The sequence below is a fragment of the Oncorhynchus clarkii genome, chromosome 2, assembly GCF_045791955.1.
Source record: "Oncorhynchus clarkii lewisi isolate Uvic-CL-2024 chromosome 2, UVic_Ocla_1.0, whole genome shotgun sequence".
NCBI classification, from domain to species: Eukaryota; Metazoa; Chordata; class Actinopteri; order Salmoniformes; family Salmonidae; genus Oncorhynchus; species Oncorhynchus clarkii.
Window position 1 is genome coordinate 9149813 of NC_092148.1, and position 143577 is coordinate 9293389.

Here is a 143577-nt window from a genome sequence, read left to right on the forward strand (position 1 = left end):
CCCATACCATGACTGACCCACCGCCAAACCGGTCATGCTGGAGGATGTTGCAGGCAGCAGAACGTTCTCCACGGCTGTCAGACTGTCATGTCTGTCACATGTGCTCAGTGTGAACCTGCTTTCATCTGTGAAGAGCACAAGGCGCCAGTGGCGAATTTGACAATCTTGGTGTTCTCTGGCAAATGCCAAACGTCCTGCACGGTGTTGGGCTGTAAGCACAACCCCCACCTGTGGATGTCGGGCCCTCATTACCACCCTCATGGAGTCTGTTTCTAACTGTTTGAGCAGACACATGCACATTTGTGGCCTGCTGGAGGTCATTTTGCAGGGCTCTGGCAGTGCTCCTCCTGCTCCTCCTTGCACAAAGGCAGAGGTAGCGGTCCTGCTGCTGGGTTGTTGCCCTTCTACGGCCTCCTCCACGTCTCCTGATGTACTGGCCTGTCTCCTGGTAGCGCCTCCATGCTCTGGACACTACGCTGACAGACACAGCAAACCTTCTTGCCACAGCTCGCATTGATGTGCCATCCTGGATGAGCTGCACTACCTGAGCCACTTGTGTGGGTTGTAGACTCCGTCTCATGCTACCACTAGAGTGAAAGCACTGCCAGCTTTCCAAAGTGACCAAAACATCAGCCAGGAAGCATAGGAACTGAGAAGTGGTCTGTGGTCACCACCTGCAGAACCACTCCTTTATTGGGTGTGTCTTGCTAATTGCCTATAATTTCCACCTGTTGTCTATTCCATTTGCACAACAGCATGTGAAATTTATTGTCAATCAGTGTTGCATCCTAAGTGGACAGTTTGATTTCACAGAAGTGTGATTGACTTGGAGTTACATTGTGTTGTTTAAGTGTTCCCTTTATTTTTTTGAGCAGTGTATATATATTGATTGCAATTATTCCCGAATGAGTGAGCGTTCATGTGCAAAGGATTAGCATTTCAATTGTTATAATTATCAACTTTGTAGTGTCTTTTATCTTGCGCGCCCTTCTCAGTCCCTTTGTCTAACAAGCCGCTATCCTGGTTTAGCCCACTAGGGCACATTCCCCTATAATTTCCTTGTAATCATATCTACTTGTTTGTTTGTGTGTGCATTTCTGTGATTATTTAGTTAGTTAAGAAATAAATGATTGAGACAATTGATGTATGGATGACTCATAGGGAAGACTGGGTTCGTGCAGATAACCAACCATTTACGACGTTTGGAATGAGACTGACGTGAGGTACAGAATAATTCATTAATTAGAAGACTAATTGATCAGATATTAAAATATCTGAAAGTTATATTAGGAAAATTATAACTTTGTAATCTGAATATTTTCCTTGGTGCCCCGACTTCCTAGTTAATTGCATCTACCTGATTAGTTAATCACGTAATAATAATTACAGAGAATTTATTTGATAAACTAAACAGTCTTCAGTTTAATGATGCCAAAGACATGACAATGGTGTTCAGTTTGGTCCTTCACCACTTCTACCTGAGACCTGAGTCCTGAGTCCTGAGACCTGAGACCTGAGTCCTGAGACCTGAGTCCTGAGTCCTGAGTCCTGAGACCTGAGACCTGAGTCCTGAGACCTGAGTCCTGAGACCTGAGTCCTGAGACCTGAGACCTGAGTCCTGAGACCTGAGTCCTGAGACCTGAGTCCTGAGACCTGAGTCCTGAGACATGAGACCTAAGTCCTGAGTCCTGAGTCCTGAGTCCTGAGACCTGAGTCCTGAGTCCTGAGACCTGAGTCCTGAGACCTGAGTCCTGAGACCTGAGTCCTGAGACCTGAGTCCTGAGACCTGAGACCTGAGACCTAAGTCCTGAGTCCTGAGTCCTGAGTCCTGAGACCTGAGTCCTGAGTCCTGAGACCTGAGTCCTGAGACCTGAGACCTGAGTCCTGAGTCCTGAGTCCTGAGACTTGAGACCTGAGTTCTGAGACCTGAGTCCTGAGACCTGAGACCTGAGTCCGAACCAGCAACTTGTACACAGCATCCAGTCGAAGCTATCAACTGCCTTTTCTGTCATGCCTTTTCTCTCAAGAGTGCGACATGAGTCCATGTGAAGGGAGCATGGAAAGAGGTCTGTTCCAAACTTTTCCCATGTTGCTGGTATACTGGTTGACAAATAATGGGTAATAATAAATATAATGGGTGGTAAAGGTGGTGGGGGCCCAGGTGAGACAGTGAAACTGGGACATTATCATGGGCCATCCACTTTGAACTGTGAAGCTATCTGAAGATGACAACGAAGAGATGCCAGAAGAATAAGTGCATGAAGGGGGGGTTGGTCAACTGTGCCCGTAATTGATTTAGGGTTGCCCTAAATTGTTTATTTGGGGTATCAAGTTGATTGTAGAGGTCTACACACTACAAAATAGTTATAGTAATTTAGACTAAGAATGCATTAAGATACTGATCTGTAATTATGACCGTGATGAGAAAAGTTCATACTAGAATTATAAGTTGAATATATTGTATGTAAATGTACATTCTGCCAGTGTGTGTTAAGTCGAGGGATTTAACTTTGAGTGATAGAACTAACGTGAATCACTAAGTATTGTAATTCTAAATTATTAATTGGGTTTTAATTATGATTTGGAAACTGAAATATTGTTTTTGTAAACTGACTGATGGATTTGAATAAGTTTTTAGTAAATAAATAACTATATGAGTGGAGCAATTAATGTATTATGGATTGATTGTTGTTATGCTGATTGTGACTGCCCAACAGCTTTAGTAGAAGTTGTGTATAAAGATGTTAACACTGTTGTCACCATGCCCCTGCTGAATGGAGAGTGGGAACCCTCTGATCCTGAGAGTGAATCTGGTCCTAATCTATTTGACCTATATCCCATTGCCAAATTACAATTTGATGATAATGATAATGCTCAAACTATAGCAGGTTTGTGCTAATGGCACATAGAGCCCATAGGCATTGCCCTTTTAAATAGGGGGATCATGATGCTTGTCCTGGGTCATGTTCATTAGGCACCAAACGGAAGGAATGTTACTTAACCCGGGAGTCACTACCTGGATTTGCCCAACAAGATAATTTTAGTTTCTGCAGATGGTGTTATAGGAATAGAAATAGTTATTTCATGCTGACCAATTTGAGTATGCTCAGTGTCAACGTGATAATTGTGTTTAGTACTGATGAAAAATGTACTCCGATTTAGATTGCTGAGAATTTCTTAACGATATTTTAATGTTTATATCATTCCGAATGAAGAATATTTTATGTTAAGGTTAAAAACATATTATTTTCAGGCTACTAAACAACTATTGATTTATAACCACAGAGAGTTACTCAAGTCACAAAGAAAACAGTAGCTGCCTCCTCTATTCCAGCACCATTTCAACTTCATCATTTCAACATCATCAAATCATGCTTAGTCTAATACAGTGACAACTAAAAGATACCAAAAATAATTTTGTCCAATCGACATAAGCTAAATATGATGTGGCTGTCCATGGTTCTGATTTGTGAGTGTGTGTGAGTGCCTGTGTGCATGCACGCACATGTTTACTCACCCTACTTGTAGAGAAATGCCAATGCCATCCTCCTCTCTTTCATGTTGATGAAATGGTCTATGACTCTGTCATACAGTACACGCCTTTATTTTTTGTTGTCCTAGGCTACCTGCCTAAAATGCTTGTTCCCTAGCCTGACTTGTTTTCATGGGAAACGATGAGCCAGCTAGTTAACATTAGCCTTCTACATCTAGCTACATATTGAACTTCCATCCTCTCAGGCCAGGGGCACAATGTATGCATTTATGGTTGGATCAGAATCGCTGTTATAATCATTTGCCAGTATGGAGAATTAAGTCAAACCACACGTCCAAATCCTTATCTTCATCCATGGCTAATTTAGGAAAGGGACAATCTTAGCTAGCTAGTCACTGGAGGATAACAACACAACAAGATTCAAATTGTTTCTGTCAATGATATTTGGCTCTGGATGTGACATGATGTGTTTAGAGTGCAGCCAAGTCCAAACTGGCTTCCTTGACAAATTTTTGGGTGTGCCAGGACCATTCACAGTTGAGCTCACTCGGATTAGCTCAACACCGATTGGCTATGACTTCATACTTGTTTTATCAAGGGAGGGCAAATGCTTGCTGGCTTCCCTTGCATTCGACGCTACACATACAGGGGGGAGGCGCTGTTTCGCTCGTTTCGATGCTTTCTCCAGTGTGATAAATTCCACCTCTTGCGAAATGAAGGACAATTATTTATTTATTTTATTTGCCCATTTTTGGGAGAAGCCTGGCATCCTTCCATGAAAACACGCCACTGCTGACTCATGGTGGAAAATATCCCTCCTTCTCCTTCCCTCCAATCACAAAACAAATGTACATGTATTTATGCCCTCTCACAACTCTCATTCTCTATTTCATACCGCTCCAAAAATACTTAACGGTTTGAAAAGGAAGGACCTTGATTTGACGCTCAAGTGTCGTTTCCTGAACTTGACGTGGCTTTGGAACGACTTTGCGAAACACAGGGAGAGTGGGGTGGTGAAAAGGGGCGAAACAGAGAGAGTGGAAACAGTCCTGTGAAAGAGGACAAGGATATCAGACACCTCCCGTGTCAGTACTCGAAATGGGTTGGTCTTGGGCTCTAGTTTGCTGGTGTGCATTAGTGCTGGTGTCCGCGGCATCTGAAGGTTTGTAGCATACGAGTTTTTTTTTGTTGCATGTAATCATCAGTTATTTTTGTCCTTGTTTTATGTACTGGTTTGTTTATGGCTCACCTCCTGTTTGTGCATGGTCTGTTAGAAGTGCGCAGAAGAGGCCATTTTTATGCACTATCGAGATCATGAAGAAAAACATTATTTGTTGGACGTGATACATTCCATTCCACCAGTTTAGTGTGGAACAACTTTGTCCAAGACTACTAACAGTATAACTATTATTTTAGGTGTAACAAACATCTAGACTAAAAAATTCACACCATGTTAATTAAAGGTGCAATATGCAGAAGTCGCTCCGCAATTTCCTGCTTGATACAATTCAAATAGTTAACCTAATTTCAGTTTGTGACAAAACAAGCAATGTGTAGTGTAGAGAATCATTGTACCATCTAAACCGCTATGAAATACATTTTCAATAGGCAAAATATTTGTATTTTAAGCTGTTTGAAGCTGGTATACAAAACCAGAAGCAAAAATGTAACTTAAGAAATTGGAATGATAGAAATAGCGCACATAGAACAGATCTTCCGCTTCTTAGACTTGCTTTCAATGAGAATAACATATCTATAAGTCATATTTCTATGTGAAATCTAGGTGGTGGACAACAGTACTGACATTACATGGTCAGAGTGTGATGGCTTATGTAACCAGTGGGCGTGTGTGCTGGTCTCTTGTGTTTTTATGTCTGTGTTTACATTCTCTCATCCCTTCCATAGATAGGCCTGGCATGTTACAGCGAGAGGCCTCCTTTGACCTAGAGGAGCTCCTGCAAGGTTAGTGTGTGTGTGTGTGTGTGTGTGTGTGTGTGTGTGTGTGTGTGTGTTTCAATGCCTTCACAGTGCTGTGTGTATATGTCTTCCAGGGGCGAGTCAGCTAGAGCCTGATATAACCCAGAGGGAGGTGGACTTTGGGGGACTCTGGGAACCCATAGGTGAGTGTGTTCTAACTGTAACCCATAGGGGAGTGTGTTCTAACTGTAACCCATAGGAGAGGTGGGTTTGTTCTATCCAGCCTATTCACAGATCTGTCAGTGTTAATGAAAGAAAGGAGACGAGAGAAGGAAAGTATTCCAAAGTATTTGGGACACATCCTCTCCTATGCCCATGCCATTCTGCCATGTAATTAATACAGTGTAGGCACATGACACGCTATTAGTGTATGGCTGTCAGTATTAACTCCTGTCTGTCACTGTGTAGAGTTTCCTGTCATGGAGCAGAGAGAGGTCACCCATGAACATATGAAGCCTTACCTGCTCAAAGTCCTCAAGGAGAGAGGTGGGTGGCGATGCCTTCCCTGCTGGTATACTTCATATCACACAGCTAATGGAGTATGACGTGTGTGTTGTATCCTGTGTGAGGGAGGTACAGTAACAGAAGTGTGTGTTCTCAGCGGGCTCCAGGGCAGCTGACGTAGACATCACCCAGAGGGAGATCACCCTGCACCTGGACACAGACTTTACACCTGGAGGTCGGCCGATGGCTGGGCCTCGCTCGTTTGGGGATTCCCACCCCAGTGTCCTCTTCCCCCCCGGTCAGCCATCCCTTGACAACCTCCAGGCCATCTGTCTCCATAGCAGCCGTCGTCCCCGGTACCCTGCCTACTCCTTACCCCAGACAGGCTTTGGCTACACTCGTCGTCAAGGTGACGCCGTCAACCGGATAGAGTCCTGGTACAGCGCATGTTGCCATAGGAACGGGACACAGCAGGTCCAGGAAGTGACGCTGTGCTGCGTCACACAGGCGGTGAGTGTTTCTGTGGCAACATTTGATTCTGTCCTGTTCCATTCTGTCCCGTCGTGTTCAGTTCTGGTCCGTTCACTCCTATTGTACCAACAGAACCGCCTTCTATGTGCGCAGATGTAGTATCGATGAGGACAGACGATGTCTAGGGGAGATGAGACGGTAGTAGTGATGAGGATGTCTAGGGAAAATAAGGAAAAGGGGGATACCTATACATTCAACTGAAATGTGTCTTCTGCATTTAACCCAACCCGAGACAGTAGTAGTGAAGACAGAGGATGCATAGGGAAGATGAGACTCAGCAGAAGGAAAGCCCATACAGACACAACAGATAAGCCTTGGCGTCTATCTGTATAGCTGTGTAGAGGGGAAGGTGTTCATGAGTCAGGCCCTTGAGGGCTAAAGCTTTACCTTCACCATTTTAGGACTTATTTTATATCTATTTCTGATGTGTGAATTGATGTTTGTATATGTCACTTACAGTGGGAACAGGCCCTGTCCACATTCTGTAGTGACGAGTTCTCCGTGAAGACTCGCCACCACCACTGCTGTAAGAAGGAGGGCGGGGACAGACTGAGCTGTTTCCATAGGGAAAGCCCAAACCCCACCTACCTGCCGACCACCCAGGGAGAAGGCTCCTCCCCCATACCTGAACCTGGCTTCACCTTTAACCCAAACACTTGTCACAAGTAAGGAGAGAGAGAGACCGGTTTACTTTAGGTTTAGGGTAGGGCTGTTTTGGTGACGGTATTACGTGACTGTTTAGTCACAGTAACTAGGCTTCTCCAAAACTGCGCTCTGATGGTGCTGATGATCATTAGTAGAGTACCAAACTTGCTAACAGTCAGTTGCTAATGTGCTGGTACTCAGCACCTTACTGTCTCTCTGATCACTCTGACATCAATAGAAATGTAATTGAAAATCTAAACAAACACTTCATGTTGCGCAACATTTCTATAGGCTATGCAATCGACAAAACAATTTTTATGGCCTCTTTTAAAAAGAGGATCCCATCAGCTTTCTATTGACTAGGCCTACTATATTTATTTCTCAACTTTCCAAATATTAAGCACATTGCTTTGATTTACAACAGGAGTATAGCCTACCTGGCTGGGATGAAAATTAACTATGGGAAAGCTCCCCTATTCCAATAGGTGCATGATAATGGTCCATTCTAAATCATAACACATTTCACACACATTATTTAGTATGTGTAAAGACCAGATTAAAATAGTCTGATTAGTGACAATATTATCACTTGTGAATGATGTATTATCACTTAATGATTCCCTGCATGTGCAGTAAGGCAAGAAACGGCACGTGCCTTTTTTAGTCCTACTTTTTCAAATCGCACGTCATGTAGCCTAGCCCATAGGCCTATAACCCCTGGGACACGGTAAGAGAGCACATAGCCCATAGGCCTATAACCCCTGGGACACAGTAAGAGAGCCCATAGGCCTATAACCCCTGGGACACGGTAAGAGAGCACATAGCCCATAGGCCTATAACCCCTGGGACACGGTAAGAGAGCACATAGCCCATAGGCCTATATGTTTTGATAAGGGTTGTATCATAACTAACGTGGCCAAATAACTCCAAACACAGCCTGCAGACCTAGAACCCCTGGGACACGGTAAGAGAGCACATAGCCTACAGGCCTAGAACCCCTGGGACACGGTAAGAGAGCACATAGCCTACAGACCTAGAACCCCTGGGACACGGTAAGAGAGCACATAACCTACAGAGCCTAGTGAAACATGTGTTCTTATAAACTCCGTCATTGCGCAGTTGCGTGTGAAAACAGAGTTTTGACTGGCCATTATATAAAAGAGGATCCCAGCTTTCTTGTGCTGATATATTTGTCGGTGTAGCCTAACTGGCATACATAGGCAGTGTGTGTGTTTCATATTTGGGGAAGATATGTTTCACAGTAAAAATGCTCCTTTTATAATAAAGCATAATGCTGTTTCTTATGTAAAATAGCCTACTATTGGAAATATGAGTAGATTGGATGGTCATAATTTAGGCTAATAATAGAACTCAATCATTGTTCACAAAACAATACCATTCAATGCATGGCTGAGCGTGTATAGCATAGACTAGAGTATGGCTAGGCTGTATCAGATAGGCCTACGTTTATTCTTTGAACGGGAAAAATGTTGTTTTATGAACACATTTCATGCATTTCTACTACACTATATATGACTGGAGACATTAGCAGAATATGTTTTTAATAGGACAAGTTAAAGGGTAGCCTACTCTGTTGACAGTGGAAACAATTTCAATAAAAAAACGACACTGTCTATATAATAGGCCTACGAGAAGGGCACAAATAGAATATGACGTCCATCTGGAAGAGGTGGGCCATTCTAATCAAAAGTAATTCCACACATATTAGTAGGCTATATGTAAAGATCAGATTCAATTAAGAAGAGTCTGATGGGTGAGAATATTATCAAGTGCTTGTCAAATTGTGAATGATGAAGTGTGTGCAGCCTGCGTGAGAAACGGAGCAGAGCACATGCCTTTCCTGCTTTTTTTCTAAAGCATCATCAGTCGCATCATGCAGCCTTAGAACCTATTCAATATCAAAACCTTTAGCCGAACATTTGTATGACAACTAAAGCTGCATAAATAACTCAAAATTAAGTATATAAAGTACATTCGGAAAGTATTCAGACCCCTTGACTTTTTCCATGTTATGTTACAGCCTTATTCTAAACTGGATTAAATCGCTTTTACCCCCTCAATCTACACACAATACCCCATAATGCAAAAACATGTATTTATTTTTATACAGAAATGTGACATTTACATAAGTATTCAGACACATTACTCAGTATTTAGTTGAAGCACCTTTGGCACCGATTACAGCCTGGATTTTTCTTGGGTATGACGCTACAAGCTTGGCACACTTGTATTTGGGGAGTTTCTCCCATTCTTCTCTGCAGATCCTCTCAAGCTCTGTCAGGTTGAATGGGGAGTGTTGACCGCACAGCTATTTTCAGGTCTCAACAGAGATGTTCGATCGGCCACCACCATGCCATCACCATGCTTCACCATAGGGATGGTGCCAGGTTTCTTCCAGGCGTGACACTTTGGTTTCATCAGACCAGAGAATCTTGTTTCTCATGATCTGAGATTCCTTTAGGTGCCTTTTGGCAAACTCCAAGCGGAATGTCATGTGCCTTTTACTGAGGAGTAACTTCTGTCTGGCCTCTCTACCGTAAAGGCCTGTTTGGTGGAGTACTGCAGAGACGGGAGAACCTTCCAGAAGGACAACCATCCCCACAGAGGAACTCTGGAGTTCTGTCAGAGTAACCATCGGGTTCTTGGGCACCTCCCTGACCAAGGCCGTTCTCCCCTGATTGCTCAGTTTGCCCGGATGGCCAGCTCTAGGAGTCTTGGTGGTTCCAAACTTCTTCCATTTAAGAATGATGGAGCCCACTGTGTTCTTGGGGACCTTCAATGCTGCAGAAATGTTTTGGTACCCTTCCCCAGATCTGTCCCTCGACACAACCCTGTCTCAGAGCTCTATGGACAATACCTTCGACCCCATGGCTTGGTTTTTGCTCTGACGTGCACTGCCAAATGTGGGACCTTATATAAACAGGTGTGTGCCTTTCCAAATCATATCCAATCAAATTAATTTACCATAGGTGGGATTCCAAGTTGTAGAAACATCTCAAGGATGATCAATGGAAACAGGAAGCACCAGAGCTCAATTTACAAAAAAAAAAATGTGCTTTCTGGATATGGGGTATTGTTTGTAGATTGAGAATTTGTTTTCTTTAATCCATTTTAGAATAAGGCTGTAACAAAAATACAAAAAATGTGGAAAAAGTCACCTGTGCTGAATACTTTCCGAATTCACTGTAGGAGGACCTGCTTCTTTGTTAATGAAAAAATAGCTGCATGTGCGCACTTTCTTGGAAATCCTTCAGAGAAAATATCCTTTCTATTGTATTTCAGCTATGTTCATTGTGTTCTTTATACTATAAAATAATGCCACGATATTCTAAGACAATCTTGCCTGCTAAATGAACTAGTGTAGCACACAGCCATATGGCATAGTCTGATCAGTGACTGACATAAGGACAACTGAGTTAATCTACTCTACTCTGTTCATCTTAGACTACATTTTCTTCATATCATGTTTCTTTAGACCTGTCTAAAATAATTATTTGGGATTTATTGTGACGGTGTAGGCCAGGTATTCCCAAACTGGGGTACGCATTGCCGTCGGGAGTACGCCAAATAAGTGTGATTCACATTTTTTAAATTGTTTTATAATACTTTTTTTTCTCTTCACATTTTCAAACAGTCCAACTATATTTTTCTTGCTTTAGTAGCCTCGTTTCACTGCCAAAAATAAAATTAAACCAACTAGTGTTCAGCGAAATAACAACACAATGTCAAATACAGGTAGCCTAGTCAAATAATGAACATCCAATCACGTTAACCGTTACTCTCTTGTGGGAATTCCACTAACGGTCCGTATGTAGCCAAACGCTGCTGCTTATTCCGTTTGCTCCAAAATGTATTCAAAAAAGAAATAATTAAAGGGACACATACCAGCTCTACTGGTAGTACTGCTACTACCAGCAGTACTACACCTGCACCTGTTGACAACACAAGTTGTTCTGCTTCCACGAACACATCTAATGCTAGCATCAGTAATTCTACATTTGTTGTTAGCCCAGGTAGCATGGACACTGACAGTTGTGAATCTGATGCAGCCGAAGAGCTACTGCCCCCTTAGACGCTCCCCTTACACGGGAAAGCACCGAACAACAGACGGGGACGTTGGACCATCGAAGAGGCGCAAATATGATGAGAACTACATTGATTTGGGGTTCACTTATATTGGGAGTAATGCCTTTCCTCAGCACTGTGTGTTATATGTGCAAAAGTACTATCTCACAACTCGATGAAACCTTACCTCTTGCACAGACATATAGAAACAAAATAAGAGAATTAAGATGACTTTCGAGTAGTAAGACATGTATAAAAGCAACAGATACCATTAATAAGAAGGGCTAGAAGTGTCTTATATAGTGAGCTACCGAGTGGCTAGGACAGGCAAGCCCCGTACTATTGTGGAGGACTTAATTCTGCTGCCGCGGATATGGCTGGGGGAAAAGGCCAAAATTATACAGACAATGCCTTCATCAAACAACAGTTTAATGACGCATCAGTGACATTGCAGTGATGTTTTGAAACAATTTACTGCTTCACATACAAGCCAGTGAATTCTATGCGTTACAGCTGGATGAGTCAACAGACATGATGGGCCTGGCACAGCTCCTGGTATATGTCCATTACGTTTATGGGGCGTCAATTAAGGAAGACATCCTCTTCTGCAAACCACTGGAAATCAGGACAACAGGAGAGGATATTTTTAAAGTACTGGACAGCTTTGTGACATAAAATGGACTTTGGTGGTCAAGATGTGTTGGTATCTGTTCTGATGGCGCAAAAGACATGACAGGGAGACATAGTGGAGTGGTAACGCACGTGCAAGCAGTTGCTCCTGACGCCACTTGGGTACATTGCAGCATCCACCGAGAGGCTCTTGCTGCCAAGGGAATGCCTGACAGCTTGAAATATGTTTTGGACACCACAGTGAAAATGGTTAACTTTGTTAAAGAAAGGCCCTTGAATTCTTGTGTATTTTCTGCACTGTGCAATGAAATGGGCAGCGACCATGTAACACTTTTACAAAATACAGAAGTGCGCTGGTTATCAAGAGGCAAAGTATTGTCACGTTTTTTAAACGTGTGTGTGTGTGTGAATGTCTGAAGGGGTACAGGACTATAAAAAGTTTGGGAACCGCTGGTGTAGGCTATATTAAATGGATTTATTATACTTTTTCAAATGTAGATGTCCTAAGGTCTGCATCAGTGGCTTTTAGACTATGCGTGGAAGTCAGGAGATGCTAAATGTGTTCATGTAGGCCTAATCAACTTTCAATTACTGTCAAGTTATTTGCATGACAATCACCGGCAGACAACATTTCATGACCTCCACAGCCCTCGTTTAGGGGTAACTGTAAAGTTCAAATTGTCCTTTTTTATGGCAACTAATGACTACATGTATTGTGTCCTTTCCTCCCAGGTCCCAGCCCGGTCCGCGTACTATCAGAGGGGAGAAGCACAAGAAGAGCCCCCAAGCTACTCCCAGAGTCTCTGACATCAGCTTCCCCCCTGGACGCCCCACTTTCGACAACATCGGATTGGTCTGCCGTCTACGCAAGCACCGCCCTCTCTACACCCCCAAGTGCCTGCCACGTACAGGCTTTGGCTGGCTGGCCCGCCAATCAAAGGCCGTGAACCGCCTGGAGAGAGGGTTCAAACACTGCTGTAAGGGACAGGAGGACGTGCTACCCTGTGCTGAGGGAAAGGTAAGGAGCAGTGTGTGTGTGTGGGCTATGTGCTATGGCCTGCCTACCTGCACTTGTCAACATGGGAAAAGTAAGGATCCAATTCATACCTATGCTGAAGAAGGCTACTAAACTGAAACATCTGTATAAATGATCCTCTATACAGTGAAAAATAATCTTTTTTTTCATCTCTCTCCTCTCAGTGGCGTGAGGTGCTTGACAGGTTCTGTGAGGAAGAGCAGAAGGGGAGACCTCACAACTCCTCCTGTTGTGATGTGGGAGAAGGTGAGGACAGGTATACCTGTTTCTCCTCCCGCGCCCCTCATCCAGACTATGACCAAAAGCTTGACTCTGCCTCTGCCGCACCACAGACCCACACCCTCGGACACATCTGTGAAACATACAAGATCATCAAGAAGAAGTAAGTGTGTGTGTGTGTGTGTGTGTGTTTTTTAATTTGACCTTTTTCCTCCTCAGTCACATTTTTATGCTGCCCAGCCTGATTGTTTATCTTTCTGGGTAACAGAACCAGAACTTTCAGAAAGGGTACATTTCACTGTAGTAGATGGTGACTGTAGCTATGTTTCCCTCCAGTTGGTGACAGAACCAGAACTTTCAGAAAGGGTACATTTCAATGTAGTAGATGGTGACTGTAGCTATGTTTCCATCCAGTTGGTGACAGAACCAGAACTTTCAGAAAGGGTACATTTCACTGTAGTAGATGGTGACTGTAGCTATGTTTCCATCCAGTTGGTGACAGAACCAGAACTTTCAGAAAGGGTACATTTCACTGTAGTAGATGGTGACTGTACCTATGTTTCCATCCAGTTGGTGACAGAACCAGAACTTTCAGAAAGGGTACATTTCACTGTAGTAGATGGTGACTGTAGCTATGTTTCCATCCAGTTGGTGACAGAACCAGAACTTTCAGAAAGGGTACATTTCACTGTAGTAGATGGTGACTGTAGCTATGTTTCCATCCATTTGGTGACAGATTTTAAATATTGCCATTTTTCCACAAGTGGTGTGTTTCCACCAAACTGACTTGTTGCTGATTTTTGTAGTGCACACAATTTTTTTTCTTCTCCATTTTCCTGAATAAAAATCTAAAGTTCAGTGTGTTTCCATCATATTTCCAACTCTACTGATAGATTTGTCACAAACGGTTGTTATAAATAGTAAATGTGCCAACTCTGGTCTTGGCACATTTGCTCTAGCCAACAGCTAGCAGATACAGTGTGAGTAAGCTAGTCTACATGATGAGATTTATTATGGATAACAGCGACCAGTATTTACATTTTTTTCAAATGGCAGTCAATCATCAATCATCATGTCACCAGAATAAAACCCTTCATATTTATTGGAAAGGAACATCAAGCTCATCACTGTGCACTTTCACTACCCTGTGAAGTTGATCATTTATTTAATCTGTAGCCTAATAAACTGTATAGTTTCCTGAGTCGTAGTGGAAGGACCACACCATATCACGTGACTACAAGATTACTTTGCTATGATGGTTATTATATCAATATTTGCACATAAAGCTGTTTCCACCGCCATTTCTCACATAATACATTTTACGGACACAAAAAGATGCCACCATGTCAAACGAACAGTTATCTGTTGGCATTTATAACATTTCACTGAAACCTCCTGTTTCCATTACAGTTGTTGTGGTTTTGTTTTATACGGTATGACCTTACTCGCTGTAAAACTGTGGATGGAAACGTGGTTAATGACATTATAATTCCAGATTTGCATTGTATCAAAGACCTTTACCAAAAGTTTAAAAACAATAGTATACAATATCTTTCACAAGTATCTTATTACAGCAGCTAGTTTGATCCAGGGACATTTGTACATATCTGTCTAACAAAGCCCTTTGACTGATTTGGTTTGATTATCGAGTAAAACAAAGATGTAGTTTACTGAGATGATCTTGCAATCTGCTCTCTCAGCTTCCCTGTAGCTCTCCCTGTCCAGAACTTAGTGGGCCAATGCTGCCCCCTGCCAGCAGACCAGAGAACTGCATGTGTTCAGATACAGGTGAGTTCGACACTTAATAATACAGGTTCACACAGACAACCCCATATCTCATATTAACCAGGTTGTCCCAATGGGATAAAATGAACATGATTGGCCATCAAGTGTCTACAGGATCTAAGATTGAAAGTTTTATATTGTAGGTCTAAGGATATAGCAGGCTTTTTGATATTGTTGTTTTCATAATTTCTCTCTTTGACTGTGAACCCAGCTAGTGACGCTGGCAGAGAGCCGCTGTTCTGCAGAGAAGCCCTCCTCCCCTGCTGTCTTCCAGAAATGCTGCCCTCCCTCCTCTCAGGACGCCCCTAAGTGCCTCTCCGTCCTGCTCATGAATGCCATCACCAAGGCAACCAAGTCCCCACGCCTTAGAAAGAGGAAATGCCCCCTCGCCTGATTTTTGTTTATGTTGATAACTTTTCACGTTTCACTCTGATGGCAGTGGGCCAATCTGAATTGGCAGTCAGGGGATTTGTGCAGTAGTCACTACATGACCATGATAGAATTGGCTAATACAGAAGAACTGTTGAGCAATTGCATGATTTAGTCAAACAGGGGTTAGGGTGTGGGTAAGAGTAAGCAGAATTTATAGTTAGAAAGTTACATTTATTCCATATTTTCTAGCATGGCCAGATGACAACTAATTAATGTATGGTATCCGAGTGCACATAATATTTCAGTATTACTGTCAGTGTCTGTCATTAAGAGGGTGTTATAATGATAGAACACCTGGAGAGCTGATATATCTGCTTTACGAATGAAATCACCATTTGTATGACCACTTATTTTTATACTCATGTTTCAGATTTGTTAGTTGTATTTTCTTATAGCTACAGAACTGCTAGTCCAGTTCTCCTGTTCTAGCATTTGAAATAAATCTGTATATTTTCAAAATGTTTCCTGTGCCATGTCAGAATCATTTTGGAGTGAAACACTGCCAGTTATTGTAATTTGTCATTATCTGACACATGAACAACATTGAAATTATTATTTGAACAAACTGAATTGTTGATGGAAGTGGACCTTATGTTATTGTGACTGACATGTATCCACTAAGTTAGTGTAGTAGAACTTGCATTAATAGAGACAGACAGGGTCCTCACTAGCTGTCACAGCCACAGAGTTTAGCCCAAAGCCTGGCAGATGGTGATATTGAGTGGTTTCATCTCACTGTCCAAAGGCATTGTATGAAGCCGGTTATATACACTTGTATCCCCGGTGGATCGGTTCTTACATGAAACATTCTCCATTCAGGCTGCAAAGGCATCGATTTCCTCAATTTGATTTAGTGGCGAGAAGGCAGAAAAATATGGGGAAAATATGTGCTTTCTTTATGAAACACTATTTTCCACCACCATGCTAGAGTGGCTAAGAACGTTAGTCCCAGATGTTGCATATTGCGTTCAGCCAGTCAGGTTGCAGAAGTCTGTACACCCCACCCATAGCAGCGTTGGAGGATGCTTCTGGTTTTCAGGGACACAGTATTTTTTAACTAACTTCTGTTTCCCCTGAAAAACACAAGTGGGGACTCCGCTCTGGCCTCTTTCTATGCCTGCTATGTTAGTTTACCCCTGGCTGAACTGGGAGGGCAACGTCAGGGAAGAGCGCGCTTGTTTGAAATGGAAAAGCGTTGCAGTAGCTTTTGATAAAGAACATCAAGACGAAGATTGTGGAGATTGTGACAGCCGGCTAAATGGCATCCCTTGAGAATGCAAGAACAAGATGTATGTCAGGAGAAGTGCAGTATTATCATAAGGAGATGTATATTTGGAATACGGAGGAGGAATGGAGGGAAAAGAGAGGCAGAGGAGGTCTAAGAGAGAGAGGAAGGAAGAGGCTGAGCTTGAGTTGGTTACAAATGGTGGAAAAAAGGGAGATGATTTGTTAGTATAGAGACAAAGTAGAATCTCAATTCAACAGCTCAGACACAAGAGGTATGTGGCAGGGTCTACAGTCAATCACGGATTACAAAAAGAAAACCAGCCCCGTCACGGACCAGGATGTCTTGCTCCCAGGCAGACTAAATAACTTTTTTGCCCGCTTTGAGGACAATACAGTGCCACTGACACGGCCCGCAACTAAAACATGCGGACTCTCCTTCACTGCAGCCGACGTGAGGAAAACATTTAAACGTGTTAACCCTCGCAAGGCTGCCGGCCCAGACGGCATCCCCAGCCGCGCCCTCAGAGCATGCGCAGACCAGCTGGCTGGTGTGTTTACGGACATATTCAATCAATCCCTATCCCAGTCTGCTGTTCCCACATGCTTCAAGAGGACCACCATTGTTCCTGTTCCCAAGAAAGCTAAGGTAACTGAACTAAATGACTACCGCCCCGTAGCACTCACTTCCGTCATCATGAAGTGCTTTGAGAGACTAGTCAAGGACCATATCACCTCCACCCTACCTGACACCCTAGACCCACTCCAATTTGCTTACTGCCCAAATAGGTCCACAGACGATGCAATCTCAACCACACTGCACACTGCCCTAACCCATCTGGACAAGAGGAATACCTATGTAAGAATGCTGTTCATCGACTACAGCTCGGCATTTAACACCATAGTGCCCTCCAAGCTCGTCATCAAGCTCGAGACCCTGGGTCTCGACCCCGCCCTGTGCAACTGGGTACTGGACTTCCTGACGGGCCGCCCCCAGGTGGTGAGGGTAGGCAACAACATCTCCACCCCGCTGATCCTCAACACTGGGGCCCCACAAGGGTGCGTTCTGAGCCTTCTCCTGTACTCCCACCCACGACTGCGTGGCCACGCACGCCTCCAACTCAATCATCAAATTTGCAGACGACACAACAGTGGTAGGCTTGATTACCAACAACGACGAGACGGCCTACAGGGAGGAGGTGAGGGCCCTCGGAGTGTGGTGTCAGGAAAATAACCTCACACTCAACGTCAACAAAACTAAGGAGATGATTGTGGACTTCAGGAAACAGCAGAGGGAATACCCCCCTATCCACATCGATGGAACAGTAGTGGAGAGGGTAGTAAGTTTTAAGTTCCTCGGCGCACACATCACAGACAAACTGAATTGGTCCACCCACACAGACAGCATCGTGAAGAAGGCGCAGAAGCGCCTCTTCAACCTCAGGAGGCTGAAGAAATTTGGCTTGTCACCAAAAGCACTCACAAACTTCTACAGATGCACAATCGAGAGCATCCTGTCGGGCTGTATCACCGCCTGGTACGGCAACTGCTCCGCCCACAACCGTAAGGCTCTCCAAAGGGTAGTGAGGTCTGCACAACGCATCACCGGGGGCAAACTACCTGCCCTCCAGGACACCTACACCACCCAATGTCACAGGAAGGCCATAAAGATCATCAAGGACAACAACCACCCGAGCCACTGCCTGTTCACCCCGCTATCATCCAGAAGGCGAGATCAGTACAGGTGCATCAAAGCTGGGACCGAGAGACTGGAAAACAGCTTCTATCTCAAGGCCATCAGACTGTTAAACAGCCACCACTAACATTGAGTGGCTGCTGCCAACACACTGACTCAACTCCAGCCTCTTTAATAATGGGAATTGATGGGAAATGATGTAAAATATATCACCAGCCACTTTAAACAATGCTACCTAATATAATGTTTACATACCCTACATTATTCATCTCATATGTATATGTATATACTGTACTCTATATCATCTACTGCATCTTTATGTAATACATGTATCACTAGCCACTTTAACTATGCCACTTTGTTTACATACTCATCTCATATGTACAGTGCCTTGCGAAAGTATTCGGGCCCCTTGAACTTTGCGACCTTTTGCCACATTTCAGGCTTCAAACATAAAGATATAAAACTGTATTTTTGTTGTGAAGAATCAACAACAAGTGGGACACAATCATGAAGTGGAACGACATTTATTTGATATTTCAAACTTTTTTAACAAATCAAAAACTGAATAATTGGGCGTGCAAAATTATTCAGCCCCTTTACTTTCAGTGCAGCAAACTCTCTCCAGAAGTTCAGTGAGGATCTCTGAATGATCCAATGTTGACCTAAATGACTAATGATGATAAATACAATCCACCTGTGTGTAATCAAGTCTCCGTATAAATGCACCTGCACTGTGATAGTCTCAGAGGTCCGTCAAAAGCGCAGAGAGCATCATGAAGAACAAGGAACACACCAGGCAGGTCCGAGATACTGTTGTGAAGAAGTTTAAAGCCGGATTTGGATACAAAAAGATTTCCCAAGCTTTAAACATCCCAAGGAGCACTGTGCAAGCGATAATATTGAAATGGAAGGAGTATCAGACCACTGCAAATCTACCAAGACCTGGCCGTCCCTCTAAACTTTCAGCTCATACAAGGAGAAGACTGATCAGAGATGCAGCCAAGAGGCCCATGATCACTCTGGATGAACTGCAGAGATCTACAGCTGAGGTGGGAGACTCTGTCCATAGGACAACAATCAGTCGTATATTGCACAAATCTGGCCTTTATGGAAGAGTGGCAAGAAGAAAGCCATTTCTTAAAGATATCCATAAAAAGTGTTGTTTAAAGTTTGCCACAAGCCACCTGGGAGACACACCAAACATGTGGAAGAAGGTGCTCTGGTCAGATGAAACCAAAATTGAACTTTTTGGCAACAATGCAAAACGTTATGTTTGGCGTAAAAGCAACACAGCTCATCACCCTGAACACACCATCCCCACTGTCAAACATGGTGGTGGCAGCATCATGGTTTGGGCCTGCTTTTCTTCAGCAGGGACAGGGAAGATGGTTAAAATTGATGGGAAGATGGATGGAGCCAAATACAGGACCATTCTGGAAGAAAACCTGATGGAGTCTGCAAAAGACCTGAGACTGGGACGGAGATTTGTCTTCCAACAAGACAATGATCCAAAACACAAAGCAAAATCTACAATGGAATGGTTCAAAAATAAACATATCCAGGTGTTAGAATGGCCAAGTCAAAGTCCAGACCTGAATCCAATCGAGAATCTGTGGAAAGAACTGAAAACTGCTGTTCACAAATGCTCTCCATCCAACCTCACTGAGCTCGAGCTGTTTTGCAAGGAGGAATGGGAAAAAATTTCAGTCTCTCGATGTGCAAAACTGATAGAGACATACCCCAAGCGACTTACAGCTGTAATCGCTGCAAAAGGTGGCGCTACAAAGTATTTTAACTTAAGGGGGCTGAATAATTTTGCACGCCCAATTTTTCAGGTTTTGATTTGTTAAAAAAGTTTGAAATATCCAATAAATGTCGTTCCACTTCATGATTGTGTCCCACTTGTTGTTGATTCTTCACAACAAAAATACAGTTTTATATCTTTATGTTTGAAGCCTGAAATGTGGCAAAAGGTCGCAAAGTTCAAGGGGGCCGAATACTTTCGCAAGGCACTGTATATACTGCACTCAATACCATCTACTGTATCTTGCCTATGCCGCTCTGTACCATCACTCATTCATATATCTTTATGTACATATTCTTTATCCCCTTACACTTGTGTCTATAAGGTAGTAGTTTTGGAATTGTTAGCTAGATTACTTGTTGGTTATTACTGCATTGTCGGAACTAGAAGCACAAGCATTTCGTTACACTCGCATTAACATCTGCTAACCATGTGTATGTGACAAATAACATTTGATTTGATTTAAAGAAGAATTGTAGAAAGTGTAAGCAGATTGAGCTGAAGACAGGAGGAGAAATGGAAATGAATGAGGTTGAAATATCGGAGGTGGTAGGTGTGGTGAAGTTCTCGGAGCCCGAGGGTCAGGATAAAGAGGAGTGTGACAGTAGGAGTGAAGTTTTGGGAAAAACTGGACCCCTGCCTTTTGGCTGATCCATTTGTGATTTCAGGCTGGGATAAAATAGAGATGGGTGCTGTGGAATCGGTGAGGGTAACCAGAAGTGGTCTTGTGATAATTGTTTGTGTTTCTGCTGGTCAGAGGGAGAAGGCACACCACATTAAACGAATGGGGGCAAGAAATGTGAATTGTTTTGCTCTCAAGAAAATGGCACCATTGAAAGAATTGATTACTGGGTTAACAGTAAATGTAAAAGTTGACCAACTGAAGGGGAAGATTCCCGGTGTTTGTGATGCTTGTCATTTGGTGCGACGCAGACAACATGGCAAGTGGTGAAACAGAAGAGTCATTGTCTGTTCTTTTGAGTTTTGATGTTAAGTCTTTGCCCAACAATGTGATGTGAGGATATTTAAGTTATCCTGTACGAGATTTTGTGCCAAATACATTACGTTGTTACAGGTGTCAAGCTTTTGGGCATGTGGCAGCAGTGTGTTGGAGGGAAGTTCCTAGTTGTGAGAAGTGTGCAGAAGGGCATGAGACAAAGGAATGTGTAGCATTGGGGAAGGTAGTGGTATGTGTTAGTTGTAGGGATGCCTATGGGGCTGAGGATAAAAAATGTCCAGTGCAAGAGAGGCAGGTTGAGGTTTCCTGGGTTAGAGTAGTGCAGGAGTTGTCATATGCTGAGGCAGTGAAGAAAGTATAGTAAGATGGGTCAAGAGGAGGGATCATGAGAGGGGTGGTGTGAGTTGTAGATCTGTACCAGTACAGAGGGATATGCCAACAAGTGATATATGTTTCAGGAAGATTGGATTTTGGGCATTTATAGCAATGGTTATCAACTGTACTGCAGGGATGGAACCTAAGTCGTAAAAAAATGAGGTTGTGGTGGCAACTGCAGAGAGGTATTTGGGTGTGCGGGCTTGACATCGGAAGAATTACTGGATGTGTTAAGGTTGTTGGCCTGAGGTAGGACTAAATAGATTTAAATAGTGGAGTAGGGTGGTGTTAATTTTATTCAACTTTTTGTAGTGTTAGATGGTAGGATATTTGTTTATTTATTTTTTCAAGGAAAGTCTGGTAGGTGGCGGTAATGCAAGTTTATTGGATGCCAACCGCCGTTAAAAGTAATCGAAGAAGAGCGCAAATTGCATTAGCAACTCTATTATGATGGTGGAAAGTGGTGTTTCATAAAGAAAGTATGCATATTATCTCTGTTCCCCCCCGCCTCCTCGCCATTAAATCGATGCCTTTGCTGCCTGAATTAGTATGTTTTATGTACGAACCGGTCTAAGGGAAATACACAAAGTCATAAACCAGCCTATTTCTATTTATCTTCTTACATTTTTATTATAAATCTAACCAAAACCACACTGCTAACCGTATGTCTAACCATAACCCCAAATTAATACCAAATAGCACATTTTGGTTTTCATATATTTTTACGATATAGCCCATTTTGACTTTGCCGCTGGCCATCTACTAGCTAGGTGGATACCCATACCAAAGATTTGTTCTATCTGTTCCGATACCGGCCAATCCAAAATGGCGACCGCCGTTCCAGTTGATTCGGGATTGACTGCTCCGACAGGTATCTATAATAACTAATTTAGGTCTCCGTGAAGTAGTTTGCACGAAAATGCAATCTAATTAACGTAGCTACAGATTCAGCACAGCCTGTAGCTGAATATGGTAATTTTGTCTCAATTTAACTGACTTAATTTCTCCTGTCTGAGCTAGCTAACGTTATCACCGTTGCTGTTAGCCAGTTTGCTAACGTCAACAATCGGATCGGATGGATTGCGTTATAGCTAGCTAGGCATCTAACGTTACACGCTTGAAATTGGGTCATGTACTTTATGGTGTTTATAGTTAGGGCTTGGGATGGGATAGTCGCACCCGAAAATGTGGTTATTTTCAATAATATGTAGCTAGTTAATGTTAGGTCACCCTGAATGGGGCAAATTCTCAAACTCCAGCAGTGTTAACTAACTACAGTAGTTGGCTAATTTACTGCCTCTAACTATTTTCCATGCTCGAAACCAGTGGGCCTTTGTTGATCTTTAGTCATATTTGCCGCATCTCGTAGTATGACAAAACACCTGTTAATTGCTGTTAGCTGGCTAACTAGCCAACCCAACAAACTGAGGCCAGCCAGCAATGTTGGCTAGCTAACTAGGTGTGTGTTGAATATTTACTTGTAATGCCAGCACAATTGTTTTCGTGGATAGAATGTGGTGGCCATGTCTGTTGACACATTGTTGTTCTTCAGCTTTTGGACTCACGAAAAAAAAACAGGTTAAGTAACGTTAGTTTAGGGTGGAATGGATACAGATTTCGCTTCCACATGAAATATTTTATTTATTTAACTAGGCAAGTCAAGGGGAACAGTGGGTTAACTGTCTTGTCCAGAATAATTACGACAGAGTTTTACCTTAGTTACTGGCTCAACGCTCTAACCTACCTGCCACACCGGCTACCTGATAATAAGCAATAGTCTGAGTAATGTAGGCCTATGTGGTTGAAGTAGAGCCCACTGCTCTGTCACCATTCCAGCACATTTACAGAGAACTTCACTGGAAGTCACAGAGAGGAAGAGGAATTCACGGGGAGTCCTGACTAGAGCTGGGATCGGTACATAAATCCATATCGCGTTAAATTGCCTGAATTAATGCGAGAACGATACGTTTATAACATTAATTTATTTAACCTTTTATTTAACTTTATTTAAGAACAAATTCTTATTTTCAATGACGGCCTAGGAACAGTGGGTTAACTGCCTGTTCAGGGGCAGAACGACAGATTTGTACCTTGTCAGCTCGGGGATTTGAACTTGCAACCTTCCGGTTACTAGCCCAACGCAACTAGGCTACCCTGCCGCCCCATTGTCGCCACAATTTTTTTAACAGCATCGTTTATACTACTACTGGTTTGATGGTTGTAGTTATCAATTGTCCCATTAACAATTGCCCCAATTAGCCAACTTATTTCATTTCAAACTTCACAATTTTCTAGTTTAGGCTATGGATCGAAATTAACGATATCAGCAAAATGCCTGCGATAAGTGATCAGTGTTGATCATTTTTGGTTTATTTCCCCAGGTCTAGTCCTGACTGATTTGGTTTTTGGTTGTGGTCACATTATTCACTTGTTCAGAATCAGTTGATATCAGAGGTTATGATGTGAACAGTGACGCTGGGTCAGGACAGAAGAGTGTTTTCCACTTTTCTAAGCCTGTTATCGTACAGGCTCTTATCAGCTTGACTACGGTGTTTGTTACACTTGATCTTCCCTTGGTACTGTAGTAGCTAGTCAGTTTGAGTCAGGTCATGAGAATAGACAGGTCTGTTTTGGTCCCGCAATAACAAGCCTGATTGCTTTATGGGGATCTAAGTCTGACTACAGGACTGCGAGCTAGGCCAGTGAACACACACACATGCACATACAAATGATACAGGGTGTTCTCACTATATACAGTACCAGTCAAAAGTTTGGACACATATTCATTGCATGGTTTTTCTTCATTTTTACATTGTAGAATAATAGTGAAGACATCAAAACTATGAAATAACACATATGGAATCATGTAGTAACCAAAAAAGTGTTCAACAAATAAAAATATATTTGAGATTCTTCAAAGTAGCCACCCTTTGCCTTGATGGCAGCTTTGCACACTCTTGGCATCCTCTCAACCAGCTTCATGAGGAATGTTTTTTGAAGGAGTTCCCACATATGCTGAGCACTTGTTGGCTGCTTTTCCTTCACTCTATGGTCCAACTCATCCCAAACCATCTCAATTGGGTTGAGGTCGGCTGATGCAGCACTCATCACTATCCTTGGTCAAATATCCCTTACACAGCCTGGAGGTGTGTTTTGGGTCATTGTTCTGTTGATAAACAAATGATAGCCCCACTAAGCCAAACCAGATGTGATGGCGTATTGCTGCAGAATGCTGTGGTAGCCATTCTGGTTAGGTGTGCCTTGTATTCTAAATAAATCACTGACAATGTCACCAGCAAAGCACCATCACATCTCTCCCATGCTTCGTGGTGGGAACCACATATGCAGAGATCATCCATTCACCTGCTCTGCGTCTCACAAAGACATGCCGGTTGGAACCAAACATTTCACATTTGGACTCATCAGACCAAAGGACAGATTTCTACCCGGTCTAATGTCCACTGTTTGTTTTTCTTGCCTCAAGCAAGTCTCTTCTTATTATTGGTGTCCTTTTAGTAGTGATTTGTTTGCAGCAATTCGACCATGAAGGCCTGATTCACTCTGAATTCTCCGCTGAACAGTTGATATTGAGATGTCTGTTGCTCGAACTCTGTGAAGCATTTATTTGGGCTGCAATTTCTGAGGCTGGTAATTCTGAGGCGGCAGGTAGCTTAGTGGTTAGAGCGCTGGGCCAGTAACTGGAAGGTTGCTAGTTCGAATCCCCAAGCTGACAAGGTAAAAATCTGTCATCCTGCCCCTGAACCCACTGTTCTTAGGCCGTCATTGTAAATAAGAATTTGTTCTTAACCTCTGCAGCAGAGGTAACTCTGGGTCTTCCTTTCCTGTGGTGGTCCTCATGAGAGGCAGTTTCATCATAGTGCTTGATGGTTTTTGTGACTGCACTTGAAGAAACTGATTTGGCTCAAACGCATTGAAGGAAAGAAATTCCACAAATTAACTTTTAACAAGACACACCTGCTGATTAAATTGCATTCCAGGTGACTACCTCATGAAGCTGGTTGAAAGAATGCCAATAGGTGGCTACTTTGAAGAATCTCAAATATAAATAAAATATAATAATACTTTTTTGGTTACTACATGATTCCATATGTGTTATATCATAGTTTTGATGTCTTCACTATTATTCTACAATGTCGAAAAAAGTAAAAAATAAAAACCCTGGAATGAGTAGGTGTCCATACTTTTGACTGGTACTGTATAAGTTCATAAATTAGGCCAATAACCAGCACATTTACTCTACTCTGTCAGACAAAAATAGGGGAGTGTCCCATATTATTGCTCTACATGCAGGCTACAGTACAGGCTGCTCGCAGGCAAACAGCCAACGTGTTTTGAACTGAACTGCGCTGTCACTGGGAGATATGTTTAGCACTGTGGAAATGTTTGGACACAATGTCGAACTAGGATGTTATTTAAATCCTATTGTAAAAACAAGCTTTTCTTAAATGGAGCGCTGCTTGTTTCTAGATCTCTGTAGCATGTGGTCCATTTAGGCTAATTTAGAGGCGAGCAATGTGATTGAAGCCTAATTCGGTTGCATGCCTTGTTCATGTGTAACTGGTTGTGGTTGTTCTGTATCTTCTTCCATAGACATTAGGACTCAGTTCTGGAGGAGAGCCTTGCAGAGAGGTACCTGCATGGTGTTGTAGTGTGTGTTTGTGTGTGAGAGAGTGGCTTAGCGTGTGCTTCGTTCCTTCCTGTGAGTGCCTCTTACAGGCATTACAGGGCCTTGTGGCATTTGAGCAAGCTGAGAGCAAGCAAAGGACGAGTGGACCAAATACAGGCTGTTAACGGTTGTTTTCTATTGTTCGTGTTTGCTTTCTATTGTGTGTGCAATGCATTTTGCAGTGAAATGGCTACAACATGGTTTAGCAAGACAGTGCCTCTCCACTCCCTGAACGAACTAATCCTTGTGGTGTTTGCTCAAGTAATGTGGATTGGTTTAATTTATTGATTTCATCCATCTCACAATTTGAATAGGCCTAGCCTAATATCACAGACAAATAGCCTAAAGGCTGTTTCCTGTTTCGCTATCAGTACCCCACCTTTCCATGATATATTTTCAGTAGGTCTGCCTCCTCTTGCCTCTCACTGTCCTCAACATAACTCTGACCTGCCCACACTATTACAATAACAGCAGACACATTTTTTTGCCAACTGGTTGTAATATCACTATGTTGAAACTCAGAAATAGCCGTTGCTATTGGTTACAGGCCTGAAGTTCTCATGGAGTGGATGAGAAGGCGAATCTCACACACGCACACAATTTTAAATGGCGAATCCTTTTGTGAGGAGCACATATTTCAAGCATTGTCATGACGATGTGAAAATATTGAGAAAATACCAGACCAATTTTGCTTCTAGATTTTTCACACACGTGTTTGCTGTGTTTCTCTATGTTGGCATGTTAGTCGCACAAATTGGCAATGTTTTACAATAGGCTATTGGATGTTATCTCTTGGGCTGAATAAAGTTGGGGCTGGGCCTGGGGTCTGCAGGGTTGAATTTATTCTTAGAGAGGATTGGTAATGAGCACATCCCTACCAAAAAGGAAGATGGCAACTCTGTGAGTCACGGGGAAAGTCCCAAGCTTAGTTTGGGTGATGGAAAAAGTTTAGTCATTGCCTGTGATAGAGGACCCAGTGGTCTAGACACAGTATCAGACTGGGGTTATGTCTGCCAGAGACCTGTGGTAGAGGACCCAGTGGTCTAGACACAGTATCAGACTGGGGTTATGTGTGCCAGAGACCTGTGGTAGAGGACCCAGTGGTCTAGACACAGTATCAGACTGGGGTTATGTCTGCCAGAGACCTGTGGTAGAGGACCCAGTGGTCTAGACACAGTATCAGACTGGGGTTATGTCTGCCAGAGACCTGTGGTAGAGGACCTAGTGGTCTAGACACAGTATCAGACTGGGGTTATGTCTGCCAGAGACCTGTGGTAAAGGACCCAGTGGTCTAGACACGGTGTCAGACTGGGGTTATGTTTTGCAGAGACTGGCGTATGTCGATGCCAAGAGTTCTCGTAATTTCCTCCCACCATCCTGATTAGAGGTCGACCGTTTATGATTTTTCAACGCCGATACTGATTATTGACGGACCAAAAAAGCAGATACCGATTTAATCGGCTGATATAAAAAATAAATAAAAAATGTATTTATTTGTAATAATGACAATTACAACAATACTGAATGAACACTTATTTTAACTTAATATAATACATCAATAAAAATCAATTTAGCTTCAAATAAATAATGAAACATGTTCAATTTGGTTTAAATAATGCAAAAACAAAGTGTTGGAGAAGTAAAAGTGCAATATGTGCCATGTAAAAAAGCTAACGTTTGAGTTCCTTGCTCAGAACATGAGAATATATGAAAGATGGTGGTTCCTTTTAACATGAGACTTCAATATTCCAAGGTAAGAGGTTTTAGGTTGTAGTTAATATAGTATTTATAGGACTATTTCTCTCTCTACCATTTGTATTTCATATACCTTTGACTATTGGATGTTCTTATAGGCACTATAGTATTGCCAGTGTAACAGTATAGCTTCCGTCCCTCTCCTCGCCCCTATCTGGGCTCGAACCAGGAACACATCGACAACAGCCACCCTCGAAGCAGCGTTACCCATCGCTCCACAAAGGCCGAGCAAGGAGAATAACTACTCCAAGTCTCAGAGCGAGTGACGTTTGACACGCTATTAGCGCACACCCAGCTAACTAGCTAGCCATTTCAGATCGGTTACACCAGCCATTAGGCTAACATGCTTGAAGTCATAAACAGAGCTGTGCTTACGAAGAGCTGCTGGCAAAACGCACAAAAGTGCTGTTTGAATGAATGCTTAAGAGCCTGCTGATGCCTACCATCGCTCAGTCAGACTGCTCAATCAAATCATAGACTTAATTATAACATAATAACACACAGAAATACGAGCCTTTGGTCATTAATATGGTCGAATCCGGAAACTATCATTTCGAAAACAAAACATTTATTTTTTCAGTGAAATACGGAACCGTTTGGTATTTTATCTAACGGATGGCATCCATAAGTCTAAATATTCTTGTTACATTGCACAACCTTCAATGTTATGTCATAATTACGTAAAATTCTGGCAAATTAGTTTGCAATGAGCCAGGCTGCCCAAACTGTTGCATATACCCTGACTCCGCGTGCAGTGAACGCAAGAGAAATGACACAATTTCACCTGGTTAATATTGCCTGCTAACCTGGATTCTGCCCCTGAACAAGGTAGTTAAGTCCACCGATCCTAGGCCGTCATTGAAAATAAGAATGTGTTCTTAACTGACTTGCCTAGTTAAATAAAGGTATAAAAAAAATGAAAAATGAAAAACAAATTTTAAAAAATCGGCAAAATCGGAGCCCAAAAATACAGATTTCCGATTGTTATGAAAACTTGAAATCGGCCATTCCGATTAATCGGCCGACCTCTAATCCTGATCTTTGTCTGTATCCGGTGTTCCCCATTAAACCTTATACCAGGCTATGTCCACTCATCGCTCTGTATTTCTGTGTGTGTGTGGTGTGGTATGCAGTGAGTGGACAGTTAACTTGTGGCCCTTCCGCTGCTCTATGCTCTCTCACAGTATCTGCTCTGTGGTAGACTGTCTGAGAGGGGATGTCTGCTGTAATACTATACTGTCTGGAGATGGAGAGGCACTAAGTAACAGATAGGCAGTCAGTAAGGGTAGTAACTACAAGCTACAACATTTGGTGTTTTAGAAATGAGTGAAAAACGTCATACAAATGCAATGCATCCTGAGCAGTGACTGAAGTACAAGGGTTCCTGGATTGTTTTAGGCTTGAGGCAAAGGCCCAACCACAATAGCATCCAGGGCAGGCTGACATGGAAGCAGCATTAGAGGGAAAAGTGGTGTAAATCTAGAGCACAATGTGAATGGGAGCAGCAGTTAGCCGAGGCCTATCCATTCCTGTAGGTCTAACCATGGCTCGGCATCTGTGGAAAATTACACATTTGATGGCTGTTTTTGTAATTAACTGGAGTGGTTGTCAAGCATTTACTGTGACAAATTTCTTCTCAAGTCAAAATTACGCTGAAGTTTATTAGGTTTTGTGCATGGAGTGGAAAGACTGCAATGAAGCAATTCGGACACTAGGGTTGGGCGATTGTACGATCGCGTCATTGAAGATGACATCTCGATGTCAAACGATAGTTTAACATACAGTGGGGCAAAAAAGTATTTAGTCAGCCACCAATTGTGCAAATTCTCCCACTTAAAAAGATGAGGCCTGTAATTTTCATCATAGGTACACTTCAACTATGACAGACAAAATGAGATTTTTTTTCTCCAGAAAATCACATTGTAGGATTTTTAATGAATTTATTTGCAAATTATGGTGGAAAATAAGTATTTGGTCAATAACAAAAGTTTATCTCAATACTGTTATATACCCTTTGTTGGCAATGACAGAGGTCAAACGTTTTCTGTAAGTCTTCACAAGGTTTTCACACACTGTTGCTGGTATTTTGGCCCATTCCTCCATGCAGATCTCCTCTAGAGCAGTGATGTTTTGGGGCTGTTGCTGGGCAACACGGACTTTCAACTCCCTCCAAAGATTTTCTATGGGGTTGAGATCTGGAGACTGGCTAGGCCACTCCAGGACCTTGAAATGCTTCTTACGAAGCCACTCCTTCGTTGCCCGGGCGGTGTGTTTGGGATCATTGTCATGCTGAAAGACCCAGCCACGTTTCATCTTCAATGCCCTTGCTGATGGAAGGAGGTTTTCACTCAAAATCTCACGATACATGGCCCCATTCATTCTTTCCTTTACACGGATCAGTCGTCCTGGTCCCTTTGCAGAAAAACAGCCCCAAAGCATGATGTTTCCACCCCCATGCTTCACAGTAGATATGGTGTTCTTTGGATGCAACTCAGCATTCTTTGTCCTCCAAACACGACGAGTTGAGTTTTTACCAAAAAGTTATATTTTGGTTTCATCTGACCATATGACATTCTCCCAATCTTCTTCTGGATCATCTAAATGCTCTCTAGCAAACTTTAGACGGGCCTGGACATGTACTGGCTTAAGCAGGGGGACACGTCTGGCACTGCAGGATTTGAGTCCCTGGCGGCGTAGTGTGTTACTGATGGTAGGCTTTGTTACTTTGGTCCCAGCTCTCTGCAGGTCATTCACTAGGTCCCCCCGTGTGGTTCTGGGATTTTTGCTCACCGTTCTTGTGATCGTTTTGACCCCACGGGGTGAGATCTTGCATGGAGCCCCAGATCGAGGGAGATTATCAGTGGTCTTGTATGTCTTCCATTTCCTAATAATTGCTCCCACAGTTGATTTCTTCAAACCAAGCTGCTTACCTATTGCAGATTCAGTCTTCCCAGCCTGGTGCAGGTCTACAATTTTGTTTCTGGTGTCCTTTGACAGCTCTTTGGTCTTGGCCATAGTGGAGTTTGGAGTGTGACTGTTTGAGGATGTGGACAGGTGTCTTTTATACTGATAACGACTTCAAAAAGGTGCCATTAATACAGGTAACGAGTGGAGGACAGAGGAGCCTTTTAAAGAAGAAGTTACAGGTCTGTGAGAGCCAGAAATCTTGCTTGTTTGTAGGTGACCAAATACTTATTTTCCACCATAATTTGCAAATAAATTAATAAAAAATCCTACAATGTGATTTTCTGGATTTTTTTTCTTCTCATTTTGTCTGTCATAGTTGAAGTGTACCTATGATGAAAATTACAGGCCTCTCATCTTTTTAAGTGGGAGAACTTGCACAATTGGTGGCTGACTAAATACTTTTTTGCCCCACTGTCTTTGAATTTGACTACACCAGGGCGGCATGCCAAATGGCCTACACTCTAATTGTTTTAGCCTACATTTTCAATACATGTGGTAGTTAGATTATTAACATAATGCAAGAGAACAATGTAGAAAGTGCGGAGAGCACCAAAGTAGAGCAAAATGTCAGACCGGGCCTAACGTGTTTTTTATTTTATATCCCCTCTCCAATGTAGGATGAAAAATAAATGGTGCCTTTTTAAATCCCTCTTTGCTAACCAAACAGTCAATAATATAGGCCTACACATAGGCTACTGTCAATAAATTGCAGTAAACGTTACTTTGACAAGTTAAACTAATATTGTCGAAGTGTTTATTAATGTCCTTGAATTGTGCAACGGACAATCGGGTATAAGCTCCTGCAGCAGCACTTTCAATAAGCGGGAACAAAAAATAAATGAATGAGTCTGTCGGAGTTGTCTCGCAAACAACTTTCTTTTGAATAGCTTACAAATTGTGCATTTATATAATAGTCAACATCAATCAGATTACATAAATTATTATTTAGCCTTTAACTTTCTTTATAACACTTGAATGAACATTGGTTTAGGCTTAAAACGAATAGGCCTATTATCCTTAGGCTAAATCCTAAATATACAATCCGATAAAACAAATGATTATTTATACCAAGGAACACCAGCATGTTCGCCCCCAGAGTATCGAACTCAGCAGGAAGACTGAGGTTTGTAGTCTCTCCATCCTTTGCCCTGATAATCTTTTAGCATATTCTGCAAGTGTCTTGGGTAAGGTCTGCTGGCTCACCTTTATCATATGGCCTGAAATTGAGCGAAAAACTGCCAGACCGGCAAAGAAGTGCTTTTCCCTCCACTAAAAGTCAGCCATAGTTATGTTTCTGATTTTGCATTGGCAGGCTACACTATAGTTACTAAGTGAAATCCACTTATTGAAACTGACTGAAAGTAGCCTAATGGAAGAAAGAATGTCACGATGAAATAACAATACACTGGATACGGCCTTAATATTTGTTTTAAAAGGTCTACTAATATAACTGATATCTGAGTATTTTTATGGACAAGAGAATAATACACCTTCCAGTTTGAAAATCCTTCTGTAGCCAAGAACAAGGTAGAAATAATAAGCCTTGTTTTGAACAATGATTTAATGAACTTGTTTGTGGCTTTTGTAACAATTTGAATAAGAACAATGACGACATGGCCCAAATCACAGTTCTGGTATAACCCAATGTGTCTTTTTATATTGCGTTCTTCCCGCCAATTGACCCCTCCGTGCGCAATGTATATCAACGACGTTTGGATGGGACGATGTGTCATTCCAGACATCACACAACCCGATCAGACGCTTTAATGCAGGTTCCTTCCTCCATAAACTACTATACTATATGACAAGTTCATCACTACAGCTGTCTAGCATGACTCTAGCTCTGTGATTATTAGCTAGGTTCTGTCGGTAACTATTAGATTCTAAGAGGACTGAGTTGAGCATGGAACATGGAGGAGCCTAACAAAAATAGGCCCATCACTATACTCTCTAATATGTTTTCCTTTTTTCTCTCGCCTCTCTCTCTCTCAAGGGTCCAGTGCGTCTCGGAAAGTGGCATCTCCAGAGGTAAGACGGACACCATCCCTGACTCACACAACCACTAATTACAGCACTCTGCTGATGATGCTGGAGCACTGTTGATGAAACTGTGTTTTCCATTACCTTTAGGTTTAGGGAACAGTGTGTGTTTACGCAACATTTATAGACCCTGGTGAAGATGTGTTGTATATCACCTCTCTGTCTAGGGAGAGGACACAGGATATGTGGCAAGGGAGGGGGAACTGGTTTTGATGGTTTCTGTGTGTCAATGGCTGATGTTTACCTTTAAGCCGTGTGTCATAAAACCAAACAATGGAGAGAACAGGGTGACGCTGAAACTTGTTTTAATGGAGTCAAACACACCACTCTACAGTGCATTTCTTTAGTTTCTTAATATCTTTTATTTCTTCCCATCCTCTCTTCCATCTTTCTCTCCCTCTTTCTCTTTCATCCTGTCTCTCTCTCTCTGTGTCTCAGATTCCTGGATCCAGTCAGAGTATGAAGAAGACCATTGGACACAGAGGAGTTGAGACGAACACTGGAGAGACCACCTATAAGAAGGTCAGCATGGGGTCAACACACACACACACCACATGTGTGCTAAAATTACCCGTAGCCTGAAACCCTTCCTCGTCCACAGCCAATGATGACTCACAGAATGTAATGTACACAAGCATTTGAGAGTCATAGATTAATTATAACATGTGAATTCCTCGGAAACAATGAATTTATCAATTTCTCTTGACAAGCCTCCATTTCTCCATTTCTCTCTTCCACTTCCCCCTCCAGACCACGTCGTCAGCCCTGAAAGGAGCAATTCAGCTGGGCATCACTCACACTGTGGGCAGCCTGAGTCAGAAGGCTGAGAGGGATGTTCTCATGCAGGACTTTGTGGTGGTCGAGAGCATCTTCTTCCCCAGGTTAGACGTGTGTATGTTTGTCACATGTAGCACACTACCCCGGAGCACCTGCATGAGGTATGGGGGCCCCCCGACTCCCCCAAAAATATAAGTTGGGCCCCCCAGATACTATATGAACATGTCATAAACTATGAAGGAAATGTGTATAATTACAGGAAATTGGCCTTAAAACGGAAACACGTTCTCTCAGCCTCATGGCAAAATGTGTAAAATAGCATGAGATTAGCTAGGAAACAAATTTTTCCTGAACTGTGTTACACCACTGGTCTGTGCCCATCTTGCATTTATGCTTGAGAGAAGTCTTCCTGTATTCAGCACTCATTAACACCCTTCTCTCTGTCTCAGTGAAGGCAGTAACCTGACCCCTGCCCACCACTACAGTGATTTCAGGTTTAAGACCTACGCCCCCATCGCCTTCCGCTACTTCAGAGAACTCTTTGGCATCCGGCCAGACGACTACCTGGTCAGTAGACTACAAAAATTCACTTAATTTAATCTGGTTGATTGGCTGTGTCTGGTTGTAGTTCTCTATGGTTGATTGGTTGTGTCTGGTTGTAGTTCTCTATGGTTGATTGGTTGTGTCTGGTTGTAGTTCTGTGTTCAGGATGCTACCTAACTCCTCTCCTACAGTACTCTCTGTGTAACGATGGCCTGATAGAGCTGTCTAACTCCGGCGCCAGCGGCTCTCTCTTCTACGTGTCCAGTGATGATGAGTTCATTATCAAGACGGTGCAGCACAAAGAGGCTGAGTTTCTCCAGAAGCTACTGCCAGGATACTTCATGGTGAGATATTGAAGGGGGGGTACTTCATGGAGAGATACAGTTGAAGTCGTAAGTTTACATACACCTCAGCCAAAAACATTTAAACTTAGTTTTTCACAATTCCTGACATTTAATCATAGTAAAAAATTCCCTGTTTAAGGTCAGTTAGGATCACCACTTTTATTTTAAGAATGTGAAATGCCAGAATAATAGTAGAGAATAATAGTAGAATAATAGTAGAGAGAATGATTTCAGCTTTTATTTCTTTCATCACATTCCCAGTGGGTCAGAAGTTTACATACACTCAATTAGTATTTGGTAGCATTGCCTTTATATTGTTTAATTGGGTCAAACGTTTCGGGTAGCCTTCCACAAGCTTCCCACAATAAGTTGGGTGAATTTTGGCCCATTCCTCCTGACAGAGCTGGTGTAACTGAGTCAGGTTTGTAGGCCTCCTTGCTCGCACATGCTTTTTCAGTTCTGCCCACAAATGTTCTATAGGATTGAGGTCAGGGCTTTGTGATTGCCACTCCAATACCTTGACTTTGTTGTCCTTAAGCCATTTTGTTACAACTTTGGAAGTATGCTTGGGGTCTTTGTCCATTTGGAAGACCCATTTATGACCAAGCTTTAACCTCCTGACTGATGTCTTGAGATGTTGCTTCAATATATCCATGTAATTTTCCTTCCTCATAAAGCCATCTATTTTGTGAAGTGCACCAGTCCCTCCTGCAGCAAAGCACCCCCACAACATGATGCTGCCACCCCGGTGCTTCACGGTTGGGATGGTGTTCTTCGGTTTGCAAGCCTCCCCCTTTTTTCCTCCAAACATAACGATGGTCATTACAGCCAAACAGTTTTATTTTTGTTTCATCAGACCAGAGAATCATAAAACACGGGACGAGATGTTAAAAACTGTCCATTGTGCCAATAGATGGAATGCACTCACATGAGATTTGCTGTGATGTTGACAGAGTGGTATGGGAGGTTTATTTCTCAATTTCTCCAAAAAGTACGATCTTTGTCCCCATGTGCTGTTGCAAACCATAGTCTGGCTTTTTTATGGCGGTTTTGGAGCAGTGGCTTCTTCCTTGCTGAGCGGCCTTTCAGGTTATGTCGATATAGGACTCGTTTTACTGTGGATATAGATACTTTTGTACCTGTTTCCTCCAGTATCTTCACAAGGTCTTTTGCTGTTGTTATGGGATTGATTTTCACTTTTCGCACCAAAGTACGTTCATCTCTAGGAGATGAACACGTCTCCTTCCTGAGCGGTGTGATGGCTGCATGGTCCCATGGTGTTTATACTTGCATACTATTGTTTGTACAGATGAATGTGGTACCTTCAGGTGTTTGGAAATTGCTCCCAAGGATGAACCAGACTTGTGGAGGTCTACAATATTTTTCTGAGGTCTTGGCTGATTTCTTTTGATTTTCCCATGATGTCAAGCAAAGAGGCACTGAGTTGGAAGGTGAGATCCTTCATGGTGAGATGTTGGAAGGTGAGATCCTTCATGGTGAGATGTTGGAAGGTGAGATCCTTCATGGTGAGATGTTGGAAGGTGAGATCCTTCATGGTGAGATGTTGGAGGAGGAGATCCTTCATGGTGAGATGTTGGAGGAGGAGATCCTTCATGATGAGATGTTGAAGGAGGTACTTAATGGAGAGATGTTGAAGGAGGAGATCCTTCATGGTGAGATGTTGGAGAAGGGGGGGGGGGGATTTCATAGGGAGATTCTTCGGTGGCCTGTGTGTTTTAGTGTTTATATAATACCAAGCTGTCTGTGGTGGCCTGTGTGTTTTAGTGTTTATATAATACCAAGCTGTCTGTGGTGGCCTGTGTGTTTTAGTGTTTATATAATACCTAGTTGTCTGTGGTGGCCTCCTCTTTTTCACTCTCCTCCTCTCCTTTTTATCCGTCTCTTCCCTCTCTATAGAACCTGAATCAGAACAAACGGACCCTGCTCCCTAAGTTCTACGGTCTGTACTGCATCCAGGCGGGAGGGAAGAACATCCGCCTGGTGGTGATGAACAACCTGCTGCCCCGCGTGGTCCACATGCACCATAAGTACGACATGAAGGGTTCCACCTATAAGAGACGGGCCTCAGCCAAGGAGAGGGACAAGACTTTTCCCACCTTTAAAGACCTCGACTTCATCCAGGATCTGCCTGATGGACTACTGCTGGAGACGGACAACTACAACGCCCTTAGCAAGACCATCCAGAGAGACTGCCTGGTGAGGGAGGGAGGGAGGGTGTGTGTGTTCTGTGTGTGCTGTTTGGGTCTACTGTATAGTAACTCTTATGTGTTTGTGTGTGTGCTCCAGCTCCTGCAGAGTTTTAAAATCATGGACTACAGTCTACTGGTGGGGATCCATAACCTGGAGCAGGCTAGTAGAGAGAGGGAGCGAGGTGGGGGGCAGATGGGGGACAGTGGGGGGTCAGAGGGGGCAGTAACCCCAGACCAGCGCCGACCCCAGGCCCAGAAAAGTCTATACTGCACAGCCATGGAGTCTATACAGGGAGAGGCCCGCGGGAAGGGAGCCCTGGAGTCTGAGGACCAGTGAGTCAATCAATACATCACACAATATTACCTTGGGAAAATATGCAAACTGTCACGTAAATCAGGATTTGTTGATGGTGATTGGTTGGTGTGGCATGTGATGTCATTTCAGTATGGGCGGGATCCCAGCCAGGAACTCTAAAGGAGAGAGGTTGCTGGTCTTTATCGGCATCATCGACATTCTGCAGTCCTACAGGTAGGTGCTTGTGTTTCTTTGTGTGTGTGCGTTCTTGTGTACAGACTTCATACAATTTCACATGGTAATATAATGACACAGTACTCAGTACACAGTATTGCGAAAGTGACACATTTTTGGTTTTACCCGAGCATTTTGGATTTGAAATGATACACTGACCTGGTATGGATGAAAATACACTCAAATCAAAGCTTGACAGTCTGTACTTTAACCTCATAGTCATTGTATCATTTTAAATCCAAAAAGTGCTGGGGTACAGAGACAAAACAACAACAAATGTGTCACTGTCCCAATACTTTTGGAGCTCACTGTATATACCATTTAGCAGATGCTTTTATCCAAAGCGACTTAGTCATGCGTGCTTATATTTTACATATGGATGGTCCCGGGAGTCGAACCCACTATCCTGGCGCCATGCTTTACCAACTGAGCTACGTTCACAAAGACTGTTTTTCAGGTTCATCAAGAAGTTGGAACACTCGTGGAAGGCCCTCGTCCATGATGGGGTAAGATCCTACACACACACACATTACCTGTAGTACATTATGAAAGATGTGTCAGATCTGCCACTGCTTATGTCAGGCCTATGTCAGGTTGTAACTGGTTTATTCCTTTTCCTCTGTAGGATACAGTGTCGGTGCACAGACCAGGCTTCTACGCTGAGCGCTTCCAACAATTCATGTGTAACACAGTGTTCAAGAAGATCCCATGTAAGACTGCTGTGTGTGTGTGTATCTTCTGTTTCAATATTTACTTTTTATGATATAACGTGCTGTCGTTATTTTGTTTTTCCCACCCCTCAGTGAAGCTCTCCCCATCCAAGAAGTCTCGTGGTGGGGGTCCGGGGGGTCTGAGGAGAGCTCCTACTCTGGGAGGCCCCACCCCCCTCTCCCACGCTGCTGGACAGTCTGTGGTGGACTCCCGACTCGTCTACCAATCACACTTCAACAAGGCTGATGCAGAGGGAGACGGTGGTGAGTGAACAGTTAACACAAACGTTGATTGTATGTTTGATCAGAGGTCAAGAGCTCTGGACCAGAGCTTTATTTTTTTATTTATTTATTTCACCTTTATTTAACCAGGTAGGCTAGTTGAGAACAAGTTCTCATTTGCAACTGCGACCTGGCCAAGATGAAGCATAGCAGTGTGAACAGACAACACAGAGTTACACATGGAGTAAACAATTAACAAGTCAATAACACAGTAGAAAAAAAAGAGAGTCTATATACATTGTGTGCAAAAGGCATGAGGAGGTAGGCGGATAATTACAATTTTGCAGATTAACACGAGTGATAAATGATCAGATGGTCATGTACAAGTATAGATATTGGTGTGCAAAAGAGCAGAAAAGTAAATAAATATAAACAGTATGGGGATGAGGTAGGTAAAATTGGGTGGGCTATTTATCGATAGACTATGTACAGCTGCAGCGATCGGTTAGCTGCTCAGATAGCAGATGTTTGAAGTTGGTGAGGGAGATTAAAGTCTCCAACTTCAGCGATTTTTGCAATTCGTTCCAGTCACAGGCAGCAGAGAACTGGAACGAAAGGCGGCCAAATGAGGTGTTGGCTTTAGGGATGATCAGTGAGATACACCTGCTGGAGCGCGTGCTACGGGTGGGTGTTGCCATCGTGACCAGTGAACTGAGATAAGGCGGAGCTTTACCTAGCATGGACTTGTAGATGACCTGGAGCCAGTGGGTCTGGCGACGAATATGTAGCGAGGGCCAGCCGACTAGAGCATACAGGTCGCAGTGGTGGGTGGTATAAGGTGCTTTAGTAACAAAACGGATGGCACTATGATAAACTGCATCCAGTTTACTGAGTAGAGTGTTGGAAGCTATTTTGTAGATGACATTGCCGATGTCGAGGATCGGTAGGATAGTCAGTTTTACTAGGGTAAGTTTGGCGGCGTGAGTGAAGGAGGCTTTTTGCGGAATAGAAAGCAGACTCTAGATTTGATTTTAGATTGGAGATGTTTGATATGAGTCTGGAATGAGAGTTTACAGTCTAGCCAGACACCTAGGTACTTATAGATGTCCACATATTCTAGGTCGGAGCCATCCAGGGTGGTGATGCTAGTCGGGCGTGCGGGTGCTGGCAGCGAACGGTTGAAAAGCATGCATTTGCAAGCATGTAGCTTGCATGCTACATGAAGTGCCTATGGACAAGGGATTAGGGGTCGACTTGGAATTGTGCCATTAGTTCCCCTCTTTACTCCCTCTTTCTGTTCAGGCATGCAGTCGGGCAGGCCAGACCTGGTGCCAAGGACACCTCCCCTGGCGGGAGGGTCAGGGGATGCGGAGGCCAACTTTTCCACGTCCTCATTAGGAAGCACAGGACTCACCTCCTCCTCTCCTCTGCTACAGTAACACATCCCTCCATCCCCTCTCCTCCACAAAGTCAGTCCTCCTCTTCAAGTCATCCATTTCTCATGTGTTTCTCTCTCTCTCTCGCTCGCTCTCTCTCTAGGTCAGTAGGGGTTGAGGTACATAGAGCAGTAACAAGCACAGAACAAGACCACGGTGTCTCCCACAGGTACACAAATTAATTACACCACTGATTCATGTATTCCCACTTACGTGAACACACACACACCCTTATCAGTCTTCTCTCTGTCTCTCAGTATGGGTGCGGAAGTGGAAGCGTCAGGTGATCAGTCAGGTAATGAAGATGCCATCTCACTATCAGACATCATCCCAGAGACTAACATCTGCTTTGTAAGTCTGGCCCAATCCTTTTCCTCCTCCTCCTCCTCTTAAGATCTTCACTATGGTGTTTCCCATGGCTCACTGGCCTCCCTCCCTGTGTGTCCCCCACAGTAACAACTGATCTGGAGTCATCTGAGGAAAAGGTGATTCTGGAACCAAGGAGGTGGGTGGAAGAGTGAGAGGGGGAGAGTAGTCTTGCATCCTCCATTCTCACTCTGTCGATCCATCCCTCCTTTTCTGCGGGGGAGGTTTGGAACATACTTCAGGCTGACTGAACGGGATGGGGGGGGGTGAAGTGAGGGCGAGTGTGACTGGGTGCCAGAGAGAGGAACAAAGAGGGAGAGTGGTGTATATATGTGTGGGGAGGTGGTGGCTGTCTGAAGGCTTGGTCAGCCAGACAGACACACGGGTATGCTGCTAGAAACCTTTCTCCAACTAAGTTACAGGAGTCTCTGTGTCACGAAACCCACATACACTGTCCCACCTATCACAAAGCCTGAAGGGGAGAGGGATGTGGGCTTAGACACCCCTGCATCAACAGTGTGGAGGTGGAACCCCATGCTCTATATCACTCTCTGTTCTGTTACTTTGTGCATTCCTTCTTGTGGACAGTATTTGGGTTCTGTTTTCAGTGACTCCAATCATAATATCTCATATGTTATCATTCTACATCTGTCCGCACCTTCCTCCCTACACACAGCCAGGAGATGGGACGGACAGGAGAATAATCTCTATATGTAGTGTTTTTTTTATTATGACCACACTTTTACTGCTGTGGACAGAACATATGATTTCATCACACAGACCTTCTATTCTTTTAGATTATGGATGTATACAGTAGCTGACTGACTGGAGTTGGGGGCAGGAATGTACAGGCCAGAGCTATTCTGCCCTACCAAGCAAAAAGGCAGTAACTGCTCATAGTGTGGAACTGAGAAAAATGGCTTTTATTTACCTTAGTTTCACAGTTACCTAGTGGAGTTACTGCTAATATCACCCCCATTTTCTCAAACACAATACGAGGCCCACATGATTAAGTCATTTTTGCTACATTAAATACATGCTAACTCATTTTTGACCAAATGAGCAGTTACTGCCTTTTTTCTTGGTAGGGCAGTATGGGTAGGCTATACACCACAGGAGGTTGGTGGCACCTTAATTGGGGAGGACGGGCTCGTGGTAATGTCTTGAGTGGAATGGTATAAAATACATCAAACACATAGTTTAATGTAATTCCATTTGCACTGTTCCAGTCATTATTATGAGCCGTCCTCCCCTCAACAGCCTCCACTGCTATACACAGTGTTACCGGCTGATGGGAAGGCTCTGTCTGTCACTGTCTCATGGTTATCCTGGAATCTTCCTCTCTGATGAGACCACATGTGCTATATTGATCTAGGAGTGAGAGACCAGAGCAAGAACATAGTAATGGCCGCCACCTCCATACCCTTAGAATAGAGCGGGGTTCCCCAACTGGAGACCTGCGGATGCATTTTTTTTTATTGGTGGACATAAGGTAAACACCAGCAAATCCACTCTAAATGATTTCAATTTAAGAAATCTGTTCTAAAGTATTCCTATGCAAAATAGAGATCTGTGATTTGTAAGCAAGGTTTGAAATTGTTTGTCAAATATGATCTGTTTGGGCTTTCTTGCGGTCAAATTGCAGTCTACAAATTATTTGTAATTATGTTCCGGCCCCCTGACCATCCGCTCAAGAAAAAAAATCGCCCCACGGTTGAATCTAGTTGATGATCCTTCGAATGGAGGTTCACCACACCAGAGAAGAGACTAAGAGGAGCAGTAACAGAAGGACAGGACAGTGACCTGACCACACTAACGCTAGCTTCCTGTCACTTACGGTCTTCCTTTTTATATCTGTGCCTTTGTGCCTGTCTGGTGCTAGTCTTGCTGAGCTGTCTCTCTCTCATATTTTTGTTTCTTTAATGTCCCGTTACACATACATTCAAACTCTTGTTTATCTGTTGTTTTTATATTCTCACTACCAATCAAAAGTATCTTTGAAAGAAAATTGACCAATCAACCGGCAGGGTTGAAAGGAATGAGCCAATCAAAATTCAGAGCAAGCGTTTAACGCACACTCTACACATGCCTTTTTCGGTCTTCGTATGGCAGTTCAGTTTCATCACATTAATTCACACCCAGCCATTTAGACTGTTTTGTGCACGAAGATTATAAGTGTTCTTCAAGCAATGGTAATTCTACCACCGTCATTCAAGCACTTTGATACTTTTAACTGACCTGACTTTCATTAATAAGCAACAAGGGATTTCTGCTGGCTACAGAAATGGCTGCTTCACCCCACTGAGTTTGAGACTCACCACATTGTGTGAATGACTTTGTTTGCGTCTCTGTAGTACACCTCTTGTACATTAACGTTTATATAAACATGGGTTTGTTATTTTTTTCCCCATTTGCTCAGTCATTGTGTAGAATACTAACACAAGCGCTGGGTGGTAGCTCATACTATTTATCCTGTAGTAGGATATTTCAGACACAGGGATACATATCACTACCTACTGGTTATGCTAGATCTTGTATTTCACACCAACACAGTGTGATTTTAAAGGGCCACAATGGCCTGATTGTGAGGACACATTTCTAAGTAGATGGGAGTGCACATGTGGTTCAAAGCAGAGAGGGAGAGATGGACAGACTGACAAACTGGGGGATATCAGCCTTTGGTGGAAATTATTAATGTTCATTGATGCACCGTGAGACAATAGGGAATGTTTAAAGGGAATGGGGGAGTACAAGAACACAGCCATGCCCTGAAGAAACTAGAGGCTGGAAGTGGAGCTCTTTCTGATCAACTATCATGACAAATTGGAAAAGCAATCAAAATGTTATGGACTTGAACATGGATCAACTCACTGCATATGGAAACTACATGGAAACCTATGATTATTGGGGCGGCAGGGTAGCCTAGTGGTTAGAGCGTTGGACTAGTAACCGGAAGGTTGCAAGTTGCAAACCCCCGAGCTGACAAGGTACAAATCTGTCGTTCTGCCCCTGAACAGGCAGTTAACCCACTGTTCCTAGGCCGTCATTGAAAATAAGAATTTGTTCTTAATTGACTTGCCTAGTAAAATAAAGGTAATAAATAAATAAATAAATTATGAACTTGATGTTTTCCTAACAGATCTGAGTTTAATGAGCCTTCAAACCGTTTCAGCGCTCACCATTTGAGAGGAGCTGTCCTGCATGATAACTATACGTATTTTAAAGCACACAGGAAGGAAGGGCACAAGAGAGGGTGGTATTGGTTCCAAATGAGTTATTTACACAAATAACTTACATGGTTTGATTCATTTCAAGTTCTTGCGTCTACTTTTCCTGGCGAACCCACCCTCTTTGTAAAAAGCTCATATGGTATTCCTGGTTAAATCATTTCCAAACATGGCCCTCAATTAAAAGTTGTGCTCTTTTGAATGTTTTGACCTTTGACCCTGATAACCTTGCTCAGCTTCCCCATCATTTCAAAGAGCTCAGTTCAGTCTTGTGCTTTTTGTTTGAGAAGAGTTGTCCACCAAAGAACTCTCCAAGCCCCATGTTCCCAAGTTTTGAATCACATTTTCAATAGATGGTATTGTGTCTTATTATAACAAGGGCCTTAGTGTGACAACAGGGTCTGGATTTGACTCCATGAACGCTGATCATGACTTTTAGCGTATGCTTAACTTTACAAACTAACATCTGACAGTCAGAACAATGTTGTTTTAAAGCCTGTGTGCTTCTGTGTAGATGCTGGATTAAACCCGTTGCAGTGTCTGGTGACTTGACTGGACCACAGCACAACAGACACCTCACCCTTTGGTGCTCAAAGGGCGGTACACTTGCAACACAGACACTACAGAACATATGGACTAATGCAATATGAACAAGTCTGCCATCTTAAAGTTTCAAGAATCGTATTTATTATATTTGTATTATGACCTTGTAGCCTGAAATGATTCATAAGTTGTACATGTAGATTGTACATATAATAATGTATTCTTCTGACAGGAAATGTCAGACTTAAGTAGTGTATTGCATATGGGAGGGGATTGTTTGACAATTTCACTTTTTATATTTCATGTTTGATTTTGATAGTGATATATTCTCCATTGTTCTGGGGCAAGGATGTCCCATGCTTTTCTACGTTGAATGTTTCACACAGCCTCCGAGCCGATGTTGCTGGTTACCGTCTATGCTTCAATTACTCTATTTTTACTCTGCCTGTATAAAATGTGTATATGTATATAGTAGTCACGGAAATGCCTTCTCATGCTGCCTGTTCCTTCTACCATCTTTCAGTGATGTAATGTTTTTCATATTGGCTCTGATTTTTAGAATAAACTTATTTTCTAAATGTTGGTTCTTGTCCTTATTCCTGAACATGATACAACTGTTTAGGGAATGGAAGGGTAGGTCTACACTACAGTAGATCCACAAACTCACATCACTTTATTTGTGAGCGGGGGAGTCTCTGTCCTTGACATGGTATTTTACAGTATATTGGCTTAGGTTTTTGTTTGCAGGAGAGGCAAAGAAGGCTTTAAGCAGGGCCCCAAAAATGTAATATTAGGTGTTCTTGCGTTCACTACTTTTCCTCCCTAACCCGCCCTCTTTGTAAAAAGCTCAATGTATTTCTTGTTAATGCTATTTCCAACCATGGCCCTCAAAAGTTGTGCTCTTTTGAATGTTTTGACCCTGATAACCCTGCTCAGCTTCTCTGCTCAGTAAACCAAACCAAAATGTGGATTACAGTCTCTCTTGGTCCATAATGTATGTTAGTGGAGGCTGCTCATAATGGCTGGGAAGGAAGGGCACAGAGGGTGGTATTGGTTCCACAATGAGTTATTTACACTAATTACTGAATTACTACATGGTTTGATGTATTTGATACCATTTCACTAATTATGCTCCAGCCATTCCCATCAGCTCGTCCTCCCCAAGTAAGGTGCCGCCAACCTCCTGTGGTGTAAGTCATTGTCAACAAATATATACGCAGATATTTTTGGGCCGAGCTGCATTTCCCATCGACCATCAGTTCTGGTGACGTAGCAACAAGATTCCAAGATGGGGCTCGAAAGTACTATGGTCTGGTAAGGGAAAGAAAAAAATAATTGTCATATGTTTTATTCTTTAAACTAAGTAAAAGGAAGAGTTTGTTTAGTTTAATGTGAACGTGGGTCTTTTTTTATCATGAAATTGCCGTTAACATGAGTTATGTAAACACGTCAGGCCAGCAATCCTGGCCATTTTCCTGAGTCATTTTTGGCTTGCTAATGCTAGCTTCGCTATGACATGCAAACGGTTATGATTGCAATAAAATATTTGAGAATTTAGAGCAGCTTAGTTCGCAAGATGTTCTCCGAGAAGTTGTTTCAAGTAAGGCCGTGATGGATTTTGCCAATGTAGCAAGAATTACATCCTGAAATGTATCGTTAGCTAGCTAGTATTCTTTGTTATTTGGTGAACAAGGCAGTAGTTTAAACATAAGGTTCGGTAAACGATTACCCCAGTCTTTGTTTCTGCCTACTGTAAGCTGTTCTGGATAAAAGCTTCCCATGACAACATTCGCTAGCTGGGCACTTGAATATGTCCCCTACCATCAGTCTGTCTAGGGATTAACAGTAGTATGGGAGAAGGGGGTAAAATGGAGAGTCCTGGTTGGGGAAAACGGTTGGCAGAATGTTACTGTCGCCATTTCCAGGTTGCTAAAATTCTAATAGTTATAATTTGTTTGTGACAAAAGTATAGTGTAGAGCATCACTGTACCATCTAAACCACTGCGAAATATATTTTCCATAACCACATATTGTATTTTCAGCTGTTTTGAAGCTGGTGTACAAAACCAAACGTAAAATACTTGCTTTCAATGAGAATTACATATAACTCACATTTCTGAATTTGGTCGGTGAGCCCAAAAACGTACAAATGGCAGCATTAACTAATTTATGCAACTCTGTTCTAAATATAGATATAATACCAGCCACCTTGTCACTGTGCTCTAATACAGGGTTTCCCAAACTCAGCACTGGTGCACGTTTTGTTTTTTGTCCTAGCACTACACAGCTGATTCAAATGATGAACTCATCAAGCTTTGGTGGTTTGAATCAGCTGTGTAGTGTTAGGGCAAAAAACTAAATGTGCACCCAAGGAGGGGCCCCAGGACCAAGTTTGGGAAACCCTGCTCTAGTGGGCCTTTATCGGGGATGGGCAAGTCCAGTCCTCGGGAGCCTAGTTGGTGTCACACTTTTGCTCCAGCTAACATGTCTGACTCCAATAATCAACTAACCATGATCTCTAAATCAGCTGTAGGGATGGGGGGAAAGGTGTGACAACTCTGGCCCCTGAGGACTGGAGTTGCCCCTCCCTGGCCTGCATGCTACACTGTGTAACGTATGTATGTACTGTGTTGTCCGTGCCCTCAGTGTGGACAACAGTGAGTATATGAGGAATGGAGACTTCCTCCCCACCAGACTTCAGGCCCAGCAAGATGCTGTCAACATTGTGTGCCACTCCAAGACGCGCAGCAACCCTGAGAACAATGTGGGCCTCATCACCATGGCCAAGTAAGGAGCTGTGTGTGTGAGATGTGTCTTTGTGCTTGTCCTATGGTCGCAACCAACATTTTAAACATTCATCATTTAAATATTACAGGATGCCTGGATACTTGTGATTATTTTTAGTGATCGAGTGTAAAATGTTTAGTAACTATTGTTCTCTGCGCAGTAACTGTGAGGTGCTGACCACTTTGACTGCAGACGCGGGGAGGATACTGTCTAAACTGCACGCTGTCCAGCCCCGTGGAAACATCAGCTTCTGCACAGGCATCAGAGTGGCACATGTATGTATACTACACAACAATACACTTCAGCTTATTGTATGTCACGACACTGAACCCTGTGTCCTCTCCTCTCCCAGTTGGCTCTGAAGCACAGACAGGGGAAGAACCACAAGATGCGTATAATTGCCTTTGTGGGTAGCCCAGTGGAGGACAACGAGAAGGATGTGAGTGTTCTATCAATGCAGTGTGTTGATAACTGCATGCATGTCCCCTCTGACATAATTTCCTGTCACATTCTCTCTAGCTGGTGAAAATGGCAAAGCGTCTAAAGAAAGAGAAAGTCAGTGTGGACATCATTAACTTTGGAGAGGAGGTACCAAATATCTTACCTAATATTTATCTGGTCTCATTATTTCTTTATAGCCATCACTGTCTCCCTTATATAACCTCATTTTGGTCTCCAGGAGGTGAACACAGAAAAGCTGACGGCCTTCATCAACACTCTGAATGGGAAGGAAGGAGCAGGGTCCCACCTTGTGACAGTGCCTCCAGGCCCCAGTCTGGCTGATGCCCTGCTGTCCTCTCCTATCCTTGCTGGGGAGGGAGGAGCCATGCTGGGCCTGGGGTCCAGTGACTTTGAGTTTGGAGTGGACCCCAGTGCAGACCCAGAGCTGGCACTGGTGAGAGGGGGAGGACTAGATGGGTTGATCATCCTCTCTCACTCTTGTTTTTACACTTTCTAGTTCTCTCTCGCTCTCATTGCCTCTTTTTTGGATGGTTATTATCGTATGCTACAATCTTCCTCCTTTTAATTTTTTCTGCACTCTGTGCTTTCTCCAGGCTCTGAGGGTGTCTATGGAGGAGCAGAGACAGAGGCAGGAGGATGAGACTCGCAGGGCAGCAGTGGTGTCTGCTACTGAGGCCGGGGTTCCCTCGCCTACCGCTGACGGTGAGACAAATACACAACTCTCCATCTACACCCTGTACACATAACTATAAACCTCTAGCTACAAACTAATCACTCATCTATAACTGGCAACCAACCAATGCCCATACACCATTATCTCTCTCCCCTCTCTGTACTTGGATCTTCCCTGAAGGGAGGCACTGCATATGGGGGACTAAACTGTTAACCACCTCCTGTTCTAGAGTCAGACGAAGCTCTGCTGAAGATGTCAGTCCCCCAGGCTGATACGGCCACGCCCGCTATGCCCGACTTCAGCCGCATGACGGAGGACGAGCAGATTGCCTACGCCCTACAGATGTCCATGCAGGGTGGAGGTCAGTGACATACACTTGTTATAACCAGTTATAACATGGCACAGTCAGTCTGTAACATCTGTCCTATCCTACCCAGCAGAGTTTGGTGCAGAGTCAATGGACATGGACACAGGAGCCCCTGTAGACTCAGAGGGTGCTAAGGTACGGCAAACTCTCTCACACCACTGAGATGAAAGTGTACATGTGTAGCGGACATATCCCGCTTGTTACGCATGCTCAAATGCTCTTGTTTTTCTAGCGTATGTTAATCTCTCTCTGCAGGATGAGGAGGACTATGATGTGATGCAGGACCCAGAGTTCCTCCAGAGCGTCCTGGAGAACCTACCGGGTGTCGACCCCAACAACGAGGCCATCCGGAATGCCATGGGCTCGCTGGCCTCACAGACAGGATCCAAACCTGACAGCAAGAAAGACAAAGACGATGAGAAGAAGAAATGAACATTTACACAGTAAACATAATAGATACCCTGGCGTTGACCTGTTGACAATGGCTCCTTTAATATAATAGTTGTGCAAACTGTAACCTCAGATGACCTCTAGTTTTTTTTTGTATCGCCATACTCACAGTTGAATAGGGCTTTCTTTATCTTTGTTGTGTCAAGGTTAATGATGCATGTTTAAAAAATACAAGTTTGTACTAAAGTGGGACCTTATATCAACCCAAGCACATTCAGTAAGTGTACATTTTATGTGCTGATAATAATAAATACATTTACATAATTCAAGGGAACTCCTCGGCTGGTTGTTGTGGAGTTTTGTGCCAAAGTTGACATGCTGTACACACTATTTCCAAAGAGGGGATTGATGACTACACAACAGATGTGGTGGAATATGAACTTGACTGTTAGTATAAAAATGTCAGATAAACATTGATTTTATTGCAAACTATCCCTGTGTAACTAGCTAGGTCTTTCTGAAAAGCCATGCTTTATGAAACACAAGATACATTGTCTAAATTTTGTCCCTGCAACAAAAGCATGCCCTTGGCTTTGGAGGACATTGTGCCATAAAGGTTATTTGATTATACCACTGCCATTTTCAAGAAATGATAGCCAACACTCGCCAGAGCAAGAACAATGCATTACAATATAACACGTATGTACGTCAGGAGTGTGGCAAATTGCATACACAGCTTCCAAAGTTGACACGTTATGAACCTGGCAGGACCTATCTCCCCCGTCGTTTCTGGTGACGAACAACTCATGCGTCAAAAAGGAAAGTCGGGAACCGAAGAGCCAGGTAAACAAACCATTTCCTTCACATTTAAAACTATACATTTCTGCTTGTCACATATACCCGTATAAACCACTTATTCAAATGAATGTTCTTAAATAATTTCCAATTGTAAGGTTTAAATACCTGAGCAGGCGTTAAAAGGCTTCATTGCTTTGACGACGACGTAGAAAATTCTAGCTAGCTAAGTAATGTTAGCTACGCTAGCTGGTCAGAGGAATGCTAGAAGGGAACGTAACTAGGTAGTGTATGTGTGCCGAGGTGGTTGACAGCTCAGTGTGGTAGCTAGCTACATAGCTAAATACACATTCTGTGGATAAAATATCCACATTTTGTGTTCTCGCAAACTCAGCGAGAATAGCTAGCTAGTACAGCTGCACTGCATGAAACATGTGCAACAAGGGGGAAAAAACGCTGTCTGAAAATTAGGCCTAGCTATCGGTCTTTCTTGCTGCCTTTGCTGTACTAACTTGCTAACATTAGCGCAGTAGCCAGTTCACACGAGGGCAGTAGGGGAACTTGAACTTTCAAATAAGTTTCTGACTTCCAAATAAAGTGGTTGCTTCTAACTGCTAACTCATTCAACAAGTTTGCCAGGTGTGAGGTTTATTGGGTTCTAGTAATTTACTTACATAGCTACCTGAAATATAGGCTATTCAACATTATGATGATGCACGTTCAAAACAGTCACATCTACGTTTGTCATGAATGATCAAGATTCATAGTATTCGGTCCTGCCTCAGGCTTTGGTTGGGTTGGGGACAACCATGTTTATTTCTCACTCCTGTGTGTCCGTTCTGCAGGTTTTGTAATCCGGGAATGGGGGACATGAAAACCCCAGATTTCGACGACTTGTTGGCAGCCTTCGACATTCCAGACATCGATGCCAAAGAGGCCATCCAGTCTGCGCCAGAAGAGGGTGGGGAGGGGTCAGGGAAGGTCGGGAGCAGCGTGTCGGGGGCCGGGGGTCCCTCGCCAAGACCTTCCAGCCCCACTGACTCCCCTCCCAACTCCCAAAGTGAGCCTCCAGTGGTCAGTGTGATTGTTAAGAACAGGGTGAGGCCTGACTCCTATGAAGAGACTGAGGGGTCAGATGAAGAGAATGGGGACAGCCCTGGGGGCAGTGGGACAGACCCTGAGGTGGAGACTGGGATGGGAGTCAAGGGGGGCCTGCTGAATTCACAACTGGCTCCTAGGATGCCTGGTCTGGTCTCCTCAGAACCTCTCCTCCAGAATGGGTTTGAGGGGTCCACAGTCACGCTGGAGCCCAGTGTGAGAGGCCAGGGGCTGGGCCAGGCATTGGGTCAGGCCAACAGGGAGCTCTGGTCAACCTGCTCCCCTCCCACTGCGAGTGAAGGAGGGGGCAGCATTGGAGGCGTACGGGGGTTGGCCTGCACAACCAAACATACAGTTAATATTCTCAACAGACGGAAACCTCTCTCCTCTCATACCTCTGCTGGTCCTATAACCTCCACATCCTCCTCATCATCATTGTCGTCCTCACTCTCTGTCAACCCACACCTCTCTCCTCCCTCCATCCTGAGTGAGGACACTCTGTGCCCTCCCGGGCCTCTTTCCTCCCCCCCTCCCTCCAACGGAAGCCTGAGAGTGGGGGTGAGGCGCATCATGGACTCGGATGAGGACGACTCTGAACCGGATTTGGGAAGCCCGCTAGTGATCCAAGAGAGCCCAGATTCTCCCATGTGCTCCCCTCCCAAATTTCCACGCAGACACCGCCAAGTGTCCTCTTCAGAGCTGTTCAGCTCCCCAACTCCCTCCTCCCCTCCTCTCCTCTCTTGCCCTCCTCCTCTCTCCTCCAAACCCCCTCCCTCCATCACTCAGACATCTTCCAGCTCTAAACCGCCCCCTCCAGATGAAGTACCCTCCACCCCCAGGTCTCCCTCCCCTCCTCCTGCCCAGCCCCAGGTCCGTCAGTCCTGGCTGGCTGCCGCCCTCAGTAACCCCAGACCCATCTCTAGCCCTGTGATGGAGGAAAGAAACCCGGAACATGTGATCGAGGAGAGGGACTCACCAGAGAGCCCCCCGCCTGACCAGACAGGTTCTGCTATGTCCACTGTGTCCAAGAGGAGCTCCAGCCCTGCACCAACCTCAGCATCAACTCCACAGGGGGCTAGAGAGGGAGAGGAGCCCATGGAGAGTGAGCCTAGCCTGGGGTGCAGGTCAGACAACAGTGAGAAGATGGAGGTTGTGGATGGAAGACAAACAGGAGACACGGAGACGGCTCCGGCCAATTCTACGACAACACCAACAGCCCCCGTTCGCCCACTCAAAGTCCGAATCAAAACAGTCAAGACCCCGACAGGCAGCATCACCAGGACAGTGACACGAGTAGCATCCAAAGGAGCAGGGGGGACCCCCTCAAAAGGCGCAGATGGTTCCAAACCCTCCCCCGGGGGTCGTAAGGTCCTCAGCCGGCCCAAGAGGGTGGCATCTCAGCAGCCTCCGCAGCAGAAGACAAAGGGTGGCAGCCTCCTGCCTGTGTCTACACTCCAGGATGCAAGTACTGCCATGTTGATGGCCGCCAGCAAGGCCCAAAACAAGATGGCCGCCGACAGCAACAAGCCCAAAGTGTCGGCTACGGCTGTCAGCATCACCAAGTCAGCAGCCCTCCCCTCTGTCTCTTCCGCCTCTTCCTCCTCCCCCAGATTCAGTCCAGGGGGGGCCGGCGTGCGCAGCCTAGGTCAGAAGACCCTGAATGGGGGTGTGTCTGTGTCCCCCTCCCCCCTCCTCACCCCTCAGGGGGGAAGTAGACCAGCCTCCATAGTGAACAGTACAGGAGCCATTATCTCCAGGAGCCAGTCCAGTCTGGTGGAGGCCTTCAACAAGATCCTCAACAGCAAGAACCTGCTGCCCAGCTACAGACCAGACCTCTGTACACCACTACCACCGGAGTGGGACCTGCCTCTGCCTGCACAGGTAACAGACCCAGGTCTATATTAGGGGTATTCTTACACCATGAGATCCGAAGCCTGCTGCTTTTCTGTTCTACCTGATAATGAATTGCACCCACCTGGTGTCCCAGGTCTAAATCAGTCCCTGATTAGATGGAAACAATGAAAAAACACAGTGGAACTGGCTTTGAGGTCCAGAGTTAAGGTTAATGGGTCTATATCAGCATGGATTCAATATTGCACTAGTAGTGGTTGGGATAAAAGCGCATGTCCAATTTCTGTTAGACCTTGTGTTCAGTAGACCAATAAATCGCTCTTGTTTATGTTGTGTTTTTTTTTATGGTCAGATAGGTGCAGTGAAATGTGTTGTTTTACACGGTCAGCCATAGTACTACAGCACCCCTGGAGCAAATTAGGGTTAAGTGCCCCGCTCAAGGGCACATATTAATCCCCAAAGGGGAAATTTGATTGCGCCAGCCAATACATACAAGACCAATGAATATGCATTGTATCTAGAGACATGTCATCGACATAGGTATTGTATTCATGTTGTTCTTCCTTTGCGTCGCAGGGCTACCGCTGTCTGGAGTGTGGCGATGCGTTTGCCCTGGAGCGCAGCCTGGCCCGCCACTACGACCGGCGGTCCCTGAGGATCGAGGTGACCTGTAACCACTGTGCCAAGCGGCTGGCATTCTTCAACAAATGCAGCCTGCTGCTCCACGCCAGGGAACACAAGGAGAGGGGACTGGTCATGCAGTGTTCCCACCTGGTCATGAGACCTGTCAGTGTAGAGCAGATGATAGGCCAACAGGACACCACTCCCATCGGTGAGAGAGACTGTGTGCTATTACCTTCATTTCTCACCTAGGACTGTATACATACAGTGCATTCGGAAAGTATTCAGACCCCTTGACATATTCTACTTTTGTTTACAGCCTTATTCTAAAATGGATCAAGTTGTTTTTCCCTCTGAATCTACACACAATACCCCATAATGACAAAGTGAAAACAGATTTTTAGAAATGTTTGCAAATGTCTAAAAAAATCTAATTTACATTAGTTTTCAGACCCTTTACTTTGCCGAAGCACCTTTGGCAGCGATTACAGCCTTGAGTCTTGGGTATGACACTTGGCACACCTGTATTTGTGGAGTTTCTCCCATTCTTCTCTGCAGATCCTCTCGCTCTGTCAGGTTGCGAGGCTGCCACCACCGTGCTTCACCATAGGGATGGTGCCAGGTTTCCGTCAGACGTGGCGCTTGGCATTCATGGTCTGAAAGTCCTTTAGGTGCCTTTTGGCAAACTCCAAGTTGGCTGTCATGTGCCTTTTACTGAGGAGAGGCTTCTGTCTGGCCACTCTACAATAAAGGCCTGATTGGTGGATTGCTGCAGAGATTGTTGTCCTTCTGGAAGGTTCTCCCATCTCCACATAGGAACTCTAGAGCTCTGTCAGAGTGAACATCTGGTTCTCCATCACTTCCCTAACCAAGACCCTTCTCCCCCGATTGCTCAGTTTGGCCGGGCGGACAGCTCTAGGAAGAGTCTTGGTGGTTCCAAACTTCTTCCATTTAAGAATGATGGAGGCCACTGTTCATTTTTTGGTACCCTTCCCCAGGTCTATGCCTCAACACAATCCTCTCTCTGAGCTTTACGGACAATTCCTTCTATCTCATGTCTTGGTTTTTGCTCTGACATGCACTGTCAACTGTGGGACCTTATATAGACAGGTGTGTGCCTTTCCAAATCATGTTCAATCAATTGAATATACCACAGGTGGACTCCAATCAAGTTGTAGAAACATCTCAAGGATGATCATTGTAAACTGGATGCACCTGAGCTCAATTTGGAGTCTCATAGCAAAGGGTCTGAATACTTATGTAAATAAGGTATTTCTGTTTTAAATTTTTTATACATTTGCAATTATTTCTAAAAACCCTTTTACACCTCATCATTATGGGGTATTGTGTGTAGATTGATGAGGGGAAAAAATTATGTAATACATTTTAGAATAAGGCTGTAACGTAACAAAATGTGGGAAAAGACAAGGGGTCTGAATACTTTCCAAATGCACTGTAAAGCATCTGAGTAGCAGTGCTGATCTAGGATCAGATTTGACTTTGAGATCATAATGAATATTATATAAACGGGGGGACCTGATCGTAGATCAGTACTCCTACTCTGAGACGCTTTATGAATACTAGTGCAGCGCTGTTTATCAGTACCTATCTACCCCACCTCTCTCTTTACCTCTCACTCTTTTTTTCCTCTTTACCTTTCACTCCCCTTCCCCTATATTCCCCTATCTATCTCCCCGTCTCTCTCTATGCCTCCTTCAGGCATGCTCTCTCCCTCACTCTCCACCTCCTCTGTCCCAGCGTCCTCTGCTCCGGCTGTGACTTCAGCAGTGACCCCGGCAACCCTGAGCCCCGCCCCGCAACTGCAGCAGCCAATCATCAGTAAGAAGGCGACAGAGCCGTTGCTGTACACCAATAACAAGTGTCCTGAGTGTAAGGTGCAGTTCTGCAGCAAGGCTGAGGTGGCTGCCCACTTCCAAGAGGTCAAACCAGCCCTTAACACTGTGAGTAGAGCAGTGTGTGTGTTCAAAAATACACAGAACTTTTTCAGTCTAGACACTGTATGTAATAGCTTGTTTCATGGCTTTAGGAGTACCTGCCTTACTGACCTGTGCGCCCTCCTTTCCCCATCTGTCTCTCCCTCCAGTCCTGTATGGAGTGTTCTCCTCCCATGCTCCTTCCTAACGGCTGCAGTGCCTCTGCTCACGCTCGCATCCACAACCCCCGCCCCCCCTACGTCTGCCCAGAGTGTGGGGGTGTGGCCAAGCAGCCAGTCTTTCAATCCCATTTGGAGGAGGCCTGTCTCCATTTCACACGACGCATCGGATACCGGTGACCTTTCACCCCTCACTCCCTCTGTGGTTGAAGCAAACCTAGTTACTCCCGTAGACACTAATCTAGGATCAGATTACTTTACCACCAAATAGGGCTGTAGCGGTCATGAAATTTTGCAGAAGTCTGCCGGTCTCAAGGAATTTGACCGTTAATTAACGTAAACATGTTCACCTTTGGAACGTCAATATATAATAAGTCTATGTAATGTACACCATCACAATAAATAAAAATGCTCTGGGGGCCCTACAGGCATGCTCTGGCTGCCCTACAGGCATGCTCTGGCTGCCCTACAGGCATGCTCTGGCTGCCCTACAGGCAGGCTTCGGCTGCCCTACAGGTCCTACAGGCATGCTCCGGCTGCCCTACAGGCATGCTCCGGCTGCCCTACAGGCATGCTCCGGCTGCCCTACAGGTCCTACAGGCATGCTCTGGCTGCCCTACAGGTCCTACAGGCATGCTCTGGCTGCCCTACAGGTGCTATTCCTCCCAAACTCTGTATGCCATGGGTTCTCCAGCCCTGTTCCTGTAGCTACCCAGTGCTCCATTTGGCGCTGGAGATAGGGGAGGAGATGGAAACGCATGGTGGTGAGATTCTGTATAGCTAAAGGTAGTCTGTCACCCAATTAATTATGAAAATATAAAAAATGCACTATTACTAGGCTATTCAAAATCAAATTCACTATCATTGTAGGCTAACTGTAAGCTGCCCTGCCCGATAAATGAAGCAGCAACATGGCCTAGGCCTATACGTTCTCTTCCAGACTCATGGATAGAAATGTTGGAGCGTAGCATAAGGTAACCAGTCCATCCAGTATGCATAATAATACAGCCCACACTGAAAGGCCATTACTAGAATGAGTTTAATTTTGTAGTATAGGCTAGAATAATTATGTACCAAAGACCTCTTAAATCACTTTTGTTTTATGTGTTTCTACCGTGCATAATATGCTGTATGCTATGTATTGTATAACAGGCTTGGGCTCATAATAGAAGCCTATGCATAAGCTCTAATGTGTGTTTGGAATCATCACCTTAGAAAGCGCTGTCCATTTCGTTGTGTAAGGCTTTGAAACAACATCCACAACAACCATATTTTGCACTGGTCCAACCTGCTGTTGAACTTCTTTCTTCAAATTAATTATCACAGTGAGTTTTAAAAGTACGATAGTCCTACTGTTTTGATGATTAGTGTTTGATTATATATTTCCATTGATGTCAGAGTGGTTAGAGGACGATAGAGCCCTGAGTACCAGGCCATTAGGACCTGATGGAGGGACAGTAGAGCCCGGAGTACCAGGCCATTAGGACCTGATGGAGGGACAGTAGAGCCCGGAGTACCAGGCCATTAGGACCTGATGGTAGTTAGCGTCTTGAGTACTATTAACACATGTCCAGAGTGCATAAGAGGAGATTACCATGACTCAACAATTACGTGGAATTTTACTGTGGTCATGACTCGTGACTGCCAGTGTGTTGGTAATATAGTCACCGCAACAGCCACCAACCCATGCTTTAACCATTAGGAGGATGAAGAAATATCTGACACTGAATCAGTGTTTAGGGACAACATCTACAACAATGTTTCTCTCTCTGTCTGTCTGCAGGTGTTCTAGTTGTCAGGTGGTGTTCGGAGGGTTAAACTCGGTCAAGTCCCATATCCAGACGGCCCACTGTGAGGTGTTCCATAAGTGTCCCAGCTGCCCGATGGCCTTCAAGTCCTCCCCCAGCGCCCAGAGCCACATCAACACCCAGCACCCCACACTCACTGGAGGACAGGCCAAGTATGTACACACACACACACTGGTTGTGTTCTCAGATTTTTTACATTTACATTTTTAAATTTCATCTTTATTTAACCAGGAAGGCCAGTTGAAAACAAGTTCTCATTTACAACTGCGACCTGGCCAAGATAAAGCAAAGCAGTGCGACACAAACAATAACACAGTTACACATGGAATAAACAAACATACAGTCAATAATACAATAGAAAAATCTATATACAGTGTGTGCAAATGGAGTAAGGAGGTAAGGCAATAAATAGGCCATAGTAGTGAAGTAATTACAATTTAGCAGATTAACACTGGAGTGATAAATGAGCTGATGATGATGTGCAAGTAGAGATACTGGTGTGCAAAAAAAGTATGGGGATGAGGTATGTAGATTGGATGGGCTATTTACAGATGGGCTGTGTACAGCTGCAGCTGCAGCGATCGGTATGCTGCTCAGATAGCTGATGCTTAAATTTAGTGAGGGAGATATAAGTCTCCAACTTCAGCAATTGGGCTTTGGTGACAAAATGGATGGCACTGTGATAGACTGCATCCAGTTTGCTGAGTAGAGTGTTGGAGGATATTTTGTAAATGACATCGCCAAAGTCGAGGATCGGTAGGATAGTCAGTTTTACGAGAGTATGTTTGGGAAGGAGAGTTGACAGTCTAACCAGACACCTAGGTATTTGTAGTTGTTCACATATTCTAAGTCAGAACCGTCCAGAGTAGTCGGGCGGGCGGGTGCGGGCAGCGATCGGTTAAAGAGCATGCGTTTAGTTTTACTAGCGTTTAAGAGCAGTTGAAGCCCACGGACGGAGTGTTGTGTGGCATTGAAGCTTATACCCTTCACTCCTTCCTTACAGGATGATCTACAAGTGTGTGATGTGTGACACAGTATTTACCCAGAAGCCACTGCTGTACGTCCACTTTGACACCCACCTAGTCAAGCAGAAGGTGCACGTGTTCAAGTGTCCTGAGTGTCCCAAGCTCTACGCGCAGAGAAGTTCCATGCTGGAGCACATCAAGGTACATCTATGGGTTCCCCTCTCACACAGTCCTTCTCCAGACTGGGTTTGGGTCAGTCAGTTCTGTTGATATGAAATGTAGCTTAACTTTCCTCCATCTCCCTATCTGCTGTGTTCCTTTCTCTATTCTCCTTCCCCTTCCCTCGCTCAGACTACTCACAGAGGCCCTGCGGTCAAACAGGAAGTTCCCGTTGCCATGTCGCCCTCTCCTGCCCCTCCCCCCCGGGTGCGGAGCTCGGTGAAGACGGAGAGCTCTGACGGAGAGGAGTGGGGAAGGGAGGAAGAGGAGGAGGAAGAGAGCAGTAAGACAAGTCCAGGGTGGAGCTGTGCTCCCTGCCACGCCCGCTACGCTGACAGAGAGGACTACATTACCCATATGGCCGAGCAGCATGGCAAGGTCAGGAACATAGCCTGCACATAGACAGTTAAATGTTTCATGCAGTAGTGATATACTGTTTGATGTGCAGTACCGTAGATTGATTCTGAATCGGTTCTAACTGATCAGTGATCCATTGTATCTTCTGACCCTCTAGGTCAGGCCTACTCTACTGCCGGCCCACGGGCCCAGTCCTGCCCAAAATTAACCCCTAACTGGCCCTTAAATGAATCACCTAATCACCACAGGCCCAGTCCTGCCCAAAATGAACCCCTAACTGGCCCTTAAATGAATCACCTAATCACCCCAGGCCCAATCCTCACTTGAGAAAAGTTATGCTTAATACGTCACTTACGTTCTTCCATCAAAATACGATCAGAGTTTATTTATGCTCAACTTTGAGCTCCCCAGGTGTTTCTCAAGTTGGGATTGGTCCTGACCATATAGGTTATAAAGTCATATCATGTATATCTAACGTTCTGGAGCACAGTCACCTCTCACATGAAGTGGAGGGATCCAGGAAAGTTTGCCCTCTTTTTTTTCTTTGAAGAACAGATTTTCAGCCGTTTTTCTCAGTAAGCATCATTGTCTTTAGTAGCCTTTCTGTTTTTAAACTAGGGGAGCTGAGGGGACTGTTCACTGTAAGGTGCCTGTGTTTTGTGTAGATCCTGAAGAAGTTCCCGTGTAGTCTGTGTGAGAACTCCTTCTCCTCCACGTCCAGCCTCAGACGCCACATCAGAGTCAAACACAAGGGCATCAAACGAGCCTTCCACTGCCGGTGAGTATGCACACTACACCCTAACCCCTACATACCCTACCCCCACGTCAGAGTCTAAATGAGTCATCCACTAAGTATGCACACTACATGCTAACCCCTATACTACCCTACAACAGCTGTATCTCACCTTAATCCCTACACTAAACCCTAACGTGTGTTTGTGTGTGTAGGTTGTGTGGTGAGGGTAAGAGGACGTTCAGCAGTAGACTGGTGTTGGAGAGACATGTCCAGCTGAGACACGGCATGTCAGCTCTGGACACAAAGGTACAGTTCCACTTTCTCTCACAACTACCGACTGCAGCCTTTATGTAGGAAGACCGGTTATTAATGCTAAATGTCATTAACTCTAATTCTCTCTGTCTGTCTGTCAGCGAGGGAGGGGTGCAGAAGGGGCCGACAGTTCCTCGGAGCAGGACGGAGGCTCCAACCCTCCGTTCACTGTTTCAGCTGAGGAAGACGGAGGAGGAGGGTTGAAGACTGAGGAGGAAGAGGACGATGTGACCGAGGGCATCATCCCTGCTAAGAGATCTCGCGTCACCTCCTCGGCCCCCCCTCCCCAGCCAGAGTCTGGGTTCCACTGTACTCCGTGTGGCTTCACCACCGAGGACCACGCCGTCTTCCTGGACCACATCCCCCAGCACCGCTCCGAAGCCCTGGGGGGAGGAGTCAGCCTGCAGTGTCTACAGTGTGGAGCCTGCTTTGCCTCCGCCCCCTCCCTCTCCCGCCACCGCTTCATCAGCCACAGGGTTCGAGACACGCCCCCTGACAACCACAGCCGTCACGGCCATAACGACTGCTCCCTGACACCTTCGCCCGGCAACGGCGGTAACCACGGTGACGGGAGTCCCAGAGGAGGTTCCCTGCCGGGGTCTCCCTCTTCCTCGTCTCACCCCCCCACACCGCTGGGGGAGGACGGGGAGGGCAGGGTGGGGTGTAAGGTGTGTGGGAAACGCTTTGAGAAGGTTTCGGATCTGAACACACACTTCAGAACTCACGGCATGGCCTTCATCACCGCACGCAAGACAGACAAACCTGTCTAAGAGAGAGGGAGGGGAAGGTAGAGAAGGAGGAGGAGAGAGACAGAGAGAGGAGATAATATTTTGGAGGGAAGGAGGGTGAGAGAGTACTATAAACTGCAGATATTTTAGTAAGAGAGAGGAGGTATGGGAAGGAAAGCTCTTCACTGTAAACTGTTCTTCAGCAGTGTGTTCCTGTCATCACTTATCCAACACACAAGCACATTGTGATAACAGTTGTTGTTTTCATTCAATTCTTTCTTTTTTAATTTTCTGTCACATTTGTTATATGGCAGCCATAACCTGTGTGTGTTTGTCTGACTGATTCTGGACGCAGTACCTCAGGTGCTATACCTGTCTAAACTGAGGTAGTATTAATATCTTCTCACTGAGTTGTAAACAGTGTTGAGAGGAGGACGGCTCATAATAATGGCTGGAACGGAACACATGGTTTCCATGTGTTTGATGTATTTGATACCATTCCACTGATTCCACTCCAATCATTACCACGAGCCCATCCTCCCCAATTAAGGTGCCACCAACCTCCTTTGGTTGTAAACGAGTTATGAAACAGATTATTACAGGTTATATTACCAAATAACACTTGCATTCAGAAGTGTACTTTTTCAAATGGAGACAGTTAACCACCAGTCAGTCTACAGCTGAGTTCTATTAGGTTTCTGTTGTCTGTCATCAACAGGGAACGTGACTGGTGTTGGAAGAGACTAGTCAACATGGGGGTGTGATTTGCTTATTGATTTGAATGTTTCAGTTTTCTATGGTTCATCCAAGAACAGAATCTCACAGTGGATTGGTGACAGCCACCACTGGTCTTTCTCTGTGTCGAGCCCGTCCCAGTTCTCATTCTCACTATTGCATTGATTTTCTGTTCATAGGCTTTGATTTAAGGGTTTGTGTATGTGCAGGTATTTGTTTTGTCTCTTGAATGTTCTCCATTCTCATCCCCGTCCGTCTAGCCATATAGTATGATCAGGGATGAGATTGGCTCCACAGAGACGTCAGGCAGAGTATTCCTGTTGATCCGGCCTCGTAACATCAGGAAACACCCCATCTCAAGATGACCCTCTATAACCTGGAGGGGTTGGGTTGGACCCTTCCATTACTAAAGTGTGGTTGTACTTGACCACAACTGAACCATAACCATGTAAATATGAGTACTAGACATCTATCCTCTTTCTCTCTCTGAGAGGGAGGGAGATCTGGATGGAGTGATAGTGAAACTCCTGGTGTAGGAGGAGAGGTGTGAAGGGTTGAGGACAGTGATTGTATGCTAAAGAAAAGCATGTAAGGCGTGTTGAACTACAGTAAAACATCAAATAAAAAGATACTTTTTTAACTTAAAGATTAGTCACCAATCAGCGGTGTTAACTGTTATATCTTCTACTCTTTTGATAAAGGTATTGTGTGCGTGTCTCCAGCTAGAGTTTCTTCAGTCTTCAGAGATTACAATGTTAACACACAGCCCTCTTTCCCCCTGTAACCCAATTCTATGTTTTCTTTCTTGCGTAGAGCATTTCTAATAAAATACCCAGAGAAAGTGATTATTATATTCTGAGTCTTATTTGAGCTTCTGTCAGTCGTAACAATCCATAGAGTAAGTGATAGTAGGTTCATAATCTTTATTATTAACTTAGTCTTCCACTTCCAATTTTATCAGCACTGGATTAGCACCCATAATCCTCGTTTTATGATCCCAACTCAGAAAACAACCAACACCGACTCACACATCATTACATGTTCCAGCATTGTCCTACTAGAAGAGACCCACCATTGCAACAAATAGAATAAAAATATCTTAAGTGCTTTTACATTGTCACAGGTATCTGCTTTGATGTGCTCAAGGCCTGCTCTGGCTTAATCTAGAATAGTTTTTTTTTTTTTAAAGAAGCAGGATATAAAGTTATATTTGTTACTGTTAAATGTGTTAAAATATGCCATATTATCAACAATCTCTCTTGTTCAACACATGCATGAGTAGTTCCATATGTCATGCGTGTCTATTGGATGTGTAGTTTCACTACAGGACAAACCCCAGCAGTAGGAACAAGAAGGGCTGCATAAAGACTCCAACTCCCAGAGTTCCCAGCATAGATGCTCCTGGTGGAGAAAAAATAATACATTATACCACTTGACCTCTCTCTCTCTCTTGCCTATTCATCTTCATTTCAGTTTCTTCCTCATAGTCTAATCAACTCTTTATTTTTCTCTTACCTGACCACAGGAGCATTCCTTTATCTCTACCCATCTCCATCTTTCACTCACGTTGAGTTCATAACATCTCATAAATTTGTAATTACCAGCATATGACTGGGAAATATCCACTTGTCAATAAGGCAGGTAGCCTATTGGTTAGAGCGTTGGGCCAGTAACCGAAAGGTTGCTGGATCGAATCCCCGAGCTGACAAGGTCGTTCTGCCCCTGAACCCACTGTTCTCCGGTAGGCCGTCATTGTAAATAATAATTTGTTCTTAACTGTCTTACCTAGTAAAATAAACCAATCTGTGAGCTCAGCTTGTTTGCCATTAGCCAATCGGCATTCTCAACTAGTTCAAAGCACTAAAACGCTTTACAAGTAGTATTTTCTGAGTTTCCCACTTGTTATGAACGCAGCATTCATCTCTTCCCCTCCCAGTCCCCTCTCTCCTACTCACCTGAGAGTTGGGGCAGGTTTCTGGGTGGGTTTGTAGTCGGTTCTGCGCGGTCATAGGCCACTCGGTCGTAGGCCACACCCAGAGCATTGCCAAGAGCGGCCCGTTGTGCCTCCCCCAGCACTGCCCACTGTGCACTGGTTACCATGGCAGCATTGTCAGGACCCAGGGCCTTCAGCTGGCTGGTTGAGAGTGCCTGATCAGAAGTCAGAAGAGTATGGAGTGCTGGGTTCAAAAGTCACCTATTTTCTTCGTAAACCTAGTAATTAGAAAACCTCAGTGGAACACAGCGGAGATAGAGAAGAGCCCCCTAAGCAAACTGGTTCTGGGGGTCTGTTCACAAACAAACCCCACAGAGCCCCAGGACAGCAACACAATTTGACTCAACCAAATCATGAGAAAACAAAAAGATAATTCCATTGGAAAAAATGTACAAAAAAACAGAGCACTGCTCTGAATGCTATTTGGCCCTAAACAGAGAGTACACAGTGATGGAATACCTGACCACCGTGACTTACCCAAAATTAAGGAAATCTTTGACTATGTACAGGTACAGATTAGGTGAGCATAGCCTTGCTATTGAGAAAGGCTGCCGTAGGCAGACCTGGCTCTCAAGAGAAGACAGGCTATGTGCACACTGCCCACAAAATGAGGTGGAAACTGAGTTGCACTTCCTAACCAGCCAAATGTATGACCATACTAGAGACACACATTTCCCACAGATCCACAAAGAATTCGAAAACAAACCCAATTTTGATAAACTCCCATAACTACTGGGTGAAATACCACAGTGTGCCATCACAGCAGCAAGATTTGTGACCTGTTGCCACGAGAAAAGGGCAACCAGTGAAGAACAACAACAATACAACCCATATTTTTTTATTTATTTGACCTTTTGTACTATTGGCATATCATTACAACACTGTATATAGACATATGACATTTGAAATGTCTTTATTCTTTTGGAATTTTTGTAAGTGTAATGTTCACTGTTCATTTTTGATTGTTATTTCACAATTGTTTATGTATTTTACTTGCTTTGGCAATGTAAACATGTTTCCCATGCCAATAAAACCCTTAATTTGAAATTGAAATTGAATTGATAGAGGGAGGCAGGGAGTGAGTGTACTCACAGAAAGGCGGTCTGGGGGGATGAGGGGAACGCTGGTCGGACTGAGGAATGAGAAGGCAGAGGTTCTGAGAGAAAGAAACTCTGACAAACTCAAACCAGCTGGAGAAAAGTGAGACAAAGCAGAGAGAAAAAGAGAGAAGGGATGAGAAATGGCTTACATTTTAAAATGTATTTCACAAAATAAGAGAGAGCAATAGTGTGTGAGAGAGAGAAAGAGGGAAACAGAGGAGTGTATCTGACCCATGATGTTGCCCAGAGAGTTGACCCGAGCCTCGGTCCATCCCTGTGTTTCTCCAAACACAGCCACGGCACGCTGCTTCAGAAGCTCTGTTACTGCCAGGGGGCACTGCACCTCGCCCACCGACTGTACTGCCTCCCTATAGAGATATATAACACATTTAAAAACAAGCTCACGCGAACACACACACACGCACTGTCCATGTCTGACCTGAAGGCATCAGTGTTGAGTTGACCAGTCTCCTCAGTGTTCAGACCACAGATGAACTGGTCCAGTCCTACCAACTCCACAGCTCCCAGTTCTCCCACTGTCTCATTAATACGCTCCACAAAACCCCTCCACACAGCCTCCCTCTGCCAGGGACCAGACATGATCACCATTAGAGTTTAGTATTTAGTTAGTGTGTGTGTGAAGGTTCATATATACAGTACCTGTGGTTGTGTCCAGGAGCAGCGAGAAAGTGTCTCCAGAGTGTCCAGGGAGGAGAAGGGGAGGCTGGCCAGCTCAGTGAGGTTGAACCCCTGAGAGACACAGCCCAGCTGGAGCACCTGGCTCTCATTCAAACCTGACACTGGACCCCAGGCCTGTAGTACAATATAGTAAAGCACAGCTCACTCAACAGCAGAACATAAAAAGATCCTCACCCCTGCACTTGAGATTCTTCTAACTTCTGTGAAATGGCCCCAAGATTTAGACACTGATCTAAGGTATGTTTCGGAACCCCCAAGACTTGAAGAGGGTAAACTGATCTGTGCCTGAGCCTGGCAATCTACCTGGATGGCCTTCTCTCTGAGCACCACTAGTTGCTCGGCGCTGTAATCAAGGACCTCCCCCAGCGTTTCCACGGCAGCGGTGATTGTGCCGGCGTCCATCTTGGAGAGCTGGGCTGGGCTCCAGTAGACATTGGCTCTGCCCAGTTCCTCCAACAGAGACACAGTAAGGCCCACCTCCCCCTGAGGGAGAACTAGAGAGAGAGAGGGTCCAGGGAGGTTGTGGTAAATGTATTGTAATGTACATCTTTATTATGTTCATATTCAAAATAATCCCACACACATTCTTATCTGCACCTTAGGTGTGTGTGTTTCTCCTCTCTCACCTGCTCTCCTCCTGCGCATGGGCATTACTTCAGATGTGGAGGTGGAGAGAGAGAAGAGTTTCCATCGCAGGGCTGAGAGGTCCGGACCCCTACTAAACTCCTGAGGAGGGTTAGGGACCGGAGGGCTGGGTAGGCTGTCCATCAGGTCAGACAGAGTCTCTTTCAGCCACGACTAGAGGGGGGAGAAGCCAGGGTAGAAAGTAAAAGAGCAGAGGTTATCTTCATTTTTTGAAATTCACAGAAGCACAAGTGTAGACAACATCAGGAAGAGACTAATTAGGGGCCTTTCATATGTGGTTGTCAGGGAGATCATGGTGATAGAGAGCCACTGACCTTAAAGCGCAGTGAGCGGACAGCAGAATCATCCAACAGGAGGAGAGGACCCAGGGATTTGATGGTGTCAGCTGTCCAATCAGACGGGTCACTTTCAAAGGAGAGAAACAATAATAATTGTATATTTGTCAAATTTTATTTTGGCAGTAGCAGTTCTATCTAGAAAGGTTAGAGGATGTGCTTGTTCGTACCCATATGTATCATTGAGCAGCTGGAAGAGCGCCCTCCAGTGGCGTGGAGGAATCTGTTTGCAGGAGGCCAGGGCCTGCACGCTGGAGTTGAGGACCTCAGGGGCCAGGAGGGACATCTGAGAGGGGGCCAGCTCACACAGCAGCGACCCCAGACTCAACACCTCCTCACTGGACAACTTTGACATGTTCCTCCCCTGGGGACACAGGGGTGCACCGGGCTCTGTCACTCATTGCAGTATGTGTGTGTGTGTTTGTGATTTACACTAAAGATTAGGGTTAGGGTTGGGGTTGAGGCTAGGGTTAAGGTTGAACTAGGTTGTGGACATGAAGCTAGGGTTAGGATTAGGGTTAGGATTGAACTGGGATGTAGACATGAACCGAGATTTAGGATTAGGGTTGAACTGGGATGTAGACATGAACCGAGGGTTAGGATTAGGGTTGAACTGGGATGTAGACCTGAACCGAGGGTTAGGATTAGGGTTGAACTGGGATGTAGACATGAACCGAGGGTTAGGATTAGGGTTGAACTGGGATGTAGACATGAACCGAGGTTTAGGATTAGGGTTGAACTGGGATGTAGACATGAACCGAGGGTTAGGATTAGGATTGAACTGGGATGTAGACATGAACCGAGGGTTAGGATTAGGGTTGAACTGGGATGTAGGGATGTAGGGTTGTGTGTTTACCAGGCAGTTCAGAGCTCTGTTGGTCAGTGTGGGGCGAGAGCGAGAGGTGAGAGGCAAAGAACTCAGGTTGGCCTCTTTCATCTTCTTCATGAACACAGCACATACAGAGGCAGGTAGACTGGCTATCTTCTCAGCCCTGAGAGAGAGGGAGGGAGGGAGGGAGGGAGGGAGGGAGGGAGGGAGAGAGAGAGAGAGAGAGGGAGAGAGAGAGAGGGAGGGAGAGAGAGAGAGAGAGAGAGAGAGAGAGAGAGAGAGAGAGAGAGAGAGAGAGAGAGAGAGAGAGAGAGAGAAATAGTATATGTGTGTGTAAGTGTGTGTCAGTGTGTTGGGGCCCCCCACCCCCAAAATAGCCATTTTCCCACAGACATTACCTGCTGATTGATTCTTAATGTATTATCCCACAATTGAAAATATTTATTTAATGTATGTTTTTAATATCAGGAAATTCTGGAATTTATAGGGGATACACTTAAAAAAAAATACATTTGCATAAAAACAATAGGTCAGTGTGGCCCCCTGGACAGCTGGGGATGATTTTAATTGAAACCCCTGGAACACAGCAACATCTGCCAGTGTGTGTGTGTGTGTGTAATCACGGCAGGTGAAGCAGCAGCAGGGTGGGGATCTCCTCCAGCTCTGTGTCTGTGATGTTGTTGAAGTAGCCTGCTCTCTTTTTCTCCAAACCTGCAAACAGACTCTGTGCAGTACAGCACACCTGACAGACAAAGTGAGAGGGCGGGAGATAAACGTGTGTCTCAAAATCAATGGCCCCTAAGCATGTAATAACCAGCCTGACCTCAGAGCTATATGAAACAAACTTGTATGTATTTCTGAGCATCTCGAAGACGTATGATATCTACTAATGGCCTTGTTACTTTAGACAGAAATTAATTTAGGGAGGTTGGTCGGAGAGGATGAGTGGGTGTAATCCGCAACCATCTAACAATCCAAAGGTTGCGTGTTTGAGTCGTGTCGAGGGCAATTGTAGCTTTTTATACAACGGGTGAGTCTAATCCTGAATGCTGATTGGTTAAAATCACATTCCAGCCGGTGTCTATTCCATAAATGACCACTGGCTAAATCTGTGACGTTAAAATGCCTATTTACTCTATTCCATCTGACTGCACAATCCACTGTCTCATCAGCCCAGCCAAGCAATTTATAAACGTGATCTCCACTATAAGAAGCATCTAGACATTATCTCACATTTCTTTTAGACAGTGTTTAGTTTTCAACAGCGGAGATTTGTATAAACCTTGCCATCTGTCTCTCCGACATTTGCAACATTGTTTCAATATTCAAATTTGACTCCAGCTGTCCCATGGTAATGAACGTGTCGGGACGAGACAGGCAGGCAGCGTTTCTCATCCAGTCGAAATCATGAATCAGCTGGCATCATTTTCATGGATATATACAAAGAAAGAAATGTAAATTGAAAAAATGTCAAACGAAACGAAGTGCAGCTAGTTTGCAGCCTTTCCAGCTTCAGTTTGAAGTGATCGTGTTAGCTGTGTTGTTGGCTAGCTCCTCTGAGTCCTGACCAGTAAGCATTTTTTCTATGCCAGGCGAAATCGCGCACCATTACCTCATTGTTATGGATGTGTCCAAATAAATGTCACTAGAAAACAGCTTGAACAAATGTAAATGCAGCTACTTTGCTGTTATTCTGGCTGCAACCACAGATTTGTGGAAGGATGAAATAGTATGAATAAATTCATCAAAATAACGTTAATGAAAACATGTCAATCATTATTTGAATATGTTGGTAACTCGTATAAAAGTGATAATGCCAGAGAAGGTGTTGTTTTGAGGATATATTGGCACAGTTTGCTGCCCGAGACAAACAACACCCGTGCCAATATATCCTCCAAACACCGTTTTATCAGGCATTATCACTTAATTAGCTAACCCTTCCCTAACCCTTATTCTAAACTTGACCCAATTCACCTAACCTTTGTTGTTAGTTCACCTAACCACAAACGTAATTCTCCTTTGCTGTTACGACGCAACAAGCAACCTGGTCTCAGAGAAATACATATAAGTCCTCCAAGATGTATAATAACTTCCATCATCCAATTCGTATGCTATTGTACGACCAGGTAAGATGTATGATACTATACATCCTCTAATTCATATGATATTCTATGACCGCTACTCCATTCATAATGTAACCTATCAGTTGTCACAGATTTACATACAGAACAGTAGGAGTTGCAGTCATCACTTGTGTGTGTGTGTACCTGTGTCTTAGAGAGCCAGCGTGGAGTCTCTGTCACAGCTTGGGCCATCTCTATGACGCCACTTTCAGCCACCGTTTCAATCATCTCACAGGCCACGCCCTGCATCGCCGAGCCCAGCTTCCTGTCATCATCATCATTTACATTGTAGTCATTAGGCAGATGCTCTTATCCAGAGCGACTTACAGGAGCAACTACCTTGCTTATCATCATCATCCTCATCATCAGTACCATCAAAAACTGTATGTGTGTGTGTGTTCTCACCGCATGTCTGTAAGTGTCATCTTCTTGCCTAGGATATTTCTGACCAGAAAGGCCGACTGCAAGACAGAGAACAGTGTGTAATGTCACACCAGTGGCCGTAGTCCCCAGAGTTGCGTTCAGAAGACACACACACACACCTGTGCACGTGTCCACTGCTTGCCCTCCAGTTGGTCGAGGGAGGTCAGGTTAGCCTTGTCCAGGGTGGTCAGGGATAGGCTGGACAGCAGAGAGGCAGGGACTTTCTGGATCAGCTCTGAGGCATTCACATCCCCAAGCAGCTACACACACACACACACACACACACACACACACACACACACACACACACATACACACACACACACACATACACACACACACACACACACACACACACAACTTTAGGATCAACCTGAACCATCTTTGCTGCACATCTCATTTTCTGCTATGACTTCTCCCTCCATTCCCCTTTCACCCCTCCCTTCCCCTTTCACCCCTCCCTTCCCCTTTCACCCCTCCCTTCCCCTTTCACCCCTCCCTTCCCCTTTCACCCCTCCCTTCCCCTTTCACCCCTCCCTTGCCCTTTGAGTTTGACTTGATTTTATTTTTACAGGGACAGTGCACATAGAGTTGAGATTATTTTATTTTTACAGGGACAGTGCACATAGAGTTGAGATTATTTTATTTTTACAGGGACAGTGCACATTAATCAACGTTTCAGTAAAAGTGCCGGTTTTAGCCAGCAGGCAAATTTTCGACCACAGTCCCTGGGCAGGTTATTAAAAACAATTGTCTATAGACAGTCATTGAGCGGTGAGCACACGCAGAGCAACATAGGACAAGCAAGACATAGCATACAGACAGAGCAACATAGGACAAGCAAGATGTAGCATACAGACAGAGCAACATAGGACAAGCAAGACGTAGCATACAGACAGAGCAACATAGGACAAGCAGTACGTAGCATACAGACAGAGCAACATAGAACAAGCAAGATGTAGCATACAGACAGAGCAACATAGAACAAAAAGCAACAAGACAAAATTCATAAAAGCAACAAAGTGTTTCCACACCTCACAAGCTACAGACAACACCCCTCCCTTCCCCTCTCACCCCCTCCAACAATGCTTTTCTCTGTAGACTGGTCATCTTTTGACTCATCATGTCCAGACCCTCATTACCCAGAAGCCCCTGGGATTTGACTTTCCTGAGGACAGAGGAGGCCACGCCCGTCACAGCTGAACCCAGAGACATTAACTCCTTACCAGACACCTCCTGAGAGAGAGAGAGAGAGAGAGGGGGAGGGAGGGAGGAAGGAAGGAAGGAAGGAAGGAAGGAAGGAAGGAAGGAAGGAAGGAAGGAAGGAAGGAAGGAAGGAAGGAAGGAAGGAAGGAAGGAAGGAAGGAAAGAAAGAAGGAAAGAAGGAAAGAAGGAAGAGAAGAGATATAGAAATGAGAGTTTTTAGAGCTGCTCTCTATTTCACCATTAGTTCCTGCCTCGGCCCCTCATACAATAGAAGAGTATCACCTAAACATTCCAGTTGAGAAGCCTGTTAATAGTAGACTGAGACAAAGGCATATTTATAAGAGTAACCTCTCTCACCTGCTTCCCCTGCAGTATTTTATTGGCCAGTGTTTTGGCCTGGGTCAGACCCCACTTCACCTCTGACCCCAATGACATCAGGGTGTCCTTGAGGGCGTCGGGGGAGAACTGGGAGAGATGGAAAGGGGAAAGCAGCGTAACACCGGGACCCAGCGCACGCAGCAGCTCAGGACTGGAATCATCCACAGATGATGACATCACAGTGTTGACGAGCTTCTTCTTCAGCTGGAAGTCAGAGGAGGAGGGGAGAGGAAGAGGAGGGTTATAAATAAACACCACAGATTATTCCCATAATTGTTCTCTGTAAAATCCCAATTTTAGTGATTCCTGAGTTATAAACAATAAACTACAACAACTTTGGAAAGAGTGAGAGAGACAGAGAGAGAGAGAGAGAGAGAGAGAGAGAGACAGAGAGAGAGAGAGAGAGAGAGAGAGAGAGAGAGAGAGAGAGAGAGAGAGAGAGAGAGACTGGGGGATACCTTGTTGACTCCAGAGTTGCTACAGTCATCAAGTTGAGAGAGGAGGAGCCGGCTCATGGAGGAGTTTAGGGTTGGGGCGTCATCATAGAAACATGCCAGCGAGCCCAGTCTGGATAGGAAAGGGTCAGAGGTCATAGGTCAGTAGGTCAGAGTTAAATAAAATACCCTACTGGCTATTCAGTACCGTGTTTGGTAAGTCATCCAACATCTATTCTGAACTCTCCTCCCTTGTTTGTTTGTCATATTTCTGTGACTAAGCACTCGCTCATGCTCAAGGATGTATGTAGATCTGGAAATGATAATCTAACCGTCAATCCCTATTTTGTTTAGTGAAGTAATTCTGAAACTACAACAATTAGCAAAATTAATGGTAAATTGCATATCCAGCACAGGAGGTTGGTGGCACCTTGACTGGGGAGGATGGGCTCAGAGTAATGGCTGGAACGGAATGAATGGAATGGAATTGAACTCATCAAACACATGGTATCTATGTGTTGATACCTTTCACTCCATTCTAGCTATTATTATCAGCCGTCCTCCCCTCAGCAGCCTCTTGTGATGTCCAGGTGATACAACTCCAGTCCTTCTCTCAGGCACGTACAAACCTGTCCAGGTTCTGGACCAAGTCCCCTCTCTTCTGGGAACACTCTCTGATCTTCTGGAGTATCTTTCTGCCCTGAAGAGGAGGGAGCCCCCCCACCCCTCTGAAGGAGGAAGGGAACTGGGGCGAATGGAAGAATGGACACAGCTAGGGAAAGAGAGAGATAGTGGGGAAGACAGATAGATTAAATAGCAGTTGTAAAATAGGGGACTGTGATCTGTTTTGAGGGTCTCAGTGAGTTTTGATGCGATCCATTAAAAAGCAGAGTGGGGAGAACTACAACAAACAAAGACCTGGTCGTTGGGGATGGTTTGGATGTCGTCCATGGGCAGCCCGGGAAGGAAGGGCCCCATCATCTTCATCACATCCATCTTCAGCCACAGCAGCCTGGGAGGACAGGGGCTGGGCATTACTGGAGAGAGAGGAGGGTGGCAAACACACACACACAGTTGGCACACACACATACAGGGCAGAGTAGTACTTGAACACAAACATGATGTCACAACAGTGGTTGTAGTCACCAGAGTTGTTTTCAGTAGACACACGCACATGCGCGCAAACACACATACACACACACACACACACACACACACACACACACACACACACACACACACACACACACACACACACACACACACACACACAGGCAGGGCCCAGTATTGCTTGAAAACACACACGCAGATGTAATAAACACATAAACACACTGCAGAGTGAAGATCTGTGTGACACACACGCAAATCAGGTGTTGTGTCTCGAATAAACACACACCTCTCCGCTGTCCTTTGGACATAACTCACTCTCCCTTTTCATAGCCGCGGGAAGTAGTTATGGGGTGATTTTTCAGGGGGTGCTGCAACACTCTCAGCATCCCTACTTCCCGCATCTATGTCCCTTTTCATGCCTCTCCTCCTCTTCCTCCTCTTCCTCCCTCCTTTCTTTACTCTGCTTCGGTCTTCTCCTTTCCAGCTTGTATCTTTCTCTCCTTCCTCCCTTCTCTTCTCCTCTCCTTTCCAGCTTGTATACTTCTCTCCTTCCTCCCTTCTCTTCTTCTCTCCTTTCCAGCTTGTATCCTTCTCTCCTTCCTCCCTTCTCTTCTCCTCTCCTTTCCAGCTTGTATCCTTCTCTCCTTCCTCCCTTCTCTTCTCCTCTCCTTTCCAGCTTGTATCCTTCTCTCCTTCCTCCCCGCATCTCTCCTTTCCAGCTTGTATCCTTCTCTCCTTCTCTCCTTCCTCCCTTCTCTTCTCCTCTCCTTTCCAGCTTGTATCTTTCTCTCCTTCCTCCCTTCTCTTCTCCTCTCCTTTCCAGCTTGTATCTTTCTCTCCTTCCTCCCTTCTCTTCTTCTCTCCTTTCCAGCTTGTATCTTTCTCTCCTTCCTCCCTTCTCTTCTCCTCTCCTTTCCAGCTTGTATCCTTCTCTCCTTCCTCCCTTCTCTTCTTCTCTCCTTTCCAGCTTGTATCCTTCTCTCCTTCCTCCCTTCTCTTCTCCTCTCCTTTCCAGCTTGTATCCTTCTCTCCTTCCTCCCTTCTCTTCTCCTCTCATTTCCAGCTTGTATCCTTCTCTCCTTCCTCCCTGCATCTCTCCTTTCCAGCTTGTATCTTTCTCTCCTTCTCTCCTTCCTCCCTTCCCTTCTCCTCTCCTTTCCAGCTTGTATCCTTCTCTCCTTCCTCCCTGCTTCTCTCCTTTCCAGCTTGTATCCTTCTCTCCTTCCTCCCTTCTCTTCTCCTCTCCTTTCCAGCTTGTATCTTTCTCTCCTTCCTCCCTGCTTCTCTCCTTTCCAGCTTGTATCTTTCTCTCCTTCCTCCCTTCTCTTCTCCTCTCCTTTCCAGCTTGTATCCTTCTCTCCTTCCTCCCTTCTCTTCTCCTCTCCTTTCCAGCTTGTATCCTTCTCTCCTTCCTCCCTTCTCTTCTCCTCTCCTTCCAAGCTTGTTTCCTGTATTTCTCATAATTTCTTTCCATTTGGTTTTCCTTTGGGTTTCCCACCTTTCAATGGTTTCTTCTCGTTCTCATTCTACTCCTCTTTCCTTTCCTCTCTCCCCCTCTTGATTTGGGTCCTCTCATCCTATTTCTCTTTCTCTTTCTCCGGTTTGACTTGAAGAGATTGATCATTAGTATTTGGGTCATAAGGTACAAAACAAGAGCTTGATCAATCAAAGATACAAAACAAGACTGTTTCTAAGAGCTTGATAAATCAAAGATACAAAACAAGACTTTTTCTAAGAGCTTGATAAATCAAAGATACAAAACAAGACTGTTTCTAAGAGCTTGAAAAATCAAAGGTTGCTGTAACATCTAAAATCTCAACTAAACATATTTATATCAGTATTTCGTTTAATTATAATAATGAATAATGTAACGTATTCTATCTCTGCAGAGGTGGTTCTCACCTGTCATATCAGGCTGTGGTGGTCTAGCAGGCCAGTTCTGTCCTACTTCTGGTCTGAGTGTCTGTCTTGGCTCCTGTTCTGGTCTGTGTGTCTGTCCTGGTTTCTGTTCTGGTCTGTGTGTCTGTCCTGGTTCCTGTTCTGGTCTGTGCGTCTGTCCTGGTTCCTGTTCTGGTCTGTGTGTCTGTCCTGGTTTCTGTTCTGGTATGGGTCTGGGGCGCCAGGCTGCAGCAGTGTGGCTACAGTTGTAGTTGTTCTGGGCCACCCGTTCCTTGGCCCACTCTCTGATCTGAACACGCTGCTCCTCAGAGAGAGACCCAAACACCTCTCCCAGCATCTTCATCCTGGAACCAGACCATACTGTTACCACACACACACACACACAGAGACACACACACACACACACACACACACACACACACACACACACACACACACACACACACACACACACACACACACACACACACACACACACACACACACACACACACACACACACACACACACACACACACACACACACACACACATAGACACACACACACACACACACACACACACACACACACATCTCTTCCAGGTGGGGGTTCTGTATCCAGGGAGGCAGGGTCATCTGGGGTGGGGGCATGTTCTGTAGGAGGGGTTTAGCGGCCCACACCAGCCTCCCATAATCTTCTGGTTCCATGTCGTCTCCACCCTTCATCATCAGGGCAACCCAAGAGAGGGGGGCGATGAACGCTCTCAGGAAACACTGGGGACCAGCCTGAGAGAGAGAAAGAAAGATGTTGCGTTTGGGAAGTAAAACAGGAGCATTGTTGAAGCCAGGTTATAATCTCATGCTAGGGCTAAACCTGTCACGCCCAACGCAGGAGACGAGAAGCAGGTACAGGAAGTGAACCATTTAATATAGACGGACACACAGTGGAACAAGAACAGCGTCTGGACATAGATATGACACGACAAACAATGCTACTACAGGGAACAACACGGAGCAGACATATATGCAGGGACAATCAACACAGTGAGGGAGTCCAGTGAGCACAGCTGCATGTAATGATGGTAACAGCTGCGTATAATGACGGGTAGCCTGACGCCCTCGAGCGCCAGGGAGGGGGAGCGGGAGCAGGAACCACGACTAGTGGGGGGGCTGAAGATGCAGTATTAATGATGGTAACAGAGCGCCAGGGAGGGGGAGCGGGAGCAGGAACCACGACTAGTGGGAGGGCTGAAGATGCAGTATTAATGATGGTAACAGAGCGCCAGGGAGGGGGAGCGGGAGCAGGAACCACGACTAGTGGGAGGGCTGAAGATGCAGTATTAATGATGGTAACAGAGCGCCAGGGAGGGGGAGCGGGAGCAGGAACCACGACTAGTGGGAGGGCTGAAGATGCAGTATTAATGATGGTAACAGAGCGCCAGGGAGGGGGAGCGGGAGCAGGAACCACGACTAGTGGAGGGCTGAAGATGCAGTATTAATGATGGTAACAGAGCGCCAGGGAGGGGGAGCGGGAGCAGGAACCACGACTAGTGGGAGGGCTGAAGATGCAGTATTAATGATGGTAACAGAGCGCCAGGGAGGGGGAGCGGGAGCAGGAACCACGACTAGTGGGAGGGCTGAAGATGCAGTATTGTTGAAAAACAGCTTGTAATTGGCTGAGGGCTTGAGTGACACTGACCGAAGAGTTCCTCATGTGCTCAATGAAGCTTGGTAGACTGGAACAGTTCCACAACCTCTCTGTCACGTTCTAGAAAGAGAGAGATAGAGGAACATCTTTTAAAAATGTCATTATCTTATGCCTTTTAGTTTAATAAACAGGTTATAAAAACCACTGTAAAACTTTACATAAAACAAGACCAAATATGGCCTTTGTGTCTAAAGTGGATACAATCCCCATTATGTAAATAATTGTTTGCAACACTCCTGGTGTATAACTAGAGTACTGTCAGTGTATTTGCATATTTTGAATATATCTAGCTATGTAAATGAAGATGAATGTTGAGGTACCCATTCACGGTCAGAGTCAGGGTATTTCATGGTGCTATTGGGCTGGAAATAGAAGCGGGAAGCGGAGTCCATGTCTGTGTCTGAGTAGGTATCTGTTTCCTCAGCAGAGAGGGAGGTGAGGAGAGAGTGGAAGTGGGAGAGAGGGTTGGGACGAGACATGCTGTCTTCCATTTGCACCCCACTGATAGAGAGAGAAAGAGAAAGAGCGTGAGAGAGAGCGAGAGGGGGGGCTAACTTGTAGATCCATTAATTTGCACACACACACACACATGGGTCACCTTACCTGTTATTAAAGGGGTTGTCCATCGTCATGGGTAACAGGTGTCCTGTAGCATAGCAACCATGCATTAAGAAACACACAGGAAAAAACAAGATGATGTAATACGCATTATCAAACTGTTTTAATGTATGCAACAATAATGTGGTGCTGTTTCTAGCATGTTGTTCATAAGCAATATTATTACAACGATACATTAGTTACACCCTCTGTGTTTACTAGGTTAGAGGAGGTATGTGCTGTGTCCTCACCCATTTGCAGGCATCTCATCATCTGTGGGGACAGAGGGACACCAGCATAAACTACGGAACTGTTACTTTTACTGATGTCTTTCTACCTGTGGTGTCTTCGTTGATTATCTACATGTAACCTACAGTACAAACTGAGGTATAATGTCATACCCCTTTACAGTGAGGTGTGAGACAGCCTCGCCAGTCAGCCAACGAGGGAGTCACAATACACATAGCAGGTGAAGGAGTCTGTGTAGGGCTTAAACTACAGCTGGGGATGGTGTAACTGTAACATCAACATAGGCCAACTGTGATCAGTACTGTAGAAACATCACCCAGAGGTGTGTGTTTGATCAGTACTGTAGTAACATCGCCCAGAGGTGTGTGTACTGATCAGTATTGCAGTAACATCACCCAGAGGTGTGTGTACTGATCAGTACTATAGTAACATCACCCAGAGGTGTGTGTATTGATCAGTACTGTAGTAACACCACCCAGAGGTGTGTGTACTGATCAGTACAGTAGTAACATCACCCAGAGGTGTGTGTTTGATCAGTACTGTAGTAACATCACCCAGAGGTGTGTGTTTGATCAGTACTATAGTAACATCACCCAGAGGTGTGTGTACTGATCAGTACTGTAGTAACATCACCCAGAGGTGTGTGTACTAATCAGTACTGTTGTAACATCACCCAGAGGTGGTCAGTTAAGGCAGGCGATAGACTATTGATTGATTGGTTGATTGATTGACTGGTTGTTTGATTGATTACCAGTTTCTTGGCCATGTCTTGGAAGCGAGCGGGCGGAGATGGGAAGCCTGGGGTCGAGGGGTCAGGGTCAAGCATCATGGGAGACATCGGTGACATTGTATCTGGGTAGAGGGCTGAGAGGGGCATATTGCATACACAGACACACACATGAGCACGGACACGCACACGTCTCCAAACTGTCAACATGTTACGTGTGTATGCTACACTTGTTTCCCGTTTGGATCTAACTGTAATTTAGGAATGATCCACTGTTGCAAAATGGAAGAGGGTTAGGCCTGGTGCGTTTACTGCTTACCTGAGACTGCATGGACTAGGAAGAGGAGGAGGAGAGTCTTCTCCCCTGGTGAAGCCATGGTGGAATTGTCCAACTCTGCTTTAAAGAGGAGGAGGAGAGAGGTGATGTCAGCCTTTGTAAACATCAATTCTAAACGTGGAATCATTCTAATTTCCCATTCTAATTTCCTAAACGTAATTCTAATATTGTTTCTATCTATCGTGCATCCCTTTGTTCTCAGTAAAAGACAACTTTTACTGTCGTAAAAATGTCAGTTGGATAACGTGTCTCCATGTGAGCCAGGTCTCAGGGATACTAGGGTATATTCTTTAAGGCTTCCTCCTCTGGGGCTGAGAGCTCACAGCTGCCTAGCTACCGCCCTAGTTATCCACCTAGTTACCTGCCCCATGGAGTAAGCCCACTGGGGGTGAAGGAGAACATGCTGAGAAAAACATGCATTTTAATTGATATGTTATGTCATGCTCTTTCTCCATCTCTCGATCTTTCTCTTGGTTATATTTGCCTTTCTACAGTACTCTTTTCCTCCTCTCTCTCTCTCTCTCTCTCTTTCTCTCCTCCTCTCTTTCCATTTCCACTACTTTCCTTTCATCGCTTCTGTAAAAGATTTTCCTCTCTAAGTCATTTGCATGGCTTCCGAAGATTTGACTTCTCATTTGGGTTTGGCCTTGAGGTGTGTCATGCAATCTGCCTGTCTGAGCGTGGTGATTCTGGGGTTTATGGTCATAATTACCAATCGCATAATTATTTCACTATATGAATATACATTGGTTACAAATTCCTGAGACTGTCTCCTCTAAATACAGTCCTGTCTATTCTGAATATCTTATTCATTTGAATTAGTTCATTAGTCCATTTTTAATACTCTGGCCTTGCACATTAGTGATGCATTTCTCATAGATTAACTATTCATAGATTGAAAATGGTGGCTTTTTTAAAGTATTATAAATATACTTCTTCTGTGAGACAGATAATTGCTTACTTCAACATTTAAAAAACAACACACTGTCAATCCTTATTAGATAATGATGCAATTGACAGAGCAACAACGCACAACCTACACAGTTCTAACCATTATCGAGGGCACAACCAACACAATTCTAACCATTATGGAGGCCACAACCAACACAGTTCTAACCATTATGGAGGACACAACCAACACAGTTCTAACCATTATGGAGGCCACAACCAACACAGTTCTAACCATTATGGAGGACACAACCAACACAGTTCTTACCATTATGGAGGCCACAACCAACACAGTTCTAACCATTATGGAGGTCACAACCAACACAGTTCTAACCATTATGGAGGTCACAACCAACACAGTTCTAACCATTATGGAGGCCACAACCAACACAGTTCTAACCATTATGGAGGCCACAACCAACACAGTTCTAACCATTATGGAGGTCACAACCAACACAGTTCTAACCATTATGGAGGTCACAACCAACACAGTTCTAACCATTATGGAGGCCACAACCAACACAGTTCTAACCATTATGGAGGCCACAACCAACACAGTTCTAACCATTATGGAGGCCACAACCAACACAGTTCTAACCACAACCAAACCAAAGATAAATGTACTTACTGAATGGTGTTTTCTTGTTGGATGTGGAGTAGAATATGTAACAGCAGTATGTTCAGCAGGAGAAGAGTGTATGTGTCCTCTCTCCCTCCCTCCCTCCTTCTCTCTCTCCCTCCCTCCCTCCCTCATGGGAGGTTACCTGTACAGGTGTCAGACCAGGTGCATACGCTCTGTGTGTGTGTGTCTCATACAAGCCCGAGTATTGTGTGTGGGAATGATATGTTGGCCATGTTACAGTAATCAGGCCTTAGTTCACAGTCATTTTATGTCAAAGACAATCATTATCATACTATATCAGAGAGAAATACATTCTCAGAGAATAAATGTTTTGTGTCTTGGAAAAAGGCTTAAAATCTCTTTTACGTAATCTTTTCAACTGACTCAAACACAGGTGAACTTTCAAATACACATTAACATGAAAACATCAAACCCTAAACAAGTGATTAGTTTCAACTTGTACCTACTCCAACATGAGTACATTTAAATGTAACTGTTATTTAACTAGGCATGTCAGTTAAGAACAAATTCTTATTTACAATGACGGCACACTCCGGCCAAACCTGGACGATGATGGGCCAATTGTGCACCGCCCTATGGGACAGCCAGGTGTGATGCAGCCTGGATTCAAACCAGGGACTACAGTGACGCCTCTTGCACTGGGATGCACTGCCTTAGACCTCTGAGCCACTCAGGATCCCATAAATATAATCATCATGACTGGACATTAGGTGTACCAACAACATTGACACACCAATAGTACTTTCCCTACCTCACAGTTACATACGGCTACACACACAGCAGACTATGGTACTGTAGGTTACCACACAGAGAGGCCAGTTGTAAGCTTCTGTTCCTAAACCTAGCAGCAGATACAGTGGCCTACCCTCCCCATGGAGCAGGCTGCCTGATAAACAACAAGCCAGCTCACTGCAATCCCCCAGGATTCATCTCTAATTAGCAGTAATGATGACACTCATTAGGAAAAGGAACAGTACATGTAGCAGTACAGTTGTCAGACCAGGTGCATACGCTCTGTGTGTGTGTGTCTCATACAAGCCCGAGCTTGTTCCTGCTTTAAAGACTTATTTGGCATTGTCATGCATGAGGGGTTGCTGGCTAAAGCAGAAACAGAAAGGCTACCAAGGTACATGCATGGTGCAGTGGCATGCTTCTGAACATGAACAACAATAGTTGAGTATCCATCCAATGTAGCTAAATAAGGGGTGCATTCTAAAGAGAAATGGTGTTACGGGGCAAACCACCACCTGCACGCAGAGCCAGAGCCAAGACATCTGTTTATTTTTCAAATGACCAGAGGGTGGCAGCAGAATCAAGAAAGCTAAAAACACCTATGCAGCTACCGCGCTTTCGCATGTCCGGTTATGATCCAGATCGTGGAGCGATAGATACCGTGATCCGCGCAAATAAAGCACGTGTGATACGCAAACGAACACTGGCTGAAACGAATCATGGACCAGCTTGAGTAGGAGTAGGCTATATATATATATATATATATATATATATATATATATATATATATATATATATATATATATATATATATGTACACATGTTTGGTGTTAGAGGTTATTTATAGATAAGGTAAGCCTACAGACTGACCCCTATAGATAAGGTAAGCCTACAGACTGACCCCTATAGATAAGGTAAGCCTACAGACTGACCCCTATAGATAAGGTAAGCCTACAGACTGACCCCTATAGATAAGGTAAGCCTACAGACTGACCCCCTATAGATAAGGTAAGCCTACAGACTGACCCCTATAGATAAGGTAAGCCTACAGACTGACCCCTATAAATAAGGTAAGCCTACAGACTGACCCCTATAGATAAGGTAAGCCTACAGACTGACCCCTATAGATAAGGTAAGCCTATAGACTGACCCTAGTGATAAACCAGCCTGCTATGTGGCTGAGCCCATGTGTTCTACAGTGAGCTCTCAACCAAGTGCAGCACTGTTCTTTTAACGTTTTACACATGACAATTTAAAATGCTACATAACATCCTCTGGTAAACAGTGACTGCTCTATTTTAATTTTATTTAGAAATATTATTGACAGAAATTGGCCGAAATGCACTTCGAGATGCGCAGACGAGAACTTTCCAGACTCTCAGGAGGAACAGCCGGAGGAACGCCATCCCTCCAGCAAGTGGAGTGGTATGCGCGTGTCAAATTTGAAGTAGACTAGAGGCGGAGAGGGTATAGGACTGCACGCGTCGGTAGATAGCAGTGGGACTAGAGCACATACCGGGCACGGTACCAAAGGATACACCCACCACGTAAGTTTATTTTCATTGTAGCCTGTCGGTTGAGTTGTGGAACGTATAATTCCGCTTTCATGACGTTCCTAGTCTTTGATATGGAATTGCATCACACGTCAAGGTACGGTTGTAGGCTATAGCATCTTTTTTTGTATGGAATATAACCGAAATATCAGAGCCATATTTAGCCTATATAGCCTATTTATTTGGATATATCCTACTGTTCTGATAGCCCCTAGATTGTTTTTGGCCAGACGATTTTCGGACCCATCTCTATAACCCTGTCGGAGTTTCAGAAGCTACGCGCCCAGATAGGGAGCAGGTTGACGTTTGTCATGAATCTTGCCCTGGAGGCAGAACTGAGACATGTCCTCTAACCGTGTCAGCTGCAATGTCAACATTTTTTTCTTGCTTTTTGGTCTTCATTTAACGTTACATTAGGGTTAGCAGTGTGGTTAAGGTTAGGTTTTCAAATCCGATTTTATGACTTTGTGGCTGTGCCAGCTAGTGATCACTCTGCAGAGCTGCCTCCAGGGTAAGATTCATGACAATAAATGCCAACCTGCGGATTGGGAAAGGAATGCTTCGAAACCACCTATTCCCGTACGGTAGAGGCTCCAGATCCCACGTTGCCAACACACTGAGAGACCGTTATGCAGTTTGTTGTCTTCCTTGCTACTCTGACAGACTGGAATTATTCTATTATTCTATTATTTTACCAAAAGTTCAGTAAAAACAGGAAGAACAAGCTTTATGTCTTCTTTCCTGTTAGGAATTTCTTAAATTAAGAATGTCCTTAAACTCATACTTGAAGAGATGGGATGACAAATGATTGCTGGAATTTGTAGTGTTTGAGTTAGAATAATATTCCTGGTACATTATTTCACAGGTTGGTTTCAAAACATCAGGATTCGAAAAAGGTAGGTATGTCAACACACTATCATTCATCAGTATTAATGCCTCACATGAGAAAAATGTCACCCCCAGCTATAGAATGATCTTTACATTGAATGATCTATACATATATTCACACTATAAATTATTTCAACCCAAGATTAACACCAAAGTTAACATGGTACTGGTAATTCTTTGTCTCTATTCCACTGGATGGTCATTGTGATGAGTTGTCTGTGTAATCCAGTGTAATCCTCCTCTGCCTGTTTGTGTGAATACATCTCTCTCTCTCTCTCTCTCTCTCTCTCTCAGTTGCAATGAAGGACGTGTGTTTCCAGTGTTATCACACAAAATGCCCAGAGGTGGCCATATTTTATGATCTTAATGGTGATCTGAACAAGAATCTGCTGGTGCCAGGCCCTTTCCAGAAATGCACCTCCACTCCCTATCCTCCATCTGGGAAGTGCACCATGTGTCTCCAGGATAATTATTCTTATGCTTTGTGCAGAAGTGTGTCAGAGAGTCTCCAGCCTGCCCTGGAGGCCAATAGCACTGCCGTTACCAACTATAAACAAACCAGTGAGTGTCTCTGAAGGCCCAAGATAGTACAATGTGGAAGAAATGCTAGTGGGTAGAGTGAATAAATCGATGGTCCTGGGTGTCAATAATCCCAGGGGGCTATAGGAAGTAGGCTTTATTATAGAGCATGAGAACTCTGTTAACCAAACCAAAAACTCATTTCTATAATGTATGTGATCTGTCTGTCAGTTGTTGCATTTAGGCTAATCAACCCTGTTCTGCTATTTCAGATTGCCCTGTCGTTGGCATCGCGTCAACTACTGTGAATGGTGAGTCATTGATTCAAACATTCTGTATTATTTTCACAAACTGGCTGTAGAGAATCTTATGGTAATTTTACACAGCACTTTTATGCAGTGTCCCTTGCTGAGTTGAACACGAAGGTCAGGAGTCAGTCTGATTGAGCTTTGCCCACAATACATGTTCTAAATGCATTGTTCCTGTGTTCACGGAGACCACAATCATGGGGGATGAATTGAAAATTACCATAAAATGGCACATTGTCCAAATTCGCAATTGGATTGAATCCCATCCTAACTTTGACAGCGAGCCTTAATTGTTCTGTATATAGTTCAGTGAAAACAAGTCTGGCTGTTCTGAGTTGTTTGTCTTGGTGACAGGTCCAGACTTCACTGGAGCTGGTGGTCAAAACGGACATCCTGGTGAGTGCAGAAATACCCAGCGCAGCAATGCTGCTCAACACTGACAATTTCCCTCTGACAGACGAATCTACTCCTCAGTGGCTTTGCAACTGTTACCGTCTCCCTTTTGTAATTGTATTCATCCGTTGATTTGATTAATGCTTCATGCTTTATGATTCCTCCTCATTAGTCTGCTAATTAGTCCTCCAAATGTAATATGATACATACTTATTCCATCATTTTGTGTTCCTTTATCTGTTGTTCTTAAGGGGGTGAACTGTGGTGGTGTTTACTGATCCTTGTCCTGGTCGTCATTGGCATTGGCATTGCTTACTGGTGTATCAAAAAGCGCAAAATAAATAGAAACCATGTCGTATAAGGGTGAGTGTGTTCTGACTGTAACGATATACAGTGGGGCAAAAAAGTATTTAGTCAGCCACCAATTGTGCATGTTCTCCCACTTAAAAAGATGAGAGAGGCCTGTAATTTTCATCATAGGTACACTTCAACTATGACAGACAAAATTAGAAAACTAAATCCAGAAAATCACATTGTAGGATTTTTAATGAATTTATTTGCAAATTATGGTGGAAAATAAGTATTTGGTCACATACAAACAAGCAAGATTTCTGTCTCTCACAGACCTGTAACTTCTTCTTTAAGAGGCTCCTCTGTCCTCCACTCGTTACCTGTATTAATGGCACCTGTTTGAACTTGTTATCAGTATAAAAGACACCTGTCCACAACCTCTAACAGTCCACTATGGCCAAGACCAAAGAGCTGTCAAAGGACACCAGAAACAAAATTGTAGACCTGCACCAGGCTGGGAAGACTGAATCTGCAAAAGGTAAGCAGCTTGGTTTGAAGAAATCAACTGTGGGAGCAATTATTAGGAAATGGAAGACATACAAGACCACTGATAATCTCCCTCGATCTGGGGCTCCACGTAAGATCTCACCCCGTGGGGTCAAAACGATCACAAGAACGGTGAGCAAAAATCCCAGAACCACACGGGGGGACCTAGTGAATGACCTGCAGAAAGCTGGGACCAAAGTAACAAAGCCTACCATCAGTAACACACTACGCCGCCAGGGACTCAAATCCTGCAGTGCCAGACGTGTCCCCCTGCTTAAGCCAGTACATGTCCAGGCCCGTCTGAAGTTTGCTAGAGAGCATTTGGATGATCCAGAAGAAGATTGGGAGAATGTCATATGGTCAGATGAAACCAAAATATAACTTTTTGGTAAAAACTCAACTCGTCGTGTTTGGAGGACAAAGAATGCTGAGTTGCATCCAAAGAACACCATACCTACTGTGAAGCATGGGGGTGGAAACATCATGCTTTGGGGCTGTTTTTCTGCAAAGGGACCAGGACGACTGATCCGTGTAAAGGAAAGAATGAATGGGGCCATGTATAGTGAAATTTTGAGTGAAAACCTCCATCAGCAAGGGCATTGAAGATGAAACGTGGCTGGGTCTTTCAGCATGACAATGATCCCAAACACACCGCCCGGGCAACGAAGGAGTGGCTTCGTAAGAAGCATTTCAAGGTCCTGGAGTGGCCTAGCCAGTCTCCAGATCTCAACCCCATAGAAAATCTTTGGAGTGAGTTGAAAGTCAATGTTGACCAGCAACAGCCCCAAAACATCACTGCTCTAGAGGAGATCTGCATGGAAGAATGGGCCAAAATACCAGCAACAGTGTGTGAAAACCTTGTGAAGACTTACAGAAAACATTTGACCTCTGTCATTGCCAACAAAGGGTATATAACAAAGTATTGAGATAAACTTATGTTATTGACCAAATACTTATTTTCCACCATAATTTGCAAATAAATTCATTAAAAATCCTACAATGTGATTTTCTGGATTTTTTTTTTCTCATTTTGTCTGTCATAGTTGAAGTGTACCTATGATGAAAATTACAGGCCTCTCTCATCTTTTTAAGTGGGAGAACTTGCACAATTGGTGGCTGACTAAATACTTTTTTGCCCCACTGTATCTTATGATTATAATGTCACTGAGGACCTGACCAACAGACATCTCATAAATACTGTGATTATGTCACTGAGGACCTGACCACCACATTCCTAGATACTGCTTCCTACAACCTTTTCATTCTCTCTTCCCTCTCTCTTTCTTTTTTTTCTGCAGGAGAAAGTGACAGGGACAGCCCTCAGGACTACCCATCCCTTAACCAAGCTGTTTGGACCAAACCACTAGAGACACGGACAACCCTCAGGACTACCCATCCCTTAACCAAGCTGTTTGGACCAAACCACTAGAGACACGGACAACCCTCAGGACTACCCATCCCTTAACCAAGCTGTTTGGACCAAACCACCAGAGACAGGAACAACCCTCAGGACTACCCATCCCTTAACCAAGCTGTTTGGACCAAACCACCAGAGACACAGACAACCCTCAGGACTACCCATCCCTTAACCAAGCTGTTTGGACCAAACCACCAGAGACACGGACAACCCTCAGGACTACCCATCCCTTAACCAAGCTGCTTGGACCAAACCACCAGAGACACGGACAACCCTCAGGACTACCCATCCCTTAACCAAGCTGTTTGGACCAAACCACCAGAGACACAGACAACCCTTTGGACTACCCATCCCTTAACCAAGCTGTTTGGACCAAACCACCAGAGACACAGACAACCCTCAGGACTACCCATCCCTTAACCAAGCTGTTTGGACCAAACCACCAGAGACACAGACAACCCTCAGGACTACCCATCCCTTAACCAAGCTGTTTGGACCAAACCACCAGAGACACAGACAACCCTCAGGACTACCCATCCCTTAACCAAGCTGTTTGGACCAAACCACCAGAGACACGGACAACCCTCAGGACTACCCATCCCTTAACCAAGCTGTTTGGACCAAACCACCAGAGACACGGACAACCCTCAGGACTACCCATCCCTTAACCAAGCTGTTTGGACCAAACCACCAGAGACACGGACAACCCTTTGGACTACCCATCCCTTAACCAAGCTGTTTGGACCAAACCACCAGAGACACAGACAACCCTCAGGACTACCCATCCCTTAACCAAGCTGTTTGGACCAAACCACCAGAGACACGGACAACCCTCAGGACTACCCATCCCTTAACCAAGCTGTTTGGACCAAACCACCAGAGACACGGACAACCCTCAGGACTACCCATCCCTTAACCAAGCTGTTTGGACCAAACCATCAGAGACACGGACAACCCTCAGGACTACCCATCCCTTAACCAAGCTGTTTGGACCAAACCACCAGAGACACAGACAACCCTCAGGACTACCCATCCCTTAACCAAGCTGTTTGGACCAAACCACCAGAGACACAGACAACCCTCAGGACTACCCATCCCTTAACCAAGCTGTTTGGACCAAACCATCAGAGACACAGACAACCCTCAGGACTACCCATCCCTTAACCAAGCTGTTTGGACCAAACCACCAGAGACACAGACAACCCTTTGGACTACCCATCCCTTAACCAAGCTGTTTGGACCAAACCACCAGAGACACAGACAACCCTCAGGACTACCCAAACCCCCAGATCAGGATGCTGCTGGATTGTCTCTGCCTTCATTCCATCTCTTTAACTCTTCTTACAGTTGTAATCTTTTTATACATTTTCATATTCAGATTCTTGTATAACAGGACCTGTAAACCAATGCCTTGCATAATTGTTACTGTAATTGTACTAACATCAGCTGGCTGAAGCAAAGTCTTAGGAGTGCCGATGGGAATAAATCAGGTTTAGGAAAATGTCATGCCACGCAAAGAAAATTGTCTAATTCACTACGTACTGTACCGTGGGTATCACAAGTATTCTGGATATGCTTGACATCGGCAAAGACTGGGGAGTTGTTCAGGATAAAAATAAATGGGATGGAGCTAAGCCCAGGCAAAATCCTAGTGTAAAACCTGCTTCAGTCTGCTTTATATCAGACACTAGGAGAGGAATTCACCCTTCAATAACCTATAACACAAGGCCAAATCGACTTTGCAGTTGCTTACCAAGAAGACAGTGAATGTTCCTGAGTGGCCAAGTTACAGTTTTGATTTAAATCTGCTTGAAAATTTAGGGCAAGACTGAATAATTGCTGTCTAGCCATGATCCCCAACACCTTGACAGAGCTTGAAGAATTTTGAAAAGAATGATTTGGAAAATATTGCACACGTACCCAAGAAGACTAACAGCTGTAATCCCTGCCAAAGGTGTTTCTAACATGTATTGGCTCAGGTGAATACTTATGTAATCAAGGTATATTAGTGTTTTATATCTTTATAAATATTTTATTTAAAAAAAATGTTTTATTTTGGCATGACAGAGTATTTTGTGTGGATCATTGACAAAAAAATGACAATGAAATTCATTTGAATCCCATATTATGTAAAGAAATCCAAGGGAGTTGAATGATAGTGTATTATTATAGTACTGTACTAAAGTGTTGGAGATGCAGTGTGTCAGAAAAGGATCATGAAATATTAACTTCTCTTTTTTTAACTTTCTCAAATAAATCTTTATATAAATGAATTTTTATTGTGTTGCATTTACAGCCACCGTTCTGGTGTCACACATAATGTATCTGGGTATACACATGTTTCAGCTGCGTCTATCGCTCATGTTTGATACTCATTGTTTTATTGGAAGTAGAGTTTCTATGCGCACCAGTGAAATGGTTTTTAAACATTCCCTAGAACAGTGAGGCTATAGGCCTACTGGTAAAATGAGGGAGTACTTCAGGCTCACTCCTGGCAGAGCAAAATTCAGTTGGTGGAACAGTAAAACCGAATAAGGGTTGAACCACTGCCCTAAAGAACTACATTTCTCCTACATAGACCTGTGTGACGGCATGGATGTACATTATTCAGTGGTCTGAATAATATAAATCCTGGTCTGTTGGCCTGGTAAACTTGCCTTTTCAGCAGTTACAGTAACAAAGGTGACACGGTTTACAAGCACTTGCATTAACATCTGCCAACCATGTGTATGTGACCAATAACATCTGCTAACCATGTGTATGTGACCAATAACATCTGCTAACCATGTGTATGTGACCAATAACATCTGCTAACCATGTGTATGTGACCAATAACATCTGCTAACCATGTGTATGTGACCAATAACATCTGCTAACCATGTGTATGTGACCATTAACATCTGCTAACCATGTGTATGTGACCAATAACATCTGCTAACCATGTGTATGTGACCAATAACATCTGCTAACCATGTGTATGTGACCAATAACATCTGCTAACCATGTGGATGTGACCAATAACATCTGCATGTGACCACTAACATCTGCTAACCATGTGTATGTGACCAATAACATCTGCTAACCATGTGTATGTGACCAATAACATCTGCTAACCATGTGTATGTGACCAATAACATCTGCTAACCATGTATGTGACCAATAACATCTGCTAACCATGTGTATGTGACCAATAACATCTGCTAACCATGTGTATGTGACCAATAACATCTGCCAACCATGTGTATGTGACCAATAACATCTGCTAACCATGTGTATGTGACCAATAACATCTGCTAACCATGTGTATGTGACCAATAACATCTGCTAACCATGTGTATGTGACCAATAACATCTGCTAACCATGTGTATGTGACCAATAACATTTGATTTGAACATTAATACCACATTCTGTAGTATTAACTAAGTGACTCCAACTTCAACTCAGGATTGAAATACGACATAAGCCACTAAGAGCAGTTTACCAGGCCAACAGACCACAAATGTTATCCATTTGTTTGTATGCTGTTCTTTGTATGACATTTTAATATTTGATTATTAACCAATGATATTAGGCCACTCTTGGCCATGATTACAGACACCTGTGTCTTTTGACACTATATAAACAAGTCATCCCGCAGTGTTTGTGATTATACCCTGATGAAGACAGCTTGGCTGTCGAAACGTTGGTAATTCAATTATTGCATCTGAGCTCCTAGAGTGTGCGGCTCTCTTTTATTTTCAACAGACCACAAATGTCAGGGAAGGTAAGCCACAGCCTTCGCCTTCTGTGATCCAGTCGAGGCTTCTCAGAGGAAGGGGAAGGGGAGGACCAGTGAATTTCAGAAACAAAGAAAATTGTGAAACATCTTAAAAGGTATCCTTTAAAGATCAAACTATAATAAATATATTCACGTGTCCCCAAATAATTGATTAAAACACATTGTTTTGCAATGAAGGGTCTACAGTAGCCTCTGCAGCACTCTGTAGGGTAGCACCATGGTGTAGACAGAGGACACCTAGCTTCTGTCCTCCTCTGGGTACATTGACTTCAATACAAAACCCAGGAGGCTCATAGTTCTCACCTCCCTGTGCTGGTTAAGTGCAAGTGCTGGTCATTTTTTTAACTAGTTATTTTATTAATTTAATTTTTGGGGGTAGGGTGTCGAGGTGGGGAGGAGGATTATTTAAGACACTGAATAGGTAGTGTTTCAGATGTTTTATGAAGATGGGCAGGGCTCTGCTGTCCTAGCTTCTGGGGGAAGTTTGTTTCACCAATCGGTGGCCAGGACAGAGAAGAGCTCGGACTGGGCTGAGCGGGAGCTGCCCTCCTGTAGCGATGGCAAGGCCAAGAGACCTGAGGTGGCAGAACGGAGTGCTCGGGTTGGGGTGTAGGGTTTGAGCATAGCCTGAAGGTAGGGAGGGACAGTTCCTGTTGCTGTTCCGTAGGTAAGCACCATGGTCTTGTAGTGGATGCGAGCTTTGACTTCAAGCCAGTGGAGTGTGCGGAGGAGCAGGGTGACATGAGAGAACCTGGGAAGGTTGAAAACCTGGCGTGCTGCAGCCTTCTGGATAAATTGCATGGGTTTGATGCTACAAGCGGGCAGCCCAGCCAACAGAGTTGCAGTAGTCCACATGGGAGAGGACAAGTGCCTGGATTAGGACCTGCGCCGCTTCCTGTGTGAGGAAAGGTCGTACTCTACGGATGTTGTAGAGCATGAACCTGCAGGAGCCAGTCACTGCTTTGATTGCAGAGAATGACAGGGTGTTGTCCAGGGTCACGCCAAGGTTATTTGCACTCTGGAAGGGCGACACTGTGGAGTTGTCAACCGTGATGGATAGGTCTTTGAGCAGGCAGGTCTTCCTTGGAGGAAGAGTACTCCCGTCTTTTCGAGGTTGAGGTGGTGGGCCGACATTCAAGTTGAGATATCTGCCAGGCGCACAGAGATGAGTGTCGCCACCTGGGTGTCAAAAGGGGTAAGGAGAAAAGTACTTGAGTGTCATCCGCATAGCAATGACAGGAGAGATCATATGAGGATATGACGGAGACAAGTGACTTGGTGTATAAAGAGAAAAGGAGATGGCCTAGAACCGAGCCCTGGGGGACACCAGTAGTGAGAGTACGTGGTGCAGACACAGATCCTCTCCATGTCGGCCTACCAGGTAGGATGCAATCCAAGAGTGTGCAGAGCCTGAGACGTCCAGCCCTGAGAGGGTGGAGAGGAGGATCTGATGATTCACGGTGTCCAAGGCAGCATACAGATCTAAGAGGATGAGAACAGAGGAGAGAGAGTCCGCTATGGCAGTGTGGAGAGCCTCCGTGACCCAGAGAAGAGCAGACTCGGTTGAGTGACCCGTCTTGACTCAAAAAGAGAATGACATTACTCTAAAATGGAGAAACGATAGAGAGAGAGGGAGAAAGAGCTAGCTACCCAGCTTAAACAGAGAGCGATGCTATGTTAGCTAGGTGGCTATGGCTATCCAACACTGGAACTCTTCCAAGTCAAGGTAAGCTTTTGGTTTTATTCATTTGTTGCCACCGGGGGCTGCCGGTGTAACTGTTAAGGTACCTTAGGCTAGTTCTCCTACCCTCTCAACCAACTACCTTTCCTGTTTACCTTCCTGACTCCAAATCAAATTGTATTTGTCACATGCGCCGAATACAAGCCCTCAACCAACAATGCAGTTTAGAAAATTGTCTGGTCGGCCATTTGATGAATTGTTCAGCAGTCTTATGATTCGGGGGTAGAAGCTGTTAAGGAGCCTTTTGTACCGAGACTTGGCGCTCCGGGACCACTTGCCGTGTGGTAGCAGAGAGAACAGTCTATGACTTGGGTGACTAGAGTCTTTGACAATTTTTTGGGCCTTCCTCTGACACTGCCTAGTATATTCAGTTGAATTTGGAAGTTTACATACACCTTAGCCAAATTCATTTAAACTCAGTTTTTACACAATTCCTGACATTTAATCCTGGTAAAAATTCCCTGTTTAAGGTCAGTTAGGATCACCACTTTATTTTAAGAATGTGAAATGTCAGAATAATAGTAGAGAGAATGATTTATTTAAGCTTTTATTTCTTTCATCATATTCCCAGTGGGTCAGAAGTTTACATATACTCAATTAGTATTTGGTAGCATTGCCTTTAAATGGTTTAACTTGGGTCAAATGTTTCAGGTAGCCTTCCACAAGTTTTGGTGAATTTTGGCCCATTCCTCCTGACAGAGCTGGTGTAACTGAGTCACGCTTTTTCAGTTCTGCCCACAAATTTTCTTTGGGATTGAGGTCAGGGCTTTGTGATGGCCACTCCAATACCTTGACCTTGTTGTCCTTAAGCCATTTTGCCACCACGTTGGATGTATGCTTGGGGTCATTGTCCATTTGGAAGACCCATTTGCGACCAAGCTTTAAGTTCCAGACTGATGTCTTGAGATGCACATCACTGGGGCCAAGCTTCCTGCCATCCAGGACCTACAGTTGAAGTCGGAAGTTTACATACAGTACACTTAGGTTGGAGTCATTAAAACTTGTTTATCAACCACTCGACAAATTTCTTGTTAACAAACTATAGTTTTGGAAAGTCGGTTAGGACATCTACTTTGTGCATGACACAAGTCATTTTTCCAACAATTGTTTACAGACAGATTATTTCACTTATAATTCACTGTATCACAATTCCAGTGGGTCAGAAGTTTACATACACTAAATTGACTGTGCCTTCATTGAAAATTCCAGAAAATGATGTCATGGCTTTAGAAGCTTCTGATCGGCTAATTGACATCATTTGAGTCAATTGGAGGTCTACCTGTGGATGTATTTCAAGGCCTACCTTCAAACTCAGTGCCTCTTTGCTTGACATCATGGGAAAATCAAAAGAAATCAGCCAAGAAATTGTAGACCTCCACAAGTCTGGTTCATCCTTGGGAGCAATTTCCAAATGCCTAAAGGTACCATGTTCATCTGTACAAACAATAGTACGCAAGTACAAATACCATGGGACCACGCAGCCGTCATACCGCTTAGGAAGGAGACATGTTCTGTCTCCTAGAGATGAACATACTGTGGTGCGAAAAGTGAAAATCAATCTCAGAACAACAGCAAAGGACCTTGTGAAGATGCTGAAGGAAACAGGTACAAAATAATCTATATCCACAGTAAAACAAGTCCTATATCGACATAAACTGAAAGACTGCTCAGCAAGGAAGAAGCCACTGCTCTAAAACCGACATAAAAAAGCCTGACTACGGTTTGCAACTGCACATGGGGACAAAGATTGTACTTTTTGGGGAAATGTCCTCTGGTCTGATGAAACAGAAATTGAACTGTTTAGCCATAATGACCATCATTATGTTTGGAGGAAAAAGGGGGAGGCTTGCAAGCCAAAGAACACCATTCCAACCGTGAAGCACGGGTGGCAGCATCATGCTGTGGGGGTGCTTTGCTGCAGGAGGGACTGGTGCACTTCACAAAATAGATAGCATCATGAGGAAGGAACATTATGTGGATATATTGAGGATCTGGGGACCCATGCCAAATCTTTTCAGTCTCCTGAGGGGGAAAGGGGTGCCCTCTTCACAACTTTCTTGGTGTGTTTGGACCATGATAGCTTGTTGGTGATGTAGACACCAAGGAACATGAAACTCTCGACCTGCTCAACTACAGCCTTGTCGATGTGAATGGGGGCATGTGCAACCCTAATTTTCCTGTAGTCCACGATCATCTCCTTTGTCTTGCTCACGTTGAGGGAGAGGTTGTTGTCCTGGCACCATTCTGCAAGGTCTCTGACCTCCTCCCTATAGGCTGTCTCATCGATGTCAGGTTGTGTTGTCAGCAAACTTAATGATGGTGTTGGAGTCGTGCTTGGCCACGCAGTCGTGGGTGAACAGGGAGTACAGGAGGGGACTAAACACGCACCCCTGAGGGGCCCCCGTGTTGAGGATCAGGGTGGCAGATGTGTTGTTACCTACCCTTACCACCTGGGGTTGGCCCGTCAGGAAGTCCAGGATCCAGTTGCAGAGGGAGGTGTTCAGTCCCAGGGTCCTTAGCTTAGTGATGAGATTTGTGGGCACTATGGTGTTGAACGCTGAGCTGTAGCATATATGGGCTGTTTAGGTAAACGATCTATAACACAACTGATTAAACTAATCAACTGACTGTTAATGGGCATTAATCTAGACCATGATTAGTTTGAATCAGTGTTTTACCATAAAGCTGGACTGTAACAAAAGTGTCCTGCCCTGCTTTAGATAACCAATAAGTGTTGAAGATACTCCGCAACAGCAACCAGAAACATTACCCTCAACGCCATAAATAATAAAATACAATGAGCGTGTACATTATGATTAAGAACCCCACCCCACACCAAACCTCTGGATCACAATGCTGTCCCTCTCTGACACCAGTCTGAAACATGACACCTCACCTACAGTCTGAGCTAAATGCATAAGAACTATTAAAGAAGAATAAACACTCTCCACTAGTATAATCTAAAACATTAGATTCATAACTTTCACTTTGCCAGAGACCTTGGAAAACAATGAGCAGATAGCTGTGGACAACAGACTACTGTCAGATATCAGGGCTAATAAACAGGTTATAGCCTGACAGGGTAGCCTATGAGGAGGGTTAGGAGTGTCTGACAAGCTGTAATAAAATATGAACTAAACCTCCAGGGAATGATTAAATAAACAGGTTATAGGGTGAGGGTTAGGAGTGTCTGACAAGCTGTAATAAAATATGAACTAAACCTCCAGGGAATGATTAAATAAACAGGTTATAGGGTGAGGGTTAGGAGTGTCTGACAAGCTGTAATAAAATATGAACTAAACCTCCAGGGAATGATTAAATAAACAGCAATGCAACTAAACCAGTTCCCCTTTGGGATAACAGTTTTCTACTACTGCATATTAAGAGAAGCATCTTCAAGCATGTCAAGCAAATAAGCTCTGACAACACAAATATGTCCAAAGCAAAACCACCCTCTGTGGCACGTAAACATTCCTGACACTCTATTAACCAAACAAAATAAACAGTTTTCCTTTTCCTTTTCACTCCAACCTCAGTGGGCTCCTGAGTGGCGCAGCTGTCTAAGGCAGTGCATTTCATTGCTTGAGGCGTCACTACAGACACCCTGGTTCGATTCCAGGCTGTATCACAACCGGCTGTGATTAGGAGTCCCATAGGGCAGTGCACAATTGGCCCAGTGTCGTCCAGGTTTGGCCGGTGTAGGCCGTCATTGTAAATAAGAATTTGTTCTTAAATAACTTGCCTAGTTAAATAAAGGTTCAATAAAAAAACTGATTCAGTTCATCAAGCAGATAATTATTAGAATCAGGTGTGCTAGATTAGATTTGGAGTGAAAACCTACCAGACAGTAGCTCTCCATGAACAGGGTTGGAAATCCCTGATCTAAAACATTACACTCACAACTTTCACATTGCCAGAGACTTTGGAAACAGTGAGCAGATAGCTGTGGATAACAGACTTGTGTGAGCTATCAGGGCAAATAACCAGGGTTCTAGACTGAATGTTCAGCCTTTAAGGAGGGTTGGGGGGGTATTGAAATGTGTATGTTATTCAGCGGGTTACCATGGACACGGAGGGGAGAGAAGAGGAGGAATGCAAAAACAGGGACACTATAGTACGTGAGTTACACCAAGAAAAATGAAATATTAACCTACTGATCACACTTGTAACATTTGGGCATAGGGAGTCTTGTTTGACCAAAAATGAGTTTGACAATGACTCACCGTCACGTTATTTTACCTGTGATGTTTGAATGTGTTTATCTGCACTCCTTTCCAGGTTGGTTAGCTCACTGGGGAAGATAAAATATAGTGACCTCAGGCCTGTATTGGTGATCACCATATACCAGCTTAACCAATCACAACTGTGCATCAGAGGGGGCCTGTGTTTCTTTAATGTGGAGTGTAGTGACACACCGCCCTGGTATGCTGTGCTCGAACTGTGCCTACCACTGTGTGTGTGTGTGTGGTATGTGTGTTTGTGTTTGTATAACTGTGGCAGAGCATGTGGGCGTAAATATGAGTCACTACTTGTGTTCCATGCACTGCTAAGTTTCCTAGTCCGCTAGCTAAGCTGAACAGGAAGTTGGATAAGCAGAAACCACATCAACAAGCTGGCAAGTTTCTTAAAATATGAGAAAAGGTGTTTATATAATGTATCTGCACCCAATCACAAATCTTTATTTTATAAATCACAAAATGTCATGCAAAATCTAGGTTATTCAGCAACTATCCCAATTGATTTCCAGACAGTTTATATTAATATTTTGCTTGTATGTCTGTTTTATTTGGAGTATGCTATTCTAGTCTGTGTGTCAGTTTCACAACCAGCTCCTGACAAACTTCAAGGATCAAATCACCTCACACCAACTCGACCAATTACATCTGTGCTTCAGGGGATTCCCCATTAGCTCCTCCTTCACCATTTTTCCCCACTTGTTTTGCTGGAAGTGGAAAGTGAGTTCATGATTGCAGTTTATAGATGGTAGGTTGTGTTTATCAGTTATCCAGCAGTGTTCAGTTGAACTCTCTAAAGAATAGAGACCTCAGCACCACATCACCCAATACCAGCTCAACCAATCACAACTGTGTGAGGATCCTCATCATCAAATGTGGTCTGCATGCAGGAATATGATGTCATGGAATTATGATGAAGCAATTGTTGTTGGCCTTGCCTTGCCTTGGTCTCAATAGTAAAAACCCTTCAGTCTATGGCCTCTGTCTGGTCTTCATTGAAGGAGTGTAGGCTCAGTATATACCACAGAGAGAACATTGTTCTTCCTCAGCTGGGACCTGTATCAAACACTTACCATCATATTTCTATGACTCAGTGGGGACATCAAATCAAATATTATGGGTCACATACACATATTTAGCAGATGTTATTGCGGCCGTTTGGAAAATGCCTGTGTTTCTAGCTCCAACAGTGCAGTAGTATCCAACAATACACAACATTACACACAAATCTAAAAGTAAAAGAATGGAACTAAGAAATATATAAATATTAGGATGAGCAATGTTGGAGTTGCCGGCTAGTGTTGGCTAGTTAACAGTCCGATGGCCTTGAGATAGAAGCGTTTTTTCAGTCTCTCTGTCCCAGCTTTGATGCACATGTACTCAACCTGTGGTTGATGTTCTTGATGATCTTTTTTGCCTTCCTGTGACATCAGGTGCTGTTGGTGTCCTGGAGGACAAGTAGTTTGCCCCCGGTGATGGGGTGGAAAGCAAATTGAAGTGGGTCTAGGGTGTCAGGTAAGGTAGAGGTGATATTATCAGGTCTGTCTTTAGAATCATCAGGAATTCTGAGAAATCATGTAACTGTATTGAAATACAGATGAAGACAACTCATCTAGGCTGACTGGATTGAAAGGTGGCACCACTTCAGCCCCGTGACCCACTTTAGGTGAACCACAGGTTATTCAACAATTACCCCAATTATTTGTTAACACTTTATTGGGATGGTCTCAAGTAGATGGCTTGTAGATGTTCAATAACTGTCAACAACATTTAAACCAACTATCCACTAACCCTAGCCTTAACCCTCATCCTAACCTAATCAGCCATAACCCTAACCCTTATTCTAAACCTAACCACAACCTACACAAGCATTTGCTTATCAACAGCTAAGAGCCAGGAGGAAGAGAGGTTATACAGCAGTAAATGTGTTTCCTGAAGTCAATCACCAGACTACATTATATCACTGTGAAGTAGTTGGAGTGTTAAGGAGAGATTGACTTGTTAGACAAATGTAATACTGTATGCTGTCAACGTCAATCAAACACACACACACACACACACACACACACAGAGAGAGAGAGAGAGAGACAGAGACATAGAGAGAGAGGGAAAGCCATGGCTGTCCCCAGACTTTCCCTACATCTCTATCTTTGTCTTACACCCAGCTTTGGCAGTAAGCCAGTAGATACAGGGGTCAGATAATACACATAAACCAAGTTACTACACCAGGGGATACATTTAAATAATGGCTCTTAAATTATATCTAAATAACAGTCTGAGTGGAGTACAGTACTGTCACAAATGAATTCAATCAATCAAGGAAAAACAGATTAAACCAACAAGACACACAAAGATGAATAGCAGGATGTTTTAATACAAGTTGTTGAGCAGGTTAGCAAAGCAAACATAAATGAGTGTTAAACACATGAGTAATGATTCAATAAAATAAAAAAATCACATTAACAAATAGTCAGTATCATTCATTATGAAATTTAACAAAAATAAGTAATTTTCTTTAAAAAATTATTAGAAGCCTAATAATGTGTTATATATCCTGTCAGTACTTCTACAACAGCAGTTATGATTCTCTAGCCCCATTTGAACTTCTCCTGCAGGTCTAACACACCCTTAACCTTCCACTTGTAGTTGTCCTTTCAGATCCACAAAGGGAAGTCAACAAGATCCTAAGGATAGCAGCAAGGTAGCAGTTTGGAATCTGGCTATTTGATTTGCGCTCACATAGAATATAAACCAATATAAGATGTGGAAAGATGCCAGTACTACATCACTCACTATAAGCATTAGCTGACCTAAAGACAACACTAAAATCTGGGTCAGACGAGCCCATAGGCACAGATCTAGGATCAGCTTCCCGAACACTACTTCATTAGGGGGAAACTTTAAATCCGTGTCTATGGGTCAATTTAATCTATTAAAAGCATGACATTGGATCCACGAGTCACTTCCTCAGTGACTGACTGGAAAACGGTAATACATATCGTAATCATATTTCATGTCCTACTATGTACAAAATGTATATTATGTTTATATTACTAGATATATAATGATGTATTATAATAATACTTGTTTAACAGACAATGTCTAGGCAGAGTGGTGTGAGTAGGTGTGGCTGGGAACTGATGTCACAGCCTCTCTGCTTCAATATCAAGCCTGGAACTCCAATTCTAAGTCATTCATAAATCACACAGGGACTTCCCTGGTATAGCTGGGGGGGAGGGAGAGGAACTAAATCTGTTGCGGCATACGACAGGAAGTGAACTGGTATGAACTGTTAGGAACTAGTGAAAGAGAGGGGAAAAGGAATGTCATGTGTCTGTGTGCTGTCTGATACAGAAATCTTTCACCCATCTTTACAATAACTAGAAACACAAATAGTATCACACTGTCTCCACTACCAGGTCACACTACTACTCAACAGACCACAGATGAGTAATTTCCCCCCAACATAGTAATATGAGTTTGTATACTGTACATTTGTATGTATGTGTGTTAATATGCCTAGTCACTTATCATAGACTAAAAGTGCCGCTATGGGAATCTAGCTTCCACAGCAAGAGATCCACTGTTGCACTAACACTGTCTCAGAATGTAATACAAGACAAGCTCAAGCCACTTGCCCATTACAATGCTTTAAAAATTAAAATACACTTTTAAAAACAGTTGGGCAGCTAAAAACACTAAGAACAACCACACTCACACCCCCGCGTGCACCCACCCACGCACCACAACACACACACGGGCAAAACACACACACACCCCCGCGCGCACCCACCCACGCACCACAAAACACACGGGCACAACACACACACACACACACACACCCCCACGCGCTCCCACCCACGCACCACAAAACACACACGGGCACAACACACACACACACACCCCCGCGCGCTCCCACCCACGCACCACAAAACACACACACGGGCACAAAACATACCCCCAGACCCACGTACACACATTCACACTTTGGTTTCTTCTGCGTTGTCCACATTAACTGAGGTTCGTTGGGTCCTATTCCTGCTCCTGTCAACACATCTGTAACTGAAATACCAAACAGATGTCTTTAGCAATACGTACAAATTCACAAAATAATCATTTATATACATTCAGTGACCTACAATGTCTCAGTAACCTTGACTAAACTAAAAAACTTTGGATCCCCCCCCCGCCCCCATACACACCTCTCTCCAGCAAATAACAGTATGATGACTACAGCAAAACATCCCACAGGAATCCAGGCCAGTGTGTGGGACCTTTCATCTATGTGGGAAAGAGAGAGAGGCTGAGTGTAAAGGAAGAAGCTAATGATAGGCTTTAGATCAGTAGACTAACAAAGTCTTGTGACTCACAGATGACCCTGTTACAAACCCAGTCTTCAACATGAGCATTCAGATAAAACCCAAATCCATTTCAGAACGAGAGATTTGACTATCAGTGTTGATATAAAGTGCATTCGGAAAGTATTGAGACCCCTTCCCTTTTTCCACATTGTTACGTTACAGCCTTATTCTAAAATGGATGATTAAAAAAAATATATACAGTGGGGCAAAAAAGTATTTAGTCAGCCACCAATTGTGCAAGTTCTCCCACTTAAAAAGATGCGAGAGGCCTGTAATTTTCATCATAGGTACACTTCAACTATGACAGACAAAATGAGGGAAAAAAAATCCAGAAAAATCACATTGTAGGATTTTTAATTAATTTATTTGCAAATTATGGTGGAAAATAAGTATTTGGTCACATACAAACAAGCAAGATTTGTCTCTCACAGACCTGTAACTTCTTCTTTAAGAGGCTCATCTGTCCTCCACTCGTTACCTGTATTAATGGCACCTGTTTGAACAGTATAAAAGACACCTGTCCACAACCTCAAACAGTCACACTCCAAACTCCACTATGGCCAAGACCAAAGAGCTGTCAAAGGACACCAGAAACAAAATTGTAGACCTGCACCAGGCTGGGAAGACTGAATCTGCAATGGGTAAGCAGCTTGGTTTGAAGAAATCAACTGTGGGAGCAATTATTAGGAAATGGAAGACATACAAGACCACTGATAACCTCCCTCGATCTGGGGCTCCACGCAAGATTTCACCCCGTGGGGTCAAAATGATCACAAGAACGGTGAGCAAAAATCCCAGAACCACACGGCAGGACGTAGTGAATGACCTGCAGAGAGCTGAGACCAAAGTAACAAAGCCTACCATCAGTAACACACTACGCCGCCAGGGACTCAAATCCCGCAGTGCCAGACGTGTCCCCCTGCTTAAGCCAGTACATGTCCAGGCTCGTCTGAAGTTTGCTAGAGAGCATTTGGATGATCCAGAAGAAGATTGGGAGAATGTCATATGGTCAGATGAAACCAAAATATAACTTTTTGGTAAAAACTCAACTCGTCGTGTTTGGAGGACAAAGAATGCTGAGTTGCATCCAAAGAGCACCATACCTACTGTGAAGCATGGGGGTGGAAACATCATGCTTTGGGGCTGTTTTTCTGCAAAGGGACCAGGACGTCTGATCCGTGTCAAGAAAATAATGAATGGGGCCATGTATCGTGAGATTTTGAGTGAAAACCTCCTTCCATCAGCAAGGGCATTGAAGATGAGACGTGGCTGGGTCTTTCAGCATGACAATGATCCCAAACACACCGCCCAGGCAACGAAGGAGTGGCTTCGTAAGAAGCATTTCAAGGTCCTGGAGTGGCCTAGCCAGTCTCCAGATCTCAACCCCATAGAAAATCTTTGGAGGGAGTTGAAAGTCCGTGTTGCCCAGCAACAGTCCCAAAACGTCACAGCTCTAGAGGAGATCTGCATGGAGGAATGGGACAAAATACCAGCAACAGTGTGTGAAAACCTTGTGAAGACTTACAGAAAACATTTGACCTCTGTCATTGCCAACAAAGGGTATATAACAAAGTATTGAGATAAACTTATGTTATTGACCAAATACTTATTTTCCACCATAATTTGCAAATAAATTCATTAAAAATCCTACAAATGTGATTTTCTGGATTTTTTTCCCCTCATTTTGTCTGTCATAGTTGAAGTGTACCTATGATGAAAAATACAGGCCTCTCTCATCTTTTTAAGTGGGAGAACTTGCACAATTGGTGGCTGACTAAATACTTTTTTGCCCCACTGTATATATATTTTTTAACTAGGCAAGCCTACCCTGGCCAAACCCGGACGGCGCTGGGCCAGTTGTGCGCCGCCCTATGGGACTCCCAATAGCGGCCGTTGGTGATATAGCCTGGAATCGATTCGGGGTCTGTAGTGACAGCTCTAGCACTAAGATGCAGTGCCTTATAGACTGCTGCGCCACTCGGAGCCCTGACAATTGATGCTTTCCTCATCATCCTACACACAATACCCCAAAATGACAAAGCGAAAACTGTTTTATTAAAACATTTTAGCTAATTTATTAAAAATAAAAAACGTAAATATTTACACAAGTATTCTGACCCTTTGCTATGAACTCAGGTGCTCTGTTTCCATTGACCATCCTTGAGATGTTTCTACAACTTGATTGGAGTCCACCTGTGGTAAATTCAATTAATTGGACATGATTTGCAGCATTGAAGGTCCCCCAAGAACACAGTGGCCTCCATCATTCTTAAATGGAAGAAGTTTGGAACCCCCAAGACTCTTCCTAGAGCTGGCTGCCCGGCCAAACTGAGCAATCAGGGGAGAAGGTTTTGGTCAGGGAGGTGACCAAGAACCCGAAGGTCACTCTGACAGAGCTCCAGAGTTCCTCTATGGAGATGGGAATACCTTCCAGAAGGACAACCATCGCTGCAGCACTATTCTAATCAGACCTTTTTGGTAGAGTGGCCAGACGGAAGCCACTCCTCAGTAAAAGGCACATGACAGCCCGCTTGGAGTTTGCCAAAATGCCTAAATGACTCTCAGACCATGAGAAACAAGATTCTCTGGTCTGATGAAACCAAGATTGAACTCTTTGGCCTGAATGCCAAGTGTCACATCTGGAGGAAACCTGGCACCATCCCTACGGTGAAGCATGGTGGTGGCAGCATCATGCGGTGGGGATGTTTTTCAGTGGCAGGGACTGGGAGACTAGTCAGGATCGAGGGAAGGATGAAAGGAGCAAGTACAGAGAGATCCTTGATGAAAACCTGCTCCAGAGCGCTCAGGACCTCAGACTGGGGTGAAGGTTCACCTTCTAACAAGACAAAGACCCAAAGCTCACAGCCAAGACAACGCAGGAATGGCTTCGGGACAAGTCTCTGAATGTCCTTGAGTGGCCCAACATCTCTGGAGAGACCCAAAAATAGCTGTTCAGCGACACTCCCCATCCAATCTGACAGAGCTTGAGAGTATCAGCAGAGAAGAATGGGAGAAACTCCTCAAAGGTGTGCCAAGCTTGTAGTGTCATACCAAAGAAGACTGACAAAAACGTTCTGAGTAAATGGTCTGAATATTTTTGTGAGAAATTTGCTAAGAAATCTACAAACCTGTTTTTGCTTTGTCATTATGGGCTATTGAGTGTAGATTGATGAGGAGAAAAAATGATTTAATCCATTTTAGAATAAGGCTGTAACGTAACAAAATGTGGAGGGGTTGGAATATGTTCCGAATGCACTGTACGATCTGAGTTGATTTAGCCTGAGTGCCTCTCCACATTCAGCTACTCCACAGGACTGTTGGGCAGGGCAGCAGTGGAGCATGTCAGTCCATTCAAGTCAAGTTTATACAATTCATCTTCATTGTACTATTTCACTAAACCACTTTAACAGATTGTCGCACAGCAAGCGGTACCGGTGCGCCAAGTTCAAAAAGCTTCTTAACAGCTTCTACCCCCAAGCCACAAGACTCCTGAACAGCTCAAATGGCTACCCAGACTATTTGCATTGCCCCCCCCCCCTCTTCTTTTACACTGCTGCTACTCTCGGTTTATTATTATTATTATTTTTTAATTTATCTGTTATTATACCAGGTAAATTGACTGAAAACACGTTCTCATTTACAGCAACGACCTGGGGAATAGTTACAGGGGAGAGGAGGGGGATGAATGAGCCAATTGTAAACTGGGGATTATTAGTTGACCGTGATGGTTTGAGAGCCGGATTGGGAATTTAGCCAGGACACCGCGGTTAACCCCCCTGCTCTTATTATCTATGCATAGTCCCTTTTAACTCTAACTACATGTACATATTACTTCAATTACCTCGACTAACTGGTGCCCCCGCACATTGACTCTGTACTGATACCCCCTGTACATAGCCTCCACATTGACTCTGTACATAGCCTCCACATTGACTCTGTACCGTAACACCCTGTATATAGCCTCCACATTGATTATTATCGTAACAACCTGTATATGGCCTCGCTACTGTTATTTTACTGCTGCTCTTTAATTATAATGTTGTTGTTTTTTAAACTGAATTATTTTTTACTTAAGTAAAATAAGTGTTAAAACTGCATTGTTGGTTAAGGGCTTGTAAGTAATAATTCCACCTGTTGTATTCGGCTCATGTGACAAATATTTGATTTGATTTTTAATCTGCCGTTACAGTAACTGTAACACTTAGGGAACACTTGGGGCGGCAGGGTAGCCTAGTGGTTAGAGCGTTGTTGCAAGTTCAAACCCCCGAGCTGACAAGGTACAAATCTGTCGTTCTGCCCCTGAACAGGCAGTTAACCTACTGTTCCTAGGCCGTCATTGAAAATCAGAATTTGTTCTTAACTGACTTGCCTAGTTAAATAAAGGTAAAAAAAAAAAAAAAAAACACTCCTTCGGAGCCTAGCTGAGTCTGAGGTTAAATATGATCCTTTTAGAGTAGATAAACACACCTGATGAACTACCAAAGGAATCAACCAGCCATAACAGGAAGACCTACAAGCCATTAAAGACAATTGTTTTACAGTGATGAGAAGAGTCGTGGTGGGGGAGGGAGATATTTGCACATCGTTACAACACCTTTGAAATGTCGTTATTCTTTTAGAACTTGTGTGTGATGTTTACTGTTCATTTTTGTATTGTTAATTTCACTTTTGTTTATTATCTATTTCACTTGCTTTGACAATGTAAACATATGTTTCCCATGCCAATAGAGCCCTTAAATTGAAATTAGATTGAATTGAGAGAGCGAACGAACATGGGGACATAGCTAGGGTAAATAGTAGGAGGGGTAAGTTGGCAGAAACACTGAAATCCAAAATGGCAGTAATTCAGAAGTCATATAGAGGTCTCTGTCTTTCTGTCTTGACTCATGGTGGTAGACATATACATGGAGTACAAAACATTAGTAATATTGCTCTCAGAACAGCATCAATTCTCCGGGGCACGGGCGAAAGCGTTCCACAGGGATGCCCATGTTAACTCCAATGCTTCCCATGGTTGAGTCAAGTTGGCTGGATGTCCTTTGGTTGATGAACCATTATTGATAAACATGGGAAACTGTTGAGCATGAAAACCCTTCATCTACTCTGATTGAAGTGGATTTAACAAGTGGCATCAATAAGGGATCATAGCTTTCAGTTCATGTCATGGAAAGAGCAGGTGTCATTAATGTTTTGTACACATTGATTCTCAGGACTGGGTGCCTAAAACACATCCTGATTCCAACTATGACTTAACACTGTCACCTGGTCTGACATCCTTGATGTGGTCAGGATTAGAGGGGCTGCTAGGTTCCATGATGCAGTTACCTAAGAAACACAAGGGGATGATCAGTAACTTGTAACTTGTTCAGCAACTTTGGTATGATATAGTAAACAACAGGCTCAATGCAGGTACTTAAAAATAATTAATTATAGGGTAAAAAAATCCTTAAGCTACAGTAGGCCTACTACTGTAAGGAACAACACTGGAGAAGAGAAGCAGGTATGGGGAGTTAACATTTAATTAGAAACGGACAGGCAACAGGACAGGAACAGCGTCAGAACTGGGTAACAAAGACAGACGACAATCAATGCAGCAGACGGGGAACAGAGCGGAGGAACAGACAGATATAGGGGAGGTAATGACAGAGGTGATTGAGTCCAGGTGAGTCCAATAATCGCTGATGCGCGTGACAGGGATGGCAGGCGTGCGTAGTGCTGGAGAGCCTGGCGCCCTCGAGCGCCAGGGGGGGGGGGAAGAGTGGGAGCAGGCGTGACAACTACAAGGTTATCTATTCACTTTCTTTACTGATTAACTGTTAACTCAGCTGCAGGGTCTGTCTGCTAAGTCTCTGGGTGTTTATCAATATGCATACTACCGTGCTCCACACTCATTCTTCAAGTGCATTCTCCGAGGATGTTCTCTTGAGTACGTCTTGTGAGGACGAGTGTGGAGAACGCATAAAACATTACATTTCAGCAGCACTCCCCCACTGTATTATCGCAGGCTGCACCTCCCCATTCAATGAACCATCTTCCAGCAAAGACAATGGAAACAATAGAGACGAAACAAGATACACACAAAGCAAACATTTTACTTCATAACTCTCAGCTAGCTATGTGTGAATTGTAATAATCTATCTAACCAGATAGTTTAACAGGTAAACATGTCCTAAAAGCAATGGTATGCAAAGTAGATGTCAATTCATCGTGTGTAGCTAGCTAGTTAGCAGTAACAGTAGTAGCTAGCAAAGTAGATGTATGCAAAGTAGATGTCAATTCATTGTGTGTAGCTAGCTAGTTAGCAGTAACAGTAGTAGCTAGCCAGTTAGCCCTATTGACTTATTATGGGCTTGTGATCTACACACTACAGTGGGCATTGTAGGCAGGTAAACATGACAAAATTAACCCAGAATGTACAGTGAGCTCTAAACGCATTGGACCAGTGACATGTTTTGTTGTTTTGGCTCTGTACTCCAGCACTTAGGATTTGAAACGATACAATGACTATGCAGTTAAAGTGCAGACAAATTGTCACTGTCCCAATACTTTGAGTTCACTGTTCACTGTAACGTATCAATATATTGCAGTCAGGCAACATATGACATGTGAATGGGAAACATTTAATTAGTCTGAATTTATTTTCTATAGCTTCAGCTCACATAACAAGGCTACCTGGGGTGGCAGATAGCCTAGTGGTTAGAGCATTGGGCCAGTTACCGAAAGGTTGCTGGATTGAATCCCTGAGCTGACAAAGTAAAAATCTGTCATTCTTCCCCTGAACAAGGCAGTTAACCCACTGCTCCCCGGTAGGTGGTCATTGTAAATAAGAATTTGTTCTTAACTGACTTGCCAGGTTAAAAAAATAATGTCTGCCATTGATTTCAATGGATACTTTCTTTTAAATATGTTCAAACGGAGTATGCATTAGAGAAGTGCCCTACGTGCTCATTTAACATGCTTTGATTTGGACTCATACTCCACCCTCACATGCTCCAACACCGTATGACTCTTCAGTTCCTGTGTGATTTTTATTCAGTTACTGTACAAAGTAGTTAGTACACTGATGAATGGAAACCACAGTGTGTTTGTGTGCATGTGTGTGTCTCGGAGTGTGTCGGTGTCTCTGTGTGTCGGTGTCTCTGTGTGTGTGTGTGTGTGTCGGTGTGTATGTGTGTGTGTAATCTAGTTGTTTTCAGTTGGAGGTGGGGTTATACTCACATTCTACTTTATTCACCACCTGAAAGACAACAGAGAGGTGACAATAAGAGACCATGAAGTGATGTAGTCTAGATTCTAGACCTTTACAAGTCCAGCCATCCATTGATCCATTGCCAGCACTTTTATGTGATATGCTCCCCTCTATCTTTCTGAATGTCTGACCTTACTTCTCACTTACATGGAGAAGAGGTGACAACCAAATTCAAAGGCAATATTAGTACCTGAGGCTTTACACAGTCCACCGTATACTTCAGGCTGCCCAGACAGACTGTGGTAGTGATGGACTGTCTGGTCAGACCCAGAACCTGATTTGCATTTGTTTCACCTTTAAAGGTCAGCGTGGATCCCTAAACAAAAACACAGACAGAGTTTCTCCTGGTCAGTAACAACTTGTTCCCTAATGATGACAGATGCACTAGTCTTCTGAACAGGGTTGGGGTTTAAATCAAATTGAAGTCAGCCAATTCAGGAAGTAAACTGAAATTCCAATTCAATAATTTAAAAAGGGCATCTATTTTCAATGACTTCTCAATAAGTTAAAAAAGGATAAGTTATGTCAAAAGTTTTTCGATTTTTGGAAAAAAATTCAAACCACTTCATGCATTTGACTGACTTCAATTGAAATTGACCCTAACCCTGCTTTTGAATGATTGGGTTATTTCTGCTGTCACTCACATTTGGATATGCCCACTCTGTTTCACAATTCATTGAAGGCGGGGGCTCTGAGAGGTGATAGGTTGTTGTACCATTGGGAGCTTGAGAACAGTTACAGTGCATGGACAGGAAGCTGGCACATCTAATCAGCAGAAACACCACTGTGAGAGAAAAGAAAATGAGCTACAACTCTGGACGTTGCATGGTTTATATGATCCCGTTTATAGAGTATTTTGCAATAGCATGGCCTTCACGTTTCTGGGCTTTCCTACTGTGTACATAGCCACGAAAAGTAGCAGTGCTAAGGGAACTGCAGCACTCATTGAAAAATCAGAAGTTATATATTAGAGGTCGACCGATCATGATTTTTCAACGCCGATACAGATTATTGGAGGACCAAAAAAAGCCGATACTGATTAATCTGACAATTTGTATTTATTTATTTGTAATAATGACAATTACAACAATACTGAATGAACACTTATTTTACCTTAATATAATATATCAAATAAAATATACCATACCTCAAATAAATAATGAAATATGTTCAATTTGGTTTAAATAATGCAAAAACAAAGTGTTGGAGAAGTAAAAGTGCAATATGTGCCATGTAAAAAAGCTAACGTTTGAGTTCCTTGCTCAGAACATGAGAACATATGAAAGTTGGTGGTTCCTTTTAACATGAGACTTCAATATTCCAAGGTAAGAGGTTTTAGGTTGTAGTTAATATAGTATTTATAGGACTATTTCTCTATACCATTTGTATTTCATATACCTTTGACTAGTGGATGTTCTTTTAGGCACAGGTATTGCCAGTGTAACAGTATAGCTTCCGTCCCTCTCCTCACCCCTACCTGGGCTTGAACCAGGAACACAACGAAGCAGCGTTACCCATCGCTCCATAAAAGCCGCGGCCCAGAGCAAGGGGAATAACTTCTCCAAGTCTCAGAGCGAGTGATGTTTGAAACGCTATTAGCGCACACCACGCTAACTACCTAGCCATTTCACATCGGTTACACCAGCCATTAGGCTGACAGCCTTGATGTCATAAACAGAGCTGTGCTTACGAAGAGCTGCTGGCAAAACGCACAAAAGCGCTGTTTGAATGAATGCTTATGAGCCTGCTGATGCCTCAGTCAGACTGCTCTATCGGCCTCCCGGGTGGCGCAGTGGTTAAGGGCGCTGTACTGCAGCGCCAGCTGTGCCATCAGAGTCCCTGGGTTCGCGCCCAGGCTCTGTCGTAACCGGCCGCGACCGGGAGGTCCGTGGGGCGATGCACAATTGGCCTAGCGTCGTCTGGGTTAGGGAGGGATTGATCTGTAGCTAGCAACTTACCTTGGCTTCTACTGCATTCGTGTAACAGGCAGTCTCCTTGTGGAGTGGAACGAGAGGCAGGTGGTTATAGCGTTGGACAAGTTAACAGTAACTTAATTGAAAATAAAAATGTGTTCTTAACTGACTTGCCTAGTTAAATAAAGGTATTATAAAAAAATAATTATAAAAATAGGCAAAATCGTCACCCAAAAATACCGATTTCCGATTGTTATGAAAACTTGAAATCGGCCCTAATTAAATCGGCCATTCCGATTAATCGGTCGACCTCTAATATATACTGAACAAAAATATAAACACATGTAAAGTGTTGGTCCCATGTTTCATGGGCTGAAATTAAATATCCCAGAAATGTCCCATATGCACAAAAAGCTTATTTATCTCAAATGTTGTGCACAAATTTGTTTACATCCCTTTAAGTGAGCATTTCTTTTTTGCCAAGATAATCCATCCACCTGACAGGTGTGGCATATCAAGAAGCTGATTAAACAGCATGACCATTACACAGGTGCACTTTGTGCTGGGGACAATAAAAGGCCCCTGTAAAACGTGCTGTTTTGTCACACAATGCCACAGATGTCAACATTTGAGGGAGCGTACAATTGGCATGCTGACTACAGGAATTTCTAACACAGTTGTTGCTATAGAATTGAATGTTAATTCCTCTACCATAACGTGTAGTTTTAGATAATTTGGCCTACCGTGGCAGTCTGCAATGGAATGTTATGAATGACCGTCCATGTGTTTGTAAAACAGGCTGTTACATTGGGTGTATAAATCCTGATTCCTGTGACTAAACCATTTGGCTATTTAAGCTCTGAATATCAGCTACCCAATTTAATCAGGAGTTATGTTTGTGGTCTACAGCGGAGTATTTTTCATAATGCCATCACTATAGGTGATTTCAGGAAATGTTTTCCTTATTTCTGTTGAACAAACATAGCAGTAGAAGGATACAACAGAAAATGCACATGTGAAACTTCCCAACCAGACAAGTCAAAACAATGTTGCTGTCTTGCACGGCAATAAAACTTACTATTTAATATTTTGGATCCATTTGGGTCCGACAGACCCGACCCTACCTGGCCCTGACCCTCTCTCACCTCAGACCTGTTTCAGGTCGGATCTGGTCCACATCAGATCCAAATCGGGTAGGGTACTGATTTTATTTTTTAAATGACCAGGTCCTGTTATGGTCGAGTGGAAAGTTTGCTGGTCCAATTCGGTTCGGGTCTCATTTTCGGGACCCAAGAAGACCTCTACAGACGTGAGCACAACTTTCAAAACTACTGGCTGGAATTATACAAAACCTTTGGAGCGTCACTTTAAGGCTACTTCATTAACAATGTCTTTGCAAATAAACAATGTCGGCATGTAGCTTAAACATATTGTAACGACCCTGGGTTTATAAGCGCGGAAATCGACTCAGCCGCTTGTGTGCTTTTGGGGCACAATCGATAAGCTCGCTGTACTTCGGGCTAGAAGATTGAGGGTTCGAGACATGATAAATGATATAATCTCACGTCACATATCTCTACCTATGAATGCGAGGAATGTATCCAGTCCTCACCATGCACAGCGAAGATTGACACCATTTCGCCAGAATTCCTCTTTGTTGTGTAGTCATTCAAATGGATGTAAAACAGACTGTTCACTGCGTTCCGCTGCGAATGAACCGCTTTCAAACGTCAACCCTGCTTTTAGGACTTTCTGCTGCGTTAACCACGCCCCGGCCAATCGGATAGCCAATAACTACACTACTGTACACGAGCCTCTATCGCGTTCAGCCAATGATGTAGCTATCAGGCCACGTCTCGATTATTTTATGGTGACGGAAACTATACGATATTATGTCACCTTCAATCAGGGTGACTAAAACCGGCAGTTCTACCCTCTCTCCTCTCCACTTTCCCTAATCAATCATCTCCTCCAGCCCTATTGCACAATTTTGGCATGCACACATGACACATCGCCTACAAGCATGCCTACTAGACACCATATGCAGAGGAAGGATGACGACTTTGCAGTGCCTACATGCATCCCTACACACCTGATACCTCTTCACGCAGTATGTGACTCCAGTGTAGCTAGCTATTCATTCCCCTAAACTCTACTACTGGGAGTGGGGGATGGTTTGACCACCAACCTCAGAGGACCTGGTCTCTCAGCTCTGAGATGGAATTTCCCTTCGCATTCACACACAGGCTGTTACTATAAACTGGGTGTGTCTGTGTGTGTAAGAGTATTTGTAATGAAGAGGGCAATGGGTACATTCTTCTGGAACATGGGGCCACCGTTCCGTAATATGTCCATCATTTGACTTGGACTACTTATAAATTATTTTTTGAAATGAAAAGTGGTGCCACTTCAGCCCTGTGTCCAACCTGAGGTTCATTAATCAATAACCCGAGGCACACTGAATTGCTTTGTTTAAAATATTACTTTGAATTTGAGTCAGTTTTATAATTGGTTTGCTTGTACATCGTGTCTATTTCGTTTCGTTACATCAGCACCATAAACCAGCTCCTGGAGAAAATAAACTGGGTTGAGTGAGAAAACGATTGCATTCCTTAAACATTACACATGGAAATGAGGGTTGAAAAGAAGAGATGACCTATGTGAAATGTTCCACTGAAAATGATATACTGGTGTTGTTACAGTGAGAACAGCACAGCTAATCTCAGAGAACTATTTGTAGATACCAGCAGCAGATATACTGTAGACAATAGCTATACATCAGCAGATATACTGTAGACAATAGCTATACATCAGCAGATATACTGTAGACAATAGCTATACAGCAGCAGATATACTGTAGACAATAGCTATACATCAGCAGATATACTGTAGACAATAGCTATACATCAGCAGATATACTGTAGACAATAGCTATACATCAGCAGATATACTGTAGACAATAGCTATACAGCAGCAGATATACTGTACACAATAGCTATACAGCAGCAGATATACTGTAGACAATAGCTATACAGCAGCAGATATACTGTAGACAATAGCTATACATCAGGAGTTGGGAAGTCAAGTCAAATGCAGACGATAAGCATCTGGTTGGCAGGGCTGAAATAAACAAGTGTAGCTTGTAGTCAGTGTTTCTAAGAGGATTAACATTACTCAGCTGTGAGCTATGAGCCAGAAGAAGTGATGAAATCCCCACAACAGGAAGTATGCCTTTGTGCTGACTGGATGTCTATTTTCCAGTATTCCTCTGACCCAGATACAGGGACAGTGCTCATTACTCAACATTATGCCAAGATGCCCCCCTCTTGGCCTGACGAACCAGCTTTGTCTTCTAATAACTGTGAAACTATGGAAAGAGGGAAATGAGGCACTACTGAGGGAAGAACAAAGGCCAAGAAATAAAACACAGAAACATTACTTAATGGTTTAATGTTTCAATACAAGCTGTTGAACCGGGTTACAAAGCAAATAAACCTGGATATATCACACATTATTATTAATTCTACACATTTAACAATAAGGAAAACTAAAATATGTAATTTAAAAATGTTGATGTAGACATATTGTAATAATGGATATACACTATCTCAGAGTAACAATAGCCTGCCTGTCAGTACAACCACAGTACATTTTTAGCAGACGCTCGTATCCAGAGTGACTTACAGGAGCAATTAGTGTTAAGTGCCTTGCTCAGATTTTTTAAACTAGTCAGCTCAGGGATTCAAACCAGCAACCTTTCAGTTACTGGCGCAACGTTCTTAAGCGCTAGGCTACATGCCACAGTATTCAGAACAGATTAAATAATAATAATTAAATAATACAGTATGGACAGTAAGTAACCAAAAAAAGTGTTAAACAAATTAAAAAACATTTTATATTTTACATTCTTCAAAGTAGCCATCCTTTGCCTTGATGACAGCTTTGCACACTCTTGACATTCTCTCAACCAGCTTCACCTGGAATGCTTTTTCAACAGTTTTGAAGGAGTTCCCACATATGCTGAGCACTTGTTGGCTGCTTTCTTTTCACTCTGCGGTCCAACTCATCCCAAACCATCTCAATTGGGTTGAGGTCGGGTGATTGTGGAAGAAAGGTAATCTGATGCATCACTCTCCTTGGTCAAATAGCCCTTACCACAACCCGGAGGTGTGTTTTAGGTCATTGTCCTGTTGAAAAACAAATGATAGTCCCACTAAGTGCAAACCAGATGGGCTGGTGTATCGCTGCAGAATGCATTGGTGGCAATGCTGGTTAAGTGTGCCTTGAATTCTAAATAAATCATGAACAGTGTCACCAGCAAAGCACCCCCACACCATCACACCTCCACCGCCATGCTTCATGGTGGGAACCACATATGCAGAGATCATCCATTCACCTTCTCTGCGTCTCACAAAGACAGGGTGGTTGGAACCAGGACAGATTTCTACCAGTCTAATGGCCATTGCTCAAGTTTCTTGGCCTAAGCAAGTTTCTTATTCTCATTGGTGTCCTTTAGTAGTTGTTTCTTTGCAGCAATTTGACCATGTAGGCCTGGGTCTCCTCTGAACAGTTGATGTTGAGATGTGTCTGTTACTTGAACTCTGTGAAGCATTTATTTGGCCTGCAATTTCTGAGGCTGGTAACTCTAATGAACGTATCCTCTGCAGCAGAGGTAACTCTGGGTCTTCCTTTCCTGTGGTGGTCCTAATGAGAGCCATTTTTATCATAGCGCTCGATGGTTTTTGCGACTGCACTTGAAGAAACTTTCAAAGTTCTTGACATTTTCCAGAATGACTGACCTGCATTTCAATTAACAAGGCACACCTGAGTGTGCAAAGCTGTCATCAAGGCAAAGGGTGGCCACTTTGAAGAATCTCAAGTATAAAATAACATTTGATGAAAAAGTTAAACTTACTGGAGCCATAGCAACAATACCAAGATCTCTCTGCATGTCTCAAGCTACTGTGAGTCATAATCATCTAGTTCAATGTGTTCCTGGTCAAATGGCTTCACAATACAGTTACCTAGAGAAGTTCAAAAGACACACTGTTCAAGTTGGTAGAAAAAACCCAGTAGGCCTTGAGACTACCTCACACACACACACACAGTTGCACATATGTCATGTAATTACATGGGGTTTCAGGTTATTGGTGTAATTACATAGAACAATACAGTAAGAACATTAGTAACTAACTTGAAAGCATATTAGTCGAATTACATTCAAATGTACATTCACTTTGTTTACAGTTGAGTAACTAATAGATTCTACTACTATTACTACCACTACCACTACTACTACTGCCACTACTACTGCCACTACTACTACTGCCACTACTACTACTGCCACTATTACTACTGTAAACAGATTCACAGAGGAAATCAGCCTAACTGTTCTGAAAGAGCTAGACATTCAGTATAATTAAGTCTCATAAGGTAGCTCAGTAAATGGGCCATTCAAGGTTGCAGACTGGCTCATTGTGTCTCTGAGCATTCTGTGTGGGGGATGAGTATTTAGGTACTTCCACAACTATAGAGCAGTGTGAACATGAAGGGGGTAAGATAATGTAGGTGTCTGATGAGGATTCTCATTACTGGTGAGAACATCTCAGCATGGTTTCACTGCATTGTTCTTAGAAAGACTAAGTCTCTAGTTTGCTACTGGTGATTTGACAATAACACTGTAATATGGACTCACACTCACTAAGACACTCTGCTTTATGAAATGACAGCTATAAGAGATGGAGAAAAAAACTGGTTAACAGAAGGCAGAGAGAGGAAATAGTCACTAGGCATCCTGAACATGTCTGGGCATGTCTGCACTCTCTGGCCTAAAATGGTCATGAATCCAGCTGCTACTGTATTTTCTATGTGCTCATGACATTGATAGCCAGTGTTAATATGTGGTGAGTATTGGCACAACATGGCTACTGTGCATTACCCAAATAGTGAGTGCTACACACATGTGTTGCATGATGTGAGCTTGCCTTTATAAAACACTTTCTGACCTAGTGACAGCTACAGCCTGTGTATGCAAATGTAATCCATAATCATGATCTTATTTTTGGCCAGGTGGTGCCAGAATAACAACCTATCCCTCAACGTAACCAAGACTAAGGAGATGATTGTGGACTACAGGAAAAGGAGGACTGCCCCCATTCTCATCGACGGGGCTGTAGTGGAGCAGGTTGAGAACTTCAAATTACTTGGTGTCCACATCACCAACAAACTAACATGGTCCAAACACACCAAGACAGTCGTGAAGAGGGCACGACAAAGCCTATTCCCCCTCAGGAGACTAAAAAGATTTGGCATGGGTCCTGAGATCCTCAAAAGGTTCTACAGCTGCAACATCCTGACCGGTTGCATCACTGCCTGGTACGGCAATTGCTCAGCCTCCAACCGCAAGGCACTTCAGAGAGTAGTGCGTACGGCCCAGTACATCACTGGGGCAAAGCTGCCTGCCATCCAGGACCTCTACACCAGGCGGTGTCAGAGGAAGCCCCTAAAAATTGTCAAAGACCCCAGCCACCCCAGTCATAGACTGTTCTCTCTACTACCGCATGGCAAGCGGTACCGGAGTGCCAAGTCTAGGACAAACAGGCTTCTCAACAGTTTTTACCCCCAAGCCATAAGACTCCTGAACAGGTAACCAAATGGTTACCCAGACTATTTGCATTGTGTGCCCCCCCCCGCCCCCAACCCCTATTTTACACTGCTGCTACTCTCTGTTTATCATATATGCATAGTCACTTTAACTATACATTCATGTACATACTACCTCAATTGGCCCGACCAACCAGTGCTCCTGCACATTGGCTAACCAGGCTATCTGCATTGTGTCCCACCACCCGCCAACCCCTCTTTTTACGCTACTGCTACTCTCTGTTCATCATATATGCATAGTCACTTTAACCATACCTACATACTACCTCAATAAGCCTGACTAACCGGTGTCTGTATATAGCCTTGCTACTCTTTTTTCAAATGTCTTTTTACTGTTGTTTTATTTCTTTACTTACCCACACACACACACACACACACACACACACACACACACACACACACACACACACACACACACACACACACACACACACACACACACACACACACACACACACACACACACACACACACACACACACACACACACACACACACACACACACAACCTTTTTTTCCTCTCTTTTTTCTCCAAACCATTGGTTAGAGCCTGTAAGTAAGCATTTCACTGTAAGGTTTGCACCTGTTGTATTCGGCGCACGTGACAAATAAACTTTGATTTGATTTTCATGTTGTCCCAACACAAACAGTAACCATACAGTAACAACAGGGTTGTAGTGGAGGGTAAACATATTCTACACAGCGTTGTATTATGTGTGCATTCCTCTAAGTACTTCAGTCTGTCCATGCAGCATATGATGGTAATAGATTGACTGGTCTGAAACACAACACGATCTTTGTCAATCTCTTTGCTGTTAGTGAGAACAGTGCCCTAAATAAAATACAAACCACAAAATGGTGTTCCTCTGTGTTGACACAGCTTTGCATAACTCACTGGTCACTGACCCTGGTCCAGGATAGCTACAGAAATGTACCTGATTCAACTACTCAACTGATCATCAATACCTTGATTAGTTGAATCAGGGCTGGTGACCATGTTGATCCCAGCTATACAGATGTAGCCTCCAAATAAGCAATCATATGGTCACTCACATTTGCATCCAACCACTGTGTTACACAGGTTGAGGGCGATCCTGGCAGGGGCTCTGAGAGTTGATAGGTCATTGTACAGTTGGCATGTACAGTGTTACAGCCAACGATCTGGACACTGACACAGCTACTCAGCTGAGACACCATTGTGAAAGCAAGGGAACTCAGTTTTAACTTTGGACACATAGCATGGATTGTAGAATCAGAGAGATAGAGAGACAGACATTTAAAGCAGGTATGCTATATTACAGGAGTGTATAACAGATATCTGTCCACAAACACCCCAGATACTGATACATCAAGCTAATAATACTGATAAGAAACACTGCACACACACACACACACACACACACACACACACACACACACACACACACACACACACACACACACACACACACCTCTCTCAAACCCATAAAAACATTAAACTAGGCATAAAACGTGATCGCATTACATGATAAAACATGATGCATTACATGATAAAACATGATGCATGACATGATAAAACATAATTGCATGATGGATTAAGGCGACTCTGTTTTCCCATAATCCTCCACAAACCTCAACATTGCAAGACGGTGGAACATGAGTAAAAAAGGCTACATAGGATGATTGGGCCAAAACACTTTTTAAACAGCACACCTACCGTTGGCCTAAAAGCTTTTCTGTACCTTAGCCTTCTTGATATACTGTAGGTAAGGTTACTTACAGAACACACAAATCAACTTAATTGACACCATCCGCATGACAGAGCTGATCCAACAACCAGAGTGGTTGGTCAACATTGGATTGGTCCATTATGTCTGACCGTCTTATTCGTACGATCTTGAGTAAATGATTCTGCCCACTTCCTCGTTTCATTGTCACTAACATGATAGTTCATATCAGAGCCATATAAGGCTGTCAGTGGGGTAGTCACCGGGTGATGATAAAACACAACAGCAAACAGGCTACACTAACAGCACTGCACAAAGCAGCAGCATCACCCATGCTAATGTAACAATACTCAACTCTCAACACAGAGAGGGCAACCACAGCAGCTCAACACAACACAATACAATACCACATCGCAGCTCTTGGGAGAACAAATGCCGTGTGTCAACACCACATGGCTGTATGTTCCAGCTCTTCTTACACTGGATGATATCAGGTCCATTCCTTGACAGGTGTCTGGTCTCATCTTTCTGACCCAGAAGCTACATATTTCCCACACCTTCCCAATAACCTTCGATATAGACCTAAATGTCCTTCCTATAATAAGGGATCCTTCCTATTTCCAGACTCCAACAGATAAAATGAAAACAGAACATACTATCCAAACCACAGTATTGCACTCCCATAATGACAGTAGTACACAAACAACACAAAGCAAAACAACCTTCCTAATACGTTTTGATCTGAGACCAGGCTGCAACAACAAAACCCTGCACAGTATCAGTGGTAGTTAACAAACACTGCTCAGTGGCCTTGTGGTTAGAGTGTCTGCCCTGAGATTGGAATGTTGTGAGTTGAGTCCATGGCTGAATCATACCAAAGACTGTAAAAATGGGCCTTGATGCATCTCTGATTAGAATTCGGCATTAAGGAGATTGTGGGTAAGGCACTGTGATAGACTTGTGTCCTGGGGGTTGTACAAGATGCTGCCTCGCACTACACTATGAGCTGTTCTGGCTTGGTCAAGTCTTGTGTAACGTTAGCTACTTACTGCTGTGTCAACACTAGATGTAATTGCAGCCTATCTGTTTAGTCGTTTTCTCCCACTCTTGGGATCGATGTCACGATGATGAGTTAAAACCTTTTCCTCAGTTAGTTCTTTGTGCAACATGAACTCAGCCCCTCAGCTCAGAGACATAATTACCCTTCATTCATACTCATACACTGGCTGTGACATGCGGGACAAGGTAATCTTTGTTAACCCAGAACTAATTTCATACTAACACAACGCCTGTAATTTGGTTAGATGCTGTTTACGTATGTCCACATGAGATCAGAGGCAGAAAGGACAAGCATCTGTTTGAGCTGAGTTCCTCAGGAGAATGGAAGGTCTGAGATCAGTGTGACAGGGTGAGGGGACGAGGCTAGAGGCAAGACTGTATTTGTATCTGTTAATAGCCGAAGCTCTTCTTATTCCTAGAATCAGAAACAGTCAAAATGTCAGTGAGTGTCAAACCCTCAAGCCTCATCTCTCACACTCTACAGCAGAAGCATTTGGCTACTTCAATAGTGAGCTGGCAGGAGTATTGCCTTTCTTATCAGTACATGAGTTTCTAGAGGTGTTTGTCATGTCTGCCCATATACCTTGTACTGGATGGAGATGCTGTATACTGTGGTATGATCTACCTTTCTGGTCTGGTAATGAATATTGAATGGCACACCCATCCCCTCTCAAATTAGTAACATATTGGGGCGGCAGGGTAGCCTAGTGGTTAGAGCGTTGGACTAGTAACCGGAAGGTTGCAAGATCAAACCCCCGAGCTGACAATCTGTCGTTCTGCCCCTGAACAGGCAGTTAACCCACTGTTCCTAGGCCGTCATTGTAAATAAGAATTTGTTCTTAACTAACTTGCCTAGTTAAATAAAGGTAAAAATATTGTACATTTTGCAAATTTGTAACATATACAAATTGTAATTCGTAACGTATCATACTAAATGGAGTGTTTCACGTTTACATACAGAATAATACAAAATGCTCTGAGACCAGGTTGGCTGGACAAATAAGTGGAGGTGTAACGATCTTCTTCATCTGATGAGGAGTATGAAAGATCGGACCAAAACGCAGCGTGGTAAGTGTCCATTTTAATGAAATATAACTGAACACTGAATACAAAAATAACCAAAGTGAAACAATGAAAATCGAAACAGTTCTGTATGGTGAAACACAGAAAACAACTACCCACAAACCATAGTGGGAAAACAGGCTGCCTAAGTATGGTTCTCAATCAGAGACAACAATAGACAGCTGCCTCTTATTGGGAACCATACCAGGCCAAACACATAGAACTATAACACATAGAACAAAAACATAGAATGCCCACCCCAACTCACGCCCTCACCACATTAAAATAGAGACATAAAAATGTTTAGGACGTGACAGGAGGTGAGTCATCTATCACTGATCAGAAACATTTAGCATGCAATAATGTAGCCTAAATCAAGTGTACAGGCCTATTATTTTGTTGTCCTATAGGCAAATCCAAATGCCCAATTCTAGCTGAGTTGCTGACTGTTAACCACTGTCCGTGACAAATTTGTGATCCCAAAGTGATTTATTGAAGGATTAGGGACAGATCGCCACATACTGGGGTTCCAATGTTCCTGGTTAACATTTGTTCTATTGCAGGTTTTACTGAATAAATTATTCTATCCTAGCCAAATGTAAAGCATTTGTTTGCATGCGCCTCCTCTATATCAAGGGGTTTTGGTACTTCCCTTATGCACTACGCTTTTTAGTGTGTTAACTTTTACTATACCACAGGTCAGTATAGTCTACCAGCCTAAAGATCTATCCTGCCCTCTATCCACCATTCATAGTGACAATAGTGTTAGGCGGATCGTTTGTCCAGGTCTGCAATAGGCTAACTACTGTAGCAATCATACCACACATAAAAGCATTCAAAACTACATCAATATCCAATATGAATTGTTTTCTTTATTTAACTAGGCAAGTCAGTTAAGAACAAATTCTTATTTTCAATGACGGCCTAGGAACAGTGGGTTAACTGCCTGTTCAGGGGCAGAATGACAGATTTGTACCTTGTCAGCTCGGGGATTTGAACTTGCCACCTTTCAGTTACTAGTCCAACACTTTAACCACTAGACTACCCTAGAAAAGAACAAATAGGAATAGCTGATATGCCGCTGACAAGCCAGGTGCATCATTACACATGAAAAAACAGTGAAGACATGAAACACAGATCAAAAAGCTCCCCTATTGATCTTGTTTAGGGACAATACAGTTATTACCTAGACTATAGTAGCCTACAACACCACAATGCAATGAATCATTTCATTATTGTTTTCAAATGAGTACAAAATTATACTCTAGGCTGCAGTGAAAAAGTCCTGTGATTTGAAAGTTTCATTTCATTCATTCCATTTGGATCAGTTGTGGGTCTACTCTGACAGTTTATAAGGTCTAGAAAGGCACAGTACCAGGCCAGTCTGGCTGTATTTTTTATTCCGATACTGAATAAGCTGTTTCCGATCATCATTCTCCCAAATGGTCCTATAATAATGTGACCACATATGCTCCCGGCAGGCCCAGTTAGTCAGGAAAGCTTAATACTGCCTCCTCTCTGCACCTAGAACATAGATCTTCAATATAGCCTAAATATTTATCCTTTAACTTTTAAAATGTATTACCTTTTATATGTGTAATTAACACAACCAGTCACAACCAGTTTTAATCTGATTAGGCAACTTCAAAAGTCTCCTGTAGGCATGTGCACATTCATCCAAAATATAATTCCACCATCCTCAGAATGGCTTGACATTAACCATGTTTCCATCCAACCTTCTAATGCGAGTAAAGTAGTCTACATGTCGGATAAAAAATGTCACAGCAACACGGGAAAGCATGCAGTTTATTAGGCTACAGATGAAATAAATTAGGATGAACTTCACAGGGTGGTGAAAGTGCACAGCTATGAGGTTGATGAAGGGCCTTATTCTGGTGACATAATAATCGATGCTTGACATTTGACAAATACAAATAATCTTTAACTTTTGTCCAAGATAACCTCATCATGTAGTAGGCTATACCTGCACGGTATCAGCACGCTGTTGGATAGAGCGCACCTGCCAATACCAGAGTGGGCAATTTCGCTACATTATTATGTGACAAACCCATCAGTAGGCCTAGAGTTGAAAATGCATGGAAACTCATTTAACTTGTATTTTTTATTCAGTAAATGGAAATTAAACCTCAAATAAAACATGTGCACTACGTATTTACACGCAGACTTTTAGCTGCAACAAGTCAATTTGATGGAAACACAACTTTGATGGGAAAATGCGACAGTTTCCCTTAGCCGGTAATTACGGCTTTTGTCCGAAAAAACAATTAAAATCCAATACATAAAATTGTGGCCGGACAATTTGTCCATGAAAGGCTGTGCATTATGTACATATATGCACGAATTGAATGTGAGATTGTGTTGCTCCACAACAAGTGATTTAAACTGCTTATGTCACATGCAGAGTGCAGTGCACACTACGGCCGTTAGTTTTCATATAGCGGATATGGTGTTTTGGCACAAAATAATATTTTGAATTAATGATTGAAAGTAACATGTGTCTTTATGCTGAGGGCGGAGTCATAGCGTATCAAGAGACACTTTTCCGCACGATCATTCATGTATGAACTTCTCTGACCTTGGAAGACAGGATACGCATTGAGCAAACAAGTTGAATACAAGTTGCCGTACGCTGCATTTCAGAGACCCAAAGGCATTCCAGACAAATTAAAGCTGCCGTTTTATTCAGTTTAGAGGACTCTTCAGCTTAGCACACATTCAAGCACGTGAGTTTACTATTTAATTTGATCAATTTAATCGGTTGTTCGATCAGATGCTTATAGAATGCCAATGTCCTTCATTCTCATAGAAATGTATCTAGTTGTGTTAATTGTGTCCCTTCAACGTAGAAAAGTATTTAGCCTTTCTCATGTTGAATTCGTTATTATCCGGCAGGCCGGGGCCGTCTCCAGAGTTCCATAGCATTCGTTATTATCTGGCAGGCCGGGGCCGTCTCCAGAGTTCCATAGAATTCGTTATTATCCGGCAGGCCGGGGCCGTCTCCAGAGTTCCATAGCATTCGTTATTATCCGGCAGGCCGGGGCCGTCTCCAGAGTTCCATAGAATTCGTTATTATCCGGCAGGCCGGGGCCGTCTCCAGAGTTCCATAGAATTCGTTATTATCCGGCAGGCCGGGGCCGTCTCCAGAGTTCCATAGCATTCGTTATTATCCGGCAGGCCGGGGCCGTCTCCAGAGTTCCATAGCATTCGTTATTATCCGGCAGGCCGGGGCCTCTCCAGAGTTCCATAGCATTCGTTATTATCCGGCAGGCCGGGGCCGTCTCCAGAGTTCCATAAAATTCGTTATTATCCGGCAGGCCGGGGCCGTCTCCAGAGTTCCATAGCATTCGTTATTATCTGGCAGGCCGGGGCCGTCTCCAGAGTTCCATAGCATTCGTTATTATCCGGCAGGCCGGGGCCGTCTCCAGAGTTCCATAGAATTCGTTATTATCCGGCAGGCCGGGGCCGTCTCCAGAGTTCCATAGAATTCGTTATTATCCGGCAGGCCGGGGCCGTCTCCAGGGTTCCATAGAATTCGTTATTATCCGGCAGGCCGGGGCCGTCTCCAGAGTTCCATATTCTTTCGGGGCTCAGTCCCGAAGACTAAGGGGTTTGTGGTTCCAATTTAAAAAAGGGCCTTTCCTATAATTCTACATCATTTTATATGACTGGAGACGTTACAATACTATTTGTTTATACCACACAAATTATTAAAATGACAACCTACTCAGACCCTGCTAGGTAAAGTCCCCCCTTCTCTCAGCTCGCTGGTCACCAAAGCAGCACCCACCTGTAGCACGCGCTCCAGCAGGTATATATATATATATCTCTGGTCACCCCCAAAACCAATTCTTCCTTTGGCCGCCCGCCTTTCCTGCCTTTCCTTCCAGTTCTCTGCTGCCAATGACTGGAACGAACTACAAAAATCTCTGAAACTGGAAACACTTATCTCCCTCACTCGCTTTAAACACCAGCTGTCAGAGCCGCTCACAGATTACTGCACCTGTACATAGCCCATCTATAACTTAGCCCAAACAACTACCTCTCCCCCTACTGTATTTATTTGATTTATTTTGCTCCTTTGTACCCCATTATTTTTATCTCTACTTTGCACATTCGTCCACTGCAAATCTACCATTCCAGTGTTTTACTTGCTATATTGTATTTTCTTCGCCACCTTTACCTCCCTTATCTCACCTCACTTGGTTACATTGTGTATAGACTTATTTTTGTACTGTATTATTGACTGTATGTTTGTTTTACTCCATGTGTAACTCTGTGTTGTTGTATGTGTCGAACTGCTTTGCTTTATCTTGGCCAGGTCGCAATTGTAAATGAGAACTTGTTCTCAACTTGCCTACCTGGTTCAATAAAGGTTAAATAAAAAATAAATGAAAACATTTACATACTGAGATCAATACAACGAACGACCCGTGTCATAAATGCAACCAATAGCGTAGGCCAGCCTTTCTAGGACCTGTTAATGGTGGGTCGCAACGTGTCAGAGTAAATGTATAATTATTTAATTCATTGGTAGAATTGATATGGCCAAGTGCAACTGCGCTCTCTGTTCAGTGCGCTCTCTGCTTTGCAGCGGTGTCTGCTCAGTTTGGCAGCTGCGCGAGTGGGGGAGATGTCCGTGTGCTTCACGGTTTACCAGATATTTTGTTCTGCAGTTTTATTGAAGATCACTCTGCAACCTACAAACTGCACCGCTGTCGTGAAATGGACTCAAACCAGTCAGAAATTCTGACCGAGGTCATACAGCGATACAGTTTCACTCTCTTGGTTTCCTACTAACTTTGAGAAATAACGAGGAGCGCCTGCAATGTGTTTAGTACGGGAAATGCTTACTAATTTCGAGTCTCACAAAACGAACAAATTGAAACAACACGGCCTGACCAAACATTCACAGCATGACGTTAAACCCAGTGAGTTATTTCAGAACAGGGGACAATGCTTCAGGAAACAGTGCTTCTACAGTGGAAAAGTAAGTCATCTAGCAAGGCATTGTTGTAATTTTCTAACAGGTGATGATAAACAAATAAGGGAGCACTGTCGCTCATAATAGTAGATGTGAGTTTCTCTTTCAAACAATCCCCAGCTAATCGTTAGCTAACGTTAGCCAAAGCTAGCTTACTGATAAGTGCAACCCTAAGTAACAGTACATATGAAGATGAAACATGATCAGGCCTACTGTACATCTTACTGTGGAAATTATTGTTACAAACAAGTATAGGTTGGCACTGTTGCTGTTAAATCATTTTCATTCAGGATAAACTGATTGAAGCAAGATGCTTTTTGAGGCAAAAAGCAGGAAGCGGTAGATGTTCTGATACAGTTTGGCACCACATACCTCCAGTATGTGAGTCAGGGTTCTCAACTCTGGCGTACTTTTAAAAAAAAGTACAGAAAAAGACTAGATGCTGACCTCAGGGTTGCACTGTCAAAAACTGAGCCCAAAATAGACATACTTGTTGAAAACTTCAACCAGCTACACACCTCTCATTAGGACTGTGTGTGTTTGTTTTCTGGTCTACATCTGTGATGTGAAAATATTTATTGTATTTTAACAGCAACAGTTACACCCTACACCTTTTTTTCAACAATACTTTCTACAGTCATTTTAAATCTGTACTATTACTTTGCACTATCAAAAGCGGCGCCTGTGTGTATGTTCTGTTATACATCTGTGTGATGTGATCAATCAGTTTATTCCAGTTAAGATTTTAAATGATTTATTGTATTTTAACAGCAACAGTTCTAACCTAGACAGATATGTAAGAGTGTTTTTAATGGGGGAAAATAAACATGATTTGCTAATTATGTGGGTATTTCATTGAATTGTTCTTTGTTTTTAGGTATAAGGGCAATTACATGTACGGATATTTACCTATAGTTGCGTGTTTTCATACATGTGTGTGTGTGACAGGTACACACTCCAAAACTGGTTCTTTCAGATTCTCCACATCCACAGTATCTGGCACTGCCATAACAAGGTTCTGTCGCCAGGTCGAAGAAACAGAGTGTTCTCACCTCTTTCCCTCAAACACACACTTAGCCAGGACACCGGGGTTAACACCCCTACTCTTACAATAAGTGCCATGTGATCTTTAATGACCTCGGAGAGTTAGGACACCCGTTTAACGTCCCATCCGAAAGACGGCACCCTACACAGGGAAGTGGGATATTTTTTTAGACCAGAGGAAAGAGTGCCTCCTACTGGCCCTCCAACACCACTTCCAGCAGCATCTGGTCTCCCATCCAGGAACTGACCAGGACCAACCCTACTTAGCTTCAGAAGCAAGCCAGCAGTGGTATGCAGGGTGCTAATGTGAGTTCATGTGAATTCTGTTATACTCACAGACATCATTCAAACAGTTTTAGAAACTTCCAAATCTACTAATAATATGCATATCTTAGCTTTTGGGACTGAGTATCAGGCAGTTTACTCTGGGCACCTTATTCATCCAAGCTACTCAATACTGCCCCAAGCCATAAGAAGTTTTAACTAACCGAGACTGCGATGTAGTTTAGGTATGTGGCATCAGCCGTGAAGAATCTAGCCTAACGGCCCTTTGGTAGGCGGTGTTGTGGTCGATTTTTCACGGTGGGGTGACATGAATGATATCATGCGATTTAATATGGTCTGCGCCATGACTGAAATACAACTCATAGTAGAGTTGCCATGTTCGTTATTTTCACAAACATGTCGCAGGTAAAAATGTATTGGTTGCAGATTGCGAGTTCTATGTTGCACCACGAATGTACAGTGGTGGAAAAATTACCCAATTGTCATACTTGAGTAAAAGTTAAGTTTAATAGAAAATTGCTAAGTAAAAGTGAAAGTTACCTAGTAAAATACTACTTGAGTAAAAGTCAAAGTATTTGGTTTTAATAATTTAGCAATTACATTTACTTTTGATCCTTAAGTATTGAAAGTAAAAGTATAAATCATTTCAAATTCCCTATATTAAACAAACCAGATGGCAATGTTTACTTGTTTTTTTATTTACAGGTTACCAGGGGCACACTCCAACACTAAGTCATAATTTACAAACAAAGCATTTGTGTTTATAGGCTACCTGCATCTAAGAGAACCATGACAAAGTTGAATTACAATCTTAAACCCAGATCTTAGTCTGTGGCCTATGCCTATTGAAATGAGCCATTTATAACTGTTCGTAGTGTTAACACATGGGACATAATAATGGCACAATTGCCATAAATAGCCTAACATTTGTTTTTTTGAGCTTGCCCAAGTGTTTCTTGCTCAGAGATTTCGAGATCCTCAAACTATCCTGTCGGATTTATCTATAGTTATGCACATGCGCAAAAGGGATTTATTTACAGTTATAAACTGGGTTTAAAATTAAAAAACAGAAATACTCATAATAAAAATTCACTAAACATACATGTGTAATACATCAAAATAAAGCTTAGCTTCTCGTTAATCCAGCCGCGGTGTCAGATTTCAAAAAAGCTTTCTGGCGAAAGCGGACCATGCGATTATCTGAGGACAGCGCTCCACATACAAACACATCAATCATATTTCAACCAGCCAGGTGCGACACAAAAGTCAGAAATAACGATATAATTCATGCCGTAACTTTGAAGATCTTCTTCTGTTGGCACTCCAAAATGTCCCTTAAACATCACAAATGGTTATTTTGTTCAATAAATTCCTTCTTTATATCCCCAAAATGTCAATTTATTTGGCGCTTTTGATTCAGAAAATACACCGGTTCCAACTCGCCCAACATGACTACAAAGTATCTAATAAGTTACCTGTAAACTTGGTCCACACATTTTAAACAACGTTCCTAATCCAACCTTAGGTATTTTAAAACTTAAATAATCGATCACATTTAAGACGGGATATACTGTGTTCAATACCGGACGAAAACAAAGTGAAGCGTGTTCCAGGTCGTGCGCACCAAAAGACTTGAGTCCATCTGAGTGACACTTGGAAACAACAGGGCTACTTCTTCATTTCTCGAAAGAAAAACATCAACCAATTTCTAAAGACTGTTGACATATAGTGGAAGCCATAGGAACTGCAAGCAGATTCCTATTAAAAAGGGCTTACCATAGAAAAGTATGGAAAACAGATTGACCTCAACATTTTTTCCCTGGATGGATTGTGCTCGGGGTTTTGCCTGCCAAATCAGTTCTGTTATACTCACAGACATTATTCAAACAGTTTTAGAAACTTCAGTGTTTTCTATCCAAATCTACTAATAATATGCATACCCTATACCCTCATGCATTATTGCTTAGTCATAGCAGTCAAACAAGTTATATTGATATCCATTGATGGAAAAGGATCTGGCGAGTTTAATAAGGTAATTTTATTTTCCCTTTCTACATATTCAAATTCGTTTATCCCGTCATGTCACAGTTTGTAATAATTATTATGTTGATGGAAATCCCCCCCAAAAATTATAAAGTTGTTACGGCAATATTTCTTCTTAATTGGCTTGATAACATTATGGAAAAATTGTTTATTGTATACATGAGGCAACTCCAATTGCAAAAAAAATATGGGCTAGTTTTCAGGCCTTTTGGGTGGGTTTTGAGTGGTCATTGTGCTAGACATTTTAGTTAGACCTGGCAACCCTGACTCGTAGTCAAGTTTCTTCGGTGTGTGTGATGTATGACGTGACTAACCCAAGTGAAAGTATAGCAGGCCTCAAGTTGTAAAGTAGGCTACTAAAGTTTGAAGCTCCATAATCTTTTCCCGCTCTCTGGAGGCATGATATTGCAGCAGCTAGTGTGGGCGTGTGCCTCATGACATTAAAAACAGCAAAAACAAACATGTCTGGTTGTGGACCGCAGCTCAGAGAAATACTTCCCCTTCACACTCACACACAGGCTGTTTCTATATAAACAAACCTCAGTAGGAATGGTTACTAAATGACCCTAAAATAAGACCTGATCCAAGGTTAGTGTCCTCTCACAGTGTGTCAGGACTGTGGAACACCACCCAGAGTGTCAGAGCCCCAGAGATCCTATTAAACATGTATCTCTATAGTGAGAGCAGTGGGGTATATGGAAAGTTGTGCCCATGCCATGTCAATGCTCACTCCTTGACTCTAATGTAGTAAAGCAGGGACGACAGGAGAAGAGACCGGCCAGGAGAATGGTACTGGTAGGAGTAGGCCTGGAGCACAGCAGGCAGGAGTCAAACACTTGAGACCGGCCAGGAGAATGGTACTGGCAGGAGTAGGCCTGGAGCACAGCAGGCAGGAGTCAAAGACTTGAGACAGGCCAGGAGAATGGTACTGGCAGGAGTAGGCCTGGAGCACAGCAGGCAGGAGTCAAAGACTTGAGACAGGCCAGGAGAATGGTACTGGCAGGAGTAGGCCTGGAGCACAGCAGGCAGGAGTCAAACACTTGAGACAGGCCAAGAGAATGGTACTGGCAGGAGTAGGCCTGGAGCACAGCAGGCAGGAGTCAAACACTTGAGACAGGCCAGGAGAATGGTACTGGCAGGAGTAGGCCTGGAGCACAGCAGGCAGGAGTCAAACACTTGAGACAGGCCAAGAGAATGGTACTGGCAGGAGTAGGCCTGGAGCACAGCAGGCAGGAGTCAAAGACTTGAGACAGGCCAGGAGAATGGTACTGGCAGGAGTAGGCCTGGAGCACAGCAGGCAGGAGTCAAACACTTGAGACAGGCCAGGAGAATGGTGCTGGCAGGAGTAGGCCTGGAGCACAGCAGGCAGGAGTTAAAGACTTGAGACAGGCCAGGAGAATGGTACTGGCAGGAGTAGGCCTGGAGCACAGCAGGCAGGAGTCAAACACTTGAGACAGGCCAGGAGAATGGTACTGGCAGGAGTAGGCCTGGAGCACAGCAGGCAGGAGTCAAAGACTTGAGACAGGCCAGGAGAATGGTACTGGCAGGAGTAGGCCTGGAGCACAGCAGGCAGGAGTCAAACACTTGAGACAGGCCAGGAGAATGGTACTGGCAGGAGTAGGCCTGGAGCACAGCAGGCAGGAGTCAAAGACTTGAGACAGGCCAGGAGAATGGTACTGTCAGGAGTAGGCCTGGAGCACAGCAGGCAGGAGTCAGGAGTCAAAGACTAGAGACAGTTATATTTGAAAACTGGAACCGGTTGCATGTGATAAATCTATTACACAATGCACAATAAATATCTGACCTGACGTTAGCTTTTGCTGACTGAGTCCACCTCCCCTTACGCAGCAGATGTATGGAATAGTGATTAAAGTCACTGTTGCCTAGCAATGTGGCAGGATCAGATAAACATAACATACACATATCCAGGGTGGGTAAAGGCCTTTTCTTTGTTGCACATGTTCTTCATAAAAACACATCCTTCCTTCTAACGAAGAAGAACGCGTCTGCCATAAATGAACTATTTCAGGTGTGTGTGTTTTAAATGGGAGGGGCCACGATGAGTATCTCAAACATTCTTAAGAGGTACCACTGTTCCTCCTCTATGTTAGTTGGACCATGTGAATAATTGTATTGTTTACCCCTTTTCTCCCCAATTTTGTGATATCCAATTGGCAGTTACAGTCCTGTCCCATCGCTGCAACTCCCGTACGGACTCGGGAGAGGCGAAGGTCGAGAGTCTCTTGGCAGTTACAGTCCTGTCCCATTGCTGCAACTCCCGTACGGACTTGGGAGAGGCGAAGGTCGAGAGTCTATTGGCAGTTACAGTCCTGTCCCATCGCTGCAACTCCCGTACGGACTCGGGAGAGGCGAAGGTCGAGAGTCTCTTGGCAGTTACAGTCCTGTCCCATCGCTGCAACTCCCGTACGGACTCGGGAGAGGCGAAGGTCGAGAGTCTCTTGGCAGTTACAGTCCTGTCCCATCGCTGCAACTCCCGTACGGACTCGGGAGAGGCGACGGTCGAGAGTCTCTTGGACCTCTGAAACACGACCCTGCCAAGCCGCACTGCTCACTTAACCCGGAAGCCAGCCACACCAATGTGTCGGAGGAAACACCGTACAACTGTCGGCTATGTCAGCGTTCATGCGCCTGTTCCCCCACAGGAGTCGCTAGAGCGCGATGGGACAAGGACAAAACCCTCCTCTAACCTGGACGACGCTAGGCCAGTTGTGCGCCGCTTCATGGGTCTCCTGGTCGAACCCGGATCTGTAGTGACTCCTGTAGCACTAGTCACTCTAATAATGTTTACAGATTTTTTGCTTTACTCATCTGATATTTATATACTATGTTTTTTTCTATTGTATTCTAGTCAATGCCACTCTGACATCACTCATCCTAATATTTATATATTCCTTAATTCCATTATTTTACTTTTAGCTTGTGTGTATTGTGTGTGTTGTGAATTGTTAGATATTACAGCACTGTTGGAACTAGGAACACAAGCATTTTGCTACACCCACAACAACATCTGCTAAACATGTGTTTGTGACAAATAACATTTGATATGAGGATCAGTGCCACCATGTGAATCATACACAGTTTGGACTACTCTACGTCTATGAGGATCAGTGCCACCATGTGAATCATGCACAGTTTGGACTACTCTACGTCTATGAGGATCAGTGCCACCATGTGAATCATACACAGTTTGGACAACTCTACGTCTATGAGGATCAGTGCCACCATGTGAATCATACACAGTTTGGACTACTCTATGTCTATGAGGATCAGTGCCACCATGTGAATCATACACAGCTTGGACAACTCTACGTCTATGAGGATCAGTGCCACCATGTGAATCATACACAGTTTGGACTACTCTACATCTATGAGGATCAGTGCCACCATGTGAATCATACACAGTTTGGACTACTCTACGTCTATGAGGATCAGTGCCACCAAATCAAATCAAATCAAATTTTATTTGTCACATACACATGGTTAGCAGATGTTAATGCGAGTGTAGCGAAATGCTTGTGCTTCTAGTTCCGACAATGCAGTAATAACCAACAAGTAATCTAACTAACAATTCCAAAACTACTGTCTTGTACACAGTGTGAGGGGATAAAGAATATGTACATAAGGATATATGAATGAGTGATGGTACAGAGCAGCATAGGCAGATACAGTAGATTGTATCGAGTACAGTATATACATATGAGATGAGTATGTAAACAAAGTGGCATAGTTAAAGTGGCTAGTGATACATGTATTACATAAGGATACAGTCGATGATATAGAGTACAGTATATACGTATGCCTATGAGATGAATAATGTAGGGTAAGTAACATTATATAAGGTAGCATTGTTTAATGTGAATCATACACAGTTTGGACTACTCTACGTCTATGAGGATCAGTGCCACCATGTGAATCATACACAGTTTGGACTACTCTATGTCTATGAGGATCAGTGCCACCATGTGAATCATACACAGCTTGGACAACTCTACGTCTATGAGGATCAGTGCCACCATGTGAATCATACACAGTTTGGACTACTCTACATCTATGAGGATCAGTGCCACCATGTGAATCATACACAGTTTGGACTACTCTACGTCTATGAGGATCAGTGCCACCATGTGAATCATACACAGTTTGGACTACTCTACGTCTATGAGGATCAGTGCCACCCATGCTGGAAATAAGGTGTATGTCTTTCTCTGGGACTAATGTTGGTCTACCCACCATGATATGATATACTGTATATACTGAGTGTACAAAACATTAGGAACAACTTCCTCATATAGAGCTGCACCCCCGCCTTTTGCCCTCAGAACATCCTCAATTCATTGGTGCATGGACTCGTTCCACAGGGTTGCTGGTCCATGTTGACTCCAATGCTTCCCACAGTTGTTTCAAGTTGGCTGGATGTCCTTTGGGTGGTGGACCATTCCTGACACACACAGGAAGCTGTTGAGCATGAAAAACCCAGCAACGTTGCAGCTCTTGACACACTCAAACCGGTGAGCCCTGCAGCTATTACCATACTCCATTCAAAGGCACTTAAATCACCCTTTGAATGGCACATATACACAATCCATGTCTCAATTAGCCTACACAATCCATGTCTCAATTAACCTACACAATCCATGTCTCAATTAACCTACACAATCCATGTCTCAATTAGCCTACACAATCCATGTCTCAATTAGCCTACACAATCCATGTCTCAATTAGCCTACACAATCCATGTCTCAATTAGCCTACACAATCCATGTCTCAATTAGCCTACACAAGCCATGCCTCAATTAGCCTACACAATCCATGTCTCAATTAGCCTACACAATCCATGTCTCAATTAGCCTACACAATCCATGCCTCAATTAGCCTACACAATCCATGCCTCAATTAACCTACACAAGCCATGTCTCAATTAGCCTACACAAGCCATGTCTCAATTAGCCTACACAAGCCATGTCTCAATTAGCCTACACAAGCCATGCCTCAAATAGCCTACACAAGCCATGTCTCAATTAGCCTACACAAGCCATGCCACAATTAGCCTACACAAGCCATGTCTCAATTGTCTCAAGGCTTAAAACTCCTTCTTAAACCTGACACACATTGAAGTGGATTTAACAAGTGACATCAATACAGGATCATAGCTTTCAGCTGGATCCAGCTGGTCAGTGTATGTCATGGAAAGAGCAGGTGTTCCTAATGTGTTGTACTCTGTGTGTATATATACCCGCTGATACATGAAACCAAAACTATCTTAGTCTGAAATACATAGAGTAATATCATTAATAACGGACTACAAATAAGGAGCTAACCAGGAGATTATTGAAGCCCCAGGAACCTAAATGACCTGTGCTACTAACGTACTACAGAGCAGAACTCACTGTAATAATGAATCTTTACCGCCACCTAGTGGAAAGGTGATGTTTTAGTGCTGTGGTTCTCAAACTTTTTCGATTACAATCACCAGCGATATTTAGCTCTGCCCAGAGTACCTTGGTTACACTACCACTAACTACATGTAGCTCTGCCCAGAGTACTCCTGAAGTACCCTGTCGTGTGCGTTTAGGCAGTAGGCCTATGGTCTCATGAATCTTCTCAAGAACCCCCTGTGGTCCTAGTGGTCCTAGCACCCCTGGTTGAGAGCCCCTGTTTTAGTGTGTATTGTTAACAACAAGACTTTACACTGAGTGGAAAAAACATTAAGAACACTTTAATATTTAGTTGAACCCCCCCACTCCCCCGACACCTACTACCATACCCCGTTCAAAAGCACTTAAATCTTTTGTTTTGCCCATTCACTCTGAATGGCACACACACAATCCATGACTCAATTTTCTCAAGGCTTAAGAATCCTTCTTTAACCTGTCCCCCCCCCCCCCCTTCATCTACACGGATTGAATCGGATGTTTTGTACACTCAGTGTACACTGTCAGTGACAGATTCCAGTAAAAATGGCATGTGTACCCAAATAAAAATATCCTAGTTGTTGTGTACAACATATTTATAGACGACTACCATCACCTGCTGGGCACAAATACATTTCCTTCACTACAAATGTGATTATACACCAGAACATCATTTTCTAAATAAACTCTCTTTACACAAGTTTGTATTCAAAACTATTTATTTAATTCTGACAAAATGATTTACAAAAACCCAATACTTTTTTTATAGACACACAAATGAATATTTACATCATTACTCTACTGGCTCATTTTCCCCAATGAGAACAAAATACTGCACACATCCAAACAGTGAAATAACAGGGCTTCTCCAGCCTGGACTAGGGGAACAGGGGGCTAGCGGTAAGGGCTTGGGATAGAGGGTAAGGGGTTTGTTTTAAGAGCAGGCATATCATTTGCTCTGGACCAGAAAATAGCTTGTGTTGTTAAAGCGAATAACTTCCACCTTCTCCTCTTCTTCCTCCTCTTCATCCTCCTCCTTCCTCTCTTCTTCCCGTGGGACGGGTTCCCCGTAGATTGGGTGGTCAAAGTTCACGAGGGCATGTCCTTCCTGGGTAGGCAGGGTTGTGACTGGGGGGGAGGGGCAAGCAGGAGAGGAGGAGACGGGACTCAACCTCCACAGCTTAGACATGAACCTCTCCCTGTGTCTGAGAGAGCGAGAGAGAGAGGGCGGGTGGAGGGTGGGGAGAGAGAGGGTGGGGAGAGAGGGTGTAGGAAAGAGAGAAAGGAGGGAGGAAAGGCAGTGTGAGCAGAGAAAGGGAGGAAGAGAGAGGGGAAGGTATTTAGATAAATGGTGTTGTGCTCGTTTCTGTAGATGACAAACTTAACAGCTAGTTAATTAACTGATGGTTAATCATGATAACCATAGATATGTACAGGACAGGGTGTTATCTAGTGAGGATGGGAGGATCAGAGTGGAGGTGAAGAACAGAGGGGGGTGGTTTACCTGTAGAGGTAGGTGGACAACAGAGTGATTGACAGCAGCACACAGGAAGCAACCACCCACAGGACATGAGGCCACACCTCTACACCACCCCTAGACTCAGAGACTGAGAGGGAGAGGGGAAAACAGAGGGGTTGGGAGAGAGGGAGGGAGCGAGAGAGAGGGGGGGTGGGAGCGAGAGAGAGGGAGGGAGCGAGAGAGAGGGAGGGAGCGAGAGAGGGAGGGAGCGAGAGAGGGAGGGAGCGAGAGAGAGGGGGCGAGGGAGAGAGAGAGAGAGGGGGAGGGAGCGAGAGAAAGGGGGGGAGGGAGCGAGAGAGAGGGGGGGAGGGAGCGAGAGAGAGGGGGGAGGGAGCGAGAGAGAGGGGGGAGGGAGCGAGAGAGAGGGGGGGAGGGAGCGAGAGAGAGGGGGGGGAGGGAGCGAGAGAGAGGGGGAGGGAGCGAGAGAGAGGGAGGGAGGGAGCGAGAGAGAGGGGGGGAGGGAGCGAGAGAGGGGGGAGAGAGGGAGAAAAAGAGGGGGAGGAGAAAGGAGAGCGGAGTGTGGGTGAAAGGTCATGATATTAATAAACTGTTACACTATTATACTGACGTGTGTGTGTGTGTGTGTGTGTGTGTACAGTATTTGTGTGAAACTTGAAGAATGGGGTGAGATGAGTTGGCCCAGGTTCTGTGTTTCCTGAAGCACTTTCAGTTGATGAGGTTATGACATTAGCTTCCTGTTATGGCCTTCTGTAAGGTAGGGGGATTTCTGACATTGAAATATCCCACTTAACTCTAACACAAACACACTGTAGCTTCAACCAATCGACATACAGTAGCTCTCTGTCCCACTAACCTGATGTCTCTTCTGTCATACCAGAGCCAGAATCTGTGTTGTCTGTGTAGTCCTGCTGGAGAGACAGAATGAGACAATGTAAGAAAGAAAGATGTCACAGAGAGATTAAACAACTAGGACCACTGTGTGTGTGTTTCTTACCATAACAGTAGAAAGATCGCTGAACGCAGTTGGCACAGGGGCTGTAATAAAGGAGATTCACCATGAACCACACGTACACAGCTAACTGGCTAATAGAGGAGTGTGTGTCTGGCTGGGTACATGAACAGGATCCGTTGAAGGGTAAGGGAGTTGACAGGTAAGCTGTAAAGCTCTGTAGAAGGTATCTGTTAAGACTAGAGACCAGGGCAGAAAGGAAGGAACAGGGAGGGGTTGTCATGACTACCTTTGTCTATGGGCTGGATGGTTCTCGTTAGCCTGGTCCTGGATGATAGCATGGAAGAGTTTAATTAAGCACGTACAGATCTGGTGTGTGTGTTACCTGTCCAGGTGTTGGCGTAGACAGCCGTGCTCCATTCACTCCAGTGGCCATCAAACTCTTCCTTAGCTCTGAGTTGGATCAGGTACTGTACTCCTGGCAACGCATCTGTTATAGTGTAGAACCGGGCTGTGGTGGTCCCTTTTATCTGCATGCACACACACACACCAACACTTTTGTTTTACTATCCTTATTCACATTTAAAATAGTATTTTCCCTAACACCCTAAACCTAACCTTAACCGCAACCCCCCTAACCCTAATTATAACCCTAATCATAAATCTAAACCCTCAGCCTAAAATAGCCTTTTTGCCTTTTTCCTTGAATTGTCCTTGTTTTACTAACCTTGTGAGGACTTCTGGTCACCACAATGATAGTAAAAACACACACAGATGACGAAATAGAAAAAGTAATGTCTGTTTGAGCCAGAACAGAGCAGGCTAGATGAACAACATGGGTCATTACACCAACACCCAGAACAGAGCAGGCTAGATGAACAACATGGGTCATTATACCAACACCCAGAACAGAGCAGGCTAGATGAACAACATGGGTCATTACACCAACACTCAGAACGGAGCAGGCTAGATGAACAACATGGGTCATTACCCCAACTTCAGAACAGAGCAGGCTAGATTAACAACATGGGTCATTATACCAACACCCAGAACAGAGCAGGCTAGATGAACAACATGGGTCATTACACCAACACCCAGAACAGAACAGGCTAGATGAACAACATGGGTCATTACACCAACACCCAGAACAGAGCAGGCTAGATGAACAACATGGGTCATTACACCAACACCCAGAACAGAGCAGGCTAGATTAACAACATGGGTCATTACACCAACACCCAGAACAGAGCAGGCTAGATGAACAACATGGGTCATTACACCAACACTCAGAACGGAGCAGGCTAGATGAACAACATGGGTCATTACACCAACACCCAGAACAGAGCAGGCTAGATGAACAACATGGGTCATTATACCAACACCCAGAACAGAGCAGGCTAGATGAACAACATGGGTCATTGCACCAACACCCAGAACAGAGCAGGCTAGATTAACAACATGGGTCATTATACCAACACCCAGAACAGAACAGGCTAGATGAACAACATGGGTCATTACACCAACACCCAGAACAGAGCAGGCTAGATTAACAACATGGGTCATTATACCAACACCCAGAACAGAACAGGCTAGATGAACAACATGGGTCATTATACCAACACCCAGAACGGAGCAGGCTAGATGAACATGGGTCATTACACCAACACCCAGAACAGAGCAGGCTAGATGAACAACATGGGACATTACACGAACACCCAGAACGGAGCAGGCTAGATGAACATGGGTCATTACACCAACACCCAGAACAGAGCAGGCTAGATGAACAACATGGGTCATTACACCAACACCCAGAACAGAGCAGGCTAGATGAACAACATGGGTCATTACACCAACACCCAGAACAGAGCAGGCTAGATGAACAACATGGGTCATTATACCAACACCCAGAACAGAACAGGCTAGATGAACAACATGGGTCATTATACCAACACCCAGAACGGAGCAGGCTAGATGAACATGGGTCATTACACCAACACCCAGAACAGAGCAGGCTAGATGAACAACATGGGTCATTACACGAACACCCAGAACGGAGCAGGCTAGATGAACATGGGTCATTACACCAACACCCAGAACAGAGCAGGCTAGATGAACAACATGGGTCATTACACCAACACCCAGAACAGAACAGGCTAGATGAACAACATGGGTCATTACACCAACACCCAAAACAGAACAGGCTAGATGAACAACATGGGTCATTATACCAACACCCAGAACGGAGCAGGCTAGATGAACATGGGTCATTACACCAACACCCAGAACAGAGCAGGCTAGATGAATAACATGGGTCATTATACCAACACCCAGAACGGAGCAGGCTAGATGAACAACATGGGTCATTACACCAACACCCAGAACAGAGCAGGCTAGATGAACAACATGGGTCATTACACCAACACCCAGAACAGAGCAGGCTAGATGAACAACATGGGCCATTACACCAACACCCAGAACAGCGCAGGCTAGATGAACAACATGGGTCATTACACCAACACCCATAACAGCGCAGGCTAGATGAACAACATGGGTCATTACACCAACACCCATAACAGCGCAGGCTAGATGAACAACATGGGTCATTACACAAACACACAGACACACCAACACACGCATGCGAAGCCACACACCTGTGTTCCGTGTGGCATGGTGTAGTATCTGAGCTCATAAAGCAGCTCGTGATAGCGGTCTCTCTCTTTCCAGGAGTGAGGAACAGCCCAGCCCACCCTCAGTCTCCTCTCCTGCCCCTCCACACCCCTCACCACCACTGAGCTGGGGGGGTCTGGATTAACTACACACAGGGAGGGAGGGGGAAAAGGTGAGAGAGGGAGGGAGAGAGTGGGAGAGGAGGAGAATGTTAGCAAGGTGTCTAATTGAGTGGTCTGTTAAGCATGCACACAAACCTATACTCACATCACACACACACATGCCTGCACGCACGCACTCATATCACACACACACAGACACATACACATGCCTTACGCACACACACATATCACACATACACACTCACTAATGTCCAGAGGTGTAAAGTCTAGGAGAGGGCTGGTGGTGTTGCCAGCAGTGTTGGTGACACACAGGTAGGCCAGGTGTGGTTCTCTACTCTCCTTCTCTTGATGACCTATAGCACACCAACACCGAGACAGCAGGGTGGAGTAGGAACAGTTGACACGAGAGAATGACCCTGATAGACTGAGAGAGAGTGAGTTAGTATTCCACCCACACTGTTCTGTCGGCATCATATGTTTGATAAAGTAAGTAATTTAAGACAAATGAATGAGGAAGAGGAGAAAGAAGAGGGTGATGAGGAAGTGGAGGAAGAAGAGTGTGATGAGGAAGAGAAGAAAGAAGGTGATAAGAGGAGGAAGAAGAGGGTGATGAGGAAGAGGTGGCTGATGAGAAAGAAGGAAAAGAAGATGTGTGCTCTCACCCTTTCCGTAGGAGGAGGTAGCACTGAGGGACAGGAGTCACCGGTTGACTGGCTGTCCAATCACAGCGGATCTTACTGCTGGGTGACCTCTTATAGCAGGACAGCTTAGGCCTCTCTGGGGGAACTGAAAGACATTCCAGGGGAAAATCCATAATGTTTGTCCGTTGTTCTTATGTGACCATGAATGTCTGCTGCTGATTAACACTTCACAGAACACATACAGTATGGTTGTCAGCTTCAATGACCAGAGGTGATGAGGTTAGACAGAGAGATGCCATCAGTATAACTCACCTGCCACGCTCACCCTCAGAGAGGAGACCAGTTTGCCCCCGCAGTGGCAGCTGTAGTTCCCAGAGTCACCCACCGCCAGGGAGGGCAGGGTCAGAGTGGCGCCTCTCCTCCCTAACACCACTACTCCTCCTCTTTCCTCTCCTCTCAGCGGCCTCCCATTCAGTCTCCACTGAGACCTCCCTCTCAGCCCCCTCACCATCCTCCCCCCCTCCTCCTCTTCCTCATAGTCATCCTCACTGTCCATCGCATCAGTCCACCGATTAGAGGGCAGCTCAGTGTCAGCCCCTCCCACTCCGCTGTCTCTGGTTGGTTGGAGCGATGTCCCAGTAAGAGGAAATAGTTTCTGTGTATCTGTATGTCCTGATTGATTGACAGTGTAAAGACTCCGCCCTGTATCCCTCTGCTCTCCTCCTCCTTTGTGCTCCTCCTCTGTTACATCTTCCACAGTCCCTTTGTTAACTTCTCTCACAGTAAGAGGGGTGTGGTTTCCTGCACGAGTGTTCCTGATGACGGGTTTCTTCTTACTGTCTGTCCCGGTATCATCTGTGACAGGAGTGTCTGTTACAGTAAGGACAATAGTGTCCTTTCCAGTAGAAAATGTGTCTATTCCATTATCACTACCGTCTTTTATAGCACTGACTGTAGTTCCATTATCACTGTCGTCTTTTATAGCACTGACTGTAGTTCCATTATCACTACCGTCTTTTATAGCACTGACTGTAGTTCCATTATCACTGTCGTCTTTTATAGCACTGACTGTAGTTCCATTATCACTACCGTCTTTTATAGCACTGACTGTAGTTCCATTATCACTACTGTCTTTTATAGTACTGACTGTAGTTCCATTATCACTGCCGTCTTTTATAGTACTGACTGTAGTTCCATTATCACTGTCGTCTTTTATAGTACTGACTGTAGTTCCATTATCACTACCGTATTTTATAGCACTGACTGTAGTTCCATTATCACTGTCGTCTTTTATAGCACTGACTGTAGTTCCATTAGATGTGGTGTCTGTTGTGGTGCTGACAGTGGTTCCGTTAGATGTGGTGTCTGTTGTGGTGCTGACAGTGGTTCCATTAGATGTGGTGTCTGTTGTGGTGCTGACAGTGGTTCCGTTAGATGTGGTGTCTGTTGTGGTGCTGACAGTGGTTCTGTTAGATGTGGTGTCTGTTGTGGTGCTGACAGTGGTTCCGTTAGATGTGGTGTTTGTTGTGGTGCTGACAGTGGTGGGGTGTACTCCGGTAATGACACTGGTGTATTTTCCATTTCCAGCGGTGGTGCTGGTGTGTTTGGCCCTGTTAACCATCACCTCCAGCCCGTTCACCTCCACCTGACCACTACAGGCCAAGACCAGAACGCTGCCTGGGGATACCACCAGCACCCTGGGAGGGGGGTCTGGAGGGAGAGAGAAAGACATAATGAGTCAGTACTGTACAGAGACACAGGCACACATGCAGGCACGGATGTACCCTTATATATACACACACACACGTTGAGGGGTATAGGTTGTGGTTGACTGGGCAGTACAGATAAACTGAGAGAACACATTGCATAACTGATCACCAACCCCTCTTTCACTTCCTCTTTCAACACATCCCTTCTTCCCACCTCTTTCTCTCTCACCATCTGTTATTCTGTTTCTCTCCTCCTCCTATGCCTCCACCCTCTCTGTCTGTTATTCTGTTTCTCTCCTCCTCCTATGCCTGCACCCTCTCTGTCTGTTATTCTGTTTCTTGTCGTTATTCTGTTTCTCTCCTCCTCCTATGCCTCCACCCTCTGTCTGCTATTCTGTTTCTCTCCTCCTCCTATGCCTCCACCCTCTGTCTGCTATTCTGTTTCTCTCCTCCTCCTATGCCTCCACCCTCTGTCTGTTATTCTGTGTTTCTCTCCTCCTTCTATGCCTCCACCCTCTGTCTGCTATTCTGTGTTTCTCCTCCTCCTATGCCTCCACCCTCTGTCTGTTATTCTGTTTCTCTCCTCCTACTATGCCTCCACCCTCTCTGTCTGTTATTCTGTTTCTTGTCTGTTATTCTGTTTCTCTCCTCCTCCTATGCCTCCACCCTCTCTGTCTGTTATTCTGTTTCTCTCCTCCTCTTATGCCTCCACCCTCTCTGTCTGTTATTCTGTTTCTCTCCTCCTTCTATGCCTCCACCCTCTCTGTCTGTTATTCTGTTTCTCTCCTCCTCCTATGCCTCCACCCTCTCTGTCTGTTATTCTGTTTCTCTCGTCCTCCTATGCCTCCACCCTCTCTGTCTGTTATTCTGTTTCTCTCCTCCTTCTATGCCTCCACCCTCTCTGTCTGTTATTCTGTTTCTCTCCTCCTCCTATGCCTCCACCCTCTCTGTCTGTTATTCTGTTTCTCTCCTCCTCCTATGCCTACACCCTCTCTGTCTGTTATTCTGTTTCTTGTCGTTATTCTGTTTCTCTCCTCCTCCTATGCCTCCACCCTCTGTCTGCTATTCTGTTTCTCTCCTCCTCCTATGCCTCCACCCTCTGTCTGCTATTCTGTTTCTCTCCTCCTCCTATGCCTCCACCCTCTGTCTGTTATTCTGTGTTTCTCTCCTCCTTCTATGCCTCCACCCTCTGTCTGCTATTCTGTGTTTCTCCTCCTCCTATGCCTCCACCCTCTGTCTGTTATTCTGTTTCTCTCCTCCTACTATGCCTCCACCCTCTGTCTGTTATTCTGTTTCTCTCCTCCTACTATGCCTCCACCCTCTCTGTCTGTTATTCTGTTTCTCTCCTCCTCCTATGCCTCCACCCTCTCTGTCTGCTATTCTGTTTCTCTCCTCCTACTATGCCTCCACCCTCTCTGTCTGTTATTCTGTTTCTCTCCTCCACCTATGCCTCCACCCTCTGTCTGCTATTCTGTGTTTCTCCTCCTCCTATGCCTCCACCCTCTGTCTGTTATTCTGTTTCTCTCCTCCTACTATGCCTCCACCCTCTGTCTGTTATTCTGTTTCTCTCCTCCTCCTATGCCTCCACCCTCTCTGTCTGTTATTCTGCTTCTCTCCTCCTCCTATCTCTCCACCCTCTCTGTCTGTTATTATGTTTATTGTCTGTTATTCTGTTTCTCTCCTCCTCCTATGCCTCCACCCTCTCTGTCTGTTATTCTGTTTCTTGTCTGTTATTCTGTTTCTCTCCTCCTCCTATGCCTCCACCCTCTCTGTCTGTTATTCTGTTTCTCTCCTCCTCCTATGCCTCCACCCTCTCTGTCTGTTATTCTGTTTCTCTCCTCCTTCTATGCCTCCACCCTCTCTGTCTGTTATTCTGTTTCTCTCCTCCTCCTATGCCTCCACCCTCTCTGTCTGTTATTCTGTTTCTCTCCTCCTCCTATGCCTCCACCCTCTCTGTCTGTTATTCTGTTTCTTGTCGTTATTCTGTTTCTCTCCTCCTCCTATGCCTCCACCCTCTCTGTCTGTTATTCTGTTTCTCTCCTCCTCCTATGCCTCCACCCTCTGTCTGTTATTCTGTGTTTCTCTCCTCCTCCTATGCCTCCACCCTCTGTCTGCTATTCTGTGTTTCTCCTCCTCCTATGCCTCCACCCTCTGTCTGTTATTCTGTTTCTCTCCTCCTACTATGCCTCCACCCTCTGTCTGTTATTCTGTTTCTCTCCTCCTACTATGCCTCCACCCTCTCTGTCTGTTATTCTGTTTCTCTCCTCCTCCTATGCCTCCACCCTCTCTGTCTGCTATTCTGTTTCTCTCCTCCTACTATGCCTCCACCCTCTCTGTCTGTTATTCTGTTTCTCTCCTCCACCTATGCCTCCACCCTCTGTCTGCTATTCTGTGTTTCTCCTCCTCCTATGCCTCCACCCTCTGTCTGTTATTCTGTTTCTCTCCTCCTACTATGCCTCCACCCTCTGTCTGTTATTCTGTTTCTCTCCTCCTCCTATGCCTCCACCCTCTCTGTCTGTTATTCTGCTTCTCTCCTCCTCCTATCTCTCCACCCTCTCTGTCTGTTATTATGTTTATTGTCTGTTATTCTGTTTCTCTCCTCCTCCTATGCCTCCACCCTCTCTGTCTGTTATTCTGTTTCTTGTCTGTTATTCTGTTTCTCTCCTCCTCCTATGCCTCCACCCTCTCTGTCTGTTATTCTGTTTCTCTCCTCC

The 143577-nt window shown here is 44.1% G+C and overlaps 6 protein-coding genes, 3 long non-coding RNA genes and 1 pseudogene across 16 annotated transcripts in view; 7 read left to right on the forward strand and 3 right to left on the reverse strand.

Annotated features, from left to right (window-relative positions):
• Positions 1-3999: 3999 nt before the first annotated feature.
• Positions 4000-15737, forward strand: LOC139420771 (extracellular matrix protein 1-like). The gene is made up of 10 exons (XM_071171006.1): positions 4000-4655; positions 5399-5455; positions 5545-5613; positions 5879-5956; positions 6072-6424; positions 6905-7110; positions 12539-12824; positions 13007-13224; positions 14762-14849; positions 15058-15737. The coding sequence occupies exons 1-10, from the start codon at positions 4592-4594 to the stop codon at positions 15238-15240; spliced, it is 1602 nt and encodes a 533-aa protein (XP_071027107.1). The 5' UTR covers positions 4000-4591; the 3' UTR covers positions 15241-15737.
• Positions 15738-22146: 6409 nt separating this feature from the next.
• Positions 22147-40239, forward strand: LOC139420777 (phosphatidylinositol 4-phosphate 5-kinase type-1 alpha-like). Of its 5 annotated transcripts, XM_071171051.1 has the most exons (17): positions 22147-22209; positions 25950-25988; positions 32741-32775; positions 33226-33309; positions 33538-33668; positions 34014-34131; positions 34299-34451; positions 36369-36668; positions 36759-36994; positions 37107-37190; positions 37648-37696; positions 37816-37900; positions 37994-38164; positions 39425-39557; positions 39662-39727; positions 39816-39909; positions 40012-40239. In XM_071171051.1, the coding sequence occupies exons 1-17, from the start codon at positions 22164-22166 to the stop codon at positions 40012-40014; spliced, it is 1827 nt and encodes a 608-aa protein (XP_071027152.1). In that variant the 5' UTR covers positions 22147-22163; the 3' UTR covers positions 40015-40239. The 5 variants fall into 5 exon arrangements, with proteins under 5 accessions (XP_071027152.1, XP_071027133.1, XP_071027161.1 ...); XM_071171032.1 differs by lacking the exon at positions 40012-40239 and having other exon boundaries at positions 22158-22209; positions 39816-40001; XM_071171042.1 differs by lacking the exon at positions 22147-22209 and having other exon boundaries at positions 25898-25988.
• Positions 40240-44679: 4440 nt separating this feature from the next.
• LOC139420802 (26S proteasome non-ATPase regulatory subunit 4-like) lies at positions 44680-48702 on the forward strand. 2 transcript variants are annotated; one of them, XM_071171090.1, is made up of 10 exons: positions 44680-45008; positions 46341-46481; positions 46642-46756; positions 46834-46920; positions 47001-47069; positions 47161-47376; positions 47537-47645; positions 47846-47977; positions 48054-48118; positions 48239-48702. In XM_071171090.1, the coding sequence occupies exons 1-10, from the start codon at positions 44983-44985 to the stop codon at positions 48413-48415; spliced, it is 1137 nt and encodes a 378-aa protein (XP_071027191.1). In that variant the 5' UTR covers positions 44680-44982; the 3' UTR covers positions 48416-48702. The 2 variants fall into 2 exon arrangements, with proteins under 2 accessions (XP_071027191.1, XP_071027201.1); XM_071171100.1 differs by having other exon boundaries at positions 44911-45008; positions 48057-48118.
• Positions 48703-49155: 453 nt separating this feature from the next.
• On the forward strand, positions 49156-61556 carry LOC139420795 (zinc finger protein 687a-like). 2 transcript variants are annotated; one of them, XR_011635540.1, is made up of 12 exons: positions 49156-49216; positions 50014-52147; positions 52694-52949; positions 54458-54699; positions 54843-55027; positions 56635-56811; positions 57663-57825; positions 57976-58221; positions 58358-58775; positions 58866-58978; positions 59149-59242; positions 59350-61556. XR_011635540.1 is itself a non-coding variant. In XM_071171073.1 (11 exons), exons 2-11 carry the CDS (start codon positions 50030-50032, stop codon positions 60016-60018), a joined length of 4263 nt encoding a protein of 1420 aa, XP_071027174.1. In that variant the 5' UTR covers positions 49156-49216; positions 50014-50029; the 3' UTR covers positions 60019-61556. The 2 variants fall into 2 exon arrangements, 1 of the variants encoding a protein (XP_071027174.1); XM_071171073.1 differs by lacking the exon at positions 58358-58775.
• A 100-nt stretch (positions 61557-61656) lies between these two features.
• Positions 61657-77537, reverse strand: LOC139379115 (otoancorin). The gene is made up of 28 exons (XM_071121946.1): positions 77466-77537; positions 77171-77283; positions 76422-76443; positions 76177-76219; positions 75894-76074; positions 75565-75633; positions 74458-74651; positions 73889-74229; positions 71795-71913; positions 71506-71648; positions 70901-71009; positions 70422-70646; positions 69933-70094; positions 68978-69118; positions 68841-68896; positions 68580-68700; positions 66936-67054; positions 66340-66475; positions 65654-65847; positions 65463-65553; positions 65130-65301; positions 64807-64997; positions 64465-64617; positions 64244-64386; positions 64036-64172; positions 63797-63894; positions 62667-62859; positions 61657-62112 (listed from the first exon to the last, which is right to left on the reverse strand). The coding sequence occupies exons 1-28, from the start codon at positions 77521-77523 to the stop codon at positions 62033-62035; spliced, it is 3804 nt and encodes a 1267-aa protein (XP_070978047.1). The 5' UTR covers positions 77524-77537; the 3' UTR covers positions 61657-62032.
• Positions 77538-81260: 3723 nt separating this feature from the next.
• On the forward strand, positions 81261-82808 carry LOC139379122 (uncharacterized). The gene is made up of 3 exons (XR_011628368.1): positions 81261-81353; positions 82225-82255; positions 82542-82808. It is a non-coding gene; the product is annotated as an uncharacterized lncRNA (long non-coding RNA).
• A 619-nt stretch (positions 82809-83427) lies between these two features.
• LOC139379128 (uncharacterized) lies at positions 83428-85734 on the forward strand. Its single transcript, XR_011628370.1, has 3 exons — positions 83428-83470; positions 83719-83830; positions 85603-85734. It is a non-coding gene; the product is annotated as an uncharacterized lncRNA (long non-coding RNA).
• A 4115-nt stretch (positions 85735-89849) lies between these two features.
• Positions 89850-96165, reverse strand: LOC139419077 (uncharacterized; annotated as a pseudogene).
• A 23051-nt stretch (positions 96166-119216) lies between these two features.
• LOC139420869 (uncharacterized) overlaps positions 119217-143577 on the forward strand; it is a 247742-nt gene continuing 223381 nt past the window's right edge. Inside the window, exon 1 of the long non-coding RNA XR_011635554.1 lies at positions 119217-119293. This is a non-coding gene — a long non-coding RNA (uncharacterized lncRNA). The remainder of the gene's footprint in view (positions 119294-143577) is intronic.
• LOC139420813 (uncharacterized) overlaps positions 133997-143577 on the reverse strand; it is a 20478-nt gene continuing 10897 nt past the window's right edge. The window contains exons 2-10 of one of the 2 annotated variants that reach the window (XM_071171122.1): positions 139467-140864; positions 139176-139299; positions 138759-138937; positions 138376-138536; positions 136110-136254; positions 135770-135810; positions 135629-135680; positions 134800-134902; positions 133997-134500 (exon numbers count right to left, since the gene is read on the reverse strand). In XM_071171122.1, coding sequence (XP_071027223.1) covers positions 134245-134500; positions 134800-134902; positions 135629-135680; positions 135770-135810; positions 136110-136254; positions 138376-138536; positions 138759-138937; positions 139176-139299; positions 139467-140864 — 2459 coding nt within the window. In that variant the 3' untranslated portion in view covers positions 133997-134244. Of the gene's footprint in view, positions 134501-134799; positions 134903-135628; positions 135684-135769; positions 135811-136109; positions 136255-138375; positions 138537-138758; positions 138938-139175; positions 139300-139466; positions 140865-143577 lie in introns of both variants that reach the window. The other variant, XM_071171112.1, reaches the window with a different exon arrangement.

Excerpts from the sequence above, each read along its gene's own strand:
- LOC139420771 (XM_071171006.1), top strand. The coding sequence starts at position 4,592 with ATGGGTTGGTCTTGGGCTCTAGTTTGCTGGTGTGCATTAGTGCTGGTG. Across the intron at positions 5,456-5,544 it reads CCTAGAGGAGCTCCTGCAAG|GGGCGAGTCAGCTAGAGCCT; the intron begins GTTAGTGTGTGT and ends TATGTCTTCCAG. Across the intron at positions 12,825-13,006 it reads TACCCTGTGCTGAGGGAAAG|TGGCGTGAGGTGCTTGACAG; the intron begins GTAAGGAGCAGT and ends CTCTCCTCTCAG.
- LOC139420777 (XM_071171021.1), top strand. The coding sequence starts at position 25,898 with ATGCCTTGTTCATGTGTAACTGGTTGTGGTTGTTCTGTATCTTCTTCC. Across the intron at positions 32,776-33,225 it reads GGAAAGTGGCATCTCCAGAG|ATTCCTGGATCCAGTCAGAG; the intron begins GTAAGACGGACA and ends TCTGTGTCTCAG. Across the intron at positions 33,310-33,537 it reads GAGAGACCACCTATAAGAAG|ACCACGTCGTCAGCCCTGAA; the intron begins GTCAGCATGGGG and ends TTCCCCCTCCAG.
- LOC139420802 (XM_071171090.1), top strand. The coding sequence starts at position 44,983 with ATGGGGCTCGAAAGTACTATGGTCTG. Across the intron at positions 46,757-46,833 it reads CAGGCATCAGAGTGGCACAT|TTGGCTCTGAAGCACAGACA; the intron begins GTATGTATACTA and ends CTCCTCTCCCAG. Across the intron at positions 47,377-47,536 it reads CAGACCCAGAGCTGGCACTG|GCTCTGAGGGTGTCTATGGA; the intron begins GTGAGAGGGGGA and ends TGCTTTCTCCAG.
- LOC139420795 (XM_071171073.1), top strand. The coding sequence starts at position 50,030 with ATGGGGGACATGAAAACCCCAGATTTCGACGACTTGTTGGCAGCCTTC. Across the intron at positions 55,028-56,634 it reads ACACGACGCATCGGATACCG|GTGTTCTAGTTGTCAGGTGG; the intron begins GTGACCTTTCAC and ends GTCTGTCTGCAG. Across the intron at positions 58,979-59,148 it reads AAACGAGCCTTCCACTGCCG|GTTGTGTGGTGAGGGTAAGA; the intron begins GTGAGTATGCAC and ends TTGTGTGTGTAG.
- LOC139379115 (XM_071121946.1), bottom strand. The coding sequence starts at position 77,523 with ATGGCTTCACCAGGGGAGAAGACTCTCCTCCTCCTCTTCCTAGTCCAT. Across the intron at positions 69,119-69,932 it reads GAAAAGCATTGTTGGAGGGG|CTGCTTGGGGATGTGAATGC; the intron begins GTGAGAGGGGAA and ends GTGTGTGTGTAG. Across the intron at positions 68,897-68,977 it reads AGCAGTGGACACGTGCACAG|TCGGCCTTTCTGGTCAGAAA; the intron begins GTGTGTGTGTGT and ends TCTGTCTTGCAG.